This window comes from Pyxicephalus adspersus, chromosome 5, assembly GCF_032062135.1.
Source record: "Pyxicephalus adspersus chromosome 5, UCB_Pads_2.0, whole genome shotgun sequence".
NCBI classification, from domain to species: Eukaryota; Metazoa; Chordata; class Amphibia; order Anura; family Pyxicephalidae; genus Pyxicephalus; species Pyxicephalus adspersus.
Genome location: NC_092862.1, coordinates 127194668 through 127319187, shown reverse-complemented (window position 1 = coordinate 127319187; position 124520 = coordinate 127194668). Strand labels below are relative to the sequence as shown.

General features: G+C 37.7%; 3 protein-coding genes across 7 annotated transcripts; 1 reads left to right on the top strand and 2 right to left on the bottom strand.

Moving 5' to 3' along the window:
* Positions 1-10609: 10609 nt before the first annotated feature.
* Positions 10610-30413, bottom strand: LOC140332177 (pancreatic secretory granule membrane major glycoprotein GP2-like). The gene is made up of 11 exons (XM_072413463.1): positions 30363-30413; positions 28567-28587; positions 22138-22314; positions 20031-20132; positions 19669-19883; positions 18087-18244; positions 16092-16337; positions 15840-15999; positions 15668-15734; positions 13418-13450; positions 10610-12081 (listed from the first exon to the last, which is right to left on the bottom strand). The coding sequence occupies exons 1-11, from the start codon at positions 30409-30411 to the stop codon at positions 12017-12019; spliced, it is 1293 nt and encodes a 430-aa protein (XP_072269564.1). The 5' UTR covers positions 30412-30413; the 3' UTR covers positions 10610-12016.
* Positions 30414-44435: 14022 nt separating this feature from the next.
* CCDC7 (coiled-coil domain containing 7) lies at positions 44436-85243 on the top strand. Of its 4 annotated transcripts, none has more exons than XM_072412655.1 (29): positions 44436-44658; positions 48026-48310; positions 48790-48858; positions 50092-50172; positions 50585-50605; positions 51395-51427; positions 52922-53106; positions 54122-54177; positions 55007-55066; positions 56419-56494; positions 57761-57791; positions 59665-59754; positions 60975-61084; positions 62754-62817; positions 63185-63288; positions 63723-63783; positions 66468-67046; positions 68077-68132; positions 69169-70654; positions 70847-70927; positions 72725-72784; positions 74040-74108; positions 75796-75849; positions 77502-77574; positions 81271-81360; positions 82052-82165; positions 83884-83952; positions 84479-84571; positions 84993-85243. In XM_072412655.1, the coding sequence occupies exons 2-29, from the start codon at positions 48047-48049 to the stop codon at positions 85016-85018; spliced, it is 4155 nt and encodes a 1384-aa protein (XP_072268756.1). In that variant the 5' UTR covers positions 44436-44658; positions 48026-48046; the 3' UTR covers positions 85019-85243. The 4 variants fall into 4 exon arrangements, with proteins under 4 accessions (XP_072268756.1, XP_072268755.1, XP_072268757.1 ...); XM_072412654.1 differs by having other exon boundaries at positions 75796-75867; XM_072412656.1 differs by lacking the exon at positions 72725-72784 and having other exon boundaries at positions 75796-75867.
* Positions 85244-86439: 1196 nt separating this feature from the next.
* Positions 86440-111441, bottom strand: ITGB1 (integrin subunit beta 1). Of its 2 annotated transcripts, XM_072412658.1 has the most exons (17): positions 111206-111441; positions 101454-101520; positions 100808-100893; positions 99522-99738; positions 99262-99432; positions 98270-98508; positions 97256-97411; positions 96747-96842; positions 96558-96647; positions 96305-96445; positions 95265-95467; positions 94395-94633; positions 93545-93767; positions 93050-93282; positions 92793-92959; positions 91188-91268; positions 86440-88556 (listed from the first exon to the last, which is right to left on the bottom strand). In XM_072412658.1, exons 2-16 carry the CDS (start codon positions 101518-101520, stop codon positions 91194-91196), a joined length of 2403 nt encoding a protein of 800 aa, XP_072268759.1. In that variant the 5' UTR covers positions 111206-111441; the 3' UTR covers positions 86440-88556; positions 91188-91193. The 2 variants fall into 2 exon arrangements, with proteins under 2 accessions (XP_072268759.1, XP_072268760.1); XM_072412659.1 differs by lacking the exon at positions 91188-91268 and having other exon boundaries at positions 111206-111439.
* Between the last annotated feature and the right edge of the window lie 13079 nt (positions 111442-124520).

Sequence of the window (124520 nt, the reverse complement as noted above, 5' to 3'; positions counted from 1 at the left end):
TTTCTCTTAGGTCTTATTTTCGGGGTAGGTCTTATATTAGGGCAGGTTTACAAAATAGTGCTAGGTCTTACTTTCGGGGTAGGTCTTATTTTCGGGGAAACACGGTAGGAGTGCAGAGAATAGGAGAGTAGAGCCTCTTGGGATACATACATCATGCATACCAGGAGGCTTCTGGTAGCTCCTTGGGGGATGCGCAGAATGAGCTTTTTCTTGAACAGGGAAAAAGAAAATGCTGATATCGCGCATGCTCAGTGGGATTAGCACTCTTTTTCCCCATCTACTGCAGGCTATGTCACCCAATCCCACACCTGTGCAGTGCGGGATCAGGTGACATAGGCAGAAGGTGGAAAAAGGGCGAAGAAGGGCTTCCTCCGTGTCAGGATGAAGGAAGATTCTAGGGCGACGCAGGACCCGATCCAGGAAACCTTTGGATTTGCAAAAGTATGAGGTGAGTTTTTTTTTAGTTTTCTTCCCCTTGGATATCTGAAATCTGATTGCATATCCATTCTCTGCAAGCTTCTTGTGAGTAAGCATATTAATAAGGCAACTAGCTGTTTTAGGTGTAGCTCCACACTCAGGACACTTTACGTGTCCCCCCCACACCAGGCACACCAGCCAGAGCCACAGACCATGTATCTCGTATCGAATTACAGGCTAAGGCCGGTGGGTGGGTTGTCTCTCTGAACACAACCCACCCACTCTCCCATCACCTGCGGTTGTGGTATCATGACATCACTCTGCGAAAAGTTTCTTCCCCTTCAAGTGACACATAAGCAGGGGTATAGTGAGGCGGGCACGTTTACCGTGTCCCCTCTTCTTTTTTTACGACTACACCCTTGTCCACACTGCCAACTCCCATATTTCTAACATCAAAAGTTTACTTTAGGGTAGTGTTTATACATTTGTCACAAGAGTAAACAAAAACCCCTATCCTGACAAGGACAGAAATACAACTACAGCTAAGTGTACAAAACACGACTTTGTTCATTGTCCTGCAGCCATAAGAGCTAATTTGTGCTTTGAAGTCTAAAATGTTCCTTGGGAGCATGCATCTTCCTTGCTGTGGTTCATCAAGATTAGTTAAAGCAATTTTGACATGTGAAGCAGAATCCCAGATCCAGATGAAATAACACAGAGATAACTTTTATCAGCCTTGGAATTGGAGGACAATGCCGATCCAGCTGCCAGCCAGGGTAGGGCCTGTAATAATAGGCTTTAATGTGAATTGATGGCCTTTTTTTTAAATCAAGCTTATTCAGAATTCATTGACAGGTTCATTTGACCTTTTAAGCTCATTCCAACCTACAGGCAACCATGGGCTATAGTTTGAGAAGCTTCTAAGATCTCTCAGAATTAATTGGAAATCAAGTGCAGTTGACCTGCATTTCCCTTGTTGGTGTTGCTACACCACGCTATAATTCCCTTAAACTTGCATGGGGAGTCCTGAGTATAATAAGGTTGCTTGGACTCGAGGGATGGGGGGATAGGTTTTCTTTAAAGATGCATTTATTTTGCTATATATAACCTGGGCAAGTATGAAGTGGAGGCCTCAAATGCACAACATTCCCGCTCCATGCACCCCTGCCAATGTGTCCCAAAAACATGCACTTAGGGTAATGAGCTTCCCCTCAACATTGACCTTGGACTTTAATGACATTTAACTATGATGATTTAAATATGACATTTAAATATGATTTAACTATGAACATTAGATTGAGAGCCCCTTAGAAGGACAGCTAGTGACATGATTATGGACTTTGTACAGCTCTGCGCATTATAAATAAATACTATATAATAATAATAAGAAGAAAAGGTCGATTGGGAACCTAATGAAGGTAGTGGTTATGGGTAATTGCCCAGCTTAATCCTGGCCTTGTTTTAAGGGACCTAATCCGTCCGTATGGGTGTGAAAGCTCCACAGCTTTAAAGTTCAGGAAAAGACATCACTTTCTGAACTGCAAACGCTCTTACATATTTGAGGTCTGCTTCACAATTTAAGTACACTTATATACTTTAAGGTAATAAGTGTTATTTATCTATGTATATACATCTTGTAAAAAGGAGACTCCAATTTGGAATAAAGAACTGCATTATTTAAATGCAATATTTTGTATTTACATGAGCACAATCAGCTAAATACATAAGTATTAGTTTATATGTACATACCATTATAATTTCTATCCTGCATATCTAACTTAGAAAGTTTTCTAAGCCATTATCACTGTGCATAATGACCACACAATGGAGATTTGGCATGCATTCCTGATTCCTGTACAGCTTTCTGGTGCCTAAAATAAAACAAATATTATTAAAATAATGTTAGGTGACATATACAGCATAAAAATACTCAGATATGCAGCAATCTACTGATGAGATAAAGTAACGCATTGTTAGGGCTTGGGAATGACCAGCTTACAGTTTAGTAAACAGTTTGCAGTGGATGCAGCCATGTTGATATATCTGAGGATCATCTGTAATGATCAGGTGCAGAACATAGTGTTGTGATATTATGCAGCTTTAATAGCTTTCTGCAAAGTTTTAGAAATGTAATTAAAATTTCCAATTATTTATTCACTGTTAATTACTTGGAATTGGTAGAATTAATATGAAAAGTGAAAGCCATTTTATATCGCTGTTTACTTTTACTTGCAATTATTTGTAGCGCTTATGAATTTTATCAACCATTGATATTTAAGCCAGACAGAACCATTTCCCAGCTGATAAGGTTTGTATCAGAATAGGCTTTGTATCCCAGACTGACTGTTCCTGCAGATCACTGACCTTCCCATAGCTGTGAGAACTATTGCACACTGCCTCCTCTGCTCTCATGTTATGAGATACCTTTGTGATATGATCAATTTAAAGTCCTCTGCTGGTAAAGATATTGCACTGCATTCAGCCATTCCAGCAAATGGCACAGGCAAAGTTACTGTACAAAAAGAATATGATTGTAAAAAAGGGAAGAAGTTTTTGCCTTAGGGAACATTTGTTAGTTGTGCATAAGCAGTGCCCTGATTACAACTACATTTTGACTTGAATTTCTGCTTAAGAAAAAATAATTCAATACTTTGTGCACGGTACTTCGGTACTTACAGCCTCATACCTGTAAATTTAATATTATTAATAAACAGGATTTACATAGCGCCAACATATTACGCAGCGCTGTACATTAAATAGGGGTTTCAAATGACAGACGAATACAGACAGTGACACAATAGGAGAGGACCCTGCCCCGAGGAGCTTACAATCTTAAAATTTAGGACAGGAGTGAGGGGCACTTTTTAGCATAAAAATATGCATGCAAATATATATATATATATATATTCATATACTGTAGAAGAAGGAAACGTGATGCCAAATTCAGAAGGTATTTGGCATAATATATATCAATTTTACATGGAAAAGGGATTAAAAGGCCATGAGTAATTGTGTTGCTGCAGATTTATGGAGATCCAGGCCCGGAGTGTACTGAAAGGAATGGGTGGGCCAGGCACTCCATCCACTTCATGTCCTGAAATTGAGAATAGGTGGGAAGCACCTCTCTGGTAATAAAGGGCACCTGTCTTTGAGACTGGGGAAGTTGGAGCCTAAGACCAGGTGGCTCAGGTGTGCAGCCTGAATACTAGAAGAGCCTAGAAGGTCTCCCAAAATTTAGGTCTGTAGCACCAATAACTGAAAAGTATTAGAGATACAGGAGGCTACATTTTGTATTTTTCTTGCCATGCTGCGATGACTTTGATCCCTTGGGAGGGTAAAACCCTAAAGATTGCTAATTTAAGTTGCAGTTTTTGTTATTAAAAGTGGGCAGAGCACCCTGAAATAAACTAGTCTGAAATACCTCTGCAGTCAGTGCGTTTGATGCTAACCCCTCACAAAACATTACACACATGCACACATTTTGTTGCACTTGTCATCCTGAAATTTAAAAGAAAGCCATTTTTTTTTTTTGCAAAAAATAAAAAAACAAAACAAGACATTGCAGTTGAAGCTTTATTCATATTAATGAAACAGATACTGTGCTAAGTGTGGTTATGTATCCAATGTCTCCTGGAGCAAAGTCCACTTATTCAAGGAAGTGATTTTTTTATTGCTATGTGTTCTTTATATTAGCTTTTCAAACTTAGAAATGAAATCATTGAGAGGCTCAATCAAGTTTTAACACATACTAAAACTGTTTATTAGTTAAATATTTAACCTTTATTAGAGGTTAAAGAGGAGAAAGGGAAAAGGGAGTAAGTACAGTATAGAGAAAGAGTTTAGGAGGAGACCATTTACAATACTGATGAGTGGCTATGAAAATGGAAAAAGCTTGAGTTCTTTCTTTAAATGTAACAGAAAAAGGTTTGTAATTACCAGAGAGATTGGTCATGTGATTTGACGGTCATATCTCTGTTGTTGTTTCTGCTCCATTAGGCAGGAAGAACGTCATTCACTGCCTGTACACCACAGTCCCAATCTTTATGAATAGGGCAGAAATCGTGCAAAGTGCTGCTCAAATAATGCGTCTAAGTGTAAATTAATGATTGAGGTTTATTTAAGAGTAATTGTTGGTGTGACTTTTGCATTTTACGTACTTGTTTTTCCAAATTCCACACACTGATGTGTAGATTCCTCTTCTAGCGGTCATCCATACATCAGACAGTCTAGTATACATTCTATGGCCCTTTCTTTTTCTATTGGCCAACCAAACCGTGCCATGGCATCTCAATGATTGATAAACATAGTCAAAGCTTTGTTTTAGGAAACATGGTTTAATTTTAAATCTTCTAAGACTAGTTTACTATGTGTCTTCTGGAACTTGATTCACATGATCTTAGAGCCACAAAGGAAGATGGTCATAGAAGACTTTCACTAACTCAATTTAGACTTTATAAACCTCCCTAGCGGTAATCCCGAGAGTGGCTCAGAGATAATTTACCGTACCAAAAGCGGTGACCCTGAGCCACACTCGAGGTGGAATAGCCTGGGAGTTTAAAAAGTTTACCTGGTAGGTGAGGCCCGCGGAGTCCTCCAGCAGTGACCGCAGTGTCCTCCAGCGATGTCCTGCATTTTCTTCCCCTGGCGATGCCGGCCAGGCATTTGTGTAACTTGGCGATGCCCGGCCGGCATCTACCACCCCAGCGTGTGAACGTTAGGGACACAAGGCCAGGGGAAGCAGATCCCAGCCTGGCATGGGGGCGGGACCATGTGGCTTTAAGGCGGAACCAGGCGGGAAATTTCAAATACTAAGGTTTTTTTAAATATACCGTTTTTACATTTAAAAATGCCTAATATTTATACCGCAAGGGGGGTGAAGAATCTCCACTCAGGGTCATCAGCATTATTACTGAATGAATGATACTCAGAAACAAGAGATGAGGACTTAAGGGGAATGCCAGTTTGAGGAAATGTTGGTAGGTGTGTGGTCCCTTATTTGGGATATTTGCCAACCCTAAAAAAATTAGTCCTCAAGCAGCATCTGCAGCTCGTCTCCGTTACTTCGGAATACTTGAGGATACTAGTGAGACTGAAAAGGATCTATGATCCCTCTCTCTCTCCTGTGCCTCTTCTACTGGTAAGCTGCGGAGGCAGCACCAATTGAGAGTGTACATATTTCTATGACCAGACAGTCATATAAATAAGGAACAGCTACCATTCAAAATACCATAGATGACCTACCTTAAGTGTCTGTATCACTTTTATATACTATAAGCAAACTCTCACAAAAAGCGCACAGGTACCCTTGAGGAAGCCTACTAGGGGCGAAACGCGTCGAGTAACAAGGCTGCGTGCAAAACACCCGTACTTATTAGTGTTTCTCGCAGATGAAGTTTGCTGAACTTGCGAATTTCGGATACAGTTCAACTAAACAATACCTGTATATGCAAGAAACTACTGTTTGTGGTATACCATGCTATAAATGTGTTATAGGTTTACTGTCATTATTCCACACTTTATCCCTGCCCAGTATAGTGTAGGGTACTCTTCGAGGCCAGAATCAGGGAGGTGTTTGATACTTCAGCCCCGTAATAAAGTATGAATAATGGCCTGATTAGTTTCACTGACCTAAAAACAGGGGGTTGCAATGCCAGCTAGCAGACAGGGAATTCTAATACATTTTTGCATTCCTAACGCACATCATCAGGATTGCCAGTAAATAATAAAAAAACACAGGAGATGGCTAAGATACACAAACAGTAGGCCATCATATGCAGCCACAGAGATAGATTTTTAATGGTATAGTGCTCTTATTACAGGGGAGGATTTGTAATGGTAATTACAATGTTAATGAAAACTTAATTTTGTTACTGTGCTCATTATGACTAAATTACACAGGTTTATCCACATTCAAACAAACAGTGGTGGACATCTTGAACGCTGTGCCAGCCTAGAAGGGAAGCTTCACCCATCTCAGTATGAGAAAGGAGGGGGCAGAATTTGCACTTTGGCAACTTTGTCCCAGAGGACCATGTTCCCGCACTGCTAGTCCAGTCTTTCTCTGTCTGCATCCCTGCTGAGCAACTGCTGAGATTCCAGAATAACCAATGAATGGTTTACTGTTTTCAGTCAATGCGAGTAAGCCGATAGACTGGCACTGGGATGGAGAGGGCAAAACCGGCATATGTAATGAGCAAATACAGCTCAAATCATGTACATACAAACAGGCCTTTTACCATTCAAAAACAACAATGTGATTTTGTACTTGTTGATGGTGATTTACAATGAATACTGGGAAAGTTTATTTATTTTTGCAGTTACTGACAAAAAAACAGGTCTGCAGATAAAAAGCGAGTCACAAAACACTGAAGACATAAGATCAGCATGGCAACTGGGCAACTAGTCTATTAGGAAGCAAAGGCTTGTTTTAAGTGAAAAGTGTATCTCATACCTAGTTAGAGACATGATACACGTGGTTTCATTGTAACAATCTGCTGATACTGGAAAACAAATAACTGCTACATATAAGTTTGGGGTAATTACATTAACCCCCCCAACGTTCTAATTCTGTGCAAATTTCCATGCAAAAAGAGTTCCATTTTTTTGATTGGAATTTTTTTTTTACGTTGTAAGCCTTTAATTCCTAGGCATAACTCACTGATATTTATTACATTTAATAAACTTTAAATAAAAAAAGACTAAAATCTGTAAAAAACAAACAAACATGAAATTTAAACATGTAATGTAACTTTACAGTAGCATATATAATATATATTTAATATAATTATGTATATATTATATGAATATTTCTTTGTATTGGACTCAATACAGCTATTTTGTATTGAATCCAATACAAAATTATTTGAATTTCCCACCGATTCGCCCGCCCACACTGACGTCACCGGGAATCCCCAGAGATCGTCACTGTATTATGCAGCTGAAGATCGAGGAGGAAGGACATGTCCCCAGGACTCGCGGGGACCAGCAGGACTCCGGGGTACACTGATGGAACAAGGTAGGTGGGGTTTTTTTTAGTTTAAAGCGACACCAAGTGTGACTCAGGATTACCCGTTTTGGTACACTAAATCCACCCCGAGTCACACTCGGGATTACCACTAGGGGGGTTAATATGGCAGTTTGGACATTTTAGGGCTGTTCCCTAAAATGTCCATAAGCTTTGTATGGGAAGCAAGGAATAAAAAGTGTAAGAGTTTGACCAATTGTCAGGCAACACAAAGTGCTATGGAAGTAAATAACAGCAGGAACAAATAACAGCAAATTCCACCTTTAGCTACTAAGGCTACGTTAAAGCCAACCACTGGTGAGGTGGTCTCGCCCTGAAACATCCTTTATTTACCTTCTGGTTTACCAGGGGTCATATGGCACGCATGGCACAGGACCTGGAGGTGGTTTATAGCTCGCAGGGTTTTAAGAAAGCAGATACCCCATCATGCATGTGCAAATACAACCATAGCATGACATGCTATGACATGGAACACTGAGAAATCTTTAAGGCCAGAAAATGGAGAGGAGCCGGCCCAGGCTCACCAGTACAAAAATAAGTAAGTAAACCAGTAAAAAAAAAGGCTTGTACAAAAATAGGTAAGTGCTGAATGATTTGTAGTTCTGTCCTGCAACATTTGTGATTCATACACCTTTGCCAGACAGCAGAGTCAGTAGAGTGTCACCACTTTCTTTGTTAGGGTTAAAGCATAACAATGTTTCACTCTATTTTTCCTTAAACCCTCACACATATATTAATAGTCCAATTATTAATCCCCAAACAATATTTTGCTGGTCGAGTGAAATTACAGGTTCTTCCACTGATCTGGCAGCTGCAAAGCATTCCTTCTTGCTGTACAGCACAGCATTCATATATTGATGTCTGCAATTCTTTCCAGGAAAATTTTGTGTCCAGGATGTCAGGATAGCAAACCCCCAGGGTAGCTGAATGATCAGTTCCACTGATGTTGGCTTTCCTCTACTTCTGGCAGCTTTTACCGTGGTCATATAGTTCAGTTTTGGTATCACCCGATCAGACAGCATTTTTGCACATGTTTGCAGTCTCCAACCCCTACAAAAAGAATTCATCATGGAGTTAAAAAAGTTTTATTTTCTTCAGCTTTCAAAGCCTAGGTTTTCGGACATCTGGGTTAAAGTATTCCGATGGATTATTTTTTTCTACTATCACAGCTGTGGATGCTACCATTCATCTACTAGTTATTGTTCTAACTTCATTCTGTTACTGGTGGGCACCATTCCTTGAGCACTGTTGATTCTTTCAATAATGGATTTATTGGATCTTCAGTTGATTTTATTTTATACGTTGATATATTTCTCCAAGACTTTCTTCCACAACAAAATAGCAGCGCTTTACAAAGTCCATAGTTATGTCACTAGCTGGCCCTCAAAGGGGTTTACAATCTAATGACATCCAGAAACAAGAATATATGATGTATTCTGGGATCATATAGGACCTTTAAATTCTAAGCAGGTGGAATCCTTTAAAAAATAATGTGAGTTCCTAAAAATTATATATTCTGCAGTTTATCCTATATAGGGGTTTTCCAGAAAAGGAGAATAATACCATATATTACTGCAAATTGTAACATGGCAAAATATGTGAAAGTCCAAGGGGGTATGTATTTATAATAATCTGGCAGAATAAAGCCTGGATCATAGTGCAATATCATAGCCTGATATAAATTTCTGGGGATAATACAGCATGACAATATTGCCATCTACAGCATTATAAAAGTATTGTAGGAAAGCAAGCATGGAAAGGTTTACAATGTATAGCTTTAAAATCTATAGTAATATAATGACATAAACATACTGATCTGCAAGGTGTTCGATATGCAGCGAATGTGTGAAAGGTAGGAGGGAGATATTCCTGTGGGACATCACTGTTTTTATATATACTATACTTCTTTTGTATGATAGCATCTGATTGGGATGTATGGAACATAGAAATCCTGTAAGGGGTAATAGTACATAATGTAATTGTATAAGAATAGGCTTCATGGTTTATGCCCCGCTGTGTACTCTGCAAAGATCAGGGTGAGCTAGCCATTTGCATAGCGTGATGCAGTGTGCATAATCTGAACATATGCTTCTTTGTTCACATCTTATTGTACAAATCTCTAACAGGTATACCCCAAAGACTTGTAAGGCTTTCAGTATAGCTCTATTATTATGATTTTTTTTTAAACGTCTACAAGACTGATGAAAATAAATGAACCTGAAATGAGTCTATAACAAAATTTTGCTATTAGTTTTCTCTTCAATTAATCTTTTCAATCCATTTTTGGATTCAAATTTGCTGGGTCATCCATGATAGTCTATCTTCACCATTCATGAAGAGCTTTAACCCCCCTAGCGGTAATCCAGAGTGTGACTCAGGGTGGATTTTACTTGCAAAAAGCGGTAATCCCAAGTCACACTCGGGGTCGCTTTTACCTAAAATAAAACCCACTTACCCTGCTCCGTCGCTGTCCCCCCGGGGACATGTCCTGCTCCTCCGATCTCCAGCCACGAAGTGCAGAGACGAGATCTACGGGGTTTACCGGTGGCGTTGCTACATGCGTCAGAGCAGGTGGGAGGATCGGTGGGAAATTAAAATAATTTTGTAGTGGATTCGATACAAAATAGCTGTATAAGGTAAGTACATTGGATACAAACCAATGATCTAGGTTGGCAGCATTTAAGTGTACAAACACAAAGCCCATTTATTATGGTTAAAACAGGATTTACTTTTTGTATTTCCTATTTTTTCATAAGAAACTATATCACAAACATGTGACAATTGTTAAAAGTTTTAAGTACTTCGCAATATACCAATGGTGTATTATTTTCGTGATTTCGTGAAAAATATGAAGAAACACTACACAAAGTTTTAAAGTTCCAACTTTGCTGTGTTTTGCTATTTGTAGTAAAATATAAAAACAAAAAACTTACAATATAGCGCCTTCTAAAATGTGTTGTTCTTACATGTATTGTCTTAAACAACTCTACTACCACCAAATTACACCCCAAAACAAAGAAATGAACACCCAGAAGATAAAAAAGACACCCTGGAGACATTTAAATCTGTTGAAATCTTTATGAACAACCCTAATTTTTTAACATTCTTTATTTAAACATATGTAAAGGATAAAAATCCAAAATAAACATAATTAAAAAAAATCCCCCCAAAAAGAAAACCCAAACCAGAAATTTACATTAAAATAAAATCATCCAGTTCCTGCGTATTGTTCCAGTGATATCTGTGTACGAACCCCGGCTTGTTTCCTGATGATACTTGTTTGCTGCCTTCCCTGACCTTTGGTTCGTTTGACTACTCTTTTGGATTTCCCTCTGGCACTACGTTTTGGTTCCTGCTTGTTAGCATTCACCTGCCTTGGCGGGCACGGCGGCTGCAACCTGGCAGTATCTTGCCAGGACTACTGCTTGGACCCTGCGCCCATCTCCACCCACAGGCTAGGTGACATAGTGGGTCCACCACTTGGCCCTGTGGAGCCGCGACACAAGGTTTTTCCAAAGAGGTGTAAGAGGAGCATGTTGAGAGTGAAGTTTGTAATTGTTCTTTTGCCCATCCCAAACTGCAAAGCATAAGAGAGAGAGGGGCAGAGAATTGCAGGTCTCCTTTTGGAAGGTGTCCACATAAGTACCTCTACCGTATGGAAGGGCAAACTAGGGCTTCCAGGTCAGTCCATTGCGGTCTAGGATGTGGTAGAGTGCTCTATCCTAGAGCTGCTATTTGAGCAGCTCTATGGTATAGTGCTATATTGGGAACTCCCAAACCTCTCAATTTCTTTGGAGTGTACAACTTGACGCATTGATATGGTGTTGCTTGTTGCCCCATATAAATTTGAGTAGCTTGTTCTGTATGTTTCCAAGAATCATTTTAGGGATCGCTAAAGGGAGCGTCCAAAATAGATATAATAGTCTAGGTAAAATATTCATCTTAATCGTTGCTATTCTTCCAAACCATTAAGAAGGGGAAAAATGCCATCTGTTTAAGTCTCTTGCTGTAGTGTGGAACAAAGTGAGATAGTTGGCTGAATAAAGCGTTTTCAGAGAGGGGGTAATTTGTATGCCAATATAAGTGATGGCTTTAGTATTCCACTTAAAATCAAAGTTTCCTTTAGGTTGTGTTACCACAGATTCCAGGAGTGAGATGTTAGGAGCCACTGATTTATTCCTATTCATTTTATGTTCTGAAACTTCTGAAAACAGATCTAACTCTTTAAACAGGTTAGGTAAGGAAATTAGCATATCTTCATTCCTATACAGTATATATATTTAAAAAAAACATGTAATTGGAATACATGGTTTTAAATTTAACAAAAAAAGGATTGGTTACATTTATTTACATACCAAATATACATTAGAAAGGTTGTATACATGACTATAGCAGTTTTTAAAGCCCTGTAAAATCATTTTATTTGAAAGCAGAACAATAATAAAATTTTTATATATTTTATTATCTCCAAATGTTGCAATGTTTGTTTACAAAGTAAACGACTGCGGCTGTGCAAATGCCCAACTGGTTCAGAAAAAAATGGACCCTCTTCTCCAAGATCCAGTAATCTAGTACTTAAAACTCTGAAATAAGCGTCAAAGATCCTAGAAGGCTGATCAGGAGCACAGTAAAAGGCAGACCTAGAAAATAGAAGGATATTGTTAAATAAACCCTATGGTTTAGTACAATGATATTGAGTGGTAACTTTGCATTTTGTGCATAAGTATTTTCAAAATTCCCATAAAAATGTGTATTATGTATGTGTGACCAATTTCACCAAAAGTTTTACACGGCCAATGCCCTCAAAAAACATTGTGGGGTAGCGTTGTGCCTAGCAAAACATTTACCCCCCTAGCAGTCTGATTCTGACCGTATTTCCATGCAAAAAGCAGTACAATTTTTTGCATGTAAATTTATTTTACATTGTAGACCTATAATTCTTGGGCATAACTCACCGACACATGTCTAATAGTTAATACATTTATCACATTTAATAATAAACTTTAAAAAAAAAAAACACAAAAACCTGTTAAAAAAATAATGTATAATGTAATATAACTGTACAGCAGCATATATAATATATATATATATATATATATAATATATATATATATATATATATATATAATATGAATATTTCTTTTTATTGGACTCAATACAGCCCTTTTGTATTGAATCCAATGCAAAACTATTTAAATTTCCCACCGCTAAATCCCGGCCACACTGACGCATGCACCAACTTCACGGGGAGACCCCGTAGAACGTCTCTGCACTTTGTGGCTGGACATCGGAGGAGGGAGACGTGTCCCTAGGACCTGCGGGGACCGCAGGGAATTTACATGGGATGGAGGTAGTGAAGGACCCTGATTCATTTTAGTGAGATGCACTCTATCGGGACAATTAGTCACATTTATAGCCTATCGCATTCAACTGGCATTCTTTAAAGATCTTCTGTCTCAGACCTTACCTAAAGCACAAGGCACCCTGAATTAAATCCCTCCTACAGGGACTTTAGACACTGCTCCTCAGCCCACCAGCACTATGCTAGGATTGACTATGTGTTCAGTGCCCACGTTCTTTCGTCTACCTGGTCTGCCTATGACCCTTTGGTAGTTACGCTCATGGGACTGGGAGGAAGACCGTCTAATGTCTGCTGGAGTTTGAATGATAACCTACTACAAGATAAACTACTAAACGTGAAAATCAAGGCTGCCATTGATGAAAACTTTGGGCGACATATCCCATGCCATGAACTGGAGCTTTCAAAGCTACCATCAGGAGGGAATTAATTAAATTAGCCTCCAAAAGCTACCCAAAAAAAGCCAAAAATCAGGTTATGGAAACTAAACTGAAAAACTACAAAAATTATAGTGACTCTTATTTAACACTAGGATAGCCCAGAATAGGGGTTTATTGGTATTTGCAAAAAACTTACCATTATATACTCAAAAATTTTCTGAAAGCATTTATTCTTACCTTTGGCGAAGATCGCAGAATTATCCTGGGTATCTGAAGACAAAATATTTAAATATTGTTGTTTGCACTTATCACATTAACTAGAAACTAGATCCTGTCACTATAAAAAACAAAGCTGTCTATTTATTATCTGGATCATGCATAATTATATTATGCATGTAATATTTTTCCACATAAAATACACCAATGTAAAATGTAACCACATATTTATTATTGTATTGTTGTGCAGCAAACCTGAAAGATCTCCCTAAATCTATACATCAACTAATATTTGTGTGCTTAAAGCTACGTACACACTTCCAATTATTATCGTTGGAAAACCAACGACGAACGATCCTGCACGATATCTACGAACGATCGTATAGCACCGATCCTGCACATAGAGATAATGACACGATCGTTCGTAGATATTGTACACACAATAGATACGATCGTTTGAGCGATAGAGGAACTATGTGCACGACAGGAAAGTGAATGAACGTTCGTTCATTACGCATGCTCAGACCATGGACGATCAACGAACGATCGTACACACGAACGATGTTCAACGATCGTCGTCCAATCCGATCCGCCGGTCCGGTCGTTCGTTTCCAACGACTTTCCTCGTCGTCGCGTCGTTGGTTACTTTTTTTACGAACGATTTTTGCCCAATCGATCGTTCGTCGTTCGTTCGTCGTTCGTTTTGAACGATAAAAATTGGAAGTGTGTACGCACCTTAAGACAGGGAACAGAATGTATGCTTTAGCAGCAATTCAAACTTTCTTAGGCTAGGATCAGACTAGCAGTTTTTGCAAGAGGTTTTGACCAGTTTTACCACCACCCCTGCAAAAAATGGTTAACATTGGACCAAATGGGTCTGCTTATTATGTTTATTTAAAAGCTGGTAGGTGGCCACAGCATTGCCCTGTGTGTGTTTTTGTACACTATATTACTATATTTCTATATATTTCCTATATATATATATATAAATATATATACACACACATACTATTTAGTGTAATTTCCATAAACTTAAATTGCAAAAGCCTAAAAATACTTGTGCCAACATTTTTAGGTTATCAGCTGGATTGGCTAAACACAGGTAAACAATGGAGGACTCTGTCCACCTAGACAAAGCTCCTATCATTGTGCCATGCGGACAGTTGGTGCTGGACAGTTAGTGGGATCTCCTATTTGGAATAAAAGGTAATTACTTGTCAAAAATGAGCAATAAAGAAATCTTTTTCTATTGTGTTTTATTTTTGTGATTAGGAATGGATAAGGAGAACTATGTGCCCTTATTCTTTATCCCTGGGGTGATATATGGGTTCTGCCTTATTAAAGGGAGCTTCCAAATTCCAATAAGCTCCCTGCCCACAGTTCACTAGAATACTGTGGTCTCCTTATGGAGGATAATACCCATACCAAATGATGTCCCTTGTCATCTTTGGGGCAAGAAGGGGTCTGGTTTTGGCAAAGGAAAAAGGGGTGCACACTTTTTGGCCCCTTCTTCTGCAAACTAGATTGCCGAGGAGTTTTAATGGGGAGGCACATATCCTCTCTGTTCCTATTTCTGATCCAAGAAGGTCCCAAGACTATTAGAGGTTTGGGATTAATATTAAGAAAGGCCTACAGAGGCAATTTTTTAAAAAAAAGTATTAAGAAAAGAAAAGCTATAATACACATTTTTGCCTGACATGGGATCTGAACTGATCATTGGGGCCATGTCCCATGTAGCAACTTGACTGTGACAAAGGTCCCTAAGAAGTCACCAGCAAACTGTCATTACAGTTTTTCTCTTGGTGGTGAGCTCTCCAACATTTCAATAAGGAAACAAAGTGATAGGAGTAGGTGAGTGATTACATTTTTTTCTTGTTGCTGGCATGATGCCTCTTTTGTCGGGGTCACTAATGTGGAATGAACCTTTTGGCAACACTGAATAAAACATCTTGTTTAGTATTATTTATTGAAAATTAAACAAATTTGAATATACTCTCTATGAAGATCAGTGGGTGGGTGATGCAGTCATCAGTGTGACAATTATTTGTTACAAGTAACAATTATTCAAAAGGTCTTATAGGCTTGTAGAAAAAAAAACTCAGCAAAGCATGGATAATAGAAAGAAAAATTACTGTATGTAACTTTAAGAGATTTTGTTTTAATTAAATATACTGCTTGATAAAGCTATTAAACTATTAGGCAAGCTAGTATAAAATATCTACTAAACAGCAAAGTTTTCCCTAATGTGTATTTTGTTAAAGAAATATTTACCAACAAATGTAAAAGGACCAACGGAAAACCGCGTAGGCTCTTCAGAAACATCACGAGATGATGCACACTGCAGAGAATGGAAACAAAATGTAAATATGATGCTAATAAGGAACACCATATTTTAGAGATGCATGTTAGTTAGATATTATACAAAAAATAAATATGAACTCACTGATGAGCATTTTCCAGATGAATGGCTACACAGCCGAGCATCACAGAAAATGTAAACACTGTTATAATTCTGGAAGGAGAAAGAAGCTATGCTGAAGCGGACCTCCTTTGAAACACCATTTTCCACCACTTTGATATAGGGACCATCACCTGTAGCACAGCTAAAAAACAAAACAAAAAGAACATTGGTAAAACACAAAAGTCTGGGATTTATTAAATGTTCTACCTTAGAACCTCTTTCTTAAAGGCTTACCCTCCTTGAATCAGCTGTACTTTAATAGAGCCAGAACCATCACTGGTTGGGGTAGCAAAGCACTGATCAACCCGCAAAACAAAAGCAGGATCAGCGAACTGGGTGCTCATGCCAAAATAAAGAGTGGATCCAATGTCCAGATCCTGTGATTGGGATTGCAACATGGGGTTAGTGTACGATGGGTTGGTAAAAGCTGCGAGTGATGTGAGGGCATCAGCAGAGCCTCCAGAATTAAGGTTTTCTGTGCTGTAAAAAAGGAGAAGTTGTTTAAAAGCTTGTACTTGTTATCAGTTGTAGTATTATCAGACCACAAACTTGTGCTTTTTTTAATGTAACATCAAGAATAAATCAATCAAACTTACAGCATTCGTAACTTTTTCTGTATATATAAATGTGACAACCATAACTAAAAAAATGTTAAAATTTCAAATATGCATTTATTGTATATGCTTTGAACCTTTTATATTTGCACATGTGCTTGTTGCAAGGAATATTTAGCTGATGACCAATGATTCCTATATCTAAAGCTGCGTACACACGTGCAAAGGACTACACGATGCATGAATGGTGCTGTACATATAGCACCGTTCTGCTCTATAGAGAGGGGAGGGGGAGAGCGACGGAGTGGCACCCTGCTGCGCGCTCTCCCCCTTCCCTTGCATTAGGATCGCTCGCCGTTCATCGTTCGTGGATCCGCCAGGACGGATCCACGGACAATGAACGACACCGACTGTACACACGCCAGATTCACGCCCGATATCTGGCTGATGCCGATTATTGGGCGAGAAAAATCTGACGTGTGTTCGCAGCTTAAGGGTATCAATGTCCATCATTGCCAGATAAAAGTTTGCAATAGAATTTTCTGCAAAACACACAAGGTTTTGGGCCAATGGTTCAGTGGTTTTCTTCATCCTTGTATTTAACTATTAAAAATGGAAAATAATTAAAACCCCTATAGCATTATTATATTAATATAGGACTCTTTTTAGAAGAGTGATCCTCCCTTTTTGTCCTGCTGACATTTTGCTGGGCGCAAAGTGGAGAAACTCTCCAACAGCAACACAGACAGAAACAGAAACAATTACAATAGTAGAATGTCAGATTTTTGTTTCTTGCCGTTTACCCTGTGCAGATTGTTCCTCACTTCCTTTCTGGGGAACTTTTTCTCAACAGAAGAAGAATTGACAAGCTCTTTAATGGAGCACTGAATGGCAGGTAAAACCAGTTAGATCAGTGGTGTCAAACTCAAATACACAGTGGGCCAAAATGAAAAACTTAGACAAAGTTGCGAGCCAAACTTGAAATTTATTGAAAAAATTGGGGAAGTTTTTCCTTCTTATTGGATGAAAAACTCTTTTCATATGGAAACAAAGAGGTTTTGCTTAACATTCAATCTGGAACAAGCCTTTAATAGAGAAAGAGGCCTAAGATTTTTTTTTTAAATCTTATGAGTGGCTAGAACTCCCTCTTCACTGAAATAACAGGGGTACTACAATTCCCTGCGTCAAGAAAACAGTCTAATGCGGGGCTTAATGTTATGAGTGTCTGGAACTCCCTCTTTACTGAAATAACATGGGTACTACAATTCTCTGCGTCTACAAAACAGTCCAATGCGGGGCCACACACAGATAGAGAGGCCGCTGGTCTATAGACGCGAGTGATGCCGGGAATTGTAGTAGCAGTGCTATTTCAATGCAACCGCGGGACAGCAGCAATTCATGTTTAGGATTTCTCTCGGGGCCAGAAAATAGGACGTTGCGGGCCAGAGCTTGACAAACCTGAATTAAATGTTCTAACAAAGGGCTTCTTCTGGGAGAAGCTATATGTAGGGTCTCCCCTGAGGCAGTAGTTCACTGGCATGTGGAAACTGTCACTCTACTGCAACCTCATGGTCAGTCTAAACATAACCCAATGTTTTCTTTGTAACCAGAGTCAACTTCTCAAGAAGACCATTGACCATCCACTTCATTCAGGAGGAGACTTGGGAGTACTTACCTCATAACTGGATTAAGCACTGTGGTCAAAGAAGTCCACATGGATATGTTATATGTGCAAGAGAACTCAATGCTGAGATTGCCAGCTCCAACAAGTCCATTGTCAGTGTTCGCAGGAATGTTAATAGCATTTGTGTAAGACACATGAGTATTGTTTTTCTATAAATGAAATGAGTAAAAAATGGTATTACAAAAAAAATATGCTAAGGCTATAAGGACATAATTTTTAAACATACTATTAAAAACACACAAGCAAATAAAGAGACATTAGGACATGTTACTAAAAAAACATTTGCAATAACCTTTCTGATCTCAGCCCTTGTTCACAAAACTTTTAGGCTTCTCTGGCTACTTTTATGACATATCACTATGGGCTTTGGTTTGTGTCAGCAGGTTTTTGCATTCCCAGAAAAGTTCATGCAAATAAAAAACCTGATTTAAAGTGAAATTAAACTTAGAATAAAACTAAAATTAAATATAAATTGCAGGCAGGCAGATCCTTTATTGCAGAACTAAAATAACAAACAATATTAGCTTTCAATTTGATAATTCAAACTAAAAACTGAAGGTTAGAATCTGCATGGTTGCTCAGTACAAAACTTTTGATTTATATTAAGCCTGTGCCACTATTTAAAGGATTGTGGTGGAAGCCTCACAAAAAGGGTGGTTTTCACCCAGTTGATTAATATCTAGAACAGGTGTGCGCAAAACTTTTTGACTCAGGGGCCACAATGGGTTCTAAAATTTGGCAGAGGGGCCAGGCCAGGACCAGATGGAGGGAGCGCCGAGACGGGTGTCACTGAACGTGACGCCATGATGGCATAACCCTGCCCACTCTCCCATCGCAGATCTGAGCAGTTGAATAATTTCTAGAATAGGGGTGGGCAAATTTTTTGACTCAGGAGCCACAATGTGTTCTAAAATTTGGCAGAGGGGCCAGGCCAGGACCAGATGGAGGGAGCGCTGAGACAGGTGTCACTGATCATGACGTCATGATGGCATAAACCTGCCCACTCTCCAATCGCATTGTTCTCCCCCCTTCCCCGAGCCCGGGATTCGTACAGGGGACATGGTCTGCAGCTCTGGCCAGTGCAGCCCCCCAGTGGGGTCCTTCTCCTGACCCCGTTCAGGGGGGGGCACCGGCCAGAGCCGCGAAACCACTTCAGCGGAGCCGCTGAAGTAGAGAGAGTTCAACGGGCCGGATAAAAAAGCCTAACGGACCGTATTTGGCCCGGGGGCCATAGTTTGCCCATGCCTGATCTAGAATGTGTCTAAACTCTGACTTTCCTACTTAATTACTATATTGAACTAAATTTTGAACTAAATTATTACACAAAAGATTCAGGCGGAAAGTAATCATAATAATCATTTAATCTGTCCTTGTTGGTATCTAAGATTGTTAGTGGCCACAGTTACCATATTCCTCAAAGTTTTCCATATGAAAAACTTTGAGCTGCCCAATATTGAGAACAAGTTAGGTTAGGTGGCATATTCTTTAAATTAATGATTTGTTCTGTACTGCTTACAATACAAAACAACAGTGACATACTACCTTACAGTTTATCTGAAATTTTCTAACTTACCACGATTTTATTGCCACAAACACCTGATCCAGTCTGCACTGTCAATGAATATACACGCTGTCCTTGCAATATGCTTTCTACAGCTCCAGAACAATTGGAATGCAACAAAGTGGATGCAGAAGGCTTGTAGTGCAGGACTTCCAGCAAATTCTTACCCACAGAGATTGTCATGTTCGAACCTTTACACACCAGAGAATAGCTTGTATTGTACACATCTTTAAAAAACAAATGCACGAGAAAAATGAAACACAGTTAAACTTGCTGCATCTGATTGCATAACAACATAATGAGATATGTAAAAAGTATTGCAACACTTTGCAGGAGAGTGGGTTGGAAAAAAAAGAGAAAGACAACTTACTGACCCTGAGATTTGTAGTATGTTGTGTTAGCGACACAAATTGCTGTCTGATTAACATACTGACAAACTTCATCTGCAAGGCATGCTGTACTGCAGTATGGATCTGCTATTTAAAATGAGGAAAAGAAGGGTTACCATTACGGATTCACTTGATCTTTAAAATGATTACAGATTTTTTACATGTTTCATAACTACCTACATTTCTGATAGCCATGTATACTGCCCTGTGCATAGAATACAAACCTGGTAAGCAAAAGGGTGGTACAAGGTAAGGGAAAGGGTGGGTACTCTCTCCTACATGTAGGCTTCATGTAAAAAATTTTATACACACACCTAGCATGCACGCCAAGATTAGTCTAGTTGCAAGTCTCATTTGTAGCTACTTTTGGGGCAAGAGATCATGCTAATCACTAGTTTAGGCAAAGCTAGAAAACCACTGGCTATTTCCAGATATTTTGTATATGGTAAAACAACTCCCTGGACAACCCAGCAGTGGCTGCAGTCTAACTAAAACAAGAACAAGTGATTGGTAGGTTTCTAAAATGCTTCCCTTACATCAGAAGTCGGCAAACTCCGGCCTTTAGGCACGTTTTGCCCTAGCCAGTATTTCGTTCTGGCCTAAGGCCCCCTGACGGATCCGGCCTAATGCCGTCCGGCAACCCGTGGCTCCGGAGCCACGGATTGCCGGCCAGATCGGCCAGGGGCATTAGGAACTACCAAAGCCGCTGCTGCTCTGGAGCCACGGGAGCTCCGGTGCTGCCTCCTTGCTGTTGGTCCCCTATTTACCGCATCTGACGTTGATAAATAGGGAAAGCTCCCTGAAGGGAAATCCCTCTCCTCCACAATGTATACGGAGGAGAAGGATTTTACTTCGGGGGCGTTCCCTGGTGGTGGGCTGAGCCATTGGGGCGGGACTCAGAGTCCGGCCTAGTGTGCTCCCGCCCACCCCTGAAATGGCCTAGTGGCCATAAAAGTTTGCCAACCTCTGCCTTACATGGAAGTTGTAAGGAAAAAATATTAGGTGTTTAACAACAGCAGACTTGAACTAAATGGATTATTTTGTTACCAAGTCCCTGTTTGTGATATTAGGTGATATAAGTTTTCATTTTTGCACTTTCACCCTTTTCTGCATCTATATCTTTTGGCAAGCTCTGTTCTATTGTTTGGTGGTATGGTTCTAACCAATTCTTTTGTAAAAAAATATGCATGCTACAATTTAGCAACAGTTTCCATCAATGGCATCTTTTTAAAAGAATTAAACAGTGGGTACTTGCATTCACCATACAGTGTAACACATATCGTTGCTCACCAAAAAAAAGCAAATACCAATATTACTATAAAATTTATAAAAAAAAAAAATGCATGAGAGAATGCATGCAAGCGATACACTGTTTCAAAACACACTGGAATGCATTACAAAAATGTACAATTTTTAAATGCAATTCTACAAATGAATTAAAGCTTAGTTTCTGGAATAGAAGACACAACATAAAATATACAAACCAAATGTGTGACATATGCTAAAATACCTTAAATTCAGTAATGTTACCTATTGCCTCTAAGTGTAAAACTTGAGATCATATTGTGAGCAGTGGTCTACAATAGGTGGTCAAAAACTATTTTACCCATATTAAAAAAAATGTGTCTTCTAAGTTTTTTACTAAATGTTGGTTGCATGTACAATAACGTCTGCTGAAGTATTGTATTTCATATTACAAGAGTTAAATATAAAAAAAAATCAAGTTAAAAATAAAATGCTATGACTATACAGTAATATATATCCTTGTTGTCCTTACTGTTGTTGAGGTAGTCTTATAATGGAACACTGTTGGTGAAGGTTTCTAGTGGTCATAGATGTCATTAGGTCTACATTTGGGATATTTATTTTATCAAACCAAAATTATTTTTATTGTATTAATGTCCAAACTAGGAAATTTTGTATCAGCAGATAATAAAGCATAAATAAAATGCTTTTATTTATAAAAGAATAATTGTATAATCTGAATATAATTGTAAATTGTATAATTGTAAAAGAAGGCAGTATACAAGCAGTTTCTTAATTATGTAAAAATAATGCATATACAGTATATTTCATTATATCCTAAACTTACCTGTGCAGCAGACCAGATCTGGGTTCCATGAAAGGTTTGGAAGGCAACAGGTAGATGAATTTAAGGAACACATTCCTGCATCAGGTAGACATGATGTATTATTAGAGCACGTACACCCTGCTTGTGTACATGCCCCACTGCATGTAGAACACAGAGGAGGATTCCCATTGACACCATCTGAAAGACGGATACCAGCATTAATATAATGCAAGATTAGCTCAAATGAGGATTTTGGCAAAAGACGATCTATTTAGCTTGTATGTGGTTTATATATCTTAGAAAAAAAACACAATTATTTTACAAAAGAACTAGGTCATATCAACTGCATCTTATATATAGGATATGGTGGAGCTGAATATTTTACTTCGTGACACTCTTTACTACTGCAACTGTAAACTGGTAATAAATGAACAGATTCTCAGTAATTAGGTAAAGACTGAATATTGTGTGTTGTGTATTGAAAGGCAGGCCACAATAGGGAGCCAACTAACGGTCATGCTATAGTCTTAAATGTATTACACTGGGATTTTTTCGATGACAGATCTTTACACTTACTAAGTAATGTTTCCAATAGTAGTTAGACAAAATCAAGTGGACATGTTCTTATAAAGTTGAAGAAGTTGTAGAAATAATCCTAGAGCTAAAGAAGCAGATGTAAAACATCTTCAACATTATAAGAAAAAATCCAACGAAATAGAAATAACTTCTACTAGATTTACAATGACCTGTATAAATGAGGACTTTCACAAAAATGATGTTCCATTGTTTGACACCCTAAGAAAATCCAACACCCAATTGTGAACTATGTAACAAAATTATGATTGTGGAATAATTTGGGAAAGATCTAGCACCAGACTACTTTTGTCTAGACAAGAGCCCCCAGAGGAAATATAGATCTCTATTGCTTTCGGAAAGCATTGCAATTCCCGAGTCTGCATTTCTGCTGTTAATCTTGTCCTGATGGTGTTAAAATTTAGCCAAATATGGCAACATGAAGCAAATGATAAATGTTTGCAGTGGATATGTCCTGCCCTAGATCTGAGCACTATTCCACATGTAGCTTATGGTAACCATAGACAGTGGGCATGATTTATTTCAACTCTCCAAGACTGGACCAGATCCATTCCAGGTTTGCAGGATCACCCACGTTCACCCATGATAGTCTATCTTCTTCAATCTTGGGGAGTTTTGATAAGGCCCAGTGTTGTGATACTGTCCGCAGTACTGATTAAAACAAACAATAACTTTTAGCTCAGGTAACATATCCAGATATCACACTGCATTTTCCAGTATTATCATAGGTTCATATAAAAAAAAAAAGCTACTTTTGCATTTTTAAAAATAATTTTAAATAAGGTGATCCTGAACTACAGAGATATGGTTGTATTAATAAATTATTCCCGTCAGTCCAGCTTAGATTCAGCATTTTATTCATTACTACAGCATTTGATATTGTGACTGCTGTTCTCTTTTGATAACCGGCCACTTCCAGAGGCCTCTTCTATGAACTCTGATCTTCTGTCCTTTCCATAGATTTTCAATGAGATTCAAGTTGGGTGATTGACTTTGAAATGGCCATTCTAGCAGCTTCATCTTCTGAAATTAAGAGTTTCCTGAGCTGTGTGTTTAGAATCATTGTCTTCGTGACATGTTCAGCCTTGTTCCATCTTCAGCATCCTGGTAGAAAGCAACAGATTATTACCAAGATTGTCCTAGAACACTTCTCCATTTATCCTTCTTTCATTTATATGAAGTCTGCCAGCACTATATGCTCCCACCATAATCTCTCTTCTGGTATGGCGTTTTTGGGTGATGTGCAATGCCATTTCTCCTTCAAACAGCATATGCAATGACATCCAACGTGTTAAACTTTGGTCTTTCTGAAGTTCTCTATGCGTGAATCTTGGCTATTGAACAACTGTTCTGACTATTCTTTTGATTCTGGTCGGAGTGAGGAGCACCTGGTCATGGCCAGTTTAAGGTGAAATGATGTTCCTTCCTTTCACTTCTGGATTATGACCCCAAGATGCTCACTGAAGCAGAAGCTTAGAAATATGTCTGTAACCAATGCCATCAGTATGTTTTGCAACAATAAGTTTGTGAGCGCTCTTTGCTTTTTCTATCATAAGATGCTTCTTGTGTGATAGCTTGGTAATGAGAAACCTTTTTATAGACCATCACTTAGGACTAAACCTTACTTATAGGGGACAGGATTTTTTAATAAATACTAACAGAGTTCAGCTGATTTCTTGGCTTTCCATGCCTTTTTGCACCTTTTTTTCCTAATGTGTTCAATACTTATTCCCTGTGCCATTCCACTTTATTACACATAACTCAATTTATGGATGAATTTGTTTTGATTTCTTTGTATGGGTGGATTACTTGGGCTGTTACAGACATCCAGTGTTCTCTTCATGTCAGTAGTCCCATTAGAAATATATATGAAGAAATTGTTGACGTGTCAAAACTTATTTCCCCCTGTGTAATAATTGTCTCAACAGTTATTATCTTCCATACACTTTAGTAGGTTAGGTGAGTAGTAAAAATTTAGTATTAAATAATGTGGGAATCAGAGGTTCTGGGGAAGATAACCCTGTGCACTGACATACTACAGCATACTAATATTATTAGAACTAGTAAAATAGCAATGATTGTACTCACATACGTAAACAGAGTGAAAAAGATCAATCAAAGGTACAACTGGTTAGTCTTGCTTTCGGACAGTGGTGGGAAATTTACTGTTTTAGAGCTTGTAATTTTTACCTATTATTTCCTTTCATCACTGTCCCTCCAAGGTCCCTTTCATGGTCATATGTCAGTCTAAGGTCAATTTTGAGGAGAAGACTATTAACCTAAATGCATGTTTTGGGATAGGCGGTTGCAGTTGAAAAATTATGCACTTGGAGGCTAACAACTGTCTAGAGGGAATACATTTGGGGATTCAAAAATGGAAAAGGATCTGGGGGTTCTGGTAGATCATAGACTTATTAATATCATGCAATGCCAAGCTGCAATAGCTGATACTAACAAAGTACTTTTTGTATTAAAAGAGGAATAGACTGCAGAGATGGGGACATAATCCTACCCCTGTACAAAGCATTGGTCAGACCACATCTGGAATATGCAGTTGAATTTTGGAACATTGTAGAATTGGGGAGAGTGCAGAGAAGGGCAACTAAACTAAAAAAAGGAATGGAGGAGCTCAGCTATGAGGAGAGATTAGCTGAACTGAATCTATTCTCCCTTGAGAAGAGACGTATAAGGGGGGATATGATCACCCTGTATAAATATATAAACGGTCCATATAGAGAACTCACTCCCCCATTATTCACTTTGAGATCATTACAAAGAACAAGAGGGCACTCTTTGCGTCTGGAGTAAAGAAGTTTAAGGTCCGGATAAGAAAGGGATTCTTCACTGTAAGGTCTGTGAAAATGTGGAATCGGCTCCCTCAGGAAGTAGTTTCAGCAACTACTATAGATTGCTTTAAGAAAAAGCTGGATGCTTTTCTAAAAGTACAGAATATAACTGGGTATTAAAGCTTTAAAGTAAAGATAATGGAGACTGTTGATCCAGGAATCAGGAAAGATTTTTTCCCTTGATGGAGCAAATTGAATAAGGGATTTTTTGCTTTCCTCTGGATCAACTATGTCTATAAGTTTTTACCTGGGATATGATTATCTCCCTAGTGGTTAAACTTGATAGGCTTATGTTCTTTTTCAACCTAACTATGTAACAATTTAATTTCAATCAGGCCAGTAGGGTAATTTATTGAAGCTGGGACATCACCTGTCCCTTCTGCAGTAATGGCAGACGAAAAGGTAATATCTCATCAAAGTAGTTCATTGTTTGCTATACTGACCACAAGGGTCACTTTTGAAATGTTATTATGTTGTACCTCAGACAATCTTTTAAACTAGCCCTATTATTGGTTTCACAGTCAGCATACACAAGCTGTCTCCTACGCTAGCTATAAATTATGCAAAAAACTCAAAAATACTTCCATATAAAACCATTTACAGTTGTTTTTTTTTATTTATTATTTAGGAAGATTGGTTAGACAAGGATTTTTTTTTTGATTGGTTAATAGTGGGCCTAAAGCTGGGCGAATAGTATTTGCCCAGCTTTAGGTTTACTAACAACTATGTAGTGTGCAAGTGCACTAAAACATTCATTTTTATGCATATCCAGTCATTTATAAATTTAGGCACTAGTAGTCTAAGCAAAATGTAATATTGTTGTGAGTGTATATTTATTCATCCCCTTCACTACGGTATCTCCGATTGGGTCCAACAAATAATTCAGAAGTCACATATTGGTTGATTAGGGTCCACCTGTACACTTAAAGGGCTTTTTTTTTTTTTTTTTTTTTAAAGCTTTTCAGGACTGAAGAAAATAGACTATCATGGGTGAACCTGGATGACCAGCAAACCTTGAATGGATCTGGTCCAGGATTGAAAACCTTTGCTAAATAAAAAAAATGATTTTTAAAAAATCAATTTTATTTGAGGTTTGAGGTTACTCACCCTTACATGGGGAAATGGGAGAAGGCATTGGGTAGACTGATACCTTAAAAAATTTGGTACATAATTTTGGATAATGACCCCAAGAGTTCTTGTTGTTCCCTGTTTCATGAAAATATCTATAAAGTTATGATGCATTGGTACTTTACACGTGAACGCCTGAAGGCCATTTATTCAACAGCTGATAATCTTTGCTGGAGGTGTAGGAAGGAGGTTGGGTTCCTATTCCATATTTTGTGGACTTGTCCACATATTGTTCCTTTTTGGGAAAAGGTGGATGATCTTCTTACAAATTTGTTCTCTGTTCCTATTTGCAGAGATCGGCTTACCCATATTTTAGGCTTCCCTATAAAAGGTTTACCTAAACTACAAACTAAAATGATGGCACAGGTGCTTATGGCAGCTAGGTGCCTCATTACTTCACCCTGGAAGGCTGCACCTTCCCCAACGGTTTTCAATTTACATAAACGTATAGAGGATGTGAAAAAAATGGAGTTGTTATTGGTCAGAATAAATGGTCAGATGGATAAACATGAGGCGATTTGGTCCGTTTGGGACCAATATTACTCCTCACTCACTTGAATGTTGTCAGTGTTCCTATTTGACCTGAACAGGAAACATAGTTTAAACATTCAGCCTGGTTTATTTCTGGTTTGTATTCAAAGTGACTACTTGTTTTTCTGCATTGTTTTCATATTCGTAATATGTTGGAATGTCTATGTTGACTTGTTAAAATTTAGAGTTTGTAACTTTGAGTCTATGTACATGGTTTGCTCTATATTATTTGTCTGTTGTCATTTCTTTCTGTTGTCTTTTCTTTTTCTTTTCATTGTTATGTTGGTATTATTTGCAATATCTCAATAAAAATTTACATTAAAAAAAAGAAACAAAAGAAAAATAATTTCAAGTTTGCCGGATCACCCAGGCTATCCCATGATAGTCTATCATCTCCAGACCTGAAGAGCTTTAACCGCGCAGCGGTAACCCCGAATGTGACAGAAAAAAGATGCTGGAAGCGGTAACCCCGAGTCACACTCTGGGTACCTAACCTGTTGAAAATGATAGTAAATCGAGTCTTACCTGATCCACCGGCGTCCTTTATCATACTTTGTGTCTTCTTTCTTCCTCTGGCCAGCGTTCTCTGCACTTGATGAGTCACCACGGAGTTCCCGCGCGTGCGTGCGGACGTTCCGTTCGGGGCGCGGCGGGAAATTCAAATCTATTTGTATTGCATTCAATTCAGATTAACTGTATTGAATGCAGTACAGTAGATCTAAATGTGTAAAAGCGGTACATTGTCTTTAATGAAAATGTATTTCACAGTAAATTATAATTGTATGAGTATAATATTTATTTTTTAAAAACATTTTTAAAATATTATTTTGACATGATTTTGTGTTTCAAAATTTATTATACTCATATTATTATATTATACTGTAAAATAAATTTTCATGAAAAACAATGTACCGGTTTTAGACATATAAATCCGGACAGAAATGAACTGCCCAGGAGGTTAATAAATAAGGCCCATGCTGTTAGATATGGTTGTGGTGGATCGTGGACCATCTCCAGTACTATAGCAGCAATAGCAACCACAATGCAGCCCCATACAACCCGATTGAACGATAGCTTCCTGCAGGCAAAACATTTTTTAATAGAATGCAGTACAAATAAAATCTCCGTCAGGTTAATGTCTAAGATGCTACTGGCGAGTTTCTTGGGGTATATGGATTCTAGCTAGAAGAGACTGATGCAAAAATTAAAAATCTGAAATCTTATCCTTTCTCCCTTTTTCCACTCTGTTAACTGTGAAAATAGTTATAAATACACCTGCACTTTATAGGCAAGGTAAAGAATTGTTGTTGCAGAAATAATTAGTATAATATGCTGAAGCTTTTGTACTTACTATAACATGAAGGGGTGGAACCTGTTAGGAAAGGACAAGAAGAAAAACCGTCATTCATTGAGCATATTATCCACATAAAAACAGCAGTACAAAAGAACCTGTTTAGTGAGAAACATTGCTCAGAGCATAATAGACTATACTTACATTGCATATTTTTTAAGGTTTAAATTGTCAGCACAGATATTTTAATAATCTTTTACCTTAGGGAGCAACCCTATATTTTGCATCAAATGTTTATATAGTAAGCATTCCATTGTGTATTGTGTATTATATATTGTCTTTTTTCATTCTACATCTATACATTTTGTGACATTTGTGAAACACTTCTTCAAAATATTGCTGAGCAAGGTGTCACTGTCTCATCTGTGATTTACATTTTGCAGCATTACTGCAGTAAGGGAAATAAAGCAATACGTTTCCCCCCCTCCATTAGTGAGTTATGGAGCTACTTCTTTTAGTATTTAGGATAATTCAAAAGGACCAGGACAAAGAGAAAGAACAAGCGTGACCAGAGGCTGCTAACACAATTCTTTTTTTGTGCTCCAATTTGTTTACAATATGGATGCAAACTTTCCTGAGCCATCAATACACAGGACTCTCTGGCATACAGGTACAGCAAATAACAACTATCCATTATAGCAATCATTTTTAGCCTACTGAAAAAGGATCTGCATTGTACCAACAACCCATATACCATTGGCACTATTCCTATTTACTTATACACTATTCCGATGCATCTAATTGTGTGAAAGAAGCGATTCACCTGAATCATGTCCCTAGGAAAAGGTGATACCCAATATTTTTTTCTTTCAACAATCCAAATACCGTACAGTCCCTACATCAATACAGTACCCTGAAGAAGCCCAGTGAGGCAAAACGCGTCGGGATTACAGACTAATACGATTACCCACTGTATTATAGCTAGAACTATATGTCTAGTTTATATACTCCAGTCTAATGAAGTTCTAACTGGACTGGATATATGCCTAATGAGATTTGTATGATAATAACGTATGAAAACAAATATATATATCAATACATAATTAAATTGTTGCACCTAAAAATCTTGGAGCCTGAACCTCTTTCTTTCTCTTTGTCCTTTTGAATTACTGCAGTATGGTAATAATACTTTCCTAATCTATCCAGCAAAGGAGTGACATACAAGGAGTATTCTTCTATCATGTTTTAGAGACAGCAAGGATGACATCAAAGTTCCCAGATTGGCTTACTTGCTGCAGCCATTATGGGGGGCTGTCCATGTTCAATGTTTTTTGGGGGCATGCAAATTTCTGACATGGACAGGAACAGTGTTGAGAATGAATGTAAAGAAGATTTATTTTTCATGCAAAAGAACATATAGCATTCAAGATGTGCCCAATGCAAAAAAATAGAGCACGGAACACCATGTTCAAGCATAGGAAATTTACAGACGTAGGCATAGCCTTTTTAGAAAGTTGGGTAGTCAACAGTTGCATCTGAACTTGAAACACTGTTTTCAATGAAAAAGCTTGTTTATCTGCTGACATAGACAAAGAATATTTTATATTGTTCATAAAATATATTTTTACTTTTTATTTTATAAATATATACAATGCAAATATTTTAATTTACACACTTACCAATCATATTATTACACTGTTTTATTGATCCACAGAAGGAACAATTATTGATAAATATTTCCTATTCCTTATTGATTGTACGGCGCTAATATGTTGGCGCTATATAAATAATATTTAATAATAATATTAATAATAAATAAAAATAATAGTAATAATATTTCAGTAATAATTACATACCTGCAATCCCCAGTGCAGCAAAAAGCGTCACAATGCCCAGGAGAAACATTCTCTCCTCTTATGTCTTGTTTGAGTTGTAAAAAAACAAGTGACCTGTCATCTTTCTCTTATACTTTATTCAGTGTCACTAGGAGGGTGGGGTTTAACAGGTATCGTTTTTTTTGTCTCACACAGTAAACAGAAAAAAAAGGTACGGGCAAGCCCAAGTCTGACCTTCTGACACAAATTCATCAAATGCACCACAGACCTGGCTGACTGGTTTAAATGTTTTTGTTTCACAACTGAGGTCTACATTTTTTTATTTTTTTATTTATTGCTCTTACCATTCTTACCAGTCAATAAAGGATGTGTAAAGGGCACTATCCATAACAAATAATTTGACTTATCTTTACATCCTTATGTTTGCATGTGTTAAAAGCATAAAACAAATCACATATAAGGTATATACGTCTATAAATTACTTTAAAAAAAAAAATCTAAGGCAATTTTTATATTTTTTAATTTTTTATATATTTGTTTTTAGTTTTTCTTTTCAATAGTTTTTGAGATTTTTTTTTTTTAAAGACAAACATAAGTTAATAAAATACAATTAAGAACAGAGTGAACATTAAAATTGTTGAAAACACAGAAAATCATTACCAGATATCGTTTGCTTCAAAAATGTCTTGCAACTAAAATGATTCAGAGTGATAAAAACTTCCACATAGTGTAGATGTTATCAGTTGCCTGAGTAGAAAACCTGGAGGTCTAAAGCTTCAGTTAATATCAACATATATGAATGAAACAAGCCATCTAGACATGTTAGGTGACAGGAAGTATATTGTACGCTAGCTCTGGGCATGGCAAGGACACACAGAAAAGACCAACAGGGAACGGGGGATAAAAATGAGGGAGGGGGAAGAACAATTGGGGTGCCAATCACTAATTGTGAGCATGGGTATGGAGGAAAGTGTTGGTGTGAATCAGTTATATAGTAAGTAGTGGCTGTGAACACATAAGTTATGAGTTTAAATTGGGGTCTAGTGGTATTTTGTGGGCATAAAAGCAGGGGCACCTCAAAAGGATCTTTAAGGATACTTCATCCCTAGAGGGTATAAATAATCTGGTATTCTTCTGTCCAAAACCGCTTGATTATGGGGCTTTGCTACCAAATGTGAAACAGGGAGCCCATCAATCCACAGCCGTGAAAACTGCAATTCTTGAGGGAGCCAAATACCAGCGGAGAAGGAGTTTGTAATTGGCTTCGTAGAAAGACACGTTGGGGGAACAATGAGCCACAGCATCCCAGATTTGCTGCCATTGTGTCTCGTCTAGTGAATGGCCAATGAATTTTTCCCAGTGGTGGTGGGATATCACAGCACAGGGATCAGACATGGTGGGATATCACAGAGTACATAGGACATAGGACAACATAGTGCATAGGACAATGGTAATGGGCATACAACCTTAACACTTTTATTATTGTCCATATCTCATAGGAATACTTTATAATTTTTTATTTTTACAATAGACATGTTTTGATTTGTGTGACTTATCACTACATTTAGTAACTAATTGCATTACCAGCAAACCTTGTATATTCGATCATTATAGTATATAGATCAGGGGTGTCAAACTCTGGCCCGGGGGCCAAATCAGTTCCTTTATTTTGGCCCCCAAAGGAATCCTAAATATGAACTGCAGCTGGCCCACCGCTGCATTGAAATAGCGCTGTTACTACAAATCCCGGCATCTCGACCAGCAGGCTCTCTGCCTATGCGTGGCCCGCCATTGGACTGTCTTATAGACGCAAAAAATGCCAGGAATTTTAGAAGCAGCACTATTTCAATGAAGAGGGAGTTTCAGCTGCGGGCCACTCATAAGATTTAGCTCCGCATTGGCAGCACTCCCCCTCAGCCGTACTTTTCCTTGCTACTCCAAGGCATGGACTTGAATGGTTGGATTTTCAGAGAAGAATATTGTTATTATTATTGTTAGCCTGTTTCAAAAAGGTTACCATTGAAATTTAACTCGAAAGGCTACAAATAGAGAAAGAGGCATAAGATTTATGCCTTTTTCCCTATTCTAAGCTTGTTCCAGATTGAATGTGAAGCAAAACCTCTTTGTTTTCATATGAAAAGGGTTTATATCTAATGAGAAGAAAACATTTCTTCTATTTTTTCAATAAATTTCATGGTTGGCCCTCGACTTTGTCTAAGTTTTTAATTTTGCAATGTTCTTGTTTTGCAGTTCTTAATTGCAATGGGATTTACCCATGGATGTGTCTAATGAAGGCTCCAGGACCAAGTTGAAATCTCCTGCCACCAAGAGAAAGGGTATTTGTTGCTTATTATAACAATATAGTACATGGATGGGTATATAGTTTCCCTTTGAGAAATAGGTACCGCCCATCTGGGTCAGATAAGGATTTTGACATATCAAACTGTAAACCCCTTCTGAATCCAACTGCTACTCCCCTTGATCTCCAAGACTGTGAAAAATCATAAAACCATTGAGGGTAGTGTTTCGATTTCGGCCTAATATTTAAGTGAACGGGAAGATGCGTTTCCCATAGGAAATTAATATCTTTCCTTAAGTGAGTGGAGCTCTCTCAAAACTTGATGGCGCTTACAGGCAGAGTTCTAGCTCTTCACAATATAGAAGATCAAGATGGTAGGCTTAACTGAAATCCTAACAATAAAACAAGATATTAAGTACTGCACTGCAATCCCACAACTACTTAAACCAAAATTCCCCTCTGGAAAACAGAAAAGGGAAACATCAAACAAAAAATGTTTGGAGGTGCAGTATAGAAAAATCAACAGAACAGATAAATTTCAATCAGTAAACAGGGAAACCTGTTGGGCTGAGTAATGGCCACTTAGGGCCCTAAGCTGGTAAGCTTGGGGGAACATGACTGAATACGACTATCAGTCAGTTTACAGAAAGAAGTAAGATTCACCTACTAGTTATTAGAACGCCAACAGCACATTAGGCTCTATTTATAAAACGGAATCAGACATTCCCTTTCCCATTCACAACTTTCATTCACAAAATCAAACCCTTAGTACAGGCATGTCCAAAGTCCTGTGTTCAGATTTCCAAAAAGCTACTTTATATTTCCTTAGAGTTGATCAACCTCCTTGCAATTATTGGCCCGCTACTTGGCAGGCATAATCGGCAGGATGGGAGTCCCAATGTGTGCACAGGGAATCCCCTACTTCATTATAGTGGGCGTGTGCTGTGTGGGACCCGCACGGACCACGCCCACTCTGATTCCAAGAACATGCTTTGCACAGAGCCTGCACTGACTTTAGACTCCGTGCACAGGGAATCCCTCATGTCACCCTGGTGGGCGTGTGCTTTGCGGGACCCACGCAGACCACGTCAATACTAATCGTGGTTAGTGGTCTGCCCCCAAACATTTTCACCTCACCAAATCTTCACCTTAGTGTATTATAAAAACAGCATATGCAAATATTCTTCCACAACCAAGAATGGCAATCTTCATTGGTACCACACGATTTTTAAAATGTTTTCATACTTCCCAATACTTACAGGTTTTGAGGACCAGTGGGGATTTTTTGCTACCCATTATATCCAAACTGGCAAACTTCAGTAAGTCATTTTTAACATTTGAGTCTGCACACAAGACCACATAAGATGATGAAAGTCTGCTACCTTAGCACACCTATTAAAATGCTCAGAATAGAGATGCTCTACCAATCCCACATAATTGCTGGGGTGTATATTATATCTAGTAAAAGCCTTTCAAGTATACCTATGCTTTTTCATTTAGGACACTTAACATACCCCTGCCCAATGACACATACTAATCTTCTAGCCACTGGCTAATGAAGATTTGTATATGTCATACATACAGCTGAGGATTGTCTTCCTTTCTAAATGCGATGATGCTGAATGACTAAAACATTAACACTATAATCTAGAAACCGGGGCAGTCCCAGGCTTCCTTATATTTAGAGATACCTGGTTTCATCCCACAAACACCTTGCTTAGTTGTTGTAGTAAAATTTTAGAATCAACATGTCATCAGGCAATACATGTATAAGTTCTTCCATCAGACAAACATACACTGTATGTAATTTTATATCCAGATGTTTAGCTTTTTAAATATCATGCTCATTGTATAGGGCAGTGACTTTTTTTCAGCACTTGGTAATGCCTTAACATTTTAAACATTTTTAAATAGTAGCTAGCTCTTCCAAGGATCATTTCTCCACAAATTGTCTAATATTGGGTAATGTTAGAAAACCTAATAATTCAGTTGAGAAAAGAAAACATTTAAAAACTTTGAAGGGTAAATCCACAAAAATTTTAAAACTTTTTGCTGTACTAAAGCAACATTGTAACAACTGCTGTTGTTAGCAAACTACCATAGTATAATGCCTTGTACAGTGTCAGTGCTCTTGATGTTTGTCTCTGTTTGGATCTTATGTAACAGACTTAACAATAACATTTGTAGTTGTCAAATAAAAAATATTTATATTTGTAATATATATATATATATATTTATATATATATATAGTTGGGAGTGCATATGTATTCATCCCCTTTGCTAGGGTACCTCTAAATAAGATCTGGTCCAACAAAATAAATTCGGAAGTCACATAATTGGTTGATTAGGGTCCACCTGCATATACTCAAAGGGACTAATTTATTAATGCTCTTCAAGCTCTCTTGGGAAGCTATACTATCATGGGAGAATGTGGGTGATCCATCAAACCTGGAATGGATCTGGTCAAGGACTGAAAACATTTGGCAACTAACAGGAGATGATTTTTAAGAAATGCATTTTCAGGTTTACTGGATCTCCCATGTTTTCCATTGATAGTCCATCTTCTCTAGTCTCTGAGAGCTTTACAGAATCAGGTCCAAAATGTCACATACTAAATAGCCCTTACTCTCCAACATCCCATGAAGACCAAGGACTAGTTCAAATAGGTCAGGAACAAATTTGTGGTGAAGTACACATCAGGTTTGGGTAACAAAAAGTATCCCAAATGCTGACCATCCCACATTTTACCAAAATTGAAAGTACCAATACAAATCTGACAAAAGAAGGCTCACACACCAAAACAAAGAGGGAAATATTCAGAGATGAAATAAAGACACCAAGATTAACATATGAGATGCTGCAAAGATCCACAGTTGAGATTTAAGATTTAAAAAGCAGGGGCCTGAAAAAAAGCCATTCTTAGTGGTATGTTTAGTGTTGTCTCAACAGCATATGACTCCCCAAACACATTGAAGAAGCTTTTCTGGTCAGACTAAAAGGGAACTTTTTGGTCATCACTGGAAACCCCATATGTGACTCACACACAACACTTCCCATTATCCTGAGAAAATCATTCTGACAAGTATGGAAGTGGTAGTATCATGCTGTGGAGATTGGCTTCCATTGGCAGGAATTTGAAAATTGGTCTGGATTGAAAGGGAAGATGGTTGAATGTTTACCTTAAGATACACTGTAGTGATTTAAAGGAAAAAAAATGTAAATCTCTTGGATTGCCTAGTAGAGGTCCAAACCAGAATCTAATTAAGAATCTTTGATAAAGGATTGCTGAACAACAAACCCATCAAATTTGAAGAAGTTGGAGTAGGAATAGGTGAAAATCACAGTTGCTAGACGTGCAAACTTAGTAGAGACATACTCCATGATTTTCAATTGTAATTGCAGCAAAATTACCGTATTTTTCGGACCATCGGCGCCGCCTTCATGGGCGGGCACAAGTGCCTCACGCTGGATCTCAGGGGAAATCAAATGAATTTTTTTTTTCTTGTTTTCCCGTGCGGAAAACCTGGTGCGTCTTATAGTCCGGAGCGTCTAATGGTCCGAAAAATACGGTATAATACGGAATATGCATATTATTGTTTATGTCACATATGTTGTTTGTGACACAATAAAAATCCGTGCGGATCAATAAACGGCTGATTGGGAGTAACTGCTATGCATTTCAATGGAGGAGAGCTTGATGCCCCTCTTCCCTCTCCATAAAGCAAAACAGGTGCTATGTGTATAGGGCTTGTTTGTTAATTTGTCACTAAAACCAGTAATGAAAGTTTGATTTAAGAGACAATTATCCTACATAGCCTAATCCAATCAGCAATCATACCACAATGTTTGCACAGGAAACCCCAATGACATAATCCCTGAAATCATCAAAGGGAGCTTATGTGGCCCTCTTAAAAATTGGCATTTCTTTTCTTATAGCAGTAGTTCACTGTAATCACATTTGTGGCTTGCTGATAACAGTTATCAATAATGCTCTTTTAAAAGTAATTTAATACAGTAATGCAAGGGAAGCTGCCCCTGACCCACCTGAATTTTATCCATCAATCCAAGTGAAAAAAACTAAATATTTGACAGGCAATAGATTCTCACTCTTAATGTTAGACAGCACTATCACAAAAGGAAACATTGTAACAAAAAAGAAAAAACACTAAAAAGTACTGTATAGTACTTAAAATAATAATAAATAATAATGCGTATTATGTGAATAATTATGAAAATTAAAGGAAATGTTTTTTTTTTCCACCTTTTTCTTTTATAAGTTACCTACAGATGGTAAGGGGATTCCAGTATTTTGGGCCCTGGGGGTTTTGTAGATCTTTCAGGCCTTAATAAAGCCTTAATTACTGTATCCCTTGTTAACCAGACCTCATTAGTTGTTTTCAGGTGTACACAGGACTTGCTATACCTGATCTAGCTGATGCTGAGGGCTCATAATATGTCTGCTTGCTGCTGGGTGAAAGTGCAGGTGAAAAAAACATGTGCTGTCTGTTTTATACTAAGCATATACTCCTGCATTGCTCTGTTTTTCCTATCTGAATTGCTAAATAAAAGTGCTACACAAACTTGCGTGGACTTTTCCAGAGTGTCTGCAATTATCAGTTAAACCTATATTGTTTATGTGTTTTAAATTAAATACTATCCCAAAAATTAATTAATACTGTATGTTATTTTAAAGGTAGAACTTATTTTGAATAAACCTGACATATATCTAAAATGAAAAAAAAAAATTTGAATCTAAATGGATGAAAAGCTTTGGCCCTTGAGTGTGGCACTGGGTATAATTTATGTCTTCTATCTGACAGAGACTTATGTGAAACAAGACTATTTAAAAGTTTTTTATAGTCTATAGGTATCCTAATTTACCATACTGGGTCTAATTTAAAAATAATCATTCAAACAGCATCCTCATTATAATTTACAAAAATGAGTTAGAGGTATTTATATATATTTTAGTATTTTTAAAAATATAAATATAGGTAAACCATTGTTTCAAAACCTAGGAGTATAGTAATGACACTGATGTTTCCTATAAACTCTTCATTTTCAGACCTATTTTTGACACTTTGCCAAAGTATCTATTTTGTGCAGTACATGAAAAGAAAGAAGAAGGGCTAGGCAATGCCACTTTTCCTGTCTCACTCACAGATTATTCCCCATACTTTCCTGGAAATAGAAATTTGTTCAGAGAGAGATAAAAATACAGTTTATATCATATGGTGGATTCCTGAGCAAATTATTTGTATGATTGGATTAACTGTCCGTGACAGTCTAACACCCTTTACCCTAAAGAAAAATATTCTTAGTATGAAAAGCACAAATGATGCGTTTCCTGTTCATGAGGTAAACTAGATCAGTGTTTGTTATCAAAACAGCGTTACCTTCCAGTAGATTACACGCTGACCCACCCATCTTCTGTACTCTGCATTTAAATACATTCATTTGTTTTGTGAGCAAAGTATGTGCTTTACAAAGAAAATGTGTTATCTGTCACATTTTTTACAATCTTCCCATTTGTTTCTTTTACTTAAAAAAGATTCGCAAACATACAAAAGAAAAGGCAAAAAAAAAAGGCAAATCTGCTAAATGGAAGCCAAGAATACAACATAAAGGATTGTTGTTTTAGTGTCTTGCTGACCCCAGCTATAACAAATAGCTCAAGAGGCATTCCTCATTGCTGTCGCAAATCAATTCTTTTCCCTTTGTGTTAAAATGGCAAGTCTTCATTCTCAATGTTACATTGATCATGCAAACAATTGTTGCTTTTCTTACATTTTCATGTATAAAAATGACTTTAAATAAGTAGACCTTTTCTTAAAATCTACTTGTAATATATTTCAAGCTACATTGTATTATCATGGATATACCAAATACAGTACCTGATATTGTACATTTTTTTTTATTATCCATCCATAATGTCGCAACTTGGTTTGGTGTGTTGCTCTTGTCTGTAAATACAGACAGTATTCCAGTAAAAACCTAGGGATTACAACTTGGTATAACAATTGTATGACAGCTGGACTTGGTTCTGTTCTAGCCAAACATTTTTTAATAACTATTTAGGCTTACCCTAAATAGACTAGAACAATTTTTACATTTTACAATTTTTACAGGGGGATGGGAGGGACTAAGACTATTTTGTTTGTAAATGTTGTCTTTGAAGAATTATTTGTCGTATTTAAATGCAGGCATTTATTTATAATAAACCTGATCAAAATTAATGATCACTTGGGCCAAGTGGAGGTAGTTAGGCACCCAAATTACTCCTCACATAAACACTGCTTTTTTAACAGCAATGCAGAGACACAATTATACACATGTACAGAGTTATACTTATATACAGTTTTATATAATCTAGTGTTCAATTTTTGAAAATGATTGAATAGCCCTTGTTGTTTTTTTTTTAATTTTTCTTGTTTTAAAGTTGTGTAACATATATTTTCCTGGGCCACTAGGATGACCACCCTCCTCAGTAAATTGATTCCTTAAAGTGGAACTGAAGTCCCACTTTCAAAATCAGCAATGCGGCAAAGGCTTTATTGCAGAAAGGGAGATGTGATGTGCCTTCTGCAAAAAGTATTCTCCTCAACTGTCAAAAATCACTGAGATGCACATGCACAGCTCAGTATAAGAAGTAGGAATAGTCAGCATATCCTTTCCTGCAGCTGCATGGACTGAACAAACTCCTACATGACTGTTTCGGAGTTGCATTATTCTGTCCTGCCAATCAAGACAGTTGACAATAAAAATGAGAAAGAGAAGAAGGAAGAAGGTGGCAGTGTCCTGCAACAGAAAAGGAACAGGTGAGTCTATTTAAAAAATTGCAATCAAGCAGGTAAGGTTTTTTTTATTAAACAATGGACTTCCCCTGTCCCTTCTACAATGAAGGATCTGCATTTTTTGTTGTAGTTTCTGTAGGTTAAAGAAAGAGTTGTTGACCAAGTACATTCCAATAACCCTGCAGTTGCTTGTCACTTACCCAAATGAGAAAACCCTAAGAGCAATATTTTCAATCCCCCATGTTTCTACCAAAACGGGTTAGGAACACAATGTTTGCCCTCCCAGATTTAATTCACTATATCTTTTAATTTAACCAAGGCATATCCTTTTAAAGGAAGACACTTGTCATTGTGGAACTGAACTAAAAACAAAAAAATTACACTTACCTTTAATCCCGCAGATCCCGCAGGAAGCGAGTCACTGCTATCTTCTGTCTTCTCTTCTAGTCTTCTTGCTACGTCACCTAATGCCAGATTGGGTCACGTAGCCGCTGCCAAGGGGGAAATAATGCCCCTTCAGCGTATGCCTGAGATCAGGGCATGTGCAGAAGGAGCAGCCAGAGCCTCCCGGGATGCATGAAATAGGTATCCCAGGAGACTCTGTGCTCCCACTTATTAGCCACAGATAAAAAAAGGGTGTTGCACTTAGATAAAAAAACTTTTTAGTTAGGTACACAGTAGGTACGGTTAGTTTAAACAAAAGCAGTCTTCCTTTTTCCACATCTCCTTATCACTCCTTTCTCTCCCCATTGACTGGCCAAAGTGCACCTTACATTTGCCAAAGTTTACATCCTTTAATTTTGAAGATGCTAAACATTGCAGAAATCCAAAAATCCAATCCCTTGAAAGATATATAGTGAATGCATTTTATAGTTTTTTGTTTTCCAGAGCCAAGCTTCCGAGGATGGTGGCGGGAGGGGGGGGGGGGGTTCCTAAACCTTCAAATGACCTTTATTATTTTTCAATCTTAAACCAGAGTTCTTCTCTAGACTAAAAATCCCTTTAGTCTAATTTCTAATCCTATTTTCTGAACCTTACCAATGGGGGCACCTCCCAACTTTCCTATTCTAGGCTCCACTGAGATTAAAGCTTGCCAGTGTCTTGTACTTGTAGATTGAATAACAAAGATTTTACTTTTCCACCAGAAACAAGACTTATTTCTAAAGAGGGTTAAAAAAAAATAAAATAATGTAGAACAAATAATGACCAGGAGAATACTGATCGATTTACCGTAAAGGAAACACAATAATAACACAAATGAATAATTAAATGACTCCTTATCTAATTGCAATCCGATACACAACTTTTTTTTGTCAGTTCTGCAAAGTGATCAGGCAGGTAAGAATAGTTATTGGAGAAGGGACATTACCTGTAATAATCTTTAAAAGTGGGATTTAAGTTCTGCTTTAGCAATGCTAGTTGCTTGGATGCAAAGCTGATCTTAAATTAGCTTGGAACTTTTTGGGGGTTTTAAAGTAAAATTTTAAAGTGATGTATACTATGACCTTAGAGGACACAGAAGGGAGATGGGAAGCAAACCTGTAAAATATTTGGGCACTGCTATGCCGATTGACTTTTGAAACATGTATCCCTAGGGATAGGCTTGCATTTTGTGGAAATTGCATATATATTAAAAAAAGAAAAGAGAGGGCAGCATTCGGGGGGTTCCAATGTTAAGGGACAGGGCTTTTCCACCCAAAAAACAGTGGGGGTAAGTTAGGGAGGTTATTGAGAAATCTGGAAGCTCCTTTAAAATAGAGAGGATATACCTACCCTCTCTGAGGGAGAATGAGTACATTAACCTCCCTGGCGCTCTAATTATGTCAGTATTTTTATGCCAAACGCGGTACTTTGTTTTGCATGAAATTTGTTGTTTAATATTAGCAAATATTAAAAACCTGTAATTCTTAGCAATAACTCCCCGGTATATTAAAGTTTGAAACACAAATAATACATTATAATATAATAAATAATTATAAATAATATTTATAAAAAATAATGAAATATTATAACAACAATCAATGTATTTTAAAAATGTTATCAAATCAAAAACAATCTGAAATTTGTACAAACGAGGGTTCAATTTTATTGATAAATTTAAATTAAATGATAAGTAGACATCCCTGGTATGGTAAATTTTAAAACATGGTACTGCACAAAGTCCAACATCACAACAGGACAGTAGAACCTGGTTTCCTTTCAGATCTTCCTTCCACTGTCATCCCTCTTTTTTGTCACGCCATCTCAGGGCCATCATTTTTCCTTTCTGCCAGACAACCATTTCTCCTCTTCAGCTTCCTTTTTGCAAACAGTGATGGCAGGTTGTGCAGGTTAGCCCTAACGGTACCATACGCATCTGTTTTGTGTTGCAGAAGAAACTCATAAAGTTCAGGAGAAGTGTTAAATTTGTCTGTTGTGACACAATAGCCCTGATTTAGCAATGGCTCAATGAGTGAGAGAACAGAAGATGTTGCCATTCCATGGTTGCTGCATTTTGGGTTAAATGTTGTCCCTTTTGCAGTGTAAAGCTGCGTACACACTTCCAATTTTTATCGTTGGAAATGAACGACGAACGAACGATGAACGATCGATTGGCCAAAAATCGTTCGTAAAAAAAGTAACCAACGACGCCGACGAACGAGGATAGTCGTTGGAAATGAACGACCGGACCGGCGGATCGGATTGGACGACGATCGTTGACCATCTATCGTGTGTACGGTCGTTCAGTGATCGTCCATGGTCTGAGCATGCGCGATGAACGAACGTTCGCTCACTTCCTGTGGTGCACGTCACTTCCTGTATCGTTCAAACGATCGCATCTATCGTGTGTACAATATCTTTGAACGATCGTGTCGTTATCTGTATGTAAAGGATCGGTGCCATACGATCGTTCGCAGATATCGTGCAGGATCGTTCGTCGTTCGTTTACCAACGATAAAAATTGGAAGTGTGTACGCAGCTTTAAGGACTGAATTTCAAATATAGCCAGTTGATGATTAGAACAACATGTAGGATTTCATGCCAAATTGTGTTCTCTTTGACGCAATGTACTTCAACCAGCTGAGCCTCCCCTTGTAGGCCATTAGACTTTTGTTTATGCTGATGTCTGGCACAAAGGGTCTGTTGGAATTTTTTAAGAATCATTTGAGATACTTCCCATATTAGTTTCATCAAACTCTTCGTTGTTGGCAAAGTGTAAATCCTTCATGATCAGGGTAAATCTGTACTCTGGCATGACTGTAGCAAAGAATGGATTGGCAAGTAATTTCTTGGTAGACCAATACCTGTTCTGCAGGGGTTTGCCCAGCACTCCCTAAAGTATCACTAAGCCCAAAAATAGCCAAATGTCATCTTTGGTCACTTCTGCCTCTTGCAAACCTCAGGTGTGGAGCAGCTAATTGTTGTGCAGCATGCCTGTTTGTCTCAATAACCTCATCAGTCAGAAACACTTGCAGGTATGCAGAGAGGTCGTTGCGTTCAGCATCAATTTTCACACAAGGTGCGCCAGTAAATAGTAATCTTGGGGACGCTGCCTGAGCCACACATTACTGACCTCAAGTTCAGATTCGTTGCTAAGTTCACTTTCACTGTCACTGTCTGATGACAAAATTCCTGGTAAGTGACTCCAAACCACTATTGCTGCTTTCTAGTTGTTCAAAAACAGATTTGCCCTGCCGAGACGCCTTTTGGATGCCATGGATGTGGTCAAGTCTCCAGTAAGCAGTCAGGAATGTTCAAGGTCAGAGACAAGTGTTCAAATGATGAAATCAAGAAGTGATGAAATAAGTCAGGAAAAGTTCAAGCAAAGGTCAGGTCAAAGAAAGGGCTTATAGTGGACAAACTGTAAATTAGGGCACTGGACAAAGCTGTTTTATGCACTAATAGTTACACTTTTGCATTTACTATTTTTTATGTATTATATTTACCTGTGATCAAGCATTTAAAAGCAGAATACAATGTACAGTACGCCTCCCTAGCGTACTGATGCTTCACGCATCACACCGAGGATGTGATGCAGAAGCCGGTCGGGGATTGCAGGTAGGAGTTTTTCTTTTCCCTACCCAAAGTGTGACTCGGGTTTACCGCTTTTTGCATGTAAAATTCACCCCGAGTCACACTCAGGAATACCACCAGAGGGGTTAATGACAGACTCACCAACTCGTTAGAGAATTTCCTGGGTAAATTTGATGATATCTGGGAGCCCTGGATCTCCTATAACCTCCCCAGCGGTAACCCCGAGTCTGACTGTAGGACTCATTCGTGTAGGAATAATTTTGTAGGCCACTTTCGCTCCTGTCTAGCGGTAATTAACCACCAACAGATTTGCTAAAAGCAAAGAACACTTGCTTGTTCCTAGAGTCAATTCTTGGTTGGGCACACCAGCAAGGTGTCACTTCATCTCCATGATGTCATGGGAGCGGATAGTTCATTACATTAACAATCATTCAAACTACCAGCCACAGAATTGATAGTGTACAGTATATGGCCATTACGATGGTGTATAAAGTCTTCATAAAACAAAGGGCTTTATTTATTAAACAGTGAATCACATATTGCCTTAAATATTCCCTCATGGGAATCTATTAGGTTCATGTGTTTCAATGGCAGTAACTCCACCAGTGAGTGTTTGAGGGAATGTCAGATTATGTATTACTTAAAGAAAATAAGACCTTAAACAAAGGATTGGAAGTATTATTATGGGAATGCAGCCCCCTGTGCCTAAAAAAATACAACAAATGTTACTTGTACTTGATTAGATGTCCATAAAGAAACGTTGAATATTGGCCATAGGAACCAGGCATGTTTTGTCTGTAACGTTAGTAGTACTGTAACAGATTAAAAAGCTATTGCCTTTATGGTTTTCATAACTACATCTACTACCAACATTTCTAACAAATGACCCCATCTAATCACCCTGTGCAATAAAGTGTTTGATAAGGGAACATAATTTTATTCTCTGTATTGTAGGGTTATTATATGAAGAAATCTGACTGGTTGCTATGGGAAACACAAGCACAACAATGGAGCTGTCTAACTTGAGTACCCTTTCCTCTGGCTGTGGCAGCCAATCAGGAAGCTTAGAGGAGTGTCCAGTCACACTAGCTTGGTGATGTAAACACAAGTGTTGTTCAGGACATCTGCGGAGGCCTGAATGCTGCTGGGCTGCTGTGTGACGTCATCAATCCACAGACGGCACCAGGAATAGTGACATAGGGCAGAATATGTAATAGTGAATATGTTATACTTCTCTTTACTGAGTTGTTATTTGTATCCTGTGATGTTCATATTTCTCTTTGTTGTCTTTTGCTATCATCTATGTACACACATTATAGGCCGTATTTTATTGCATGTAGGCTAAATTTACCTTGACAATGGACTTGATTTATTAAAGCTCTCCATGAATGGTGAAGACAGACTATCATGAGTGAACCTGGTTGATCCAGCAAACCTGGAACAGATCCAGTCCAGGACTGAAAACCTTTGCAAAGTAATGGCAAATTATTTTAAGACATCCATTCCAGGTTTGCTGGATCACCCAGATAGTCTATCTTCTCCAGTCTTGAAGAGCTTTAATAAATCGGGGCTCAATGCCTGACACTGCGCTGGCTTTGACGTGCTGAAAAATGCACAGCTTCTGACATGGGACAGTATAGAAGACAAATTACATATTAAGTATGGTAATCAGCAAAATATCAAATCCTAAAGCCATTGGTTGTCCAATCCAACAGTTTACTGATGCTGGTCACTCACGACCAGATTTCAGATTTTATCTGTAAAAGAAGAACACCTGGCGATGCACATTGCAATTAAAGACTTAGTACACACAAGCAGATCTGCTGCCAGTTATGGGCTGAACTGACCAATCAGGTATCAGAGGTCCCAAAACACTACACACATGTGTATGAGATTCCACCGTCACTCAGTTTTAATCCATACCAATCAGATTTAATTGACTCATTCATACGTGAGACTTGTGTACTTTCGATGTACTTTTGAGACGTGTGTACTTTCGATTCATAATAACCAACATGTCCCACCTATTCACAACAGATCAGAACCCCAAAAGTATCCTTTTATGACTGGCCGGCTGCTAAATTCTCTTTGGTTTCAGATCAGATCTGATTGCTTTCTTGTATCCAATAGCCCTAATTGTACCACATCTGTGCTATCTTCCTCTGACCAAAACTATATAGTGTATTGGCCTACAAACAACAAATTTTCAATTCTCTATATTTTTAATCTGACACTATAGGGACCACTATAGAGTTATTAGTAGATCTACAAGTAATTGTGCAATCAGATTGTTGAGAAGGTAAAGGTTTTAGAGGAGATTGGAAATAGGGCTATGTACACACATCAGATGATTTTCTTCCAATATGGTTGAATGGTGGGGCTTGCGTCTCAAGCAGGAATCTGGTATGTGTACAGTGGTGTCTGACAGATTCATTAACGACCAATTGAGAACAACTGATGTACAAATCCATGGAGGAAAGCACAGTGGGGTGCCGCTCGCTCCCTCTAACCCCACATCCAAAGAACAGAATTGTGCTGTGTGTACAGCCCTCTTTCATTCATCTGGCACGCTTTTGTCCTCAAAACAAAATTGAACATGTGTACTCAAGTCTTTTCTATAAGTATCCGAGTTTTAGCCACATAGCTTTGTTGTTGCTTCTATTGCACAGTGGGGCCATTGCCTATACTCTTAATTTTTCAGAGTTTATTTAGTATTAGTATAAACATTGTAATGAGTGGCAGACACAGGCTTAACATAGACTTGGGCCCTTCTCCTGAACTTACTTGGGGCCCCTGTTGGCTAAGGAAGGCTTCTAAGGTCTTTGCACCTTTCTATGTCCAACTTGATTGGAATGCTCCAGAAAAATACATAGGACTGAGTAATGGCAGATTCTTTTATTATACACATTCCAGAGCCCCTTTCAGGCCAACATAGGAAATCATATTTTGTCACTGTGCTGGCAGATCTTTGTACCAGGAATAATATTGAAGGAAAACCCAGGCGATTTAAGATGGATATTTTGTTTTTTCTTTTCAGTTAATTAGTTCTCATGGTAACCTTCCATAAACACAGATATGATCAAATACAAGAGACACCAGCAAATCTGTATCTATTACCAAAGGGCTCTTGTTGCTGTTTTGGTATTGCAACACGCTCATGCAAGAAGCTCACTGATGCATGAAATGGAGCCCAGTACACACAGAAATATTTACACCTACAATCTGATTTCTGGTTTAATCTAAAGTGAATCTAGAAGAAATTTAGCAGCAACTGTTCACAAGACACTGATGTTTTGTGTTCTAATAGGTTGGGAGTAGAATGCGTATGTTCGTAAACATCCAATGAATGTATACAACTTGTCCCCAGTGTACAAACCATGTACATCTATTCAAATTTCTGAACACTTTCTTATTTTTTCGAAGTGCAAAACATTATTAGACTATTGACTGATTTTTTAAAGATTAGATTATAGATTGAATCTGTCAGTCAAATATTGGCATAAACTTCGCCTGTGAACTACCAGTCAGACCTCCTACATGGGTCTGATGGATGTCAGATGATGGCCACTAGAAACCATCTTTTGTGATCTTTTCCAGTGATTGGAGAACAAATGAGAGCTGTGTACATTCTCCTAGATTGTAAACTCTTCGAGCAGGGTCCACCTCCTCCTGTGTCACTGACTGTATCTGTCTGTCATTTGCAACCCGTATTTAATGTACAGCGCTGCATAATAGATTGGCTACAAATAAATTACTGTTTATTAATAGTTAAATTATTAATAATATTAATAATAATAATATTAATGATATAGACAAGACTGTTCTGTTAAATAGAGAGGGGAGGGGGAAGACAAGCCAGCGGCACCCTGCTGTTTTCTTTTTCATAGGATATTGACTACTCTTCACTCCTATGGAGGAGAGCACAGTGGGGTGCCACTCACTCGTCCTCCACCTCCCCTCTCTATGGAACAGAATAAACTCTGTGTGCCTGATTTATAAAATCTCTCTAGGATTGAAGACAATAGATTATAATGGGAGAACCTGGGTGATCCAGCAAACCTGGAATGAATCTGGTCCTGGATTAAAACATTTGCCAACTTTTAGCAATTTGATTTGTAATAAATTCATTCCAGGTTTGATGGTACACCCAAGTACCCCATGTACAGCTCTCATTCATTTATGTCACTAGAAATTATCACAAAAGATCATTTCTAGTGACAATTCTCCGATGTCTATTAGATGTCTGTATGAGGCCAGGCTTTTCTTAGCAGTGCAGCCACAGTTGGTCTGGTAAGCATGTGAAATGACCCTACAGCTTCTTCACTGTTATGTTTTTATGTCAATTTATTACCTATTAAAACAATGAATCAGCTTTTAAAAGCTTAGCTTAAAAGCCTAACATTTTTCCATGTGGCACCACCGGTGACCCAAGTAATTGTCTGTGTTGTAGAGGAATGGCCTAATTAAAAGGACATGACCCTTTACTGCAAATGTGCTGTACCTTCAGGTAGCAGTTATGGTCCAGCTTTTAAAGATTAATTCCTCAGTAATTTTTTTTCTTTTATTCAATAAACCAGGATCACCAGCTCTCTGCAACCATGAGACGTACTACAGAGAGTTCTGTAAATGGCAAGAACGATACCAACAGAACACCAGCGAGTAGAAAGAAAACAACACCCATTCCCAAAGAAAAACAGCTAACAAAAACAGCAGTGGAAGAACCTTTTACAATGGAAAAGAAACCTGCACCTGAGGTGGAAACTGTCCTACAATATGCAATTCCACTGGCAGGGCCTGAGAGCCGAATCAGGGCTGAAACTTCAATAAATGAAATGAAACAGATACGCAACAAACTCAGTGAGGTAAAACATTTTTGTAATGGTCCCATACAGTAACAAAGTTCTGTTTTTAGGGTGGGGCAAACTGGGCACAAGGGTCTCAATTGACAGAATTGTAGGGGTGCAGGGAGCTGAAACTATGCACATTTGGGGCTCTTACTTTATATTTGCCCAGGGCCCCTTTTGGTCCAAAAGTGTCCCTAAAAAAAGCCTAGAAAAATACAGACCATATTTTTTACCTTTTTTTCATGTTAACGTGGTACATGCTCTTAAACTTGAATTCTAAAAAGTATGTGAGGTTTAAATATTTGCTTTAAGCATGGTTCTTACATGTTTGTATGTGTTATGATTCTATGAAAAATGTTCCTATAAGTGTTCAAACTATTACCCATATTTTCAGGGTCCTCATTCAGAAACACAAAACACAGTTAGAAGTTTGCCTTACAGACTTTGTTTTCTCTTAAACACATGCTAATTCTTTGTGCTTTATTTGTTCCTAATAGTATGTCAGAAATCTGGAAGATATGTATAATGAAAGCAGTGGAGAAATGACCAAGGAGTCTTCACCTGCAGTAAGAACACATTTACCATCTCTGTATAAGGAGAAATGAATCCCACAAGAGGCTGTTATTTCATTTAGGTTGGACAATCATAGTGTGTTTAATTGATTACCTTAGGCTGGGTAATGATGCAAGAATTTTAGCAACCTAAACAAACGTTGGTGATGAGTGAATATCTAGCGTTACTTCCTACATCACTTAGCGATCCATTGAGCTGGATCACCAAACAACCATCACGAATGACAACTATTACTTTCTAATGGAAAAATTGCAGTACCTTCCTTTTGTCTCCCGAAATGATCAATAACAATTGTTTTAGGCAACAATGACTGAACATGTGTATACAGCCTAATAGGGCTTAATGGTATCTCCCACATATATTAGTTAGATGATGTCTCATGATCAGTTTGTTTTTCATCCCCTCTCCCGAGATGAAATGTGCTTCTTTGTGTGGTATGAGGAATCCATCTGACAAAGATAGCACAATCATTTGACTTAGTATGGAGAATTTTTTTTTCCGCTGACAAATGTAGGTAGCCAACATCTATATATATAAATGGTTCATTTACGCTTTAAAGCAGAACTAAGTTCCACTTTTTTAATGTAAATTTGTATTGAAACTTTTACAAAATAATTAATTTTAAACAATACAACAAACTAATACAGAAGAACAAAAGTGTACATAAAATCAAACATACAAATACAAGTATAGGTCCTGACAAGAAAAGAATACAAATCAAATGTAGTATGAATATGTAGGCCACATTTAAGCCAAATACCAGGCTTAGTTTATCATATGTGGGTAACAAAAGACAAAAGTATAATACCTTATATATATCTCTATTCATCTAAAGCTTGTAAATATGTTACATTTTTCAAATATCCATCATTTTCCTACTTCTTAGCATGAGAACCTACATATCCTTCCCCAGGAGAACTATTTAACAATAAAAGGGGGAGAAAGGAAGGGAAGAACATATAGTACACCAAGATAAAGGCCAAAGAAAGTTCCATTTCCACGATCCACGATCAGGCAGATCATTATTGCAGAAAGGTACAGACAATGACCCTCCTCCAATAATTCCATTTACCTGCCTGATCGCTTCGGGTATCTGGCAAAAAAAGATGCACATTTAGCGCTATTAGGAAGAAAGCACAAAGTTTTTATGTATTAAGTGGGAAATTAATATTTATTATTTCATATTTATTAATTGTATTTATTCAGCCAAATATTACTTATTTTAGGAGAAACCACTATGTGCTTTTCTGTCCACGTGCCACTCTGCTGCCAATGAACTGGACATCACAATTCACGCAGAATATCAGGTAAGAAATATTAGATTTTCAGCAGTTCATTAGTGTTGCAATTTCATCTGAATTATCCTACCTAGAAATCAGTTTTAGAAAGGGGAACAAATAAAATATTTTATTCAGAGTTTAAGTATATGTCTAGGAAAAACCTTTTGCTCTTGTTTTTGTTTCAATAGTAAGGGTTTGAACAGAAAATTAGGAAATGTTAAAATGTTGGTGTTGTCCCTAGAACAAAAAGTAAAGGATACTCTTTAAATAGAAAAATTATTCTGGGGGCAAATGTTGAAATTCTACACTCTGGTGAAGTGATATGGTATAGGGTCAACAAAAAATAGGCTAATGGCAGTTCCCTACTCCACACAAATTTAAAATAAAATTTGTTCCTGCAGTATTATTTTATAATTATGTTTTTGTTTTCTTTTATCAGATATTGGAGTCTTTGCACCTGGTATGTTCAGTTTATAATCTAGCACATGTGATTAAAAATATAAACTTTATTTTTGAGTACTGTAGTATATTTTAACAATATTTTATGGTAAATTGCATGCAAACCCTAAATCTATTTTTCAAAATGTTTGGCAACATGTGTCACTATGTACAGGTATCTTAAGCAAATGATGTGATTTTATTTGGTAGGTTTCTAGGATGGAGATTCTTACAGTAGTTACTGCTGCAGTCTGACAATGCTAATAATCTAAAGTCTTGGAATCAGTTGTAGTGTTTGTCAGCCTGTTGTGTGCATTCTTCCAGCTGGTCATTGGGCTCCCTACTTAAAACGTTAGCCCATTGACCAAGTTGGGAGGTGAACATAATAGGCTTTATTGCAGTAACAGACAAAGCCAACATATCTTTCATATAACAAGAATTATCTATCTTTTATATTACCAATATTATTTTTACTTTTTGAGGAAAACAGGGAATGAAAAAAAAGCTTAATGTATGGCCAGTTGACATCTATTACATTGTTACCTTTTCAGTTATTAGATTTCTAGGTCTATATAATAATATATAATAATCTAGATGGTAATATAAATATCATGGCTCATTAGATATTCTATGCTTACATAATATACAGTACTAATAAACGCAAGATGCACTGAACAAAAACCTTGCCTACTACAGAAATGTTGGTAGTATGGTGAAGAATTGTCACACCACATTAAAGCTGTTTCGTGTTTTAGAATTGGTCTATATAAAGTGTGCACAGCCCATAAATAACTTTAATTTTGTCTTGCAGTGGTATGGTAAGGAAGTGCAGCTTCTAGAACAGGTGAAAATTTTAGCAAATTTTCATTTTATGTGCATTTTTTGTATACGTAAAAAGTAATTCTTTGTACGGGATGTCACAGTTTCCTGTTTTATACATTTATTCATGGCTATGCTTTATACATGTAGGACATTAAGAAACCTAAATAGGACCTATATGTGGCCAATCTCTCTTTTAGCTTGTCTAACTGAGGAGTTTTGAAACAGGAATAAGAAAAAAAAAATCTCTGTTTCCATGAACTAGTGAGAGCGTTTTTTTTTCTTGTGTTTAATGTTTCAGTTAATGGGTGACCACAGGCACACCATGACTTTCAATAAAGCCTGGCAGGTATGAATAACAAGCATTCCAAATGTCTGACTTAAGACATTGGATAATTTGCATAGCCACCCTCAGGCATGCAAGAATAGATTATATTTAGGGATCTAAACAAATTTGCTTTAACTAAAAAAAGCTAGATGCTTTTCTAGAAGCACAGAATATAACAGAGTATTAAAATTGATCCAGGAAATATCCGATTGCCTCAAGGAATTAGGAGGGAATTTTTTCCCCTGTTTTGAGCAAATTGTAGCAGGGATTTTTTTTTTGCCTTTTCTCTGGATATACTATGTCCATAGGGTTTCTAAGTATCTAAGATATGTTTATTTACCTAGTGGTTGAACTTGATGGTCTTTTTTCAAACTGACTTACTATGTAACTAAAAAACACATTTTGTTTAAAATTATTTTTTTCTGTGAAAAGCGTGCTCCAATTAAACTTTATACTGACTTTTTTTCTCAGTATACTTGAGGCACCTTGGTTCAAGTGCAGGAGCAATAGGAATGTAGCATGCATAAATAGACTTTACACTTCTCCCCAGCGGGATGTCACTATTCTTTTTGTACTGAAACCTAGGAATTATTCTGGCCTATATTTGTGTTGTTGATATCATGGTATAGAATGTCATTTTGTAAAGAATACCAATAGATTTGGTCTCTATTTTTTAAAATTGCAACATTTATTCATTTTTAAGATAGAGTCAGAAAAGGTTAGAATCTCTGAGAAGTTTTAATTGCAGTCTGTATTGTTGATTGGGAGAATTATCCTTCTATTTGTCTTGTTGTCTATTGCCAATAGTCAATATATCACACATAGGTACATCCTACATTCTAGAATTATCATGAAGGAATAAAGTGAGAAAAAAATCTACCACTAGTGACCAATCTTGTGCTAACAAATATTTAAGGGTTAAAATCCTAAAATTTCCGTATCCAACCTGCCCCTCCTTTACCATGCACATTCCTCTTGGCCACCAGTGACATCATCCATCAAATTTATCAGCTAACGAGGAGGAGAAGGAACAAACCAGATATAAAGTTTCTGGTCCCTGGTTACAATTTGTACAGTAAAACATAAAAAGTTTAGCGGAAAAATCCACCACGTACATTGATACATCATTTAGGTCTATAAAAATATTTTGTGACAGTTACGCAGGATGTTTTCTTTTTTTACCTGACTTAGTTAATTGAAGCAGACATGACAACAACCGAAAATGCAATGGAATCCCCTGACACAATAGCTGAACTTATTGATCACCTGAAACAAAGCTTCCACAAACTGGATGGAATAAAAAGTCAATTTCAAGATCTTCTGAAAACATATTCCCAGGATCCTCCTTCAGGGCCAGTTGTTGAGCCAATCACAACGTAAGTAGAATAAATATATTTTCCACTTTCAACAAGATAACGGAAAACCTTTCTATACCCTAGAATGAGCCGACAAGGTTTGTCCATTTCAGAATAACTACCATCAGCTGCTAAGGCTCAGTCATTTTGGGAGTGGATAAAACTATGGGTTAGAAGGATATTAACCACTAGGTATTGTTTAAGGGTATTCAATATATGTGTTTATAAAACAGAGACTCTGACATTCTGTCAGACATTCCCTGGTGGGAATCAATTACTGCCATTGAAACACATGGACCTGGAAGATTCCCATGAGGCAATGCTGAAGGTAATATCTGATTTCCTGTTTATAAATAAAGCACAATCAGTCCCCAAGAGAGCATCTTCCTATAACTGTCAGACCAGTTTGGATAGACTGAAGCTTTTTTATGCCAGTCATGGTTAACCATTGTTTATATAGTGGGTCTAGGTGTGTTGTGTAACCACTGCAAACATTAACAATATACAGTAGAACCTCGGTTATCCGGCACCCACGGGAAAGGCCGATTCCGGATAAGTCTAATTTCCAGGTTAACTGAGGTTAATCTGAAACTGAGGTTTCTCAGCCATTCAGCACCAGACTTGAATGGGGACACTTTGCTACCATCAACCTCTAGTGCTGAATGGCTGAGAAAAGGAAAACCCTGATGACATTTGAGCCGTCTTCAGGGTTTCTCTTTTCTCAGCCAATCACAGAACGGAGCAATCAGTGGAGCTGTGCTCTGCTCTCCTGATAGCTCCGCTCTCCTGATTGCTCCGGCAGCCCTAGCGCAGCTGTGATATGTGTTCTTGGATGCAGAACACATGACATAGCTCCGCTAGGGCTGCAGGAGCAATCAGACGAGCGGAGCTGTCAGGTGCCGGTTATCTAAATTTTCTTGTTATATGATTTCCGGATAACTGGGGTTCTACTTTTTGGCAATACTAATACTCAAAGGAAAAAAAAGAAAACACAATCCCATCTTAAACAATATTTAAAGATACTTTGTTTTTTTAGGGTGAAGAAAGCAAAGAAGGCACGTGATAAACACAATTTAAAGAATGCATCAACTTGTAAGATTTTGTTTTATTTACATGTACAGTCTTAGAATGATAGGCAATTTTTGCATTACCACATTCAAACCTTGCAAATGACCAGTGAGTGAAGCGTGTTTAAATGTAGCATATGGTTTTAAGGGTAAAAACAGTGGTTATCATTACGCTTTCTCAGCTGCGGTGCCTTTGTTTTTTTTTCTTGGACAGTATAAGAATTTAACTTGTGAAAATGTTCCGTACTTCTGTAAGCTTCTTCCAGGTGATTTATTTTTCTTTCTATTACCAAACACTGGTGGCTGATTGCCTAGCTTTTAAAGTCAATTTATAAGTCTAGAGACATGGGAGCTGATTTTGCTAACTTAACAGTTCAGATTTAGAGTTTTGTCTTGTTCACTCTTGCTCCCCTACAGAAAGGGTAGGTGCACCTAACCCAACCCACCTTACCTCTACCTTTTGTAATAGGGTGCCTTGCTATTATCAGTTATCATTGTTCCCAGTGATCTTTGTGGACTACAGAACACTGCATACATTTTATAGAAATGTTAAAAGGGATGATGATCTTTAGTACTGTCCTAGGGTAACAATGCTAATACTCAATAGATGTAGTACAATTGGTATACATTTGGTTGCATTACATTACATTTTTGTTATTGAGTTTTAGAAGTTTTATGCTTTCAATAGATGGTCAGCTACTTATGTTACTTTATATGCATGCTAGATAAATTGCCTGTGTCTACGTATCACCTACATTTACAACAAAATCAAAATAGCATTTAAATACAATAATAAGCAGAATTTTTATACATACTGTACCTCACTTCCAGATGATTTTTTTCTGTCATTACAGATCAAGGAACACAAAATGTTGTGACAAAGTTGCAGAACCTAATTAGCAGTAAGGATGCCTGTAAGTTTTATTTCTGTGCCATCCTTTCCTGGACCCCTGGGTCTAGAAATATTGTTCACTAGGTCATTTTCTTTTCAAACTCCGCTATAACCTTTGGAGCAATAAACTAAATTTGTAATATAGCAACATGATCACCTTACTGCTTCTCCCCTTATTTTTCTTGTGCACCCCTGTTGTTCTGTGTAATCACCAGGAGAGAGGAAGATATCTTGTGGGTTTGTAGAAGCACTTAACACATTCTCCTTCAGGGGTGATTGGTCTAATGCTGTCATGTAGTAGCAGGAAGGAAGTCAGCCATTAGAAAAATCTAACAAGAATTTTTTTTTTCCTTTCAATAAGTTTTTATTGGGTTTTCAGTATAAAATATTAATAAACATGACACACAAAAAATAAAACGAACAATCCACAAACATAACATAACGTTTACCAAAAGGTCCCTTACATCAGGGGGTGATAAACATTCATATATTAACCTGAAAGTTCAGCGTGTTAGATGTATAACATAGGTATACGAATGGGCCTCCTCATGAAACCCAGCAATTAGCAATCCTTCTAACAATAGAACAACTAACCTTACCCCAGTGAAAGGCACTTACCATTAACAACCTGACAAGACAGACATACAAGGGAAAAAAAGGGGAGGAAGGGGAGGGGAAGGACCAAATACCGTACGATGTGGCTTTAATATTTCCAGTTGTGCACTGGCAAAAAGGAAGTGCATCCATCATCCCACTCATAGTAAAATCTGCTAGCAGATAGTTCTCAATCCATGAATCCCATACCTTCCTGAAAATGTTTAAGCAGTTTTGGAGTCTGGCTACCATATTTTCATTTATCAGATACCAAATTACTTTCCTCTTCACCAGTACCACAGAAGGCAAGCCAGACAACCAGGACATGGCCAGTGTCTGCTTCGCAGCTGTGAATACAAATGAGATGAAACTGACTCTTGGAGATTCCTTGGGGACACAGCATCAAGAGAGTCTCAAACAGATCTGTATGGATACCTCTGCCCAATAGAGTATAAATAATTTGGTAAACACCCATCCAGAACCTCTTCATTTTAAGGCATTGCCACCAAATATGGTACAGGGTGCCAGCCAACCCACAAGATTTTTTTTTACAGCTTACACAGGCATTATTTTGGCTAAGCTATTTGTTTTCATGCTTCCATATGAGCCTGAAAAAGGCGTGGACATCCTATAATCAGTAAAGATTTATTCACAGCGCAGACTAAGCCTTTAACTTAAAGCAGAGAACCCAAAAGAGAGTAAATAAACATGTACCTAACAGAATCTATAAAATAAATAAATATATCATACAATATATTATATGTTTTATGCTTTCCACAGATACAAATGAAGCATTTGAAAAGATTATCCAAGAAGTTGGGAAAACAATTAACTCACAAGAAGATAAATTTGAAAAGTAAGTTGAAACATTTTTTAAAGTTAAGGAAGAATATTATGTCAGGAATTACTGGTCAATTACTTAATGTAGGCACATAGCATTGAGAAGAAATGTGGGTGATATTCTTGCAAACCCAACATACAAACTCTATTCAGATAGGACTTAAACATTTGTTCTATGTCCTAGTTTTGTAGTTGACTGATTTATGTTCCTTCCTCTCTAATTCTCCAAGACCAGTTACAGGGTTTTCCAGGCAGTAATTGAATATTTACACTTATAAATCCTGTATGCTCATATAAAGGTAATTGTGGATCCAATTTGGGCACTTTGCTAGTTTACAGTACAATATACCACCAAGAAAACTGCATATACAAAGCATCAACAATGAAGATTCAACAGTAGGGCACACGTGGCCGAGCTAGAACCTTTTTTTTATTATACACCAGTTGTTCACAGTTGATCACTATTCCTGACAACTTCACCTTATACTGTGACCCTTGCTTGTTATACAGAAGTTTGGTAAACAAATTAGCCACTATGCTATGCATCTCACCTAATAAAAAAAGCCAAATCCTTCTGATGTTGGTTAGGGCAATTAAGCACACAATTCTTCATGCTAGGTGATAAGTAGGATTGAATACATTTCTTTATAGGTTTCACTATAGTTTGATGAATCACCATAGCTAACAACTACATAAGTAGTGGCATTCAACCACTGCAATTCAAAGAATCTTTAAATCATATTTTTAAGATACTCTTTAAATAAGCATGAGGGTGTTTGGTAGTATTATTGGTAATAAAACAGTTCTGAATACCCCCTCTTTGTTAGTAGATGTTAACACAACCACAAAATTCTCATATATACAAAAATATATCTTGAAATCTTCAATTCAAAGATGTTCTTCCCTTGGATCTCTTGCTGCAGAAATACAGCTACGAGGCTGTAGGTAAAGAATTATTTAGGGAAATTCATGTACCAGGAAGTACTTTTATGTTTAGGAGGAACTCCAAAAATATATATGCTTCAGGGTACTTCTTAGGAATAATTAAAACTTCTAAACTTTCTTTATGCCATAGTAAATCTTTAGTTTAAATTCATTTCTACTAATACTGTACTGTAAAATCAGGAGGTGCTGTGGGGCTGATAGGTCAGATTTGCAAATAAACTTGGTCTCTTTTACTGAAATATTAGTTTAGAGTTTATCTAAGAAGAGTCAATGAAAGCAACAGAGAATATGTATTTTACTTTTATCTTTGTTTTTTCATATTTCCTGGTTAACATAGGCTTGAAAAGGAGAATAAAGAGACAGAACAAGTAAGTCTGGTTATGTTTCATCAAACCTACTGTACCTACAGTATATGTACCACTGAAAAAAACCTTCAGCATGTCGATTGACCCATATAGCCTTAGACCCATAATGCGATAATGCGCTATTCACATCATATACATGTGTGCTCAAGCTGGCATTGTGGTTGGAAAGTCAGAGCAAATGCTACTCTTTCTGTTCACTAGAGTGATATTCTTTGAATTTGTCTGAGAAAGAAACAAGTCTAAAAACGTTGTACCTTGCCCCGGATGAAAGATATTTTTTTTTAGATGATAAAAGTTGGCATTGGCTGCAGATTTTATAAAAAAATCTAACAGCATAACATGGTGTATGTATGTTGTATGTGTTATCTTGACATTATTAAAGTAATACTAAACTTTAATTAAAACTCATTCTAAAACACAATCCCCAGCCGCATATATTAAACAGAGAATGTATATTTTGTTTTTTTCGTTGTCACCAATGATCTAATGTTAGTAGCTATGGGCTCAGTTCCTAAGAGCCTCAGATCTTAAAACAGGTTAAAAATGTAAAAACATTTCCCAAACACCTAGCTTTAACTTGATCCATTGGCTGACTAAAACCCAGCTCTCACTAACACCTGCAAATTTTAGAAAGGCCTTGAATGGAATCCATAACACTTAACTTTCCTTCTACTACCCAAACATAACCCTTAACCAACATGAAAATGTATCCTTAACGCTAACCCTAACCCTATCATTTGCACTTTTACTTCAACCTTATTTGCTACTTACCCCAACCCTTTACCTTACCCAAACACTTAAACCCCTAAACTGAAATTTTAATTTAAAGAGGGCCTTCTGCTAAAATGGAATGTCTGCATACACTTACCATATGTCCTCCCAGTCTCCAAATCATCTACACTTAGTAGGGGAAAGTTGTACCTTAAAAGAAAAAAATAGAATTAAGCTCACCTTACCCCCATAATCCTCTTACAGAACCTGGGCCATGATGATCATCATCCTTCCAAGAAGATGCTCTTGAAATGGAGTGCAGTGTTTTTCTATGAGATCTCATCTGCTCTGATTTCCTTAGGATCATTTTCACCAAAACTCAATGAAGTTCTGGTGACGTCAAGGCCATATGGCTGCTTTCACTGATGTAACCACATGACCATTCCAACAAAGTAATCTTCAATGGGAAACTCAATCAAGTTTTGCAAAAAGACATCTTTAATTCAATTCACAAATTGACAATACTGCAGAAAAATCACCCCTATATAAATGGGCAAGCCAAACACAGCTTTCTTAGGACTGGAGTGTATTCTAGGTTTAAGGAGCTGTATATGTTTGAAAGTTTCAATTTATTTATAGAATTTAAACCCCAATGTTGTTTACTTTGTTAGTATACTAAGTGTGGGGACCATGCATTTGCCAGCAGGCCGTTAATCTTTTGCTTGGTACAATGAGCCTGATTATTAAAGCTCTCCAAGGCTGGAGAGGATACACTTTCATCAGTAAATCTGGGTAATCCAGCAAACCTGGAATGGATTTCCTAAAACTCATTAGCTGTTTGTTAGCAAATGTTTTCAATCCTGGACCAGATCCATTCTAGGTTTGCTGGATCACCCAGCTTCACTGATGAAAGTGTATTCTCTTCAAAAGATGTTTGGACCCTTAGCATGCCTCCTCTACAGTTCACACTGATTTGTGCCCTTGCTATGATATTTTTATGCCACACACTAGGGCTTCTAAAAAAACATAGTATCAAAAACAACCAAAATATGTGCCACCATGACATTGCAAACAAGATGCCTTCAGCCACCTTATCATTTGTGGTTATTGTATTTGTTTTGTTTTTCAATGAACACCTCATTCTTTATGTTTGTGAATCTTCTAGAAATACACTAGGATGAAAGCAGCATACCAGGTTCTCTTGGAAGAGAAGATTATTTTAGAAAATGAGCTAAAACAAATCTTTCAGTTAAAGGTGAGTGACCTAGAAATGCATTCGAATGTTAATTATTCAAAATATTTTCTAATATTATTACCTTATACCATACCTATCATAATAATTTTAATAAATAGTAATGATATTGATAAAGCACCAACATAATATGCAGCACTGAAGAATAAACAAGAATAGATAATGTGCCTGCGGCTGCTGTATCTTCTCTCCCTTGCTGCTGGCCAATACCTTTATGAAGTTTACCACCTGGGATCATCTGTTCCAGTCTCATAGTTCCAGGTCCAATCTGCTGTCTGTGACCATCTCTCTCCACTCCTGTTACTACGCCAACGAATATTAATTTACTAAAACACCTAAAATTATTATAATGTCTTATACATACCCCTGAGGAAGCGAAAAGGTGAAATATGTTGGGAAACAAGACATTACACGGTTAATCCTTGAAGTAGTTGTACGCTGTTTAGTTCGGCAGGCCACATCCCATGATGGTATAATGGGTTCTGGACAATGTATAAAATTCTCTGTATAATGTAATTTTGCTTGACTCTTGAAATACTGTACACATAAACCACTACAAACCCCTTCTTTCAGCCTTTCATTTATTAGATTTCACATTTGCAAGGGGTGGCTACAACAAGAAAAAAAATATATAATAAAGTAAAAGATCATTTTATGGGATCTTTATTGTGCTAGGCACTGTATAGTTATCGTTCATCCTACACAAACTATTAACATGCCGAGCATATCTAACTTTAAAAAATTAGAAATATTCGGTGATTTTTGGTGAATATTTTGCTATGACTTTATTCAGCCTGATGGCAAGCAAGAGATGAATCAGAATCCAACATTTTGAAAACAAAGACAAAGAAGAAAATAAAAAAAGCCAATCTGAGATTTGTAACCACTCACTAAAGCATGCAGAGATTTCCAGAATGAAACATCTGTGTGACCATTCACCAACTGTTGTCTTTTCTGTAAAAGGAGAAAAAAGTTAGAATTTTATTGTTAGAATTTAAGATCCAAATGGTGTAGTGGTTTCCCTATAAACAAAGCTCTTCCAATACTTTTGTTTTCTGTAAGTGATTTGGTTCTCCCTCACCAAACAAACCAAGTTTTCTCAGAGACACCAAGCAAGCTCTTCCATGTTTGTGCTGTCCTCAGCAAGCTTAGCCTTCCTACATTCTTCTAGGACATCACTCAATGCTCAGCATAAACACGTCCAACCTTAATTTTTTCTTTAGTTAGGACAGAAGCCTGGAAGCAGCATTCTTGTCAAAGCTGAATATAAACCAGAAAGAGTTATGCTAACAAAATCACCAGCTGTACTTGCAGACAGCCCGCAACAAGTTTTGTAAGTGTCCTTGTCTCATCTTTTGGGGTAAACTTAGTTTTCAGTGTGGATATCACTAGCAAAAAAGGGAAAAGTTTTTAGTAATTCTTAGCCAGTGCCTTTTACATTACTGCAATTTATTACCAACTTTTAAAGTGCTACCATTTATTTACCAAGACAAAAGATTAGAAATGCGTGCCTTCACAACAGCAGGCTTTAACCACTTATGATTCAGGAGTAGGGAAAGTGGGGGGCAGCACAGCCTATTTTTTCATAGAGGTAACATGTTAGAACAAAAACCTTATATGCTCACATTTTGATGACAATTGCTGAGCATCACAGGGAGCGATCCTTGGAACTGCAAGGGTCATTTAAGACCTGTAGTGAGCCTCAGCTGTCTGGCACAGGCTCAACCTTGATCCCAACCTCTCCAGGTAAATAGAATTGGTTGAGACCCTTTTTACCACAAGGCTGTGGCAGATTGTGATTAGCAAAAGTCACATGTTGCTTTTGCCCGCATGGGTATGGCCTGAGGATCCGCACCACAGTCGCAGCTTTTTTGACACTGCAGTTTAACACTGCAGGTCTGAAAAGGTCCTAAGAGCTTTTATTTATTGTACCTGGTATGATATAAAGATAGGTTTATTGTGCCCAGATAAAGAAACCTATATGTTTAAACAAAGCATTTGATAGATGTAAACTGTTATGCACCTTTCAAGTCTCCCTCCAACTTTCTTGATTTAGGCTTAATACGATTTGAAGCATATAATTCTTTTATCCACCCTTGCTCCTTCTATCTCTTTTTGGTATGATGTACAGACCTCTAATAAAACCTATAATGGTGTTATACCACTCTAAACTCTTAAATCCAACCTCTTGAGTATGACATTTGTTGTCCTTTGCCTGCATACTTCGTGGTAAATTGTACCCTTCCTCTTTACTCAAAGTTGGGAAGTATATATAAAGACATATGGACAAATATGCCTAACCCTTGTACATATATCTTTTTTATAGCACTATTTACAATCAAATTCGTATGTGTCTATAAAGTTTAAAGTCTACATAAAGACAAAACAACTTCATTTAGGTATTTATTGTCTCTACTGGAACAATGTGACAAGCAAAAAGGCATTTCCTTTAACCCATGTTGTGTCTCTAGGGCAAGACCTAAAAGGAAATCTATCCAAAGGGAATAAATAAAATCTTAATTTTGCATTTATCTACACTACCTAATACGGAAGAGGTTTGGTTCTAGATATGGTTTAAAAATAATAGATACACTTAAGCCATGTTGGTAGTGAGACATCCATCTATACCAGTGTTTCACAACCAGGGTTCCACCAGAGGTTGCTAGGGCTTCCCTGAACAATGAGAAACATTCTCAAGTCAATATACTTTATATCAATGATCTTTTTTGGCTCTCTGTAAGTGTGACATTCTTCCCAATGACCAGCAATGTAAAAGGCATTCTTCCAACTGACCACCACACTAATGTTCTGTGAGCTGTAGATATATGAATTATGGAAGGGGTTCACTAAAGACCTGAACATTATTTCATGGGTTCCTTCATGTTAAAATGGTCATGAAACACTTCTCTATGCTGTCTTCAATCCATGTGTAATAACCCAACCATTAGGTTTCTCTTCACTAGAAGCTAGGTTTCTCCTATGACAATCTTGTATTTTTATAGGCCTGTGGAAGAACCTGAAACATTTGTAAAGCAAGCTGATGATACTAAATTGGAAGAATTACAGGTGAGTAAGTAACCTGTATGTTATTGCTGCCTGCAACACACAACTTTAATCTTACATGGTGTTTTCCATAGTTTGATATTCTTCCTCGCTGTAAGTGGGCAACTGCAGGGCTCAGGAGATAATTTCTTGTAATATTTTCCCTGATGTTTTTTAGGATTATTTGCTGAGAATCACACTAAAGTAGTATCAGGATTTATAGGTTTTATTGGAATTGAGCTCTGCACATGTTCACCTAACTAATTCTATTGTATACCACAATTTAACACATCAGATGATTTTTAGTGTGCATATCTAGAGAACAATTTCTTTTATTGAACTGTTTTTTTTTAATTACTGTTCTATTTCCTTGACATTGCTTTTTGTATAGAAGGAACCAACTACATCTGGTGCTGCTAAGAATAAGAGAAATCTGCAGTTGGAGAAGAAGGGGGATTTTTCTAAAATTCATAGCACTTGGAACCAAGATCAGGGGTGAGAATTTGAATTAGGTAAAAGGTACAATGTCCAGCTGGGCCACGATGTCATCTGTATGGATCAGTGAAACTGACTTATCTGGACCTATAACAAAAGGCAACTGATTACTGTTAGATCTAGGGATTTCTATAAAATGAAAATGCCCTTTAGCTTAGCAGGAGAGTACAGTCTCCAAAATGTTCAGGTTTTTATAGCCTCAAATGTTCATAATTATGAGTTGAAAATAAATATTGTGATTAAATTAGTGTATATATATATACCTCCAACCTCAAACATCCTTCTCAACATGATCTGGCACTTTATTTTGGATGCTTTTGGGCTGATATGTTTAGATTTTGTAATAGTTAAATGAGATGATTGCACTAAAAATTACCCTTTTATCAAGCACCTACAGCTTGTACTGCAATGTTTTTATACAATGTGTATTACAGGGCTGTGAATGAGGCTCTTGGTGTTGCTGAACCCGCAAATGTTGGAACACCAGAGATCCAGGTAATTATAAATCATGTATCTCCCAAAAAAGCACTTTGTGCTTTATTCTTATTTCCAATGTTATTTCGTATTCACTTTGCCAGGTGTGCATTTCTTATTGTCTACATATGAATAGATAATTAGGTGTGTATGTAAACCCAGAAGGTCTCTCGTCTTATACCTTTTGGCCTATATTTAAAAAGGGTTTATCATATCTGTTTGGTCTGTATAAAAAATGCCTGTTGATGTGGCCAGAAATCCAGTGAGCTCCTAATAGGTGTCCTAATAGGTGGCATTGTTTTAAGCTACCTGTGAACTATAGAACACCACTTTTTTAACAAGTATATTGTGGTCCAATCCCAGGGTGACTGCATTGTTCCTCTGTAGAGCAAAAAGTGTGCTGCTGGTAGGATAAACATAAAGAAAAATGATTTTTTTTTTAACAAAAACAAATGCAGCCACCGTGTCTAACTTTTAATATATTCACTTTTCTTTTCTTTTGGGGTTTAAATGCAGTTTATTGGATTATAATTTAATTACATTATTGTTCCCAAAACAGCCACTAGATGGCCGTTTAGCATCAGTTCACACCCTATACTTTATACTGCTTTTCTTGGTGTGCCTATTTTATGAATATAAGGAAACTGCAAAGAGAAGTATTTTATTCTATTTTGTTTCAGTATTCTGGATTCTTGAACTATTTATATCAGGGGTTTGACTACTATAGTAAACTACCTCATTTGCATTTAACAAAAAGCAATGTAAGAAACAGGGGCAACATTCAAACACTTAACTAAATCTAGTTAGGATTATTTCAGATTAAAGTGCATAATCTATCAGATTTTAGGTATGACTTTTTTCTTGAATGCATAATACCTATTGTATGCGGAAAACCACTGTTTCTGGGAAGTTTATTTCAATGAACATATTCTATAAATGTGGAGCTTAGGCTGACAATATTACTGTTGTGGTCATGCTGTGATGACATTACAACAATTTCATGACATGACAAATTTCAACCACTGTGCAAAAAAAAGATGTTCAATGTTTTTGACTCAAAAACAAAAAACAAAAACAGAGGAGCCTTGAGCTAGTCCCCCCGTTTTCTTTGTGTTAAAAGCATTCAACATGTACTTTTTCCTAATTCACAAAAGAAAGTCACTCCATAACTAAATGGGCACCTTTTTCCAAGTAAAATTGAACAGGATGTGGGAATGCTGTAATAGTTTCTGGACTCATATCCAATGCTCAGATTACAGTTTCTAGCCAGTTTGAGCTGAACTGGATCCCTGAGTTGTGTGATCAGTTGTTCAGTCGATCTGGCTGAACTCTACCACCCTCCAACAATCACGCCTACACTAAAGAATGGTTACAGATGGAGCTTGGTGCAGAAAAAAAACATTAGTGGCCTTATTAGCAGGATTCCTCCTATATACTATATGACATTTACTGGGATAAACTTATTAGGTCGATTCTTGCCAGGGTGAATCTTGGTAGGTATGTTTTGGGCTAATCTTGTTAACATTCAGGATTATACATAAAATTCCCCGGCTGACAATTTCTTTCTGTGGTTTCAACGCTAGAAACATTAGTGTCCATTTTTTAGATGTAATAACTGCTCAGAACACAAAGGATTCAGGCTGGAATTCCCATACCAAGGTATTAGTGGTGTGCTAGGCTAAATTTGTGTTTTCTGTCATTGTGTAATGACAGTGATCCCCTGCGAGAGAAACCTATGGAATTTGCTTATCATTAGAGTTTTATGTGAGTGCACCCTGGGTTGCTTTTTATTAGAGTTTTATGTGAGTGCACCCTGGTTGTACCCTGACATTGGAAGTAAGAAATACCTCTCTGCAGTGAGTGCATTGAAAGCTAATCCCTCACACAGCATGTATACCTGATTTTCACTTGATATCAACTTGTTATGTTGTATGTAGGGGGTGGGGGGGAGGAGCCGAGCACAAAGCGGATCAATTGTGCAATCCAAGGAGCATTTTGATAGAAGAAAGTAGATAAAGAGATAAGCTCATTAATGTGTTCCTTCTTCTGCTGTCCATTCATGGGCTAAAGTAATGTAGGACAGTGGTCACCAATCACTGGTCCGCAAGAAAATTTTGGTGCTCCGCAGAAAAACCACCACCTCACTGGTGCACCCCTCCAGCGGAGCCCATTTACTGCCCCCACTGATCATGTCTCTCATAATCACAGCCCTGTGCTTCTGTTCCCCCAGGATGTTTAGCTAGCAGGTCTGAGCCTGCGATGGGAGAGTGAGTGGGTTCTGGCATTATGATGACAAACTGGGGGAAGTTTCTTCTTCTTTGAGTGACACACAGCTCCCCATGCATTCACCAGATTTAAAATTTTGAATTTAGTGGTCTGTGAGGTCCGAAAGGTTGGTAATCACTGAAGTATGAGACCACTGAGTGTAACTGCAGCAAGAAAAATCAAGTCTTTTCTCCATTTTGAAAGGGCTTTGTGGTTGTGAGTTGTTCGAATGGTAGAATTAAATGAACATAAACCCCTATCCAGGTCCATAACCTCCCTTATGTGTATTTCGCATGTGGCAAAATGTCTAAGATGTCACCAAAGCAGGAGGTACATTTTTGCTTTAAAAAAAACTTAATATGTAGCTTGAGACAACTAATGCAGTTTTCAAGAAGCCTGTAGTAGTGTGTTTACACTGATTACTTCTCGTTTTTAACTAGGAGAGCAGTCATCCGCATAGTGAAACTAGAGCACCCCTGTCTATAACAGATGAGAAAATAATGCAGGGAAGCGGCAAGAAAGTAAACATGACTCAAAATGTAAAATCAGCTACAGACCAAGACAACAGGCCTTCCGCCACCTCAGCTACAACAATGGCTGTATCCGTAGCAGATAATATGACATCACATATAAATCAACTGTCAATAAGTCCTGGGATAAAACCTACTGATTTGTCTCATGCAGAAAACATGATTGAAAAGGGAGCTGAAAACCTCACTCATAAGTCAATACTGGGAAAAGATGAAAGAAAAAATTCTGTAGAAGACAAAGTAAAACCTAAATCTGATTTAGTGCATGAGATTGGACATACTGAATATATAGCCCAACCTGATAGATTAACTGAAACATCAGATTCCAGTGAACAACAACACAAAATCAGTATTGCCATTCATAAATCTCTAGATGTCCAGAGCAGCAAAGGAAAAATTCTTAGCACTGAGCAAAAACAAACCCCTTCTATAGAACAGACGGCAGAGGAAGAGGAAGAGGAGCAGCGGGGTACCTTGGGAAAAAATCAAGTTAGTAAAGCATCACTTTCTATGATCTATTTAAATATTTATGTGTTTTTTATGTTCTGTATTGTGGTGTTTGTCAGTATCGTTATATAGAGAAGTCTCCTTACTTAACAAGAACAAGGATAATGTGAGTAGTTTTGGCAGCAAAATAAAAATGAAAATATGAAATTGGCCCTGTGAATGTGTTAAAGACCCATTTACCATTAAAATATTTTGCCTCAAATTTATATTTTATGAAACAGATGGAAAGACCAGCCCCTGTAGTTCAATGTATATAAAGTTGACTAATGCATGGTGAAAATATATTACATACACTATATTAAATACAGAATAATTTTTACCACTGTAAGTATATCAACATTTTCTGGTGTTTAGTGGAAAGTATGTGCTGACAGTCCTTTCAGCTTCTTGAAAATTATCTGCCAGTCCTTGGTGCTTAGTGGAAAGTATATTGGCAATCCCTGTATATTGCCAAATCGTATTGGGTGTGGAAAGCCCTCTGCCATTCCCCAATGCCTACTAGAAATTGTTACTTGTCTTTAAGAGAGAGAGGTTACGTCCAACACCTGATGTCTATGGAAATGTATAGTGGCAACATTATTTTAATCCCTAGTGCCCAGTGTAAAATATACTTTCAATCCCTAGTGGATTGCATACTGCTGGTCCCTGGTGCCCAGTAGAAAATATACTGCCTGACCCTGGTGACCAGTGGAATGTTTTATGCCAGACCCTGGTGCCAAGTTGGACATACAGTATATGGCTAGACTGTAGCTCCTAATGAAATGCAAATTTCATGCAAAAATGGCACACCTGGTGGCTCAATGGAAAATATACTTTATGTCAGTTCACATCACTTGTTTTTAAAATATACTGCCAATCATGCAATACATTGAGCTGTACATACAATCCCTGGCCCCTAGTGGAAACTATACTGCCATTTTCCAGTGTCCGGAGAAAGCGCATTGTCTAATATCTTTATAAAAAGCTATACTGCCCCTAAGCATTGTTTTGTTTTGTTTTTTTATTATTTTAGGTACAAGGTATTTCTCAAACAATACAAGAAAATGGAAAATTGGAACATGTTAAAGGGTATATATATATACTTTTAATTATTTATAAAGAATGTTATATGCTTCTGTAAGCTTAGATTTATGCCGATTTTATGGTACTTACATAGTAAAGTTAAAAATTAAACTGACAGCCATTGTTAACATTTAAAAGCCCTGCATAAGAGCAGATACTAGAACAGGGCTGTCCAACTTCAAAGACCCCAAGGGTTACTTTTGTATCTGCAAAATGAGTGAAGAACAGCATCTAAAGTCAACCATTACTTAGTATATTAATTCATCTGTAACAATGCCAACCTTAATTGCTGTCTGTAAAAATAATCCCTCCACCTCAGAACTGGCAGCCAATAGTTGACAATAGTGATACAAGCACGGGTTAAACACCGGCAAACCTTACTCAAACACATGCATCGGTCCCCAGCTACCTCTTCCAGCAATGTGAGGACTATATTTCTACATTAGGCAGAGTTCCAGCTCTTTTCAGTGCTGGGTGCTTCCAATGTTATCCTCAGTGACTGATGACACCAATTGGGCAGGAAAAAGGAAGCTGGGTTGGGGAAAGATTTAGCCCAGAACTCAGGCCCCAGGATTAAATTAAAACAGGTTTGAATGGAGGCAGACAAAGTAAGGTTTTCTGGGTAATAAAGTTAATAAGAGATATCTTGTGACAGCTGCTTTATTCAGGACTTTTTAAAACACTAATATGCCTAATACACGTAAACAATACTATAATAAACTACAAAGCATAATAAACAACGATGTCTGGAGCTTCCATCCAAAAATCTAGGAAATAAATCACTCCTGGAACTACTGGAAGTTTACTTTTGATGGGTCACTCTATTCTACATCACTTATCTACTCACAGTTAAGGATGTTAAGAAATCTGAACTTCATTCTGAATAAGCATAACTATATGCTAACCAATATCAAAAAGCTTGGCAAGTTATAATGATAACATTATCTACATACTGTAATTTGCATATTAAAATCTATGACAGACATTTCTTTTTATTCTGATACATTTAGAAAATGCCTTTGTCTGCTTAACTTCATTGCAGGAGTTCATTGACACCAACTTTTGAAACTACAGAGGAAGACGGACTCTCATCTGCTGGTTGTGATATTTCGCAAACACCAGATCATAGACAAGATATATTTCCTTGCAACTCTTCAGGACTTCACACAAACACAATGTACAATTTGTCAGACTCTGCACAGATAGCATCAGGTGTTTCTAACACTAGGTGTGTTGGAGCTGCTGAAGAGAGTAACTTACCTAACAAAAGCTTGTCTGACACATCTGCGGACACAATGAAAATACAAGAGAACCTGCCTTCAATCAATGAAACCCTTTCTCAACATAAATATTCCAGTAGTGATGAACCCCAGTACACTACTGTTGGGGATTTGTTGCGGATGCAGTTGTCTGATGGAATAGCAGCGGATGCTCAATTTCCTCCTAAAAACAGTGCAATTATTCCTCAACAACACTTTTTCATTGATGGTACATTATATCAAAACCTAATGCTGGAACCTCAGAAGGCTCAGCTTTCTACTATGTATATCACAGCAAAAAAACTAATGCCAAATACACCACTGATTGGAGAAATATTTTCTGATCAACAGATTTTCAGAGGTGATAAAAGTCAGTTCACCCTTCTTAAGGATGCTCACAAGACACAGTTATCTAGAGCTCCCATCAAAATACAGACACCGGTTCCTCAGGACATTGTGGAACAAATGTCCCAAAATCAATTTCATAGAGACAGTGAAAGCCATCAAGTGTATGCAACAGAACCTTGGGGTACTCAAATATCTGCAGCACCACTAGCCGTTTCTTCAGAAATGAGATATCAAGGACCATTGTATAGAAAAGTTGAAAGTCATTTTGTTTCTGTAGCACAGCCTGGTAATACTCAAATATCCACAGCACCAGAGACAACAAAAAAAACAGCAGATATCAGGTCTCCAGAACTGTTATACAGAGATGACAAAAAGTATTCCATCGTTATAGGGAAACCCCGGATGACACAAATATCTACAGCACCTACAACAGCAACCCATACTCAATCCCCCCAAGAGATCACAGATGGCAATTTACTTCTAGGGGAACCTGAGGAGATACCGTTCTCTGCAGGAAACAAAAAACAAATTTCATATTCTCCACTGGAAGTAAATTCTTCAAGTCATTACAATGAGGTGGAAGATCCTTTAAGATCACATTTACATACAACCCCCATCAAAACAGCCCAGATACCTACAGAATTCAGGACACACACTTCACTGCACTTTTCCACAGATGGGAGAAATCTTGAGGATCCTTGGAAAACCAAAATGCTCACCTCAGCTCACACTAGAAAGCAAGTTGCTATCTTTCTAAAAAGTAAGAAAAGACATTTTCCTCTGCAGTTTTACAGAAATGGCAAAAGTTTGATAGACCCATGGAGAACACAAACATCCAGGGCATCCATCCACTCTTCCAGCGAACGCAAAACCAAGAATTGTAATAAACATCAACATCCAATCATTCATGTTGCAGGAAAGGTATTTTGACATATTTGTCAAGCTACATCCTATTCTGTTTTAATTCACACAAATACATATAATATATATATAAATAAATATATATATATATATATATAGTTATATATATATAGTTCAGCATTGTTTTGTTTCATTCAGTTGTCTAAATGTTTTATTGCTAACTTATATTTGTTTTTACTTTTATTTTTGTAGTCTCTTTTTCAACCACAAAAGTGTGAAATTGGAGAAGAAACTGAGACAAAAGGATTTGTAGATTATCAACATGAAAATGAGGTAAACTGTTGACTTCACTGAAATTTATTTTTTTAATACTAAAATGTTTTACCCATAATGTAAATTGGCCTCTTACCAAGCGGAGTAGGCTTCAATATCACCATAATTTCTAATGCATTACATTTATTTACTGGCCCTATTGTAGCGTTAAATAAGAAATGTAGAGAGCAGAAAAGTACAGACTACACAGTGATCAGGAAGAAATGGTTTCTTTATTCCGTAATGCCGATGACAGTTGATAACTTTTTCATCGTGTTTTTAGACCTAATTTTTTACATTTTATTAAGAATAAAAAATACATTTTCTTCACAGCTACATCTTTAAAATATCGTCAGTAAGTAAAGGGAGGCATAGACATTAAAAGTGAACATTGCATTTTGCATTAAAAGGCCTACAAGAAACCAGTTTACAGAACAATGAGCCACACAATTTGTGTTGCATCGTTTTTTTTTGGCTGGCTTAGTAAGATGTTGCAGTCAGATAAAAGGAACTAAAGTAGCTTAATTTGCTGTACTGCCTCTATGGCTAACTACTAGTGCTTTGTGAATCATTTGTCATGCGTCTGGAGGAAAAGAAATATAAGCTCTGGATAAGGAAGGGATTCTTCACTGTAAGGTCTGTGAAAATGTGGAATCGGCTACCCCAGGAAGTAGTTTCAGCAACTAGCAGATTGCTTTAAGAAAATGCTGGATGCTTTTCTAGAAGCACAGAATATAACTGGGGATTAAAGTTTTAAAGTAAAGATAACAGACACTGTTGAATCAGGGAACATCCAATTGCCTCATGGAGTCAGGAAGGATTTTTTTTCCCTTGTTGGAGCAAATTATACCAGGGATTGTACCATAGGGTTTTATCTGGGATACATTTATTTCCCTAGCGGTTGAACTTGATGGACTTGATGGTATGAATCAAATATTCATTTTTAAAACAAAGATCATACATATAGTTATTAAAATAAATAAAATAATATAAACATGATTCCTGAGCACACAGGCTATATGCAATATAAGTTAGGAGGTTGCAGGCACGTTTCTTTAGGCTGGCGATTTTAAGAACATCTGCTGTCAACTTTACTAATTGTTTTAAAAAAAAACAATGTTTACCCTAACAACCATTTATACTTAGTGCCTCCTTTTGGCCTTTTGGCATAAACACAGTTCTTCATTGGCTGTCCCTCACATAGCAGTACAAAGTGAAAACACGCTACATTACATGTACATTTATTCAGAATTAGGAATTTAAAGTGCACTTCTTGGTACATTCACCTATGTCAACCATTGAAGTACATTTGCCCATTTTTTTCACTTGTACGTACATTTAGCCATCTTGAGTGGCATACAAGGAATTAAAAATACCTTTCATTGAACATTATTAGTTTAGATAAAATCCTAATTGTTTTCATACATATGGTTTTCATTATATTAATAATGAAAATGTTTGCTTGCCCCATAAGCACTGTAAATAAACTATTTTACAGACTGCAGTGAACTTAACTGGACAAGTAACCTTGGTAAAGGCACTCTATGTAACTGTTGTTGGAAACAATCATTAGATCATTTCCATCAACAGCAGGGGAAAACGAGTGATGTACAGCAACGTTCTATGAAGAGGGCCACCACCCAGCACTGATGTAATCTGCAGATGAGACAGATCATGAATTGTACAGGGAATGAGTTTTAAATGTAGCTTTGATGTGCACATGTAAGACTATTTGCACTATTTCTAAACTTTGCTGTTTGCTTTTGAGATGATCAGCAATTTTAAGTGTTAACCACACATTTCCTGCTTGTATTCCAGACCCAAGAAAAGGCAGCTGAGGGCACAGGAACAAGCAGACCACACAAGCCACCAGTCCTGGTACTCTGCTGAACAACTCTGAATTGTATTGTGAATTGCTTTTTAGAATGACTGTTTTATAACTGCAGTGAAGGCATTCCTCTTAAAAAATATATCTGTGGACTTGCATTTGTTATATCATAAAATTCTATAATCCTTTTCTTTATTTCTAATGACTTTAAAGTTAAAGTATCACTTTACTCATCATTGATACTTAATTTCCTCTTGCTCCCCCATCATTCAGTTTGCTTTTTGGAACATTGCCCCATATGACCTTTGCCCACCTACCTAGTGACAGTGCTTGGGCCTGCCAATTGGGTCCATATTGGTACTGCATCAAGGGACAATAGGGAAATGCTTCCCATGCCTTAACGTTCCAGATATTTCCAAGGGCTCGACAGAAAATGGAGAAACAAGGAAACATTTCAAACCCATCCCTGTTATCTCATCCCTATATACTTTTGTGACCACGTTACCAATATATATATAAATACAAATATTGTTTTTAAAATTAAAAATATGTTCAAATACATGGTAAGGAAAGGAGATAACTATGCTTGCATTCAGTACATGTAGCGTGTCAGCCACAGACGCCTTAGGCAATGAACAGGGGCAATGGTGAGCAGTTGAATACAGCCCATTGTCAATGTTCAAACACTATTCATTAAAAATTGGTATAGTTATAGTGGCTTCCATGCAGCTGGCAAAGTGCCTCATATTGTACATATAAGGAAATTCCCACTGTCTGTCTGAACTTAACCCAAAGAGTGTTATCAGCAGCAACATGATGCTTTTCTTCTGTACAAATAAAATTGTGAGTTTCAGAAACTTATCATTAAAACTGAACCTCAGACAATCAGAAAAACACACAGTTTATATATATACTAAATACCCTGTCAAAACATCTGTAGTAATATACAGCTGGAATTGTAATACAGCTATCCATGTAAGTCAATAATGCCAGGTCAATGATGTCACATTTTTTCTGTGCAGTTAAACAATACAGTTTAGTAACGTGCACATCCCAGTCTGATGAATGAAATATCTCCACACTTAAAGGGTCATCATACTTCACAATGCTGCCTCTTACATACCTTCCTGCTGTGCGGGATTTAGAGGAAACCAATGTAAGGATAATACAGGTGGTAATATAACCATGAATTAAAAATATGTTTAACTTTTGGTAATAAATACAAAGCTGGATTAAATGGTAATCTTTTGTTAAGTTTAAATTTTTTCCGGAGTTCTCAAATAAACAATGAACCTCTTTTTTAAGGCTTCTTTCTCGCCACTTATGAATTCTGAGAAAAATGAACCTCTGCAAACTGATCAAAATGAGGAGCTGGTAATATAGCTTATTATATGTTTAACCCGGTCCATGATGAATCAACCATAACGTACGGTTAATAATGTCTGGCCAAGATTGGCTAATAATGTAACTGCATTCTGCTCACTACACTTCCAATGCAAAAAATGTCAACATTTGACAAACACAAACCTAGAAATAAGGTCCCTCTTTGGAGAAGGGTATATCCATTTTTTTTCCAGGGAGAATTGTCCAAAATCTTACTCTAATATCAAACCTGGGCTGAAAGATTTAGGTATCAAAAAAACAAACTTCAGACAGAATAAATGACTTTTAATTGACCTTGTGAAATGTGCTGGATATCTGCTCTAATGTCAAAAGGAAGTGGTTTATTGTTAATGGGTAAGCATAGGACAGCGTGCCTAATATTCAGCCTTTATACAAGAAAATGTACTTGTTGATACAGAGGATCCGTTATTATGTAGAATTCTTACATGTTTGTCCTAATTTGCCTATTTCCTTAGCACAATAGGAGGAAGGTAATGTTCATTTCCACTGGTGCACAAGATAAATGTGTCAGATGTAAAGTATATAGTCAACAAGCTGACTATACCAGTCTCAGTCTATACCAGTTCAGTTAAACTTTGCTTAGCTAAATGCAATGGATTACAACACAAAATTGCTCTTTGTACTGTTGATGTTATAAAGCCCACACACATCAGCACACCAGATCTTTCTATACTTCAGAAGATTCTATCAGCAGGTATAAGGTTGTATTAGATCTGGCACTGGCATCCCAGAATGTTGTCCCCATAGGAAACAGCAGCGGTCAGTTATTTAGTGATACCTGATGAAGTTGAATGTACAAGCTCTAGATTTTCCACCAAGACAATTATAAATCATACACTTTGTATCCAATGTGAAGAATGTGTGACTTTTGGATAAAACCCCTAAATCTTTTATAATAAAGCCCAACTCCTTAGTTTATAAACACCTCCATTTTTTGACAATTTGGAGCTCCTCTGCAGTCGTATACCTACCTGTTTTCAAAGTTTAGTGATGTCACAGTATCCTTCAGCCTTTTCTTACTCTTCTTTCCTGTTAGTCCAAGGTCTAGTATAGAACTAATATGGTCTTGACTCACCAAAAATAGGAAGAGGAGAGGTGGTGGATCAAGGAGCAAGTGAGTCTGTGGTAGTTTTGCAGCATGGAGAAAGGCTGGGACCTCTTTTAGCTTTGTATTGCTCCATCCCTATTTTTTTTTACAGTTGTCTCCAGGACAGGGAGTGAGGGTAAATCCCCAATGAGCACACAGACAACAAAGCAAAGCCCAGTGGAGGTTCTAAAATGTCCTACTCCACCAAAAAAAGGAAAAAAAATTGTTAGCGAGTGCAGTACTTTATTATGTGCATATCTCATTAGTTGTATTTATTACAGTAACAGCTCTCCTCTTCTTTATATGTATGTTTGACCTATTCAATCAGCCAAGTGCTATGTGATGTTTTGTAGGAGGTTATATTACTCCAATGAGCATAAATAGCCATTCCTGTCATTACACAAAGTACTATATATTTTAATTACACAAATGACAAGTTGCTCCCTGTAATTCTCCACATTACATTCCCGGCAAAAGTGTACTTTCATTTTCCACTCTTGTGCTACAATAACCAAACGCTAATTATTCCTTCAACCCTACAATTACATTCTCTGTCTTTTTATATCTTAGACAAAGCAGCAATTTCAACTCCATGGTGGTGTGTCGGCCTTTTCAAACACCTCTGTAAGAAAAGTACTACAGGTGCTTTCCTTTAATATTGCAGCAGAAATATATTTACCCTTCCTAAATAAGATTAAATGGAAATAATACAGCTTTATATTAGAACTCTATTTGTTCAGATGACCATGTTACAGTTGTCACCAGAACAAGAGATAAGGGGAAATCTCCCTATGGGGACCACAAGTCTCTAAAAAGTTCTCATTTATCCAGGACATTGTATACTCCGGTGGTAGTAGTAGATAGTTACATGCAACTGGAATTTCTCATGTAATGTTGAAGACGTTTCAAAGCCTTCCAACTGAACTGAAGCACAAACTTGGAAGGCTGTAAAATGTCTTCAATATACAAGAACAAGGCCAGTTGAATGTGACTAACCAATACTAGATAAAGCTTGCCACATACATTATTTGTCATACACAAAGGGGCTGATTTATTAAAGTTCTCCAAGACTGGAGAAGATAAATTATCATGAGTGAACCTAGGTTATTCAGCAAACCTAGAATAGATTTGGCCCAGGATTGAAAACATATGCCAAATAATAGCAAATGGTTTTAGTTTATCCATTTCAGGTTTGCTGGATCACCCGGGTTCATCCATAGTAGTCTATTTTCTGCAGTTCAGTTGGAAGGCTAGAAACATCTTCAACAACAACAAGTCCTACTGAATGTGAATACTACTAGATAAAGTTTGCCACACACTTTATTTGCCATACACATTGGGCCCAATGTATTATATGAAAGATTTCTGCTAATATAATTTCTACACAAGGCAATGCTTCTACATTTGTGCTCCCTACAACCCTGCTTAAGGAGTGACAGGTGAATGTCTATGTGTTGCCTAGTCAGAGCAAAGACTCAAATCCTAGTGATAATCTGTGGAATGACAAAGTTTTCAATCCACCAATGGTCACCTTTAAAATGATTGGGCTTGAACAGTTCTGTAAAGAAGAGTTGACAAACATGCACAATCTAGATGTGCAAAGTTGGTAGAGAAGTAGCCCGGAAGGCTGTAATAAAATGGTAATTCCACAAAGTACTTACACTGTATGGTGATACTTTATCCATTTCATTTGTGCTAATATCTGATGCTAACATATTTTTCACTTGGATGTTATAAGTTGTATTATACATTTTGATGGAAGTTTTACTTCTCTATACCCACTGTATGTGTGTGATGCTGTGCATTATGGTTACTGCATACGTCTATACAGAGGAATTTAGTTCTGCTTTTAAATATAACTCCAGCTTGGGCCAAAAAATATTTAGGGTGGTACAAAAACCCCTCCAATAAAGATTCTATCTCGTGATTTATTCATTGACCAACTTGAGTATCTCTGCTAACAGTAGTGCCATATTGTCTTTCACTGTTTTTGGCGGGTAAATTAAACATCTGAGAAAAAGGCATTGGTTTTCCCTACAAAAAAGAAAGAGAAGGTGATCTGATGAGTTGTTAGGAGCAACAAAGACACGCTTTCCGATCAGGGTCTTGTTAGCAGTTATAATTAATCTAATTTCTCCATCTCAGTAGTTTGTCTTTGTTTCCTTTTATGTTATTAGCATGGTAAACAGTTAATTTCAGAAAAGAAAATGTAGGGAATTAATGTAGGTACTTACTGTGCATGTATTTATCCTAAACTAGATTTTTTTCTTTTAAAGGGTCAATCTAATCAACAAATTTTGTATGACAATAATTTCTTCTGGAGCTACCACCAGCCAATGTATATCAGAGGTAAGATTTTTCTGAATTTTTCAGGAACTGCACCACGATCTGCTGCAACTGCAAACGCATGAACAAAATGGTTCCCAACCACTCTTGTTAACGTGAATGGAAGTGCAGTTGAGCATGCAGTAGAATGCTGTGGCCAATTGCAAATGTGTGAAATGGCTTTAAGTGACAAATCCAAGAGTTCATCCACAACCCAGAGCATTGGAGAAAAGAGGAGCATCCTGGGATTGAACTTTAACAAGTACTTTTTAGTTACATAGGGTTTGGTGCATGGTGTGTGTGAGCCCCAGCCTGATTATTGAAGACTAATATGCTTATCCAATAAGAAAAAAGTAATGTGTAAAGTGCACATTGGCCAATCAGCATTCATCATTGTTCTCATTGCTTTTACTGACCAGTGAAAGGTAAATGCTGCCCTTTGACTGCCTTACATTATAAGCCATGATCTCCTTTCTTACTTCCTGCTAACTCCATCCATTTCGTATGTTGTAGCCTTACTCTGTGCATGTGTTTTGTAACAAAAGAACAATTTACGTTATAGTTTTCCTAAGAACAACACACATAGATAGGAAGAATGATTCACTGGGTTTGGCTCAGACAACTCTGTACATCCTGAAATGTTTAGACTGCTGTGCTTAGACAGTTTCCTATGTTATGATATAAAATATATGTCATACAAACTCCTAAAAGCTATGTGATGGAAATAATATCCAGATCAATTCACATCTCTATGCCTTAAAGCCTGACCCAAGACACAGGGTGAGTGGTTATCACCAGGACAGGAAGTAAAAGACTTAAAAAATTCATAAATTCTAACCCTTCATAGAGAAGATAGTCAAAAATCTGGGATTGTAATGGCAAAACATAGCAACTCTATTTACAACCTTTTTAGGCTTAGTTCAAAGAACATCAATAAAAACATAAACACACAATCCACATAAGAGGCTTTGATATATATCTCTCAGGTGTATATTTCTCTCTTATCCTATTGATTTGAGGACCAAGAGTTTCATATCCACTTGCCAAGGGATGATAATTTCATTAGAATACCGGAGCTTTTTACAGACAACTTTTCTATGCTTTTTTAGGGTCACAGTATTCTTATTCATAAGAGAAATACATGTATACCCTCACATATAGTTAGTAAATCACTCTGGTGGTAACAACAAACACCAACTGTGCTTCATACCAAGAAAACCCCTCCGGGTGGGTATCCAGAGGACATCATCAACTGGAACAGTAACCATCAGCTCATGACCTCCCAATCAGCCCCTCATTCCAGGGCTCCACAATGAACATGAAAGTCAACTGTCCCTACACCTAATCCAAGTTAAGATAAATATTTATAAAACTGAATATAGGGTGGTTTTCTTGCTTTCTCAATATTTTGGAGGAATACAAACCCTAAGGCCAAAAGGGTATAAATAGAAAGGAAGAGAATGGTTAATTTTGTTGGCAAAGATATATTAGGTGATTACTCATAGCATAAATACTGTGTGGATCTGAGTGATGTGGAAGTATAAATGAGAAAGATCAGGAGGAGAAATATATGACTGAGAGATATATCAAAGCCACTAATGTGGATTTTGTGTTAGTTTTAGTTTTTTAGTTTTAGTTAGTTTTAGTTTTTAGTTAGTTTTTAAAGTGGAACTAAAGTTCCACTTTTAAGTTTCCATGATCAGACAGATTGTTATTGCAGATAGGGGCAAGCATGGCCCTTTTACAATATTGAGTCTTACCTGCCTGATAGCTCTGGGAAGCCAGGAGTCCTGGCTTCCATTGCATGTTCCAGGGATGAATGAACTCCCGTACACCTGCGGTAAAGTTACATCATCCCATCATGGCCAAACAAGATGACCTAATACCGTCTGTAGGAGAAAGGGAATAAAGATGGCAGTGCCCTACGATGTGACGCTGATAGATAAGTCACACAGGTTTAGTTCTGATTTATGGATGTTCTTTGAACTTTTAAAAATCTTTAGAAAGTATGTTATAAATAAAGTTTTATTTTCCCAGCTCCTCTCAATTTGAGGTTCTCTCATATAAATAATTTGGGATGTGGCAAAGTCCTTACATTGTTCAATAGTTGAGACATGTGTTTTCCTATTGCAAATTCTAACTTTTAACTATTACTAAAAAAGTGTTATTTTGTCTTTTTTCCTTAAAAAAAAATACCATGATTTTTTTTATTTGTCAAAGTGTATATTGTGACAGCTAAACTTATAGTAGTGCCTGGTTGTTCTGCTCCACCCACTATTCCCCCTTGCCACATTTTTGTTGGCCATTGAAGTGGTCTGTCATATGATTTCTAGGTGAATTTGAAGATTGCAAAAAGTTTAGCATGCTGTATATTAGTTAAGATTGTAACTGAATAATATCTATAGTAGACCCGTCTGTATCAGGAAAATGCAGTGTACATGATATGACATCTATGCTACATATTTGTAGAAGTGATCATATTTACACACTGACTATTTCCTACATACTGGAAAATTGTTGTGTGGTCAGAAGCTGATCGATCCCCTTGCCTTGGAGAAAAGAGAACCAGCCTTTTGGTGTGTATGTGCTCCATGTATGTGTCAGGAGGAAGATTGCTGGAAGATGAAAAGTCTGACCAGCCTATGGATACACACAGATATAACACAGTGCATGCCAGACTTTATTCTGTATTCTCATATTGGCAATGTTGCATGAAAACTCCAAAAAATCTAACTCCCATTTGGAGACAAGGAAGAGGGACACTTTGTAGCTCAAGGTTTGTAGGAAAACAACACACTCCTACAGCACAGTTTTTTTTAAAGCTAGATAGACAATTTCATGCAAAATAACTTTTTAATAGTTAAAAATACATTTTATAGAAGTATATATCTACCCAAAAGAGGGAGGACTGAAAGCAGGTATAAGGACTTTGATCTGAAAGAGAGATCATCCCTCCAAACCAGGACGTTAAGGTACAATAGTGGTAATAAGCAGTGGTAAGTTTCAGGACTCTTTCAAACTTTACCACAAGATCAACCATGCTCCCAGCAATCCCATTTAACCGAATAGGAGTGGTTGGGAATTTTGTGTGTACGTGGTTACATTTGTATTGGGTTTATGGAACAGTTGCTGGAAGCAACATGTTTCTTCTTGTTGTGCAAGTGCTTTTCCACCTCTGAAGGAAGAACCTCGTTCTCACTGAATGCCAATGTGCAGTGCGGTTTGCTGCTCCTAGGCACATAATAGCAGCAGTTTGTAATACGCCCTGTAGCAGCTAACCATGCGGTTTTTGACAGCAAATCTAATTTATCATTAATTTTGCATTCATCCATATGAAATAAACTAACTAGTTTAAAGGGTCACATGTAACAATCTAATTGGTACAATCTACTTAGGATTTCCCAATAACCAAGTATTAAAAAAAACTATTATCTAATTCAATTTATATTTTATCAGGTAAGACTTCATACAGTATTTCCTTTAGATTTTTCAAGACTTCACAATGCTACTATTGGTAAAGCTAAATGACGTTGTATCATCACATTGTAACAAGCATGCCCATGCATGAGACAGTCCTAGGAATATATGATTAATCATTAGAAACAGATTGCTGCAATAATGTCTGCTTTGGTTGGAAATGAGAATGATTTGTATCGCTTGTGTAAAAATGTACCAGTAAATGTTCTTTGTAATCTGTTGTATTCTCTTTCCCTTTTTAAGGTCAGAATATCAACTTCATGCCTACATCACATTCTACAGACACTCATGGATCTAGGATAACTAGAAAATCATATGCCAGGCATATATCAGGTCAATATTCCTGGCTTTACTTTAAATCAATCAGTCATAGTTTAAATTAAAGTCAAATCAAATTATTGTTGTGTCATAGCAGTGGCACCTACAGTCATTGAGAGACATCTATAAGAAACAAATAAGGATTCTTTTTTCATTACCGGTAAAGTACTGTGCAGTTAAGGAAAGTCATTCTAAAGACAGATATATTTGTAAAGGATATGAAACTCTGAAAGTGCCTAAAGTTTATTTCGGCCCTTTGTGTCTCATTGGGGAGATTTCCCTTCACTTCCTTTACAGAACACAAATCATAGGTAAAGGGAAAACAGAAGTTCTAACCATTCTTCACTTTATTCACAACTAAATACATTTTGTCACTGCTTGAGTGATGTGCAGTTCAGTTGCTAAGAACAAATGAGAAAAAAAGACAAATGTATAACATTTTAAGGCCGGGTATTCTCCCGGGTAACACTAGGCCACAAGTATATTCTAGTAAATTACTTTGCCAGCAACTTCTTTTCATTTAGATGTTTACCAAGTAGATTCAAGGATAAAACTTGTTGTAATTATTGTTTGGAACTAGAATCTTTACGAATCTTAGCTGTTGTTCTTTGGCAATATTTGGTTGGTGGGGAAACTACAGGCATTACTGATTTATTATGAATCACATTAGCTGATTAAAAGTTAACACATATTTGTTCTATTTTAGGGACTAGCAGACGACATTTACAGAGAACAGGAATTGTTAAATATACTACAAAAAAGCCAGATAAAAGAAAGATACTAAAGCAGCTCTTCAGCTTTCACCCACTGGGGGAATCAGGTGAGATTCCTTCTGCATGACTTTCTTTCTGATGAATCCACAGTGACCTGAGAGCAAGTCCACATTTAAAGCCAAGGCACATTGTCTCTGTCAGAATAAACATTACGCCTGGATTCTGGTTGCCATATGCACATTTTTTTTTATATGTATGGGGGGAACTTTCCACACACTGAACATCAATAGCATTCTTGCTGACCACTAGTGTATTTTTCCAAATGTTCTCCAATGTCTTTTTTCTTCCCATTTTCTTCCCAATGTTTTTTTGCATTGACTGGGAGGCATCAAAATTTCCCCTCAGGCCCTATGATTTCCAGTACATTTACACCATTTAAATACAATGAAAATACTAAGAAAATGAAAAATAGCTTTATGCCAGTATCAGCACGTGTTGTTACAATGTATAAGCTGATAAAAAATGCTTAGCAATTATCGCATGTGATCTCATAACATAAAAAAAGCTCTGATGAATTGTACACCGACTCACACATCAGCTGAGCTAGCAGGTACAATAGATAAAAAATATTTAAAGGAAATCGAAAGTTATGAACCACAAACAGCAAGAAGAGACACAACCAAATCTAAGGCACTGAATGTATTTGTGTACTCATACAAACTGTTTATTCAAAAAAAAATCACAGCTCGTACTCAAGGGCGGATTTATATATTTTTTTCTCCCCTGGGCCAGCTAGTTTGTGGTGCCCCTCTATTCTGTGCACTCCCAGATACCTCCCCCCAATTCCTGAACAGGTATATTCAAGCTAACTGGCAGCTCTCTCTCTGTTATGCAGATGTGACCCAGTGAGGTCAAAGCGGGGAGAGAGTGAGCCAAGCATATGAGCTTGCTTGGGGGATGATGTGCTCTGCAGCTTCAGCCACACCTCTTTAGGCTCCTCTCCAGGTGTACAAAGAACAGTACAGAGGAAGTTGTATAGCAGGCAATGGATCCCCAGGTGCTCAAATACCCCCCCTAGTGATCATGGCACCCAAGGCCACAGCTCAGATGGTTTTGTGGGAAATCTGGCGCTGCTTATACTGCAGCTTGGAAAGCTTTTAGTCCAAGAGAATCATTTATATAAAACCCTTGCTACACCTGGGTTTACATTAATTTTCTGAATTATGTACATGAAGGCAAACCCATATTATATTGGGCAGAATGGCGACTCAGTGGGTAGCACTCTGGCCTTTGCAGCACTAGGTCCCAGGTTCCAATCTTGACCAGGACACTAAATGCAAGGAGTTTGCACGGGTTTTTTCCGGGTACTCTGGTTTCCTCTCACATTCCCATAACATTCAGTTTGGTTAATTAGCTTCCCTACAAAATTAACCTTAGACTGTGGTAATGACATATGACTGAGGTAGGGACATTAGATTGTGAGCCCCCTTGAGGGACATCTAAAGAGAAGACTTTGTACAATGCTGTGTAATATGTTGGCACTATATAAATACTGCGTAATAATAATTATATCGGATGTATGGACTTTATGAAGGGTACTTAAAAGGGTATTTATAATCTCACAAAAGTGTGTGTAATACTAAGGGTAGGATAGGCATGTATGTGGCCTGATTGACATTGAAGGTCAGGGTTAAGAATATCAGAACTTTTGGGCATGTGGCTTGATAGTGGACAGGCTTGCAGGTAATAATGTATTGTAACATGGTCCTATAAACAAACAAATACAAATTAGTAAGAACTGGTCCATGTTTGTGTGTTATCTCAGCAGCCCATAGAAGAAAAAGAAACAACAGCCCCAGGATGAACACACCTTTGCTCTCTGGACTCTTCACAGGTAGATTAAAATATTACAACCACCAGATATTTAGGGTGAAAAATACACTAGGACTACTGGTCCTCAAAATCATCCTTTGAGCTAGAAGGCTTGTGTGTATGAGCTTTTACTGAGTGCACTTAGAACTTCTTCTCTTTTTATACAAGTAAATAAATAGGAAAAAGGTGGCTTTTGCATGTAGTATGGACAATGGGCCTATGAGTCCACGATTACAGCAATAGCCCAGTCCTGACACTTAAAAGAGTTTTATGTGTAAAGTCTCTCCTATGTTTAACATCTCCTGTCAACCCTAAATTCAGCTATAGAAGCTTCTCAAGCCCTAACTTTGGTTCAGTAGTGTCAGCAGTTATAAATAAAAAAATGCTTTGTAGATTAACTATTCCAAAAATATTACTGGGAATGAGCAGCAAGTACCGGTAATAGTAGCAGTAGACAAGAGTGAACAAGCTGGGACCTGGTATACCCCTTCAGCTGGTCCCAACCTTCTAACACGATGATTTGTTTTCTGTTTGATGTCTGAGAATAGCAAGAAGCTCGGATCTGCTTCTTGGAAGTACAGAAAGGAAAAAATCAACTGGTCCATGCTTCCTGGTGAACGGAGTGGAAAGAATTATACTAGGTCTGTGTGTACACTATATATACTTTACACTTTTTTTGATGAAATTGGAAGGTCTGTTTTGTGTGAATGGTAGTGCATCACAGCCTGATCTAATGAAGCTGTAAAAAGCAAAGCACACCGAACAGGACTTTAACAGCTTACTAATCAATACAAATTGTATACACTTCCCTAATGGAAAGCCACTTACTGATTTTGGTTTTCCTTTTTTTTTTTAGAACTTACTTGTAAGTAGCAGAATATCATTGTACAAAAAGATTATTCTAACAGCTCATCACCCCTCATTGCTCAAATGAATGGCAAATGACAATTTAGTGAATTGCACTCATGTATTGGTATAGCTGTCCCTACACAACTTGTGTATATATCTAAAATGGCTACAATATAGAATATATGATATATATATGTATATTTTTATGTCCAGGACTGCCGTTTATTCAGTGGAATTAATACAACACGTCTTAGGAACCTGCAAGCTCAGCATTTCAGGTTAATGAAGATGTCAGCTTAAACCAATGTCTTCCAGAAATAACAGCCCATCAGAGGTTTAATTCCGCAAGTACACACAATAAAAATAAGAAACAAACAGAAGGGTATGTTTTATTGAATCACATACTTATAAGTTAATAATAAATGACCTGTTATAACTTCTCTATATAAAATACTCTAAATGAACCAAGCAATGGCATATGGGATTTATATAAATTAATGTGAAAGCCCAGTAAAAGATAAAACCTTAATAGCCCATTGGAAGATAAAGTAACAAAGGCAGGTTTTCTGTACTTTTGTTGTCCGCAGTCTGGCAACTGACATTATTCATACGATTTACTCTGTGCCCGGGTCATCCTGGAACGACTCCAGCTTGTTTTTGGACAGTGAAAGTATAAACAGCACAGTGATGAGCTCATCTCTCAGTTTTCTCTATTAGCATGCTTTTCGTCAGAACATTAACCGATTGGTTTATTTTACTTCTTCTCCCAGAGTCACATATCTGACAAATATATTATCAGCAGAGAACACCTCAGATGCGGCCACCATAGATTAAAAACTTAAAGAACAAAGTAAGCCAATTGACAAAGTGTTTAACTGGTCAATCCAATGAATCTAACTTCCAGGCAGAATGTTTGGAAGGTGTTGTTCTTAGCTACTAAATTGTATAGTGGGTCGGTATAAATCTATTTAATAGGTGGCCATGCTGCACTTATCTATGAGCAGCATCAGACTATACATAACCCCAATTTATTTTTAGGCTCAGTGGTTTTCCTGACTTTACAGAATACTTAGGTCAGCAACAACCACAGCCCAGTCTGTACAATTTGGCCACCCCTGTAAATCTAATTTCCCTTCCATTAACATCAACCCTATAACTTTCAAAATATATTTACTTTATGACCTTTTAGATAGCTTTGTAATAGAGGAAAGAGCTGTTTGGGAAAGCTACCATTGATAGTACAGCTATAATTAAAAAGTGCAAGGAGATTTACATATATTTTTTACAACTGGACATGATGCATAGTATGGATATGTATACATGCACACTATTGTTTAGTTCTACTTAAAATATGAAATCCAAGGGGATATTAAAAATACAATATTGATGAAGCTCTATTACTAGGACCCTAAATATTTATAATTATATAATTATTTTTTCTAATGCAAGCACTGCAAGTACCTGAACTAAGTCATCAGCAGCAGATACTCCGCAATATCATTGTAAGTGAATCATCCCGATAAGGGAAGAGAGAATAATAAGTAAGAGATGAACTCATCAGTCTGCTGCTGCTCCTTTCCCTATCCTGAGGTAGAAAATGACAACTGATGTTCTGATTATGATGTTAACTTGTACAAAGCAATAACAATGTAAGACGGGACAGTTTTAAAGTAGTTTTATTTAATAAATAACTTCAGTTAACAGTTTTGTAAAAAGTGAACACCTGCTAAAATAAAAAGGCACTTAAAAACAAGATTGTGACAAACATGAAACTGAGGCAAAGCAAATGGTCCGAGGCTAAAATACAATGAAACCATATGGCACAAAATGTCGATCGATCTGTGACGAGGCTTAATAATGAAATGGTCACAGTGTAAGTAACCCAAAAGGACAATTCTGTACATTATTCAGCTTCAGTTGAAATTCTGATGAAATGCAAAAAGACATTAAATGATTAAGAGGACGAGGAAGCACTTGATTTCAAAACATACTCGACACATGATTTAAGGCCTTTAGACAAATAATCCACTCTGAGATTTTTGGCTGAGTATTAGAAAGAACATACAGACCTTGTAGTGATTGCAGTAACCGAGTGCTGCATCCATTGTGTATAGATCATTTTAGAAATCATGTTAATGATTCTCATGGAACAGATTATCCTGAAAGCTGAATTCACACTACACACACAGCTAGCTGGCAGTCAGTCCACCCCCTTAACCTCCTTTATCACAACCACTTAGCCACTGCTTGAATGAATGATGTGGATAACAAAGTTTAAAAGGGTAGAGGAGCCATCAGCCAGCCCTTCTGTGTGAATTCAGCCTTATTCCAGAGGGAACTGATTGGAGTAATCGGACTGTAAAGGATAACCATTCTTCTTTCAGTGTGATAAAGGCAGTCAGTTTGGGACTAAACCTGAATATCTTTAGTGGAAACATGGAGAACACATTGCACTCAGGCATGAAGGCTGCATTTTGGACATCAAGTCCCAAATATAAGCACCGTATACACTTCTGTCCATAAAAATATGTACACAGCTTAAAGTCCAGGTTTAGTTCAATTAAAAATACACCAACCAATTCCTAGACATATCATTTAAATTATACTCCCCACCCAATTGTGTACTTGGCTGGAGCATTGCACAAGTTATGTCTGTTGATCGATCACTGCATAGGCACAGCCAATAGTAAAATAAAGCTTCTTCTTGGAATAAGATGAAGTTATCTTTCAAACTAAGTAAACTGGGATGGAGGTTATTGTACAAAATATATCAGGAGGCCTAGGAAGGGAAAGCTAGTGTACTGTTGCTATAAGTACATTTGTCCCTCAGAAGAAAGCTATCACATACAGGACATGCCGACTCCCTTTTGAAAACTGCAGTATTGTATCAAAGACCCTACTTGTTCCAGGATCAGCAAGGCAGCCAGGCAATTCTGAGAATGTTCAAGAGAAGGCCAGCAATAGCAAACGGTGCGTCCTACAACATGTTTCCTTTGCCAGTATTTTGATGCAGCTATAAGGACAGCAGGGTGGAAATGCATTGCCAGACAAGTGAGTGACGTTGTCCTTAAAGTCAGGTAGCAATTCCTTCAGAGTTGGAATTTACCATTTACAGAAGCATGCTCCAGGACCATTTATGGCTTCCATTAGTCAGGAAATATTTTGCTCCTTCTATCACTTTCACTTTGATTCATCCATAGCTAACAAACCCTAACCTACATTACACCATCCAAACTTGCTGATCATGCTGAAGTCTGAGGTATGCATTGCATTATTAATGGCTAGTGTGTAAATTCCAACCCTGATTTTCCCTGTGAAGCAGAATTGTAATACTTGCATTGGCAAACCCAGTAATTAGATCCCAAGAACAGACCCCCCCCCCTCCCCCCCAAGAAAATTATCTGCTTGCACAGAGGTAGGAGGTCAAAAAGGCACAATGTGACCTTCTGTGACAGTGAACCTCTACCCGGTGTAAATCGCTTTAACAGTCCAATGGCACAAGTTACATTTACTTGAAAACCTGACATGAAATCATTCTGTATTTGTAAATTTACATAAACTGTACATTGTGAAATTCTGAATGTCAAACACTGTTATGTTTCAGTAAGTCGCTGCAGATTTACCCATCAGATATTGGCGGTGGGTACAGAATAAAATCAAAGATTCTACTTTGTATACAGCCTGGCAGACCGTACACAAAAATCATCACATTCATTTTCCCTCATATTTTGGATTCACCACTGTTGTCACGGCACTCTTGTAGATGGGGTTCTCACCCTGTGAAGAGAGAAAGATGGGCAATGATTAGGATAAGGCCCTATTACAATATTCACTATAACAGTAAATATGAAGGGAAGCAGATATAATCAAACCATTCTCACTGAAGACAAAAAAATAGACATTTATGATATAGTTAAAGGAAGCTAAACACAACACACACAGTGCATCATCTCACCACACTGTGACTGCGAGAGGGAACCAAACTCAAAGCATTGGCAGAGCTGTTAGAGCAGGGGTGTCAAACTCAAATCACATGAAGGGCCAAACTTTTTATTAAGATAGTTAGGTCCAAAAATATTTGGACAGAGACAACGTTTTTCTAATTTTGGTTCTGTACATTACCACAATTATTTTAAATGAAACAACTCAGATGCAGTTGAACTGCAGACTTCAGCTTTATTTCAGTGGGTTGAAGAAAAAGATTGTATAAACATGTAAAGATCTAAAGCTTTTTTTTTTTTTTTTTAACAAATCGCTTCATTTTAGGGGCTCAGAAGTAATTGGACAAATTAAAAAGCTGAAAATAAAATGTTAATTTCTAATACTTGGTTGAAATCCCTTTGCTGGCAATGACAGCCTGTAGTCTTGAACTCATGGACATCACCAGATGCTGGCTTTCCTCCATATTAATGCTCTGCCAGGCTTTTACTGCAGCGGCTTTCAGTTTCTGTTTGTTTGGTGGCCTTTCTGTCCCAAGTTTAGTCTTCAACAAGTGAAATGCATGCTCAATTGGGTTCACATCAGGTGAGTGACTTAGCCATTTAAGAATATTCCACTTCTTTGCTTTAATAAACTCCTGGCTTGCTTTGGCTGTATGTTTGGGTCATTGTCCATCTGTATAATGAAACGCCTCCCAATCAATGTGACTGCATTTAGCTGGATTTGAGCAGACAGTATGTCTCTGAACTCCTCAGAATTCAGTCGGCTGCTTCAGTCCTGTGTCACATCATGGATAAACACTAGTGTCCCAGTGCCATGGCAGCCATGCACGCCCAAGCCATCACACTGCCTCCACCATGTTTTACAGATGATGTGGTATGCTTTGGATCATGAGCTGTTCCACGCCTTCTCCATACTTTCCTCTTGTCATCATTCTGGTAAAGGATGATCTTGGTTTCGTCTGTCCAAAGAATGTTTTTCCAGAACTGTGCTGGCTTTTTTTTTTTTAGATGTTTTTGAGCAAAGTCCAATCTAGCCTTTGTATTATTGAGGCTTATGAGTGGCTTGCACCTTGCAGTGCACCATTGATAAGCCTACTTCCTGGAGAGTGTTGTTCACTTGTTTGGCTGTTGTGAAGGGGTTTCTCTTCACCATGGAAATGATTCTGCGGTCATCCACCACTGTTGTCTTCCGTGGGCATCCAGGTCCTTTGGCATTGCCGAGTTCACCAGTGCTTTGTTTCTTTCTCATTATGTACCAAAGTGTAGATTTTGCCACTCCTAATATTGTAGCAATTTCTCGGATGGTTTTTTTTCTGTTTTTGCGGCTTAAGGATGGCTTGTTTCACCTGCATGGGGAGCTCTTTTGTCCGCATGTTGTCAAAATCTTCCACATACAAGCACAAGCCCCCCCCCCGACAAATCAGCTCCAGGACTTGTATCTGCCTAATTGAGAATGACATAACGAAGGAACTGCCCACACCAGCCCATGAAATAACCTTTGAATTAACTTGTCCAATACCTTTGAGCCCCTGAAGTGATTGTGTTAAAATAAGGCATGAGTTCAACACATTTTTATGCAATCTTTTTTTTTTCAACCTACTGAATTAAAGCTCAAAGTCTGCAGTTCAACTGCATCTGAGTTGTTTCATTTAAAATTAATTGTGGTAACTCATCATTACTATGTAGGCTAAATAAATCTCCCGGTCTTTCATACTTTAGTTCTTCAAGGCATTAAAACATTTCACTTTCCTGAAATAACTATGGACTCTGTATTATGTTGGCTTCATTTAAATATTTAATAAACATAACTAACTCAAGTTTAATAAGCACCGTTTATATAAGAAATGCCTAAATTGGGCTGAAATTTATCACAGACAGTTTATACTTGAAGTATTGTAACTTTGAAATAATAATGTCTGTATACTGTGTAGCATTCTTTTTCAGTAAATATTCCTTTATTTCAGCTCTAATGCTGCAACGGGTGCCAAATGCAGAACAGGTAAAATTAAAGTGTAAATCACTAGTCAATCTAGAAGTTATGGCCTTGGGAGAAATGCTGATCACAACCACGCTGGTCAACCTAACAGGTCATCACGACATTGATGCTACTTCTTTAGAAACCAGAGTTCTGTAGAATTTTAGCAATTTTTCATTTTTTTCATCCAGCTATTGAAGTGTTGTCAATGGCACAATATTCAGTGTAATATGGCCCACTTTCTAGTTTGTCCTAACCCAAATCTACATAAAGATGTGGGGAGAAACACAAAATAAAAACCCTTAATACCACCTTTAGTCACCTCTCAATACAATACCATTGTTTTGGTGGAGCATGTTAATACCATATATAAAAACATTCATGTCAGATAACCCTGCATACAGGAAAACCTCACACAATAGCGGTGTTAAGAGGCAGGGCGGGGAACATGCATGAGAAGAAGCAGAAAGTGAAAGAAAAGAAAATACAAACTGAGAATCAGAGAGCGGCTTTGCGTCCATAGTTTGGGTTCTTGAAATTATTAATAGGACTCTTGTAAATAGGATTCTCTTGCTGGAGAAAGGAATCCACAGAGAAAAAAGTTCACACAAAGTCTAATAAAAGTATGGACAGTGACTGAAATCTAGAGGTACAGCTAAGAGACAGGACAACTTTTGGGCAGAAAAGAAAGGACAGCTTTGTTACCTTTTCAGCACTGCTATCTAGACATAGATGAGCTATAATCGATTTCCCATTTACTACACAGATACCCCCCTCGAACATAATGGACCATCTCTCAGAATGTACAGAAGCGCAGCATCTCGTCATCACGCTTCTCTACTTCGTACTCTGCCCTGATCCATATGCTCCATCCTTGAACCTGGTCCAGAAGGCTGTCATTATTCCTGACACACGATGCACATTGACATCTCTCCAGTCCTTTACTGTGCTATTTATTTAACAACTAATTTGCTTATCAAGTAATAGGAACAGAACTTAGTCCTTAAGGGAGGTTGAGCAGTTGACAACCCCATTAAAGAGCAGTTTTGGAATGACAATGGTGGCTTCATTCACCACCTGGCCTAATACTGAGGGCTTTGTAGCAGTTACTCAATTGTCCTCTTTGGCTTTTTTATTGCTAGAAAATAAGGAAAGTCTGCCAACCCAACATCAGTGATGTATAATTGAGTTACTGAGTGCCATACATTCAAAGTTACATAGATAGATACATATATATATAGGCAGCTTCAGTACCTGCAAACTGTCCAACATAGCTGCCACTAATGAAAAGCTCTTGAGCCAGGTACAGGCCCAGTATAATAAAATGTAATAGTAGTTTGTAGCAGACCATGAAAATACATCATTATGATAACGCTAATAACCACACACAGACATGAACAAAAGAAAATTCAGAGATAAAAGTGTAGAGGTGCTTGGACTGTAGAAGATGAATGGATTTCCAGTGGTAAAGTTTTTTTTGTAGTACAAATCCAGAATGGGAGTCAGCATAGCTTTATAAAAATCCCAGCATATTCACCAAGAAACCGTACACAGGATAGTTCCATACACATTCCTAATATATTTACTGAAAAACCATACACAGGATAGCTTCAAACACAGACCTCTAAGTGTATTCACCAGAAAGCTATACATGGGACAGTTTTATATACATCTACAGCGTATTTACCAAACACACAAAGCCTCCATACATGTGCCCAGTCTAGTCTCCAGAAATCTGTACACAGGATAGCTCCATTACACATCGTTATGTATCCATTAAAAAGAATGTACACAGAATAGTGTCATACACACTCCTAACGTACTCGGCACACACCCATACACTCCATACATCTCCAATGTATTCACCTGATAAGCACACATGATAACTCAATGCATTTAACCACTGTGACTTAATATGAGACTGAAGTTAAATAGGAAGATACAGCTCCATCAAATTACTGACTTTTTTTTTTTTTGACATGACACCATCATACATTCTAAAGGATTTCCGCGTGGCAAGTATTTAACAGAAAAGCTGCTGAAACGAAATACTGGCATTCCATTATAATAGCAACCTTTCCAATAAGAAATACTTACAGCATCCCATTTGGCATTCATTTTCTCCTTCTCAAATTTAGCAAACTCTCTTCTGTCATGGATAATCATCAGAAGTTTCCATATCAGCAACAATGCCAGTCCAATCAGAACAATTCCAGCCACCACACCAGCAACGATGGGAACTATTTCAGGGCCACTGGGACACTCTGAAATAAGAAAACCAGTGGAAGAATCATCACTACCTGCTAACATTATATGTTAATGGTTCTAAAAAGAAACAGCTTAAGATAAATTACCTGGATCTTTCACAACATGCACATGAGCCTCAGAGTTTGAATTAACAGAGTAGGTGAAGTAGAACCAGCAATCGTCTATATCCTTCTCCTTGCAGTGTGACAGAGCATCTTCTTGTCCTGGCTGAGGTAACTTGTCACGGCTGTCCACTATGGTGTAGTTAATGTGTGAACACTGGCTGTCACAATCAGCTTGTTTACCTCCTTTTTTGAAGGCTTTGCACTGAACACAATCCCTGGGGCAAAAAAACTGGAAAAAGAAGGGTTATAGACAAGTAATAAAAAAATCCTAGGAAACGGTAAGGGAGGATTACAGGAACAAAGTTGGGAATTCCAGCAAACATCAAACCCTGCTTGCCTTGTTTGGAGTTCATTGAATTTTTAGTAGTTATAATGCCATTATATGGATTACAATTTAGTTTCTTAAGCTTTGATTTAGAACTACAAAATTTTAGCTAAGTGGACATTCATTTTCACAGGTTGTTCCTTAATACTCACTTGTGTTCCATACAAACACCAACGCAGGTCTGGCACATCTCACAAGTTTGTCCCTGGAATTTAGGGTCCGTACATTTACACCTTCCACATTCACATATTCCTCTTCCATTGCATAGCTGACCATTAGCTGCCATGCACGGCGTTGTATCTTTAGAACAATCACAAGCACTTCCAGAGAAATTCTGGAAACACTCACAAACTCGGCATTTGCAGATTCCGTTCCCTGTAATAGAAGACATGTTTTAAAGGAAGAATGTAACTCATTCGTAATTTGCTACTTTGTAATTAGAAAATACTTTATGTCTGCCCATTATTGTTTCAGCTTAAGAACACTGTCAAAATAAATCTAGACATCCTGAAGTGCTAAGTAATAGACCCCTTATTAACTCGCAGTCAGACAATAGGGGTTCTCAAGCAGCAACTCAACCACAGAACAGTGCAGATGCATAAAGTAATGAAGCCATTCAATTTCCACCCTGCAGAGTAAATTAAGATGTTTGTAACACTCAAGTCCACAGAGGGACACAGGAAGTATTTTACCTTAGGATTACACTGCTGCCAAGCCCAGGAAAACCCTCACCTACTACCATAGTTTCTCAGCTTTGTAATAAAGCAGTATGTGGATGGAGCATGATCCTTAATAGAGAGGTGTCCTTCAATGGACTCTGAGAAGAGGATTTTATAGCCACTATAGAAATCATATTTTCTTTCTCACACAATTTTTCAAAATCTTTTTAAAAGCAAAATGCATGTTTTTACACCTGGATGTGCAGCTTGGTGTCATTTCATAAATACTTTAAGCATCTAGATTTTTTCTTTTTTGAGGGTTGGTTACTAGTGTTAAACTTACCACCACAAACTAATCCATTGGATCTGTCACAGTTAAAATTGTCGCAGTCACAGTATTTTCCAGAATAGACCTCATTTGGATTTTCCCTCTTCTTACACACACACTGGCCACAGATACAGTCCCCATTGTTACTGCAGATCTCTGAACTATTCTCCTTTCTACACTGAGCATCCATGTCTTCACTGCTGACTTGCTCTGTGCTGCACTCGCACTGTTTTCCAATACGACCTTCGTTGCATCTGAGAATAAAAGAGAATTAGTGTAAAAAACATGACAAAAAAAGAAGAGGACTTCGTTACACCCTCCACATCCTCACGACTGCACTACTACTCATTTATAAAGAGTACCTGCTCATGTAGGTAGGCAGTTAAGTGCTTGTTGATAAAAGGACATTTGGCAGGATGTTCTGTCACTCTGAAAACATCTAGGGCTGGGTAAGCTCTTGCTGCTGCAGTTACAGAGTCAAGCACAAAACATTTTTGACAAACAAATATTTTGTCTCTTTAAAAATTCTACCAGTACAATACCAGTTGACAAAACTAGTAATCCAATGCTCTGCTGTGTTTAGCCAATGCTGCTAGTTCCGCTGCACTAAAACCCTGAGCAGTGTTCTCCACAGAGAACTAAAAAAAAAACACTGCTATGAAGATGAGAAGGAAAGGACTGGAAGGACTGACAACACTGCCTGGAATTTTTTCCAGCAGAGGAGCCGTTTTATCAGTTCACTACAGGGCGCACATTGGATTTATGAAAGATCAACAAGCATTTTTCACAGTGCACATAACCATATAGAAAGATAAATATATATCATTGTCTATGGATCAGCAAAGTTTCACCATCTATATAAAGAAAACTGCCAAGAACAAGTACCTGCAGGCTCCACATTCAAATGTACCATTTCCATAGTGGCATTCTTGGCTATTAGGGGTTCCTGACTCTTGACAATCGCATTCACAGATAAATTTCAGAAGAATCTCCACTTCCTCAGTGAATCCCAAAGGCTTAATTTTAATGGGGTCTATGGTGCCTTTTTTGGGGCATTTGTGAGCAGTTACACTGATCTCAAACTCAACCTAAAAAAAAAAAAAAAATTAAAAAAAATTAAAAAAAGTTTGTAGCTGAAGTCATGAAAAATTGCTCAAAAACCACATTGTGATGATTCCGTGTACATTAATTTAAAAGGATAATATACATATCTTGTTTTTGCAGCTTAGAATGTGCCTTCCTCTATTCCGCAAGAGGAAATGTTTTAAAAAGACATGAAGATCACTACTCCCTATAATAATCTACTATTTGAGTGAAATTACATTATGATCCAGTGGTGAGCTGAATGAACAGCAATGAGATGAATGCCAAGACCATGTAAGAAAAATAATAAAGCTGAATTACAGTCAAACCATGAAAGAAATACATAAAGGTTGAGGGACATAGAATGAAATACGTATAAAGGAACCATTTTATCAGCCAAAGCATTGGTAATTCTATCAATCCTGCCTGGTGTTTGCATGGTTCTGCTACAGAGCACAGTCCAGTATGGCAGGGCATAGGACTTAATTTAGCTCTGCTGCAAGTAACATAAAAGGTCCTGTCCTGCCCCCAGTAATAATGAGACACAGAAAAAAGCAGACTTAATAATCTGCTTCTATCAGCATTATCCTTGTTAGCACATTAACACTGAATTGCTTACTTGCTCTTTTAGTGCGTCTCCCTTCCTTGCCCCTGACAATTTTTTTGCTCTGCCAAAACAGGGCTATGCTGTCACAGCTGTGTCAAAATCTCAAATACAAATTAAAAAAATGTAAAAAAGCTCCCACAAGTATTTCACTGGTGTATTAGCAGTTTTTGCATAAAGTTCAGATTTAAAAAAATGAAGTACATGCAACAAACATTAACAACCTACAAATGCTTACCTGATCTCCGAGAGAGATATTGGAGCATTTACGCCCATTCTCTCCGGTTCCAATCACTCCATTCTTACAGAAAGACTTATAATTGATGGTCACACCTTCTGGCAATTTGCTGTTTTCTAGAATAAGCTCTGAAGACAAGGACTAGAAAAAAAAAAAATTGAAAAATTATTTTTACATACAAAGTCTACAAAGCTCTGAAAACAGGAAGCCGATGGGAGACAAGATGGTTATCTGAACAGAAGTGCAAACTTACATTGTAGGAATCAATGATCAGTTGGATCACGTTACTGGAGTTTGAAGACAAAGTTCCCACGGCTGATTTTGGGATTAGGTTTTTCAGTTCCTATAAATGAGGAGAAACACTTAACTTAGAACTGTAATAATGGAGTAAAAGTTTAAAATGTTCAAATATGAGGTAAATAAAACAAAACCCCAACCATACCTTGTAAACTGCCTGGAATTCCTCAGTAACGGCAAAGATAGTTTGGATGTTGTTCTCACTGAGTTTCTGGACCAAATGAGCGATTGATGGGTAGTCCTGTGAGAATAAGCATAAAACAGTATTAAAGGCAATGATAGCCAAACATGTGGTATTCTGCTGTAAAGTTTTTTTTAGTCACTTTTTTTTTTACCCAACACTATTGAAAGCACATACAATTCAGCTAGATTGTTAGGATTTTATTCGTTCTGTCTGTCTAAGACACAACGAGTCTACAGGAGACAATTCAACATGTATTTTTGAAGGAACTAGAATTCAGAGACAATACAAGTATAAAAATGTAAATCCCTCCTCCTCCACAGATTTCAAACATCTGTGACGCATAATTTTGTGGTGGGCAGTAGGATTTCAAAACTAAATGTTCACTATAACAAACCTATGGCCATCTTAATATACAGCTGAATGAAAACATTTAACATATCCAAAAAGCACAAAGACTTCTGCAGACTTACATAATAATGGCTCATTGTGTACATGTTGTCCTGCATGTGACATTTTCCATCATTTGGCAGAACAATTCCTCCTAATTTGCCGTCACCAGCAAAATGGAAGCCAGCATCAGTAGAAAACACCAACAAGCGTGTGACGTTCCTCCAACCAATGTGATCCTAAAATGAAATATTACAGTAAATGCAACACCCAGATATTTACAGAAACAAACAAAAAAAAAAAACACTTATCATAACCTCTTATGTGTACCCATACAACCAATGCAGCAAGAGAAGGCTAGGCTGAATGAGAGTAAACGCTATAATTATCGTGCATATAGTTTGTCCTAAAACAGGTTCACATCTGTGTTTGTGCACTGCAGTACCATTCACTCTGAAGCACATGTACTACAATAATAATTCAGAAATATTGTATGTACATCTATGTAGTCATGTTATCAGCCCCACGGATGTGAACTAGCCCACCTTGATCCGAAGGATCTATGCCATTTTTTGAACAGGGCTGTACACAAAATCTGAAAGTGGATAACTATATAAAAATTGTCATCTTTGCAGAGTTTTTGTTTCTTTGTGCATATTCCTACGTTTGTTATGCACAAACCTTACGTAAAACAAAAATATTAAATATTGGGGATTACTAGTATCTAAAATGTGGTAATTGCATTAGTTTTTTCCCTCTGGGTAATTTTTTTTTGTGTCCTAGGGTCTCATTTTGAACAATGGGCTTCAGCTAGAACAGCAGGTGGGTTAGGACTATTCCAGTCTCCACATTGGTGGGGGTTTCCTAGCTAAGAGATAAACTCAGCAGGGCCAACAATACTACAGCACAAATTACCTTGATAATAGTGCAATATTGGTAAATTCAATAGGCATTTGTTTGCATTATAACAGCAATAAGCAGGATTTAAAGCATTTAGGACACAAGAGAGCTTTAATTCAAAACTCTTTAATCCACTATACAGTTGGACTGCTACATAACAAATCAATGTACAATTTTACACTTTCTTTTGTACTTACACCGCACACAGCTACTTGCATAATTGCATCAAATCCACCTTCTGGGGAATCCAGATTACCAGAGATCTGCTGTTTTCCTACTAGGTCGTTGAAAAGCCTTCCGTCACTTGTGAGGCTGAGTACATTTTTGTAACTGAATGGACTGGTACAATTCTGATCAGAGGTGCAGGGGTTAATCAGTTTAGCAGGAGTAGTACTAATATAGGGCATGACTGTCTTCTCTACAAAAGACCCAAAACCTAGAACAAAGCAGATGGGAAAAACTTAATAAATTCTGTGAATTCCCAACATACAAAGGTCAACTTACACTAAATATAAGCAAGCTATTTATTTGAATGCAGAACACATCTCATGTTATATATAAAGCATGACTTGTTAACTTGTCAAAGTATTTTAATTTCCTTTGCTCTGTACAGCAGTACTGTATATCAAAGCAGCCCTAATGGACTGGTCACAATTGTCCCTTTTTATACTGAAGAACGAGTTTATTGCTGTATGGTAAAAATCAATCACGAACTGTTCCTTCCTTAAAAATAGGATATTTGAGTGTATTTCTGTGCATTAAGCAAGCCATTTAAAATGAACTGTAAAGTGCACAGTTGTGTGCTTTATAAAAGTTATACACCGTGTAAAATCCATATTCTGTAATAATTTGCATAATGCATACAAACTTGTGCATAAAACATGTAAAAAATGTGCAAAACAGGCACATAAACGCATGACAATCAAAACCCAGGTACCTGATATGCACAAGAAAAGGCAGAAAAGACAATGGGAATAAGCAGTATTTACAAAACACAAGGTACAACCTTTAATGCACAACTAGTACTACAGACTGTTTTGTTTCTTCATTAGTTTTGTGTTTTTGCATTAAAAGTCATTACCAGACTAAAGCTGGCTTGCCATATCAGGCAACAGTACATGTCAGCACCCTATCAATACCAATGATAGGTTTGTTATGAAAGAGAACTAACCTATGATGTAATTCTTACCTATCCTAAAATCTGAAGTAATTTGTTCCATTTCCCTCATAAGAGCAGTACCAAGGCTTTTCACATTCTCCAAATCATCTTTCATGGAATATGACAGGTCCATAAGATAGTACAAGTCAATAGGATAATCTTCTGCTCTTCTGAATGTTAAATTAAATGTCTGGGGCTCTCCTGTAAGTAAGTAAAATACAAATTAGAGAATCCTTGTGACTATGCTTATAACAAAAAGAAGCCACTATGCTCAGAAAGTATGTCCTCACCTGATCTTAGTTCAAACCTTAACTGCTGGGGTCTGATCTGTGTAATTTTGGAAGGGTCCATACGCTCTCCTTTGGCCTTATTTGTTATAGGATTGTCTTTTAGCTTTTCTTTGCTTCCTCTGGGATTCTGAATATGATTCTCTGGACAGCCCTTATTTTTCAGTGAGGCAAGGTCATCACAGCGTGCAGATGTGGGTTCACCTTCTTGTAAAAAGTCCTAAAATTAGGAATGGCAAACATTAAAGTGCATAAAAAGAAAACATACAAATAATGGTATCAATCAGTAGTTTATAACTCATTGGACTGATCCATCATTGGGTCATGTTTATATGTGATAGGAAATTCACTTGATTGAAGTACAGATTTGACCACTTTTTCAAGCTTTATAGCCACTTTAAAAAAGTGCTCACAGACTCACCATAAACCACTTTTCAAAAGTTGAAATAACCAGTAAAACTGCCATTAAGGTGTGTGAAAAACAACTTTGAACTCCATTGCAGCCTATCAACACTCACTATCAACAAAAATAATAGGAACCAAAAAACAAGTGGCACTTATGTTGAAACACCACCATTTCTTTGATCTAAGCATGAACTTGGTATAATTATCTCCATGCAAAAAAATGTTGTACATCAAACGTTATGATGTCCAACATTACCGTACTTAGAACTAATACAAATAAGCCAAATTCTTGGGTTAAATATCACAAACATTTGAAACTGATCCTCAAATAACCCTTTGAAAAACAAAGTGTTTATACACATGACATTTTGACAATCAAAAATGAAAATGTGTAAAATTTTCATGTCAGCTGATAACACAGATTATTCCCTGTGGTGGCAAGTATGACCCATTTACAATACTGCTTCATATAGTAAGTTTACAATATTACATAACATACACACAAAGTCAGTATTTTGTAATTCAATTGCTAGTAATTAGCTGAAGGAACCACAAAAGATTGTGCTCTCCAAGAAATTTTTCTCATACTAAACATGCCTAAAACAAGCACACATTTTCCAGTAGTTTGCAAATTTTTGGCAAATGTACATTTGATGCAAAACCAAACAGATACTGTTTACTCAGCAAGGCTGGTTTTGCGGCAATCACTACAATCTAAATGAGGTAGTCCTTCACTAAAAGCATTTAAATACTGCAAAAGTTGTAGGCTAGAAGATTTATTTTACTATCACCTATAAAGATGTATGTCCTATATAGTAAATATGTAGCTGCAGAATTATAAAATTCACTTTGCATACTATGAAGAGTTCATGATCCCAACTTACCACCTTTGTGCACCATCCACAATTTGGTCCAGCTTGTATACATTCACCACAAGATTTGGCATTTGCTTTTAAACATTCAGTAGAGCCTGAGAAAATATATTAATTACATTCACATCATTAGGCTAACATAATGTTAACAAATTAACAATTGTTTTACAAAAGAAAAACCTCCAGCATAAAATTTCTCTCAGGGTTCCTCAAAGCTTGGCAACCACGCCTTGTCTTTGCCGACTCCATAGACCCTGATTCCATTTTTATACTGAGTAGATCCATTGGGGATTGTCTCGTTTGATTGGTCATATGTGTGGGACCAAGAGGTTCATCCCTGCTTCCTTCCCATTTCCCAAATACCTTTTTTTTTCTCTAACCTTCCAGTCTCATCCATCTAAGCATTACCATTTTTTGCACCATTTTATTTTTTTACCCCTATGACAGATCTTCGGTTTTAGAATCTTTACACCTACTACTCTATCCGTGGTATTGCCCTTGCTGGTTTCTTTCATTTCACAAAGGATTGTATTGTATATTTTAGAATTCATTACAATAACATTATTGTATGTTTATTTAGAAAGTAAAGTGCCAAAATGTTTTATTTTTAAATTTTTTTTTTTTTTTAACAAGGCTACACAAAAAAAGTAATACTTACTTTGCTGAGCATTGCTGTATAAAAGTGAACAAAGGCACAGCCCAATGAAGATGAGTTTATTTGCCATCTGTAAAGAAACAGAAGGATTTCATTAGTGGGTTAAATTGCTTAAAGGACTCAAGCCATCCATCCATATGCACACAACTTCAATATGCCTTAGATTCAATCTTTTACATTACCAAAATATACCAACAACTGTTTAATGTGAAGGCCCACCTAAACAATGCTTTTCATTGTTTCTAGGACCTCTCACAACATAGGTAGGGGTACATTTTGCTACCACTGGCCTTATTTTGTTTAGGAAATACAGTTCCTATGATTTCCAAGGATCATCTGCTAGATTCTGAACTGCATGTAAACTTGCATGAAAAAAATATATAAATATAAAGACTTTAAGATCTAGAACTTTAAGTTATAATTTTTCCAGCAATGCTGTTAGAATTTTCATTTAGTTCAGTGTACATCAGAAACAAATCACAACAATGCAGTAAATTCATATCCTCAGACACCAGCTCATAACTGACTAAAATACAATATCAGCATAGTTTGTATCAGGATGTCCTTTACCCGGTGACTACCTGCATTCAATTTGTATCACCTTGGCCACCGAACTTAGGAGTGTTCTGTCCCTGTACTCCCATAAATGTTAGATTATCTGATCAATTTAAAGTGACCCTGTCAGCAACCAACTTGCAGGTTTAAGTACAGACAAATCAAGTATTTTAAGAAATATTTTTTTTTTCAGTTGTAATGTGCCTTTTACATAGGCATAGCAGCCTGCACTTTACAGCCATCTTCTCATTAGTTTCAATACTCCCCGTGCCGGCCTACGTTCCCTGTCCCTTCCCTAGATTACTTTTTCTGTAGTTGTCATCAGACTGCTAGGGCAAATATTACAGTGTCACTTGGGTGCCCACTCAGAGCCTGCTGAAATCACAAAGTCAGCGGCGCCCAGATGCATTTTCTATGATTATGGATGTCTACATACAAAAGGGAGGCTTTTACATGCAAGTAACCTGCATAAATTTGAAAACATTCACATATATTACTGTAAGATTTTGGTTGAAGGTAAGTATATTTATTTTCTTTAACATGAGAGCTATTTTGTAAACATGACAATGTAGTGACAGGGTCACCTTACACCATTTTACTGACAGCCAACTTTTAGTTTTTCAATAAGGCAACACGGTCACTTTTAATAAAGTGTCTCTATTATATCCACCTAAATCTGAAGCATTAGTCCAAGTCTAACACAACAGTTATTTAGAGGGTGCAATAACACATCACACACTTGTAGCTACATCATGACAAATCTTGATTACCAGTTCCCCATTTTTGGTAAACTGAAAACTAGACGTGTTACAGAGCCATGCCAGCCATATAAATAAGCTCTGAAAAATTCAGCTCTTACTGAGTAACACAAGCTTGGAACCCAAGCATTCTTCAGCAAATGTATCTGAGGAGTGAAAGCCTGGGCCCGGATTCCTGAACACAATGTTTCCATATAAGGGCCTGCCATTGCCTCTCTAACAAACACTCCTCTGCCTTCTGCTTGTCAGGTTACACAGCTAGACTTGGAATTGTTCCTGCAAAGCAACTTGCTGTTCAAAAGTAATAAACGTATGCGGCAATGCTACAACTACTGTTCAAAAGGAAGAAACAAGCCAGCAGTCAGCAAGGCAGTGGTTCATGGTTTTCTTTACAAAACTACAAATAAAGAGTTTGATGTCCAGCAACTAAAGAGAAATGTCCTGTTATGTTTTCAAGAAGCAGGAAAGTACCCGAGCATACACAAAAAGAACACAAAGTGGTTCCTTATTTAGGTTTTTTATTGAAATAATTGGAAAATGAGTCCATCACAGAAAACTATTCCTTTCACCAAAGTTAACTGTATAATAAACAATGGTTAACAATACACTAAAGAAGTGTTTCTTAACCAGAGTTTGCAAGGGGTTCCTTGAGATATGAGAAGTTTGTGACTCTCAGGTCAGTTTAACCAACACAAATTACGTTCTTGGTTATCTGTTAGGGTGGCATATTCCCACAGGCCAGCAATGTAAAGGCATTCTTCCCACTGAGCCCCACACTGTGTACTCTGCTGTGATTATTCCCCAAATTATTCCCCAAAGACCTGAAATTTATTTCAAGGGGTTCCCCTATGTTAAAAAAGAAACACTGCACTAAAGTTGTAACACAATAAAATCTTCTGCTGCAAGTTTAGCTTTAACTTCCTTACCCCAGGACAAGATTTTTTTTTCTTAAATAGTTAGGACTTTGTTATGTGCACGGATAGCACAGGCAGGACACTGTATGTGAATAATTGTGTCAGCTCTGCTATAGCCATTTAGAAACAAATGCAAAGTAATGTATTTCTTGTCTTAGGCTCACAATGCTTGCTTACTATATCTTCAGAGGAGTTGTCACCCTTGGGCACAGACAATAAAACATTTCCTCTACACCAGTGGTCCCCAACCTTTTGCAGCTCCCTATCCACTAAATGCACGGACTACGCTATTGCAAGCAATTGGAAAAAGCAACTAATTCTGTATCACAAAATGTTGTCGCTAATGGACAATACATTCCTCAACAAAAGATTATCAAGTATCCTTAATGACACCCAGGAGAAATTTTCTAAAATATAGGAACCCTGGAGGGCAATTTCACTTCCCAATGTACCGCCATTAAAATTCCTCTTTTTGATATTACTAGTTATTAATATATATGCGGACCCCTCGTATTTTTTTTGTTGTTTTTGTTCGGTTGTAATTTTGTGGGGTTTTTTTGGTCTTTCTCCCCCCTCCCCTGCCATTTCTTTTTTGCCCTAATAGAAGGCTGGGTAGCAAACTCAATATAGGTACACCTGTATCTATCCATTGTTCTTTAGATTTGGAATGTTAACAAAAGCGTGTGACATATGTTGTGTATATTTCTGAGACCTATGATATGTTCCAGGTGTTTTTATATAGTTCTTTGTTATATAAAAAATGTTATAATTCAATAAAAATCTATTGAAAATAAAATAAATGCAGGGACCTTCGACGGCACATGCGCAGGGAGCAGTGTCACTAAAAGGGGAAGAAACAGAGTGACGTCATGACACCAGAAACCTCCGCATATCTGAGCCTGCAATGAGAGAGTGAGTGGGTTGTATCCAGAGACACAACCGGCCCACCACCCTGAAACCGCGAGCCGTACCAGAGACATGGGCAGTAGATGCCGTACAGATTATACAGCTGCTACAAACCCATTTCATTATCGTGTTAATTGAACTTCTCTCTTTCTTAAATTTCTTATCTTTTCAATGGTTTTATCAGATTTTAGGAAATACCAAGAATAAGGAAAGAAATAACAAAGAAAAGATTAACCATTTTTGTCTGGAGGCAGATGGGTACAAATGCATGAGAAGAACAAGTGTAACATTACAGAGGTCCTAAAATTAGGTTACATTCAGTATCCTAAAACCTAAGGCTAGATACACAGTGCAATAATTGTTGTTTGAACGATCGTATAGTGCACAATTCAGTAATGATGTAATGATACAATCGTTCAAATATAATCAACCAATAATGTACACACACTAGATACGATCGTTTGAACGGTGCAGGAAGTGACGTGTACCAGAGAAAGTGTACCGCAGAACAATCCACGATCACTGAACGACCGTACACACAATAGATCGTGGGCCAATCAAATCCGCCAGGACGGTTGTTTTGTTAACAATTATCAAATGATAGGTCAATATCAAATGAAATGATGAATTGTTCATTTCCAACAACAAATATTGCATGTGTGTACGCAGCCTAAGCGTAAACTAAAATTCAACACTCCAGATTGGGGGAGTCATTAAGAATCCGATGCCATTAAACAACCAAGCACTCAAATACAGAACTTCGGGCTGATACCATATCAAATCAATAGGAGTTATATTTCTTCTAGTATGTTTAGTCTATGAAAACAAATATCAATAAAAGTGCATTTAAAAGCACTCATATGTTTTGCTGTGTAAGACACATACCCATCTATTGATGTTCACACATTCTCATATCAAACAGATGCTCACAAACAGATTTGTTTCTCAGCTGTGAGGAAAATGTAATGACTGAGAAACCCACCCAACGACTAGTAATGAATGACCCACAGTCTCAACCTGCCTCAGTCTCATTCCCCCAAATGATATCCTTTTACTTTATAACCTTAATCCTCCGACCAAGTAAACCTGTAAGGGAAACGGAGTGTGAACAAAGCCGTGACCCTGCTCGCATATTTTGGGCCATAGTGCATGCATGCAGGAAACGTTAGTATTCAGTGTCCTCTGTGTGCCATAGAAGCCACCCCATTTCCATTCCACCCGCTGATTTTTTTTTTTTTTTATGCCATCATTCTTTCCAGCTGTAATATTTTTCAGATTAAACTGTTTCAGCTTACTTACTTCAATTTACTGAAGATTTCAAGCAGATGCTTTGCATGGACAGGAAGATTGCAGTTATGTTTGCAGAGGAGTAGCTATGCTTCAATTCTAAAACTGCTAGAGAGTTGGGGAATTTTATACCAAGTTCTGCCTGTGTAGATATAAACATCTATTTTCTCAAAACTTCAACAATAAAAAGATTCAACTATGGCAGTATATTACAGCCACAAGATGTTTAAAAAAATGTCTATGAAGCTCTGATTTTTGTAAGCTTAGAATTTTGCAGGCTATGGTAAATTTTCTTGAAAAAAAAAAGTGTTACCATTATTTTTATTAACTTTTTTTTAATGCAGACTTATGCATATTATTCTATTGCTTTTAGCTTTAATTAAGAAGATAGTTCTGGGCCCCTGAAATATGACTGCTATAATTATGGACCCTGTTAAAACCTATTGAAGAATTAAACCCAAACCCTTGTTGTGATGCTGCCGTTCTTTATCTTATAACTGGCAGATTGCTGCTTACTTTCTGTCCATACCCATACAAGAGTGAACTAAAATCTGCAAGGAAACCCCTTAAATTATTTTTTTCAGTGTGCAACTGGGGAGATTTTAATTCACTTCCTGCATGAGAAATCTCCCAAAAGTGAACAGAACTAACATCATTGAGTGTTATCAGATGTATCCACTGGAAAACCCAGGAACCAAGATGCCTAAAGCAGAGTACAAACGCTTTAGTCACGATGAATAGGAGGCACAAATTGCTCATTACTCCAGGAACCCCTAGCAACCTCTTGAAGAACCCTGGTTGGGAAACACAGAGATGGATTCTTCTAAACATCTGGGAGTGCTAACCACTGGTCTTCTGTATATTTACTAGGTCTCTGTGCTTTATGTGCTGAATTTCTACATAATCCCAGTGATGGTAACAAAGATCTTTGAGGGACAGCCAATACCATATGTTCTAGGATTTCTTGTTTTTTCTGAAGATAGTTCTTTACAGCTTTGGCAGCATGTTTGGTGTCCCTGCTCCGCTGCAGAATTAATTTACAACTGCCTTTGTGATAGTACTGCATGATAGAAAAACCTCTGTCTGTACCTTTCAGCACAGAGGAGACCATCTATTCTGACCAATTGTAATACTCTTGTATTGTGTGCAGTACCTGTGCTAATATAGGGCAGTGCAGCAAACCATAATACATGGTACATGTAGGTGTGTTGTGGTAATGTGCATACAATACAATGTGCGATAAATTGCCATTTAGTCATACTGGCACGCAAACACCTTCTGAGCACACAGCATTAAAAAGAAACTTGCTGAAAGTAGTGCAGTTGTGACATTTGAAACTCTATAGCAAACTGGTCAGAAAATTCAATGAAAGGGCCTCCCTAAAACTGCACACAGTAGCAGCCAATGTGGATAGGTCCTAAGTGTAAATTGGGGCACTATTCTAAATGAATGGCACTAAACTGCTACACACATAAGATGATGACTTACTTAAGAAGTAGAAAATCATCACACAATAAATTGAGCGAATATATTACCTTTAATTACCCAAAAATTTAAAAAGCAAATTCCAGTTTATGTACTTTGCCTGCATAAGAGAGTTAAATGTTCACACAATTTATTGTGGAGTAGTTTAGTAAATAAATCCAAAAAAAATACTGTTTATACTGCTCTACTGAACACACAGGTGTGAAGCCAGTTTTTACCCTGCCTAGTCTTGGGCAGAACAGAGGAAATTTTTATATAGGGCCAGAGAACAGAGAGCCCAAACTTTACCCAATAACAGGGAGGCCTTGTGCACCCACAAAAACCTTCATACAACAGGCAAAACATATAGTTAAAGCAGAAATCGAGTTAGCCAAAAACAAAATTGTGATTGAGCAGGTTTATTACTGCAGGAAGTACTGGTGGTACACACACACACTTCTTTTAAGAAAATATTAAGCTGGATATGTGTGGTTAAAGATAATACTGTGATTAGGTGGCTATTCAACATTCCTGGGGCTGAATTGAGATTATCCCGGCCAATCAAGATGGCCTAAGTTTTTGACTCGCGGAAGAAGATGAACGCGCCACAATGGTATGGGGACAAGTGAGTAAATTTAAAAAATAGAAATTGGGCAGGAAAGGAACATCACACCTACTGCAATATTTGTTTTATGTTCCACAGTCTGTATGCCAAAAAACATTTTTCTCATTTTAGAAAAAAAAGCCAAAATCCAGTTTTACATTTTACCATTTCCAGGTCCTGTCACTTTCACCTTCACACATCTCCACTGTACCCAGAGACCACCAAACTCCTTGTACACACTCTTCTCTTGTTTGGACCACTGTAACCTCCTCCCCTTTGGTATTCCACTAACCCAACTCTCTCCTCTACAATCTATTATGAATGCTGCAGCCAGACTCATCCATCCTTCCCTCCGCTCCTCTTGCGCTGCATCTCTTTGAAGATCTCTACTCTGGCTTCCATTTCACCTTAGAATCAAAATCAAAGCTCCTGTGCTTTGCCTTCAGATCCCTCCACAGTTCTTGTCCCACTTACCTTTCTGACCTGGTAAAAATACTCCCCCAGCTGCTCTCTGCTCCTCCAATGACCTACTAAGCACTTCCTCATTCATAACCTCATCACATGCACGGTTACAAGACTTCTCTAGGGCTGCCCCAACTCTCTGGAATGGTCTTCCTCATCCAATTTGGTTTGCTCCTACTTTCTGCTCATTTAAAAGAGCACTTAAAACCCATCTTCTGCTGGCTTTTGAAACCCCCGCTACTTCCAAGCACTACATATCCCCCCCCACTACTGTGCGATACTTCCCCCACCTCCTAGATTGTAAGCTCCTTTGGGCCGGGTTCTCTACTCCTGTGTCACTGTGTCATCTGCAACCCCTATTTAATGTGCAGCGCTGCGTAATATGTTGGCACATGTTATGTTAAAGCACAATTCATAATAATTTAAATGTAAAGACAACAAAAATACTTAAGAAACACTGCAAACTATACAACTGGTTGTTTCAGCAGACACAGCCTCACATGGCCTTTCACTCTTCTTGAAAACAAAAGAAAGCAGAAAAACACACCTTGAGGGAAGCAAAAAAAAAAAACAGCTCAGACAAGTGCTGACACATCAGCTCCCGGGGCCAAGGCTCAGCCAGCTCCAACCACCAGCCGTACGCAGAGGCTCACAAAAACCAGGAAGTCTACGGCATTTGTAGAACCAAAAATCTAACAGTGCCAACAATGGGTTACAAAGGCAGCCAAGCAATACGGCTACAATCGTTCCATTTGCAATATATAAAGACATCGGAGGATGATCAAGAAACCTTACAGCATAAAGTACTTAAAAAAGGTTAGCTTGAATTTAAAAGGTATTGCACAAATCAGACATTAACTAGGAACTAATTAGGAACTAGACCCCACTAACGATCCATCCAGTTCAAAGGAAACGAGGAGAAGATTTACTTTTACATCTGTAACTCACATTAGGATATCTTGGCAAACTTTGCCTGCAAGATTGGTTTTAAAGGATGAATAGGGAGAAGTGTATTTTGATACAATGTAGCCGAGCAGGTATTTTAGTATACAGCCATGTCTGCTTTATTTGTAGCAGTCTAGTGTTATAAATAAACACTATAGGGAGCACAGCAAGAGGCTGACACCCCCTGCCCCCTCCACACACCACTCCCAGGATGTCCTGCGCTTCCCTCCCACTGCACATTCCTACAGGGAAACTCCCTGCTGCCTCTTGGGGGTGGAAAGGACAGCGTTATACATAGGGATTCATTTCACTGTACAAACACTGCCACTGAGGCCTATTGTGTTTTCTGATCAGAGAATTCTGTGCTGGAATAATCTTACTGAATCAAGAATGGATCATACAGAACTTGCAAGCAAATCCACTACATATGGAAAACTAACAAAATGATTTTCTAATGAATCCATTCTGCCCATTCACAAAATGGATACATTGTTTCTAAACACTTACAATGTATTACTGATACCTGTAAACAGAGCAATATTATTATTAAACTGGATTTATATAGCGCCAACATATTACGCAGCACTGTACATTAAAAGGGGTTGCAAATGACATACGAATACAGACAGCTACACATGAGGAGAGGACCCTGCCCCGAAGAGCTTACAATCCAAGAGGTAAGGGAAGTAACTACGGAAATGGAAACACAGCTGTAATAGCCAAAAAATGTATATTCATCTAAATGTCATTAGATCCAAAATAACCAGCAAGTGTATCCATGATTAAGATGAAGAACCAGGACGATAAGATGCAAATACACAATAGATGCAATGCAAAATATCACCCATTCCTAGACTGTAAGCTCTTCGGGACAGGGTCCTCTCTTCCTCCTGTGTCACTGTCAGTATTAGTCCGTCATTTGCAACCCCTATTTAATGTATAGCGCTGAGTAATATGTTGGTGCTATATAAATCCTGTATAATAGGAACAATGCTACAAAATAGTAATGCCATAAAAGTGTCTACAATGTGATATATAGATGGTGGGGGCAGCATGCAGTTGGTGCTGGTCATGGCAAAAAAAAAGCTTGTTTTATTGTTCAAAAACGGGTGCCGGTGTTCCTAAAACAAATGTTCTTGCCTAAATGTTGGCAAAAAACAATAATCTTGTAGCAGAGTTTCTCAACCAAGGTTCTAAGATAACCCAGGCTTCTCCGGAGGTTGCTAGGGGTTTCTTAAGCACTTTGGACCTCTCTGGTCTGTAAATGACACCACTGATCTTTTCAAGTAATGTAGGCGGCATTCTTCCCACTGACCACCACCCTAATATACTGTGATTAGGATATAGGAACAATTTTCAGGGGTTCCCTCATGTTATAAGCTCTTGTTCCAGCAGATTTCTATTGCACCAAATACAACCCATCCCTTCCATGAACAGCTGTCCATAGGAAGTCTCCTCCATGTGGACGGCCATGTTTGGCAATCCAAAGCTAGCAGAAACCACTATATAGGTGTTTTATATATACGACCTGCAGCCAAGCATTCCTATAGCCAACAGCTATTCCCAAGTCCCAGCAACTGACCCCAAATTTTAATATTTGATATTAGGCAAATGTAATAAACACTACACCCTCTTATTCCAATACAATATGGGACAGGTCAGGTGATATAATTGGACAGCTGTGATTGGCTGGGACATCTGGGTCTGCAGCTGTGCCCCTGGGAATTTTGGTCACCGGCACCCCCGTAGGGTGGACATCACTAAACACAGACAGCAGCCCGACCCGTCCGCCGCAATGCAGGCCGTAGTATAGCGGTCTGGGTGACGGAGGCTGTGGCTCTGTACACGTACGGTGCTCACCTCTAGAGGGGGCTCCGAGACGGATCCAGCCGGCCCGGGGAAGTGAGTGGAGACTCCGTTAGGCCCTGGAGGAGGTGGACGAGAGTCTCCGGTGTACTATTTCCTGTGTATTCGCCTCTCCTCCGCTTCCTCACGCGGCTGCTCGCGCACTGCCTGGCCGTCCGCGCTAGAACAGTCTCCTCAGACAGCGCGGTGACGTACCCAGCTCGCGCCCAGCCCCAGTCCTCGCGCTCCGCCGTCCGAGCCACAGGAAGCGCATTCCAAGCCAATGACGTCAGCTACGTGGGCGGGGCGCAGACTGGACACGTGGGTGCTGAGGATGGAGGGGTGCGGAGAGGAAGGGTGACCTCAGGATGAGCGCTATAACCTGGAGGAGGGATGGGGAACTGCAGCTGAGTAATGGCACTGCATCCTGAAGTCATAGCCCTCAGTCAGCTGGGGCAATTGTGCATAGGGAATATTATATTATGTCAGCTAATGGCTTTTATGATCTAAGCCTAAGCCTAAAACAAGCACATGGGGTCTGTTTATAAGGCAGTGAATCTGACATTCACTGATTTATTCTCTGGTGAATCTTCCTTGTGTTTTAATAGACGTGATTGATGACCAGGGAATGTCAGATTCACTGCCTTATAAAAAAGACCTCCATAAAATGCATCCAAAGCTTTTGTGTTGGATGGTGTGCTGCTGGGTTAGAAGCGCTTTTGCTCTTTTGTTGCTGTGCCCTTGTTAAGGGAAAAAATTTATAAATATATATATTAGTATTATTAATAAACAGGATTTATGTAGCACCAACATATTACGAGCGCTGTACATTAAATAGGGGTCGCAAATGTCAGACAGTGACACAGGAGGAGGAGAGGACCCTGCCCCAAAGAGCTTACAATCTAGGAATTTATTTATATATACTGCTAACCACTGAGCATGGTGGCTCAGTGGTTAGCACTCTGGCCTTTGCAGTGCTGGGTCCCAGGATCGAATCTCAGCCAGGACACTATCTGCATGGAGTTTGCAGGTTCTCCCTGTGTTTGCGTCGGTTTCCTCCCACATCCTAAGAAGGTGCAGTTAGGTTATTGACTTTCCCTATTTTGACCTTAGGCTGTAATAATGACATATGAGTATGGTAGGGACATGAGACTGTGAGCCCTGTGAGGGACAGCTAGTGACTAATGGCTTTGTACAGCGCTGTGTAATATGTTGGCGCTATATAAATACTGTGTAATAATAATATACACCCATATGTGTCTCATTGGAGAACTTTCCTTCACTTCCCCTCATAGCTGGAAGCAAGAAATTAGTTGTCACCTTACTTGTCCCCATTGCAAGATTTTCTCTTTGGTCATGACTCCAGAATTTGTCTCACATTCAGACATGATGCCGATTATTCCAAATAGAGTACGTCCTATTCATTATGAAAAAGGAAAACTTCTACCATGAGATGTCCAAGATAAAGACTTGCATTATGGTGCTACCCCTGTGCCGTCAGGACCCCATCAAGCAACAGCCTAACACACATTAGATTATAGTTGTCCAGGATTAAAGATTTGTCTTGAGCGGAAATCCAACGTGTACAGCATTTCTCTAACATAGTTCATCAACCCGCTCTTTTCTCCATAGAACAGAACAGCTTTCTGTGTACACAAAATCATTTCCGGGTACAGTATTCTGATGTATCTGCAAGGCTTTAGGAGGAACTAAAGTTCCACTTTATTGGTCAGGTAGGTCATTATTGCAGAAAGGAACAGGTGATGTCCCTTCTGCAATAAACATTCCTACGTGTCTTATCGGTGTATCTGTCAAAAAAGCATACAGCCTAAGGCTATGTACACACATGGTATGATTCTCATCTGATACAAAGGTTCGTGCTAATCTTCACGAGAATCAGACATGTGTACAGTAATTGCTCATGGATCTGTCAGGACCAGTGCAGAATGGTTGCCATACATGTCAGGTTGCTGCTTGTTCAATCTCCCTCTTTCTTTCTCTGTAGAAGAGAACAGCGCTGTATTAATTGTCACTGGAAACAATCATGAAAGATCATTTCCAGTGGTGAAAATTGCAGGTGTGATGCATGACCTTTTTAACATGGGGGAACCATTAAAATAATTTTCAGGTCTTCAGTGAACCCCTGCTATAATTAAATTATCTACAGTAATATCACAGTATATTAGCATAGTGGTCAGTGAGAAGAATGCTTCTTACAATGTTGGCCAGTAGGAAGAATGTCACCCTTACAGATAACCAAAATGATCAGTGTCACTTACTCTGGCCTGAGAAGTACAATTTGGTCATTTCCCAATGAACCCCTATCAATGTCTGGAGGAACCCTGGTTGAGAAACACTGGCCCAAGATAATGTAAAGTTGTAATTTTTGTTTTTGCATCATTTCCTTTTAAAAGAAAACCAGTTATTAGAGAAAAACCATTGCTTGGTTCTGCTTCTAAATTGCTAGGTGCCTGGCTATAATGCTGACTTGTGTTACTGTAAAATAAAGATCTAGAATTAAAATAATTTATAAGAATTGTAATAATAGAATTATACAGATAAATACATCGGACATTTCTTTTTTCTTTTTACGTATTCTGGGGCAGCAGCTTCTCCACTCAAAATAGGAAACTTTTAACTGCTGTTTAACTAAATTTGCCAGCAATCAATACTCATGCGATCCTGCAGCATCACATTTTCATTTTGATGCAGCAAAGCTGGATGAAACCATCACAGACATCTTTATGAAATCTATGCTTGTTTCCAAATGATAAATGCGTATGAAGGTACTAGAGAAGAAAGGAGGGTGACTGCAAGCTGCAATAAAACTGTGTGCCTGTGGTTTCCTCTTCATTTCACCATTGCGGAGTACCTCAGTAGAGTTTTGGTTTCAGATACACCACAGGAAGAGATCACTGGGAGCATTGAGAGTGTTTACCTGCTTAAAACTTGGTCAAGTTAGCTTAAGTAATGATATAATTAATTTGACGCTAAACCCCTGGAAAAGGTTTTAACAAAAAAAGTGTAAATAAATATTTATATATAATATTTATATATGCAACAAAAATGTTAAATGTCTTTTTACATACATCCAGGTATGTAAAAGAAGCTAAAGATAGAATAGATAAAAATATGAAAGATATGGACTAATGCAGACCTCTCACTTATCGATCTATTTTTTTTGTAAGGTAAAAATGTTATTTTTGTTTTCTTCCTTTAACACCTTTAAAAAAAAACAAAAAAAAAAAACAAAAAGGGGATGAAGCCTCTCTCCTTTGGTGAAGCACAGAGCCTCCAGAGATACCTTCGTCACACATCCCAGCAGACTCCTGGCTACTCCTTGTGCGCATGCTAAATTTTGAGCATGTGCAGAAGAGACATTTTAATACATTGAGGGGGAAAAAATGCCGATCTCACACATACGCAGTGAGATTGGCACTTTTTCCTCCCTTTACAGACTCCCTCACCCGATCATGTGCCTGCACAGTGCGAGTTTGGGTGACGCAGGCCAGAAGGTGAAAGAGGAAAGGAGATGGCGGCACCCAGCCCTCCCTCCGCACCAGGATAAAGATGGATAACAGGACGGCACAGGACCCAATCGAAGATATCCCCTGTTGGATTGAGGGATCTGAGGATAAGAAGGTAAGTGAGATTTTTTTTTATTTTCAGTTTAGTTCCACTTTAAGGCGGCACTGTATTCATCAATACATCTATTCATTTATATTTAAAATGCATGCAGTGTGGGTACCTTAATTTGACTTGACATTTTTTTTTTGTTGCAGGAAGAGTTTAGATAAAGAAGAAGAAGACGGAGAAGCAGCACAAGGAGCCAGTAGGCTGCAATGAAGTGCTCATCTGCTAAAATGAAACATGCTACTAGGGGTTGAAGGCAAATAGATGAGGTCAGCCATCTTCTCTTTTTTACTGTCCAGTTGCAGACTGGGGGAGGGACAAGACCTGTAAATGTAGTGGAAAACAAATCAGGCAAAAACAGCTTCTATATATTTTATTCATCTGTGTATTTTGCTGTTTACTTGGAGCTCAGCTTTAGTACTCAAAAAGGATCCCCAGAGCACCAAGTGTTAGAAGAAATGCATAAGAAGCCACCTGCCTTGAGGTTCAGCTTGTCTGGCTGTAACCACGGATGGAGCCATTCGTTAAGGCCTCTTTCACAGTTGTGGTTGGAAACCACACGTCCCAGGCACATGTAAAATAATGCTGCATTGGTCCCAGGAGCAACATACTGCACCTCAGGTTAATGTATTTTCACACATTCTTTTTGGATTTGCAGTGCAGTCCTTCCTCTACAAGAGAACAAGCAACTACTTGACTGGAGACGTCATGTCCTGTCCAGGAAACACACCACAAACCCCACCACAATGCAACCACAAACGTTTGCCCAAGATGGTTCCCAGTCACTCCAAATTTGTTGAATGGAAGTGGTTAGGAGTGTGGTTGATCCTACTGTACAATGCTGCAGTCAACCCCAAGTCTAAAATGGACCTCAAGCCGATTCAGAAGATTGATGCTGTAAATGATCGTTCATGATCGTTTTCAGTGATAGATGATTTAACTAATGTTGTACATACAGTGCCGTTCTTTTCAATGGATAAAGGACGGGGTGGACAAGCTAGTAATACCCTGTTGTGCTCTCCTCCATAGTTGTGCACATTGGTTTTCTAAATTGGTTGATCATTAACCCACCTTGGAACACATGTCAGATTTTTGTTCACCAAGATGAGCATGACTATCGAGAGCCATCTGACATACGTAGCTTTAGGGAGTCAAGGCTCTGACTCATTCACATGTATAAAAATCAATTTGACAGAGACTGGAGTTTTTCATTGGCTGTTCAATCTCACTGTTGTTAAACAAAGCTGTGATCAATCTGCTTTCTCATGCAGCTAAAAATGGAAGTGTGAGAAGACTTGATTGTTTGGTGGCTTTGGCTGCTAAAGACTTAGGGAGGTGTTTGGTTGCCTGATACAAAGTGTATCTTGAAAAAAAAAAAATGATAGTGTTAAAAAATATAGTGTTTATAAATGTTATATACATGTAAAGGCACTTGTAAGGCACATGTAAAGTTAAAAACGTTTCCCCACTTTATTTTGTAGAACATTTAATTTTTCCTAGCAGTCTGTAAAAAAGATGATGTATGTATATCATGTCTTATTAAAGCATGATTCCTTTTTATTGGTAGGATTTCCTTCCCTAAACTATTATTCTCGCTGCACTATATGTATCTATAAATTTGTTTTTATGTCTGTACAGGAAGGCCGAGGAACACAAGACATATAATCTTCACTTATACAAATTTTGGAACTCTGTGAGCTGTATAAACTTCATGGGACTTTGTTAGATTGTTGCACAAGTTGCATCTCCAAATATGAGTCCCCGCTGAAATAGATTTTCCGTTAGTTATGAGCAAAGTGCTTACGTTACCCTGTGATGTCTTAGGGCTAAGACAATGTAACTTGGTTTATGTTACGCACTCTTGAAATAGCTGACTGTTGCTAAGTCCAGTAGCTCTCTGTTTTGTATCCTCCCAATTTTGGAGCTTTCCAAAGAGGCAGATCCTGGTATATTCAGAGCCTCTCATACAAGGGGCAGGAATGAGGGATGTCATTTAGGAGCTGATCAAGCTGAAACATTGCAGATAATGACTCACAGGGATGTGAGTCAGCTGCAAAGTTCTGACTGTAATTTGACTCACAAGAATGATTCAATTATATTAGGAGAAAAGCAGGCACAGTACAACTCCTATCTAGGAAAAGATAACATACTCATAACAGCCCTCATCTGCGATATACAAATAGTTCTAAAGCTCCTGAAACAAAGATTATTACCATTATGAGCTACAGAATACTACTGGTAGAGTTTATGACAATGTTAACAAATATAATTATTGTGGTCCCTCAGCAGATCTTTTGATGCATCATTTACAAATCATAAACAATTATTTCACATTACAAATTGTTATTAAAATTTAATATAGTGAAAGCACTGTGAATTCAGCTGATCTATACAATTAGTGAATTAAAAACATCATTTTAATGGCGGCTGCAAGAAATGAAAGAGCACTGGTCTATGGGTTGAGCTTTAATGTTTCCTTTCAAAGTGCAAGTTTGTGATACAATTAATCTATTGAAAAAAAAAAATAATTCCTGATATATTATTTCAACAGATTTTAAGCACAGGCAGAATAGTTGAATGGAGACAACAATGTTCAATATATATCTTCTTTAAAGTGGATTTATACTGAGATATTATGAAAGTTGACATTGCTAAATATATTCTATAATCTCAAATATCTCTGATTTGGTAGGACTGTTGCTCTTTTACATTTAGGTCTATATAGATGTATATATTGGGTATAGATGTATACATTTATTTCAAAATGTAACAATTAAAAAAGGTTATTTTGCACTAAACCTGTAATCCATTATTTTATTTGCTAACACTGACAAATGAAAAGGGGTTGCAATGGCTACTGTGCTCTGCTTCTGGGGAGGCATAGGGCGCTTCACTGCTGTGATCACTGTGCAAGGCCAGGATTGACTGATAGTGACAGGCCCATGGGGATGGATCCTATATGCAAACCACAGCAAAGTGCTCTAGCTAGGACTGGAGTCCCCAGGTCCAGGTATCTCTGCCTTTTACTGTGAGAGTGCATAGAGCAAAGGTCGCCAACCTGGTGGTCCGCAGGGAAATTTTCGTGGTCCGTGGCTCTGGCCGGTGCACCCCTGAGCGTGGTCAGGAGAAGGATGCTTCGGCCAAGGCCACAGACCATGTCCCCCATACGGATTGCAGGCCCAGGGAAGTGGGCCGGTTGTGTCTCTGAACAAAACCTGCCCACTCTCCCATCACAGGGTCAGATCTGTGATGGCAGAGTGGGCGGGTTCTGGCATCCTGAAGTCACTTTGAGGGAAGTTTCTTCCCCTTTGAGTGACACCCGGCTCCCTGCACATGCGCGGTCGAGAGCCAGTAAATTTAGTGGCCTGTGGGTCCGAAAAAGTTTGTTGACCACTGGCATAGAGGGCCTGACCAAGCCCACTGAAACTGGTACAAAGGTTAGTTCATTGTCAAGGTGGCAATGAAGAAACAGGTCACTAAATTTGGGGAGGGTCTGTCACTGTGGAAGTTTTTCACAAGGGAGGATCTTCTTCACTGAGAAGAAGTTAGCTCTGAGCTTTGGGCTGAGGGTAGTCTGCACTGAAGGGGTCAGTCTCTGAGGGAGTCTGAACTGTGCTGCGAGTAGGTGGGGTATGAGTACATGGTATGCAAACTTGCATGGTCCCCAAAATCGGAGTGTTGCCAGGGTCTCATTTTCTTGAATGCCTTAAGCTAAAGAGTCCCTGTTCCCTATCTCCAAAAGTTGTTATTTATGCTATTCTAAAGAATGATCATTTTCTGGATGCAAAGGTGGTTCTCTGGTTTTATTAGTTACTGTACATTCCCAGATCTGAAGCAAGCATGCAGATAAACGTGACACAAGAGTTTCCATCATTAGCCTAAGCCTTAGCTGCAAACTCATTCTGGGTCAAAATTTCATATGGTAATATAGGAAGATTATCACAACACCATCCAGGCAAACCAGATTTTTTAGAATCAGGTCAGAAATGGCAGCTCAAATCTTTACTCATTATAGGTCCTTGCTTTACTGAATAGCACCGCCACTCCTAACAACACATCACAACATATTCCAGATTGAGACTGCTAACAAATATTTCTCTGAACTTCTTACAAACTGTTTTTCATGATGTCTGTATTTCTTGTATGTGACCTGCGTAGCTTGGCACTCCCAAGCATCAATATCCCTTTTTTTTACCAGGTCCCCGGTTAACCACACATAGGTTCCTTTTTTAGTTTCCTCTTTGTACAATGATTACCCTCATCTCCCAAAAATGTTTCTGAGCAAGCTGAAATATTTTCTAATACTACCAACTTTTTTGCACTATCTACAATCTTCTGTAATCTCCAAGTTTGCAGTCATCAACAGGATTTATATTCAAACGTGTTCGCCTTATCTTTGCCATTCAGTGGTTGCATCACATATTTGATATACTGACAAAGTAGAAGGAAATTCAAAAATATTCCGAACCACTTGGATTATGGTAAACCAACACAATTTGTAATGCTAAGTGCTTAATGCTAAGTAATGTGAGTGTCTGTAAGGATCATTTATCTGGATAATCCACAATTTTTATGACAAAACTCACAAATATGAGATGACATTCACCAATGTGAATGGCTGTATTAAACAATAGTATAATCCTCATAGCTTTTTAGGATACCAAAAGCTGAATACTCCCCCCGGGGGGAATGGGGAAATATAACATTTAAAAAGTTTGGTTCTTTGGCCCCAGGTGATTTGAGGTACCTGAGGTTTTCATCTTCTTATCCGTTCACATAAATATGTATGCTCCAGTGAGCCAAGGGTATTAGTTCATCACACAGCACCGCCTACCAACTATATATATATCTATGGCCAGTTTAACATAGCTTTTGCTCGGGGCTTGGCTAAGGGTTGGGCAGAAAAGGTGACCACCTTGGGTACTTCAGCAAAATGGTGATCCAAAAAATAGTACCCGCAATCTAGGCAGCCTAAGTAGTTCAGTGGGAGTGGGGGCTTTTGTGTAGCTCAGTGCAGCTCAGTGCCCACTTGTGCTCTTGATCCCCAGACTAAAAGTTTTTTTTATTCAGGGGCAAATAGGGGTAACTATTAGGCAGAGCAAACCTCGTGCTGCTTCTAAAATGGTGATGTCTGTAGTAGTAAAACCAAATGCATTTAGTTTTACAAACTCCAATCCAGCACAGAACAACCTTTTTTGAAGTAGGCATACATAAAATACATGCACAAACAGAGATTTGGTTGCACCACAGTACTTAGAATACAAAGTACTACCTAGTTTTAGAGTAAGTTTGCTGCTTAGTTCTCTTTATGAGGGATATAGCGTGTGTTTCTATATACTATTTCATTTTTTATATTGTTTAGAAATAAGTACAATTAAAAAAAAGTTTTAAAATTGTATTTTTTTTAATTCACGTTTTTTTGCAAGCGGAGCTTATTTTAGGGTTGCAAAGAGTTGGTTCACAGGTGTTCTTCTAATACATCTTACATGGACAGAGCTGAATCACTTTTGTTCCTTTCAGACCTGTATATTTCCCCCCTCCTGGGCACAAAACAAACTTCTATTGTTCGACCTGGAGGGGCAAGCTGCCCCAAGGGCAGATACATTTGCATGTGGCCATGGCTGTAGCAGAAATCCTAAACAGAATTTGTATTTGTGAACTGTGCCACAATTTGCACCAGCCATGCAAAAATTGTGCTCAATGGCTGCGACTGCCGTTGAGTCTGTGGAGGAATGCTGTGATTCACTGTGGTTCTGAAATGGCCCCGTGAACTGTACACCCTGATATGTGAAAGCAGGGAGAATTTTATATATATATATGTGTGTGTGTGTGTGTGTGTGTGTGTGTGTCTATATACACACTCATTTTCTTTAAAAATAGTTTTTTTTAGCTGCTTTTACCAAGGAAGTGATATGGACCCTCTTTCTCTGCAGGGAGAAAGAAGATATTTGAAACAGAACATCACATTAGGAATATCCCCAGAATACAGTTTTGTGAAATACAAAAACAACTATGATTTTCCTTCAAATGAAATATAATGAATTCATGTTTCTGATCAGGCCCCTGCATACTTCTTCTCCAGCCTGGAATTTCACTGATACACATTATTAGATAACATCATAAATTGAAATATTTTGCTGGGTACAACTTCTTTAACCCACATAAGCTTGACCGTTTTGCTCATGCACTGTATACCAAGATACTTATCTGAAGTGTATTACAATGAACTGTTATTTGTAATACTTCCTGTGTTTAGAACTGTATTCCCACATTTGATTATCAGAAGCTTCAATGTTCTCAGCAGTGGGCTTCCTAGAGATGGCCAGAGGACAGCTGTTTCCTGTTTGTGTTACCAACTGCAATGTTCTATGTACTGCATGAGCAGGGGACACAGGATACTGCATAAACCAATCATATTATTGCTTTTACTACTGGGAGCCATGCTAATGGGTCCCATTCACTCACTGGTAATAGCTAGTAGAACACAAATTGCTATGTGGGAGTTCCCATGTGTAACTTTTGAGAATTTTTGTAAGCCTTATCATTTTGCTGAAAGCCAGGAAATACATATACATTTAAAGGATAACTCCTCTTTAAAACCTAGTAATGCAATGAGTTATAAGGAGAAACTTTATTGGAAACTAGGTTTCAACAAAACAGAAACTTCTTTTAGTTGGGAAACTTGTAAACGTGACAGCTGTTTAATACAGGATAGAAATATAAATGATCCTGTAGTAGAGGACAGGGAGTGAAAGGAAATCTCCCTAATGAGACAAAGATGAGAAAAAATAAAACTGTGCAATTTTAACTTTGCCCTATTCAGAACCAAAAAGTTTGGACTTTAGATATACTTTAATTCAATACAGTTTGTACCCATTTGTAACAAAGCATTGTGACATTTCTACGGAGAGTGCAGTAGAAACTGCTTTCCTTCAGACTCTCCATATCTGAACAAAGGAGGAAAGTAGGGGAAAAAGTCACACATCTGACTCAATTAGGCCCCCCTTCACACCCAACCAACACTAAATAACAAAAAAATCTTTTTACGTACCCTAACTCCAGCTGACCTTGTGTGTGCTTCCTCCTATTTATTACGGTGGTGGTGAGCAGTATCTACTGCTGTGATCCCAAGCCAGCATGTTCACACTCAACCCATAAAAGCCATATCCAAGCCCAAGCCTACAGGAAGTTAGTTGAATGTCTTTCAAATGAATCAAAAGAAGAGTACCATGAATCAAAGGGGTGAATTGCAATCTGCTTTCATTTGTGAGTGTAGATTTTAGTTTAAGCTGTTTAACTCTGTATACAACAGGCTTTTCTAAACAAAACAACTAAAAACAAACGCATATCCAAATACAATGGAGCCTAATGCTTTACCTTCCACTTAAAAATATTCTAAAATAATCAAAATTAATAAATATTTTATATATATCAGACTAAAAACATTAAAGGAATGATACTGATCATTCCCCTTAAACAGTGGTCTTGTCTTCCTGGAGTCTGGGTTAAAGCTGTCAGTTCTGTCTAAGTAATTCTATCAATCACTGGACAGAACATTGATAAATAAATGTCGGCTTCTATTCCACTAAGCTGCTTTTATTTTTCCCCAGAAGAGAAGGTTATATGACCGAGGCACAGTCTGTTGTGTCTTCCTTGCTTAGTAATAGAGATAAACAAGCGGAGATGTAACATAAGCTGTGCTGTAAAATACATTACTGATAATGCACAATTTGATTTATGGCTCTGAGCTGCAATGTATGAATAACTTGTGAATCTTTTCTCAGGAAATGAGATTATGCAATATTACGCTTTCCATTTTTTTCGATAGGATATAAAAAAAACAGTGAATGTTATTATTTTTATTAGGTGTTTTTTAGCACAAAACTCATTTAGAAATCAATGTACTGTTTATTGTATCTTAGTATTTATTGTAAAAACTTTGACACAGAGCCTTGCAGTGCTTGGATTCTGGACTCATTTCCCACCATCTACACTATCAGACCTTGGTTTGGATGTTGGGTGTTTGCTTCTGTTAATTCTGTAACCTATATCATTATCAATTATATTAAACTGTATTTTTAAAACACCAACATTTTATGCAGCTTTTTACATTAAAAAGAGGTTGCAAATGACAGACAGATACAAACAATGACACAGGAGGACGAGAGGACCCTGCCCAGAAGAGCTTACATTCTATATCCCCCTCCTATTGTGTGGTAATTCCCTCTCCTACTAGATTATAAGATCTTCGGGGCAGGGTCCCTCTCCTCCTGTGTCACTGTATTCGTCTGTCATTTGCAACCCCTATTTAATGTACAGCGCTGTGTAATATGTTGGCGCTATATAAATCCTGTTTATTAATAATAATAATAATAATACCCTAAACTCTTGCTCTGGTGACAGTTCTAAAATGTTTGACTTCTCATCACTTTCGCCCTTGCTGACTGGTCACCAGGGCAAACAGAGGGACAAAACCGGGGACGCAGACAGCAAAAAAAAAAAAAATAAAAAAAATCTAAATCTTTATTATAAGTAAAAATTTGCTTTTACATACATACATTTAAAATAAACTTTAGGGAAATCTTTCCTGAAACAGTAGAATAAACTCACATTATATGAACCCTACCTTGTTTCAGCTAAAAAAGGAAAATAAACTTTTTCTATGTTCTGTGTTAATTGAATTCTCCTTTAACAGCACAGCCAGTGAATTGGTTGGTGAATTAGTAAACTTGTGTGGGTTGGTGTAAATCCATAATGATTCAGAATTTAGAGAGAGAATAAGAATTACATAGCACAGGCTTAAACAAACACTGAATGACCCTGTGAGCTCCCTCCTGGGTTCATGGTGCAGCGGATGACAGAATTTATACAAAGAAAAGTTTAGCACAGCATAAATCACAATTAAACTGTGTTCAAATGTCCGCTTGATTTTCAGTCATTTAATAGAATTCAGTCATTAAATATTCAGTCATTTAATAGAACTATTAGATAATCAAAATGACCAAAAGTAATTGATCCCAAGGGTAGAACTGAATGAGCATCATTCTGTTGGATTGAAAAATTCATATCAGTTGAAAAAGTATCTGACAATTTTTAAGACACCTTGATTGGTTTCTGAACAAATTTTGGAGTAAGTTCATCTTATTTATTTAGGAAATAATCAAGTGAAATCATTGTGATTTGCATTTTGCCCCCTTTACATTAAAATGATAGAAAACTGATAGAAAATAAGTGTTGTAGTACATCTGATTGATTTTCTGCAGATAGTCAATCATAGTGAAAATTGGTTGAATTAATCAAAATGCACATACAGTTTTAAAACCATACAGGGACTTTAATCCCCTGCCAATCTATTCAAAAATATAAAACATGACTTTAGTGTCATGCCTGCCCCTGTGTACACATGTATATGAATGCAACCCATACAAAGAGTCCAGGGCCCTTGTGCCTAACCTATAGCTTGAGGGCCACATGCAATCCTTTGCATGTACTTGAGGCTCTCTTTACCAAGAAAGTTGACCACCTAGGTCTTTTAAGCAGCAAGGTCCTAGATTTGAACAGTCAATCTGCTAGCTGCATAGAGATGTTTTGTCCTCTCAATGTTTGCTTTGGTTTCTTCTGGTTTTCTCCATCACTCTTAAAATAATACTGATAGGTTTTTTAGCTTCCCCTATATATATTCAATAAATACATATTT

What these genes read in the sequence shown, in the direction of transcription:
- LOC140332177 (XM_072413463.1), bottom strand. Translation starts at nt 30,411, where the DNA reads ATGTTTCTCCTGGGCATTGTGACGCTTTTTGCTGCACTGGGGATTGCA. An exon ending in TTTGTGGCAATAAAATCGTG is followed by an intron (nt 18,245 to 19,668) that starts GTAAGTTAGAAA and finishes TTTCATTTATAG; the next exon opens with AAAAACAATACTCATGTGTC. An exon ending in TGGTCCTTTTACATTTGTTG is followed by an intron (nt 13,451 to 15,667) that starts GTAAATATTTCT and finishes TTTTGTCTTCAG; the next exon opens with ATACCCAGGATAATTCTGCG.
- CCDC7 (XM_072412654.1), top strand. Translation starts at nt 48,047, where the DNA reads ATGAGACGTACTACAGAGAGTTCTGTAAATGGCAAGAACGATACCAAC. An exon ending in ACTTGGAACCAAGATCAGGG is followed by an intron (nt 63,289 to 63,722) that starts GTGAGAATTTGA and finishes TGTGTATTACAG; the next exon opens with GGCTGTGAATGAGGCTCTTG. An exon ending in AAATTGGAACATGTTAAAGG is followed by an intron (nt 68,133 to 69,168) that starts GTATATATATAT and finishes ACTTCATTGCAG; the next exon opens with GAGTTCATTGACACCAACTT.
- ITGB1 (XM_072412658.1), bottom strand. Translation starts at nt 101,520, where the DNA reads ATGGCAAATAAACTCATCTTCATTGGGCTGTGCCTTTGTTCACTTTTA. An exon ending in GTGGATGGTGCACAAAGGTG is followed by an intron (nt 99,739 to 100,807) that starts GTAAGTTGGGAT and finishes TCCTAATTTTAG; the next exon opens with GACTTTTTACAAGAAGGTGA. An exon ending in AATTCCAGGCAGTTTACAAG is followed by an intron (nt 96,648 to 96,746) that starts GTATGGTTGGGG and finishes CCTCATTTATAG; the next exon opens with GAACTGAAAAACCTAATCCC.